This window comes from Accipiter gentilis, chromosome 12, assembly GCF_929443795.1.
Source record: "Accipiter gentilis chromosome 12, bAccGen1.1, whole genome shotgun sequence".
In the NCBI taxonomy this organism is placed as follows: Eukaryota; Metazoa; Chordata; class Aves; order Accipitriformes; family Accipitridae; genus Astur; species Astur gentilis.
Genome location: NC_064891.1, coordinates 530,254 through 673,335, shown reverse-complemented (window position 1 = coordinate 673,335; position 143,082 = coordinate 530,254). Strand labels below are relative to the sequence as shown.

Sequence of the window (143,082 nt, the reverse complement as noted above, 5' to 3'; positions counted from 1 at the left end):
GCTATGGAGGCGCTTCCGGCGCCTAGCCCCGCGCCGCACCGGAAGTGACGCGACACGAGCGCGCGCAGAGACGGGGGCGCGCGCGGGGCGGATTATAAAGGAAGGGGCGGGGGGAGCGGGGCTTACCATCACACTCGCGGCGCGCTGGGGATCGCGGGTTCGAGCCCCGCGGGCGCTGGCGGGGAGTGTCGTCCGACGGGGGCGGCGCCCACGCGGGGCACTTACGGGTGTGTCCCGTCCCGTCCCCCCCCCAGCCTCAAAGCACCGTCCCCCGCGGCGAGAGGGCTGCAGTGACGGGAAGCGACCAGAAGAGCGCAACATTCCGCTTTCTGAAGGGCAGCTGGTGGTGTCCTCGGCCGGCCCCAGAGTGCTGAGGGAGCGAGTAGGTGACATCTCTTCAGTGGTTCCCCCGCGCTGACGGACTGACTACGCTCTGGTCGGACCGATTTTGTAGAAATCCTTGGCCTTTGCAACCGTTTTTGGTCGTGCAGCTACAGCTTAAAAAGTGCTGTTTCCTTCGTGAGTTCCGAAGGATAAAGCCTGTGCAGAGAACCACACAAAATGAGGGGGATGTGGGGAAGTAGTCCCAGGACCGAAATGCAATGTCTGAACAGAAGAAAACAGGGTGATGTGGGATGCCAGCTGTCATACCTGGTAACTGTCTTCTGGAAAAAGTATCTTTAGGCTAGGTCCACAGGACCACCTTTCGATGGAGACTGAAATTGTGCGTGAACAAGCTGGCAGCCCCTGCACCGCGTGGCAAGGTGTACGTTGCAAGAGGGCAGAGGTTGTACTGCTTTTCCAAACGTACCCTGATACTGCAGCTGATTTTTCACTTGCCTTTATAAGCAGAATAAGCAAATGCATATGTGCAAATTGCTCTTAAATTCAGAAAGTCTTGTCCTCCCAAGCCTAAAGCGGGGATTTGGCGAGCACATCTTTTACAGTCCCACCATCATGTTGCTCTTCCTTACAGCTCCACCAGCCACTTGCTACGTCCGTCTGAGTGCCTGAGCTGTGAACAGTTTGCCAGCTGATTTGGGCTAAAAATAATCCAGTGCAGCATCTGCCAGTTCAAACCTGTCCTCTTTATAAGCCACAGGACGGCATTAGCTTGGGATTATTTCTGGCACGCGACTTGCCTGCTTGACATCATGACCATCTCTTCTCTTTTCTGGAGCTGACGGATCATTTCTGGTTACTGCACTGGTGGTTTATATTTAGTTATTTGAGATACAGTGATAGTTAGAAATGTGCTCCAAGTGTCTTCGGTCCCCAGTTCCTGGTCTGGGGCCGAGGTGGGGGAGAGATGTCCATTACCCTGTGCCGTCAATGGCAGAGGAGCGTTGCCAGCTCGCTTTCAAGCCAAGCCAGCCAGGTTTCATGTTTAACATGAGGACCTATTTCAGTAGTCCCTCCAGTGATGCTGGAGATTCCTGCTGGGTTTTGGAGCCTCCGGGTAAGGTCAGCACGACACCTCAAGGAGTAGGAGCATCATCTGTCCTTGCTTAAATTGCAACCTAGGGTGCAAACTCCATGGGGCAGTGTACAAAAACAGGGCAAGTCTGTTGTGTCCTCCTGGGCTGGTGAGGTTAGATTGAAGTTACACGAGGTTTAAACGGAGATACTGGGGGCAAGGGATTTCAAACAGGTTTGTTTTTTTAAGTTTACACACAGAGTAATGTGTGCCTGGTGACTGGTTGGTTGACTGATTGGTGGATTTGATGTGTGGAAGTGGTTTAAGGGGTAATGTCTGGCAACATATAAAGTATCATGATACAGTCGTTTCCTTTCTATTGTCTGTTGAAAGAAATCAGGCTTATTTTTACTGCCTTTTTAAAGGAAAGCAAATTTGAAATACAGATGCGTGTAGCAGTCCAAGAAAAAAATTTCTCCATTTATATTTTGTAAGAAAGCTTCGCTCTTATGTGCTGTTTATTACTATTATTTTTAGCCTTCACCCTGGCCCTGTAGTTGTTCTCATTTTTTTACAGGTAAACATTCCCCTCAGAAATCTATAATTTCAGCTTATTTCCTGGTGTCCTTGCAATGCGTTAGAAAATCAGAGGACAAATTGATCTAATAATTTCATTTTTTTTAGAAGATTTAGTCTAAGGTGAAATTTAGTCCCAGAACTTCAAAAAATCATGACAGCAATATTAATTAGGATATTCACTTTACTCTTTTTGTTGTTGTTGTTATATGCAACTGCTTGATGTATTCTTGCATGCCAGCTACAGCTGCAATTCTGCAGATAGCAAACTATGCAATTTTTTATAAATTGCTACTTAGAAGAAGGTGACTAGTAAGTTGCACGTGCTTTCAGTGCAGTTTTAAGGCCAAAGTGAACAGCCCCACTCATTAATGTTTAAGAACTTGCTTGCCCTCAGAACATGAAGATAACATTAATTCTTATTTATGAGAAACCTTTGAGGTAATATATGTTACCGGTACAAGCAAGAAATGAGGATGTTCGTCTCACCAGAGATAACATTTACGTTTACAGCATTCTTTTCATAGTATGACACTATTACACCACTAGTTGTTTAAAAGGATGTTTCTAAATCAACTGTTTTTTTAAATTTAATTTAGTAAACACTGTAGTTCATTGTGACCCAAGAAGTTCTGTTCCCTCACCCTAGGACCACCTCGGGGGGCACATTCAGCTCTGAAGAGCCGTCATCCAGGGACCATGACTTGCCCGACGGGGGTTTGTGTAAAGAGAGTTGCACCACTGGCAGATATGTCGGCACAACAAACACAAGGGGCCGCAAACAAATAGTCATTCTTAAAAACATACACATACGCCTCTGCCAGTAAGTGCCCTTTCAGTACAAAAATACTGTACTAAGGGATGTCCTGGAACACCATCAGGTTCGTGTTGTATTATTACAGTTCCTAATAGCAGGTGTGTGGTGGTATTGCTACCACGTTAACTCCAGGAACAGCGTCTCATTATCCATATGAGTTGGAGGAGGGAATATGAAGGAAAAAAGATTAGGTGTCCTGTTTTGAAAAGAAAGCCTCTTGATATAATTTTTAGAAGAAATTTAAGCCATGGTTTTGGTTGTTCTTAAGGCTTCATTCAAGAGGGAAAAATCACATCTCATAACCAGCATGCTAACGTAGATTAAGTTCTGCTGCTGAAATGTTTTCCATACAGGTGTATGTTTGCCAGTATAGATTGCTCTGTATGTGGTTCCAGATTTGGACTGGGTTTTGCTGATAAAACTCTCCAGGCAAAACCTTTGCAGCATAGACAAGGCCTCTACTTACCAGATGAGTGGTGGCACGATCCCCATCATGGGGCATCTGCTCATTTGACACAAAGCTGCAAACCCGCTGCAGTATTGCGTACATGTGTTGTTCATGGTAAATCCCCAGGGAGACACAACCACCCAACTCTCTTGGGGAAGCCAATGAAAAGTACTGGAGCTGGGAGGGTCAAGGCTGAGTTTCAAAGGGGTAATCCCATCTGAAGGCGGATGAAGCCTGGGGTTCCCCATGCTGGGACTCTGCAGCAAGCGTGGGGGCTCCCATGCCAACCCCCGTCATCCAGTCCCCAACACTCTGTGCTCCAACACAGCTACGCTTCTTCACAGCGGGGTGAAGAGTACTTAATGCCTGAAGAAGGGCACTATAAATTACTGCAGAACATGGTGATGGTTTCAGAATGGATGTAGGACAAATATCATGCATTTAATTAAGATTTGTTTGAACTTAGCCAGGATAATTTAAGAGTAAGTTTCTAGCTCAGGGCTAGTGAGACCTTGTTTTAGTTCCGCTATACTACAAGCTACCCATAAGCCCTGGGCAAGGGTTGAGCATCGCTATGTCCCTTCCTTATACGTAAGATGAAGGTGAGTGAACTTCCTTCAGAGGTATATGGAGGGAAAACTGCATTTATGGTTGGGAGATGCCCAGAATCAGCGACAATATCTTGGCTAGCATCTCTAAGTGGAAATAACATGTTAATGACGTCAGTTTTGGCCTTAGGCAGATTTCTTTAATGCCTGTAGGGAGAAGTTTGTGCTCTTCCAAATATAGTAGTGTGGTGAGTGGAATTAGAGCTGCTTGAGCCATAGCTGATTTTGGTCCAAGCTGTGTAATAATTAAACCAGTCAGGTTAAACAGTTTTCATATTTCGGGAATCTCCGTAGTTTACAAGAATTCTGAAAACAGCACGAATACAGGAAAAAGGCCTAAACTAAGAAATTTTAGCTGTTCTTATCTTTGCTTACCATAAAATCTCCCACTCCATCAAGTTGATCTTTGAAAAGGAACCCCAGCCCACGGTTTACATCTCTTTCATGTCTTCAGACATTGATATGAATGACTTCAGAAAAGTGTGCTGGCTCTCACTCGGCACATTTTAATTAATTCACTATATTATGATAATCTATAATGCACAAGAAAATCACAGGATATAAAGACACTGAAGTGTTAAAACTCTGCTAATATGAGAGCAGTGATTCACCATAATCCTATAAAGCATCAGAAAGCATGTTTGAGTATTCCACTATGATTACAAATAATTTCATGCATATTCTTTTAAAATATTATTGAAAATATTTAAATACTGTTTGACAGGTATACTTTTTGTATTAAAAAGGGAAACCATCAAATTAATATGTAAAATTTAATTATTTTAGTTCATTCACAATGTCGTATTGCTAAAGTAATGGAATAGCATTGTTTTATGCTTACAATATTCATCTGATATTTAATTAGATCAAAACAATGTTTTCACTTAAAATTATTAATCTAATGAACATAATATACTCTTTTTTGCTTTTGTACTTCAAGAGACCCAAAGACTTGCATACCTATCCAGGCACCATCAGAACTATTTAGAAGAATGTAGCCATCTATATGATGTGAGTTTAATTCTAATATAATATCATATTTCTGAAACATTCAAATTTTCAGCAGAGAGAAAAAAAAAGATGTCACAGTGCGACATCTGACGATGTTTCTTTTCTTTAGATGTTCACATTTTCAGCTGTTTTAAAAGCCTTGTGATTGTCGAGAAAAGGCTAGTCTTGTGTAATCTGAGCAGGAGGTACCTTTAAGGACTTAAATATCTATTTGACCCCAGCATCAGCAGAGGTCTCTGGGACATGTAGATAAGAGCTGTCCAGAGAAATTGCTCAACAACAAATGTATTCAGGCACACAGTGAAGAGAAAGGTTGAATATTAACAGAGATACAGTGATTGCTCGGAAGGGTTGGTCCTATCACTGTCAATCATCTGGGAAATGAGAGTTGCCGCTTATATATAAGAACAGAGAGGACCTCTCCCTGTCAGAGCTGCTGGTGGGAGAAGGTCACGGAGCGGCTCAAGCAAGCCAGCACCATGAAACTGCTCCTGGTCTTCCTGCTCTGTGTTTCCTCAGTTCAACCCCAGTCTGCTACTGACTATGATGAGGAGGTTGTAATACTGATCATAATTAATAATAGTAATAATAGTAAAAATTATTAATTTCATTTAATTGCATGCCTGACTTGCACAGCTTATGTGAGTTAGCTAAGTTAGCAGCTGTGGGAAAAAAGTGATCCAGTGCATGTTCTTTTTCTACTTGAAGTGTTCAAAGAAATAACCTTTGTATTATTTCTTCGTGTATATGTAACTGCATAACAGTTATGTTCTGAGATTGGATATATTTTCTTCCTCTTTTTCTGTAGGGAATGAAGAACACCTGGTGGTAAGATTATTTAGCTGAATTTACTTAAGGATATTAATTTAGCAATAATGTTACAGACAATTAATATCAGGTGCAAAGGAGTAGAAATGTGTAATTAATCATGTCCCGTCTCAAAAACAGTAAAAACTTTTCTGCGGATTCAGTAGAAATTGAAAAGAAATTAACTGCCAGTTCATATAGCTTTATGTTGGAAATGGAGAGGTAACAATTTTTGAACAAAAAGGCAAGCAATGAAGATCAATCTAATATAACAGTTTAACCTAGATTTAGTTTTAAGTAAAATATTTCAATGGGAAATACAATTTAGAATCTCAGTACCTTTTTTGTATTTGGAAAATCCCTGCAAAAATGACATAGGTCAGGGTAATCGGAAATGAGGTGATTTTCTGTTATACAATCTAAGTATTTCTGTTTGTACATTGACTACTGATAATACCACTATGCTAAATAATTTTCAGCAATTTTGTGATTTGTATGCTGCCTACTTCTGAAACTACTTGAAGCCTCTGATCCTGGATCCTTACAAATGTTTGTTATTTGTGGCTAAGTCTGAGTGGGATTGGAGATGGTCGAAGATTTTGATTCAGTAGTTCAGACAACTATTAATTCAAATGGTCTAGTTTCAGCAAGTGCTTAGGGACCAGGCCTGTTTTCCTTGCTCAGCCTCTTAGACTTTCCTATTTCTGGCAGAGGTGGGGAACATATGCATCAGAGGGAGCTCTAAAAACCTACCCTGAGAGATGTTATTGTATGCTTTTCCCAATTCCATCAGTTAATAGCTGGCATGTGGCCCAAGACCTGATGATGTATTTGACTGCGGCCTGATGTTCTGAAACCTTACAAATTTTCTTGTAGCCCAGTGAAAAACTGGGACACTGATAACGTGATGCTGAATATCCTTCTTAGCCCCAAGAATGTCAATTACTTTTTTTTAAATTATTATTATTTGTATCCTACTACTTCAAGTTTCATGGTGCTTAGTAGCTCTGAACTATATAAACTTTGTCCCTTGGTCAGAATGAGCTATTGAAATATTGTTTTGCTTTGGTTTGAAGGCTTTTTAGTTTGTCTCTATGTAGGTGGAAGGAGTGTGACTAGTCTTACAAGGGAGGGCATAGCAATGACTTGTACATAACGTCAGCGTAAAACTTCCATTATTGCTTTTTCCATTCCATTCCGCGGTTTTCCTCACTGTTCAAAATACTAAAGAGCGCTGAACGGATGCCTCCCCCCTGTGCATCGCATTTTACAACAGCAGTCCCAGACTCAGGGAGTGTCCTCTCCCCCTGGCTTTGCAGGACGACAGCCCTCAGCTGGGAGTTCGAGGCCACCGACCCCTGGACAAAAGGCGGGAAGCGGCCCCCACGCTCCGACCCGTGGCACCTCCCATCAGCGGAGCGGGATACCAGCCCCGGCCCCCAAAGCGGCTGAAGCCCGGGGAGAAGAAAGAACCTATCATCTACCCCGATGCTGGTGGCTGCAAGCATCCTCTGGAGGAGCTGGTAGGTGTCTGCCTGTTGAGGCAGCTGATAACAGACTGTCCTGTCCTTCTAGTGCACCCAGCGTGGAGCGTTCTTCACCAAATAAGAGACGGTCATTCATTTAAAGCAGCCCAGCTTTGCTTTGTTTTGCTCGAACTTGGGAGGACTGCATTCGGCACAGTAATGCCACAGGGTCCATGGGATTACTCGCAGAGTCAGACAGCCTGCGGCGAAGGTGGGGAGATGAGATTTGAACCCTAAATGAGGAAAGGAAGTATCTGTGGGTTAGCCTGCGCTTTCCATGTGGCTTTGCATAGGTAACTATTAAGAAGGACAGAAAAAAGCCCTGCAGAAGCACTGGCTTGAATTTCAGATAATCTCAAGGAACCCTAGGGATGAAAAAAAATAACTTCCCGGGTATTTCTTAAAACTTGTTTCAAACCATAATTATAGCCTACCCTCAATCACTGCCCCAGCTCTTACAGAAGAGCATGCAAGCATGCTGAGATCTAGCATACTCCTCGCTGCCTTGCAGTAGTCTGTCACACTGTCCCTGCTGTGCTTTCTGCCAGAAAATGCAAGCTGTAACAGTGCTGTGAGGCATCTTAGTATCTGAGAGCAAATTTGAGTGTGGAGGTTTCCAACAACTGAAGTCTGTTAAAGCTTAATGAATACATGGTTGTGGTATGCTGACTGCGTATTTTGGTTCTCACGGGACTGAAGAATTTTCCACCTCTTTTTAAAACACTGCTGTTCTTTGCAGTGTGGTGCTTGTTGCGTAAGCAGTAGTGCTCAGCTACTTGAGATGATATTTTTTTAATGAACGGTATGGCCATTTCACGAGAGATATATATAACAAGGTGTAGAGAACATGGTTGATTCTCTGAGGCCAAGTGAAAGAGGAAGGGGGTAGAGACAAATATGGACAGGCACCTGGTAGTTCCTGACAGGCTTTAATCGTAGTTCAGGTGGCTTAACACCTTGAACATTTAACAGTGCAGAAAAGTGAAAAGCAGATAGTGGACCAAAAAAGTGTGAAGAGGGAGGGCTTTTCCCAAGAGTTTCAACAAAAAAGTCCTCCTGAGGGACTCGGGGCTCCTTCCTGACCTTCAGACTGCAGCTTCTTTGTAGAAGTTGAATGTCTTGAGTCCTCATCCAGATGCTTAAATACCTGGTCTCACATTACTAACTATTCAGTGGGTTCAAAGGTATAATCATTCATTGATGGGATTAGAAACTTTTTATCTTGATATTTATTCACAGCCCTTTTTGGGTTGTTTTTTTTTTTTTAAGGGAGTGCTGTGTCCAACTGGATGTGAGCTGCAAACTACACTGGTAAAACAGGAGAAAAATGTGAAACCAGTTGTTCGTGATCTAAAGGACAAAGTGAGCAAACTGTCTGAAACCTCCACAACTTTCTATGAATATGTGACTGTTCTAGATAATAAATTGATAAACAGGCAAAAACAAAGAAAAGGTATGCTATTTCTATGAATTACTAGTGTAAACAGTATTGCAGTTCTGTTGGTATTGCTACTGTTACTTGTTAATGGGACTTGTAAAAAAAAATTAAAAATACAGTGGAGTATCTAGCAAAGTCAGGTTCCATGACCATCTCCTCTTAAATCTAAAAAAAAAAAAAAAAAAAAAAAAAAAAATCCTTTGAGAAAGGCAAAGGAATGGATCTCATACTGCTGCAAGTTTCGTATCAGGCCCCTAAATGTAAGGGTCATGTATTCCCCCCCTTACCTGCTTTCCTATGTCCATCCAATCCCTTTATGCCCAGATCCTGGCTTGGCACCATGGCTTCCTGGAAAGAAGCTAATTATGGTACTTTGCAGAATACAGCACCACTGATGAATCTACTAGCTAGCAAAGAAATAACAATACACATGTACCACTTTACTGAATGGTCTCTGCATAGTTTTTGCACATTGCAGAGAAGTAAGCTAAAGAAATGCCTATCCTTCCTCCCTGCTAAGGGAAGAAGTGACTTCTCAAATTGTGCTTACAGATTGCTCTTCATTATTTCATAACTGGAAAACGTGTTGAAAACTAATCTGCTTTTCATCTCTTTGCTCTTCCAGACAATGATGATATACTTTCTCAGTACAACACAGAGGTGGAATTGCATTATAGTTATATAAAGGATAATCTGGACAATAACATCCCATCTAGCCTCAGGGTCCTTCGTGCAGTTGTGGATTCTCTACACAAAAAGATACAAAAACTGGAAAAAGCCATTGCAACCCAGGTGGACTACTGCCGTTCCCCATGTGTTGTTTCCTGTAATATTCCAGTGGTTTCAGGCAAAGGTACTCAGCCAACTATAATGACATCGCTTCTCCAATTTATATCACTGTGCAAATTGATAGATGCATTATTCACTTGGTTTGAACGTGCCTCTGAAGCCTGTGTCATTGATTAGGGTAGCAGAAAAGATGGAGAGTGATCCTAAATGAAAAAAATCCTTTATGGATGCCTATACTGGCCAGACCAAAGATCCTCTTACCCAGTATCAGTCTTCATTAGTGGCTAGTAGCATTTTAAAGAAATATATGCTTCAAGGTCTTTGTAAGGTGGAGGTGATACATTTGTGACTATCATAGTTGTACCCTTGATTTTCTCAGTCAAGAAAAGTTCTTCTTTCACAGGCTTGTCTAGTTCAAAAAGTCATTGGGAAGTATACAGTTTTCCATCACTAAGTTTGAACTTTTAGAAATTCCTATTTGGAAAAGTAGAACAATGCAGGTGTACTGGTTTTTCTTCCCTGATTCTTTCACACAATGTATCACAGAAATCAAAATGAAAGTAGAATTATATATATATTTAAAATTGTTGCCTTATAATCAGCAAACCAAAGGATATTAAGATTGTTGAATAAGTTCACAGCTCTTTCAGTAACAGACTCTCCGCTTTATTCTTGCAGAATGTGAGGATATTATCAGAAAGGGAGGCGAGGTATCTGAAATGTACCTCATCCAGCCAGATCCTTTCGTCAAACCATACAGGGTATACTGTGACATGGAAACAGAGAATGGAGGTTAGTGTGAAATAAGTATGTTGTTAAAATATTAATATGGATGCTGCAAAAAAAATCGTATTAGTAATTTGCATTTTTTGCAAACTAATATGGAGTTATACCTTTTGTAATTACTTAAGAATTAAGTCTGATTGACTCATTCAGAAAAGTCTTGTTGGTCATCTTCAGTTGCACAGTAGGATAATTCTATAATGAAACTGGAAATAAATTGCTGGGGTAGGGTTGGTAAATAAAAAAACTATCTTACTATGACTAGAATGGACAATGTATAGGTGGGCAGACAAGGACGGCCTGGCTCGTTTCTTACCCTGCTACTATGCACTAGACAAAAGACCAGGGCAGTCCCTCAAGTTTTGCTTTTCCACCTTTCCTTATGAAGGAAGGTGCTACTTAAGCATGAGTAAAAATGGCAAGGCTGAGCTTGTAAGCAGTGAAAACTCAGACGTGCTGCAAGGAAGCCATATGCTCCACTTGTCTTGAGATGAAGACAGAAGGGCTGTATCTTAATGTTTCATGCTCCTTTCTTGATGGCAATTTAATCTAAATACTGTCACCCCTGTAGGCTGGACTTTGATTCAGAATCGCCAGGACGGCAGTGTTAATTTTGGAAGAGTATGGGATCAATATAAAAAAGGATTTGGAAATGTTGCAAAGAGTGGAGGGAAGAACTACTGTGATGCACCAGGTAAAACACTGAGCATGAAACACAAAGTGCTCTTCTCACTGCAACTGTTTTCTCATATTTCTTGAAGCTCTTTGATTTTTTTTAAAATTAACTAATCCACATGGGCAGACCTATAGGCAAATCATAAAGTTGCCTTGAATTATATTGTGAAGTCTATTTCACAGAGATCTCACTTGTTGTTTCTCAGGTGAATATTGGCTTGGAAATGACAAGATCAGCCAGCTTACCAAAATAGGGCCCACTGAAGTTCTAATTGAAATGGAGGACTGGAATGGCGATAAAGTATCCGCTCGTTATGGAGGTTTCACAGTACAGAATGAAGGAAACAAGTATCAACTTTCAGTTAGTAACTACAGAGGCAATGCAGGCAACGCACTAATGGAAGGAGCTTCACAGGTGCATGGAGAAAACAGGACAATGACAATTCACAACGGCATGTTCTTCAGTACTTATGACAGAGACAATGATGGATGGTATGTACTTGCATTAGACATTTAAAATAAAAATAGAGCTTAAAATGGAGCTGAATATAGAATATTTCTCTAATTTGCTGTTAGTTTTCACAGCATTTTGTAGTTTCTTAAAATAGGTTTTATCCCTGCAAGTTACCAGCCAAATGTCCATAGAGTTCTTCTGGCGTAGCCAAGGGCAGGTAAAACTATATATTAGGTTAGTGCTGCTCCACAACAAGTAAGAAGTAAGCACACTGAATTTTATTGATTCCATGAATGACATTAGCATAGACAAATCAGCAAATCTGGATGCAATATATTCATTGTCAGAGACTAATGGTGGCAGTGCTGAGGACACTGTCTTAAGTAGGAATATTGGTACTCACTCCAGTAACACATAATGGGTCCTGAGGAAAGACAGGTAGCATGTCCTATTTAAAAAACAAAGATCTGTCCTGATCAGAAGACAGGAGCTCAGTTGTAAAGTACATAACTTAGCACTGTATCTCTAAGCTATGGGCTATGTCTTTATCTTAATACCTGATTACATATTCATGAATAAAGGAATTGTTCAGATTGGGGAAGACATATATTTCTCATTGTTTTATACCTTTATATTGCATTGATAATGCAATTATCATTATGAACTGCAAGTAATTGTAGTTGTCAATCAGCAAACTAAAATGATATTGCCAAAGAGCTGCAGCTAAAATTTGACTTGTTTTTCTTAGCTGCTTCACCTTCCAAGTGTACTGTGTAGCACACACTTGTGATGGTCAATCTTTTACAGAAAGTGCAGAGAGGATTTTAAATGTTTATTACGATTTGAAAATTTCAGTACAGAGGCAGGTGTATGCACTCTGTTGATCTGTTTGCTTACAGTTCATCTGTCACTCTCAACACTTTTGTTTTCCCTCATCAGGTTAACTACAGATCCAAGAAAACAGTGCTCCAAAGAAGATGGTGGTGGATGGTGGTACAACCGCTGCCACTCAGCCAACCCCAATGGCAGATACTATTGGGGAGGGAGCTACAGTTGGGATATGGCAAAGCATGGCACAGATGATGGTGTTGTATGGATGAACTGGAAAGGGTCATGGTATTCAATGAAGAAGATGAGCATGAAAATCAGGCCCTACTTTCCACAGTAACCATTATCAAAATGTACAGAATCAGGGATTTTCTTTTAATATTCGTGCATGGTTATCTTTTTAGCCACGGTATTCAGGCTTTTCTTTTCATATGAGGACGAAATATGTATGTATGAGAATATTATGACCTAAAGTGAAAAGCTATGTCAACTGTAAATCAAAACCTGACTGATGAAAATAACTCACAAGTGTATTTTGTTCCATTTTTCATTTGTTCACAAGACAGAAGTAACTAGTATAGAATAACACTGATAAAAAAAACCCAAACCCAACTTGTTTCACTCTTCTACAAAGGACTTCTATACCACATTTGAAGAGGGAGAGGATTATTTTAAAATGTTTTCTAAAAATTAAATAAAGCCTTAAAACTAAAGTTTTCTTCACATGATTCCTAAGTATTTATGCATTATCCCCAGAGAAGCAAACATGTTCCACTACATAAGGGACAGTAATTTTCTTTTATATTATAAGGGTAACGGTAATCACCTGTGTAACAAGTTGAGAAGAAATAAAGTGAAAAGATACTATCTAAAAAATGGGTAGGTCACTGTCACCAGTCAGTTCAAAATCCTGTATGCTGGATAAAATACGCCCTTTCCTGGGACCTGGCTCACATTACTGTGCCTCTTAATATCCGTTCCACTATCCCACATCCTTTTATCATAGAATAAAATACAGTATTAGAAGACCTATTGTGGGACTAGAGCAAATAGTGACTCCAATCACAGGGTAGGTGGAGATTGGGTATTTCATCAAAGCTAGTGGTCTAGGCTCCCTCTGTAGCCAGGAATAGAGGTTGTCCCAAAGACAGGACCTCCCAACCCTGGTAGGCAGGATCAGACGTCTCTCAGAGGCGACTGCCTTCCTCCACAAAGGAAGGGAGCCGAATCACTAGTGGTAGATGGATCCCATCTGAAACCTCTTGTGTCGATCTAATCTTTGGAGCCCCGAGGGACAAGGAGGAAACATCATGACAGCATCTCACTACAGGAGCGCAAATGTTCAGCATCCCCACAGACAGGCTTCCACTGAGGCTAGGGAACAAAACCACAAGGCATAAAGCAGAAGCCCCTTTTCCAAAAGCAGATACTTCTCTGCACATGGCTGTAAAAGTGTCTTTGCTCTTCAGCAAACTCTCCAAAAAGGTGAGACAGTGGCTGTGTTTGAGAAGCACTGAAAAAAAAGGCTAAAAGTGAGCTGCTTTGCCAGTATTTGATGATATCGTTAAATGGTATGAAACAAGCTGGCCACTGAGATTGGAGGCAGGGAAGTTTGCTCATGCTTGTTTCTCAATGGAAGCACAGAAATATTAAACAGAGTAAATACTTGTGTAATTTTATGTCATAAGGTATAAAGGTAAATACAGCATGTTCTTGTGTAATTGTGTAACCAATATAACTGTTTTTCCATGCAGCCAGCTTTTTGCTAAAAAATTCTTACCACACACTGTCAGCAAGTTCCTGATTTAAACCCCTTATCTGTAGAAGAATCCTTGCTTGACACATGTGCTGAGAAACCCTCTAAACCAAGTCAATATATACTATAGCCATCCAGGTGCTCCTCATCTTGCTTGAACTGGTTACAATCATAACCTTTTAGTGGTCACTAGAAAATAATAGCCTGTTTTGGGAGTTGTATTTTGATGAGTTTACATGAACTGTCTTATTTTGAAGCTACAGTATGCATGGTAAACTACCTAGTTTCATTAATGGGAAGGAAGGCCTACCTCCATATTTATAAAATCAAAACTTAGGAGATCCTTAAAAGTCAGTCCTAAAATGCATGCATCATTTATCAAAGTGCACTCCATGTTAGGTATGTGGCAAAAGTGAGAACCCAAACCACCCGTGGCCCTGCCTGAGAACTGACTCCCTCCACTGTTGTGCTCCCCTCGAAATGGAAACGAGAGGAGATGGCCCAGAAGCACGACTGTCAAACTCAGTCAGACCTTCACGGGTCATGTTAGTGGAGGCAGGAGTTTGTGGTCAAAATACTTCTAAAGTCTTTTACTTCTTTAACACTCTTAAGCAAAGTAAATAATTCAAATTATAAATATTTTTATCTGCAGTCAAGGTGTGAGCTGCCAAAGACGTAGACAGACAAAGACATAGTCAAAGACATAGACAAAGTTTATATAAAAAGGGTTTTAAAATCAATATTTTCTTGAAAAGGTTTGTCAGTTATAAATCAGATGGAAAAACTATTTTGTTGATGATTAATCAGTGTTTATTTTTGAAGCCACAGATGTGCCCGGTTGCCTTCAAATTCACAGAGTAGAGGTACATCATGCACATATATATATATGAAAAAAAATCTTTTCAACTTGTAGTCATACATGATTAGAAGCCTGTCTTTCTACAAGGTTTCTATGGGCCTGATTTTCATTCTAACAATTTTGAGGGAATAGTCAGAGGCTCTAAATGGCAGCCAGACCACGCCGTTTTCGATCTCATAAGGAACGTTGTACCTGGGGTCGTAGTGGCCCCCCAGGTAGTAAATGCCGTTGAGGTTGGCTGCCTGGCAGCTGTTGTACCACCAGCCACCCCCGTACATCTCCGCACAGCTCTCCTCCCAGCGGTCCTGGTCCCGGTCGAAGGTGCTGAACTGCATCTGGGCATGGGACGTGTATTCGGTGCCCTCTTCCAGCCAGCCGGCAATCAGCGCGTCCCCGGCTGTCCCCTCGTAGGAGGACACTGCAAGGGCATACCCTTCTGCTTCAGACCCTACCTGTGCGATATACTCTGCATACACAGCATTTCCATCCCAGTCCTCTAACTCTACCCGAAGGAGAGTGTCGTTCTGAGTCAGCAAGTGTATGTTTTCATTGCCCAGCCAGAACTCTCCTCGCCCTCTGCCATCCACGCTGCCGAAACCTCTCTTGTAGTCTTGCCAGGTCCGGTTAAAATTCACTGATCCATTCATTCTCTGTTGGATCAATAGCCATCCTCCCAAAGTGGTCTCTTGGTCGCAATAAACTGACAAAACCTTATTGGATCCCGCTGGCTTGATTTTGTAAATGCCACTTTTGGCACCAAAAGTGTGTTTCTGGCGGATATCATCACAGTCTAAAAAAAAAAGTTGATCTGGTTTGACAGGAGTTATCAGTAAAATTTAATAAAAGGTTCAGAGGAATCCAAGTACCAATAGCTCTGAGGAAAACTGTTAAACATGTCTTGGACTACACTAGGTATAGTGACAGGCAATGTTAAAAAGAATTCAGAAAAGAAAACTTTACATACTTCTTAAATTGTGAATTGTCTGTGTAATACCCGAGTATTAATGAAATATTTTCCTTTTTGTTTCCAAGGTGGCAACAAACAGACACATTACTTGCATTTTATCATCACACTTGTACTGTAGTATCTAAAACCAATGTGTTGGTTTGGTTAGGGATGGGGTTTGGCTCCACTACCTCAGTAACTATTTCCGTGAGGCCTTTGTACCTTTCCCAGTGCTGGCTGTAATTTGCTTCCTTCTTGACGGTCTGAAGCTGCGTGCACGCAAGTCTGGGGTATCCTCTGCACTCTGATCATGTTGCATCCCACCTAGCTGCTCAGTTATTTCACGGGTCTTTAGTGATTTAGTTTCAAAAGTGGAGCCTCCCTTGTTGAAACTAGAAGAGGTGCTGCTCACTACAGTCTTGGAGTGACCTGCACCGCCAGATGCGAATCCAGATGGCTGAAGGTGAAGTCCTCCAAAGTCATCTTCTTCATCTTCTCCTAAGTCTGTAAATTTGCCTTTCCCCCCGTAAGGTCCTGAATGACTGGGTATTCCAGTACCTACGTGGCTACTGCCTGTGCCACTTACATGTCTGCTAGTTGAAATGCTGCTAGATCCACTAAAGTGCTTACTAGAAGTGGGTGGAGAGCCAGGGGTAAAAATTGACTCTAGCTCAGGGAATAAGCTCTCTAGCGTGTGGAATTTGTCTGTCCCACCAACATGGTGTACGCTCCCTTCCCCTCCCGGATTTCCTGCTCCTTGTAAATAGGAGCAGTCTGAGCCATCGGAAGAAACCATTTTTTCAACTACTTCTTCTCTAGGGCCATCAGGGCCAGTGACAAGTCTTGTGGTGGTAGTTTTGGTGCATCTACGAACAGTGGAGGAGGTTTTGTCTCCCAGATTAAGGGTTTCTCTCCCATGAGTAGGAGTAACTAACTTGGTGGTGTGTGAAGATCCATCCCCCCTCGATTCTACCACGCGATACAAGCCGTCACCTCGGGAGGGGTTTGTGTCTGTTTCTGGCCTTTCTAATACTGCTTGCATCTGCCTGATGTTATTAATTATGTTCAGAGCTTGCATTTCTGGCTGGGGCTTATGCTTAAAATGCTCAGGAACATTCGAGTCCTTAAGTGGCCTCATTTTCAGTGTGCTCAAGGTGGTTGTTTGAAGCTCTGGGTGCAAGTTGATGGAGTTAGCTTGGGTAAGCTGCTTCTGGATGTTGTCGTAGCTTTCACTGTCCACCTGGTAATCAAAACTTCTAGCACAGGTTCCTTTGCAGGCTCGTATCTTAATATCAATGTCCACCTACATAAACAGAGAGAAAAAATTTAGTTAGGGAGCTTTCCCGACTTTCTCAAGCAAGTGTATCCTTTAACTGGACTGGGGAAAGGTGGGGGCTGCCCTGGTGCTTTTCCAAAGCTCAGTTTTGAAATCATCCTTGTGTTTATCTATCTCCACTGTAAATACGACACGTGCAATAGCACAGTGCACATGAGCTCCATGGAGGAGTACGTTGTAGTACGTTCCCAATCTCTACTCCCTTTATTCTCAGGGCACAGGGGTGTCTTCCTGGGTTTGGAGGGAGGGCTGCTGAGCTGGGCATGCTCCCTGGGGACCGGGGCAGAAATGAGTCCTCCAAGGAAAAGGGAGGATGCTGGACTTGTCCCAGAGCCTTTCATGGCCCTGCTGTGAGGCCTGCCATCCTGGGGTTACCACTGTTTTCCCAAGTGATCCAAAAGCCAGATCTCTGATCTGGGGATCAAAATGGGCTTTTGAGAAAACCCGCTGTTTGTGCTAGGACTTCTTCTTGCATTACTGTCAGAAGAACTGGCTGCAACCTGGGAACACGGGCTTTAATCCCAGCACTGGCTGTGGGCAGCAGTGGCAGCACTGGGGGAGGACAGAGCATATCCCCCCCATCCTAGCTGCTCAGCAGCTCCTTATGGGAGGAGAAACGCCTCATCCCGAGCCAGTTATCAGCAGATATAACATCCTTGCTGCCTGTCTGAGAGCAGAAGGGGCAGGTGGGACCAGGAGTCCTCCTGAGCTCACACTGGTTCCCACACAGCAGGAGAAGAAAACCAAGCTGCACAGAAAGCAACTCATTTGGGGATATGCCTCAGCAAGTCAGATCCTGTGAGAATTGCATCACGTTTTCTTCCATGCTTGCCATGCACGGTATAAGGGATAGACCCTCTTTCTGTAGTTAAGCCCTGGAAAGAATGGAAATGACGTAGCAGCTACCTACCTCCAAGCGCTTCATCTCCACCACCTGTTCCCGGATGCTGCTCTGCAGAGCTTTAATCCTGTTTACTTGAGTGACAACTCTTTGCTTTAATGTCACAATTCTCCGCCTCAGTTCTCCTGACACGTGACTGTAAGTGTCATCAAGCTCTGAAACAAAAATGCCTCACAGTCAGCTATGCACGTGTGATTTTCCTTCCTAAAAGAATAGCATACTTTAGAATGTGTAATTAAAATATTCAATTAAGAACATATTTCTCATAGTATTAAGCAGGTAAAAATTACAGTAGTTTCTACTAGTTAGCAGTTAAGAGTCTTGTATTACTATGTTTATTCTGGCTCTTGATAATAAGGTCCAGTGCAGCATATCTTTTCACTACATATTGCTTATGCACACAAAAAAAATAATAATTCAGCAATGGATAATAAAACTGGGTGCGAGATACTCACGCTGAGCATTGTCTAGGCTTGGTTTTAGCGTATCTATGGTTTCCACAATTATCCGATTGGATCTTTTATAGTTGTTTTGATTTTCTGCGAGCAGGTTCTTGATTTTGTCTATTCTGTGACTATAATCCTGGTCCGTTTCATCAATCAGTCCTTGCATTCTGCAGCCTGATGGACATTTTGTACCCTAAAATTGGAAGAGGGAAATAATTGTGTTATCGTGTTACTTCAGAAGTAAACCTTTTTTTAACATTACAGTTGCAGAGTTTTGGCCAACACTGAAAACACATTTAAAAAAAAAAAAAAATACGGCAAGATTCTACAAGTTGCCTTCAGATGTCCTGCCCTATTCATCCAACAACTTTGCCAAGGACTTGTGTGACTTAGAGCAAGCCACCTGGAGGCTGATCCTTTACTTCCTATGCCCTTAGCACTGGTGTGATGGAATCAGAGAAGCGCATCCTCAGAAACCGGCTGGGGCCGGAGGGAGTGAGGAACAAGTAAACCCTTAGTTTTCCTTCTCCTCTGTTCGTCAGGCGTGAAATAAGACATATATATATATATATATATATATATGTATTTCCCAAAGGGCTGCTGTAAGGAGAAGTCTGTTGTCCAGTTTGAACAAGGATGTTACAGGCCAACTTATTTAAACAAAATTTTCCTCAGAAAAGCTTAATGTTCTTACAGACTAAAGCTCTTTGCCAAGATTTCCTCAAATAAGTGTAGCGTAGAGATGGGCTGAGATGCAAGAGGCAAGAGAGAGACAAATTAACAGTTTATACACAAAGACATCCAGTCAATCATTATGAAACTTCTACTGAACATTTTGTCACCTGACTTCCTAAAAAACAACTAGTGAGGAGTAACTTACTTCTAGCTATTTCTTTTCTTTGTCACACATCTTTCTTTCCTGTGCCTTTCTCTTACCAACTCCAAAAGTGGCAATACCAAAATTCTGAGAAGAAATCCTTCTTTTTTTTTTTTTTTTTTTTTCCCTAGGAATAACCTTCTTTTATTTCATCTTTCTTTTCCAGACTTACTTTCTCTTCTGATTGTGCACCCCTGCAAACTTCTCTTCTCCCTCTTTCTTTCTCCTCATTTTTTTCTTTCTTTCATTCTTTCTTTCTTTCCCACAGGAGATCTCTCCAGGCTGCCCCAATGTGAAGCATTACCTGTCCTCCCTCAGACCTAAAGCCCAACCACATGCTGGCTGCATGGCACCCATTGAAGCGGTCCAGCTGAGGTCCGTGAGCACCCTCCTGATGGGCCCCGCTTTTGCCCCCAGAGCTCGTTGCTCACCCAGTCATCGTCTGCACAGATGGGCCAGTTCTTCTCATACTGGCAGGTGGACTGGGACATGTGCTCCACAATCCTGGGACCACGCACTCCTGCACCCTCCTTTTCAAAGGCACTCTCTCCGGATTGTGCCTGCCAGGAGAAAAAGGGCGGGAAGCAAAACCGAGATTAACTAAGTAGCTGCCAAGAGAATGGAAACATAATGCTGACGTCCTCAAACACACAGTGGCATAGCTGACATGTGGCAATTACAGCCATCTGGAAAGCATCACACTGAACAGTGCAAGGATTTTATTCCTGAACATTTCTTGTAAGATACGATTTGGGGTTTTTTGTCAGAATAAAGCTTTTCATCTCTTAAAATTAATGCTGCTGTGTAGTGATGCTCAGGATATATTATGATAATATCATTCCACAGAAATCTTGTGTTCTGTGTGTAAATGTAACATTAACTTGCAATTAGATTGAAACTGGTTAAGTTAAAGCAAATACTTAAAAAATCCTATGTTCTACTTCCATTTGCTGCAGTATTTCTAAATTTCTATTTTCATTCTGCCACCTTCAGTCTACACAAAACTGGCTTAAAGACAGATATGAACAGAGTTTTCCCATTAGTGTTTCTGATTTTAATCACAGTTGCTAACTGTAAGCTTGTAGCACTGTTTTGCCTGTCATAAAGAGCAAGAAAGCTAATAATATTGTAATAAAAATAATAATGCCAGTAGTGGATGGATTCCACTGTGCTAATGAAAGAAAAGAAATAAATATACAGAGATTTTCTTCAAACCTGAGAAGAAAAAGTGCATATATACAAGCTAATTCTAAGCCAAAACCCTGTAAGAATTCCTACTGTGTTACTGTTCGGTAAAGTAATTCTGGAAAATAATTCTTTTTCATAAAAGAAAGCCCTGGTTTAGGGCTTGAGATGTAATTAGGTCTGACTGGATTCCTCTGCACACCTTATGTTCTTTTCAAGCAGCATAACTAATGCTTGAAAATATTAATGCTTGAAAATATTAATGATTAATTATTATGATGAGTAATGATTGATTCTGCATCAGAGAAAGTTTTCCTAATTCTAGCTTCCAGGGCCAGAACCTTAGCCCTGGGGAGCTGGAATGTCATTATTAAAATCAGCAGATTCACGCTGGTTTGATTCATCCTGAGGAGCCAGCCCAAGTGCCGCTTACAAGTTACAAATAAAAACTTTACTTTTAGGTGGTCTGTGCCCTTTCAGTATTGACAGCTCAAATACAACTGCTTCTGTTTTGTCCCATCTGCTTCCTGTAATTTCTGCCATTTGTTAAAACATGCACATTCTTCAAAAAACAGTCACAAAAAGAAACGTAAAGAATCTATCATAAGATTATGGCCTGAGACCTCAATGACAAAACATCAAGGTTATATTAGCATACTTGAAAATCAAGTCTACCTCTTTCCTTATCTAAAAGTCGATTCTTACTTGGCTCTTGTCTATCCTGATGTGACTGCCACAGGAATCCTTGTTTTTTAATGTATATTTTGCAATAAAGGTATCGTGTGTCATTTGTAGTTGGAAAACCCTGCTGAAATACCATCCAAAGCAGAGTAGACTTCACCCTAATAAACCTGAAAATTCCTGACCTATAGCATCACCTATGAATCTATGAATTCATGTTAATGTATATGCTTTGCTGCTCCTGAGGCTAGGCAGATTCAGCAAAACTGAATTAAGCAAAACTGGAGAGCTGGACACTCAAGAACTACTGATGGAAGTCCAGCAGTGAAGTGGTTACAGTAAGCTTGTGCATACATGTATGCATTGAATTTTACAAGCTAGGTGACAGCCAAGATGTATCTATCTAATGAGTAAACATTAAATAAATACTTACTCTTCAAAAAAAGATATGAAAAGAATCAAGTAAGCAAATTCATACCCAGGCTAAGCTGAGGCACAGCAACACACAGAGGATCCTCATTGATATCATCTTCAGGAGAAGAGCGAGCAGAACTCTGGTGGAAAGGATGCTCTTCACCAGTCTTTTGGTGCAATTTAAACCTTAATGCAAAGCTGAGATTAATCATTACGCTCCCTTCTGTTTGGAGACAAAACATGCCAAATGCCCCCCTCCCCTTTAGGTGATTACTTAAGGCCTCTTGCACAAGTTTCTGATGTTATTTGCTCCAGATAAGTTTGTACAACACCAACATGCAGGCAACGCCATGTATTCCAGGAAAAAAAATCTGTCTACAGCTTAGTTTCTCGTAACTGGATGTTCAGCTAATATGTATGCAGGACCTAGCGGGATCCAGCAATGCTTACCTGCTGGAAGACACTCTGTGCAATGAGCATTTAGCTAGCATAATCAACGAGTTGATATTTGAAAGCAAGTACTAGACTAAGAAAGGTTCATACAGTCTATCTGTGACCATGTGGTCGTCAACCAGAATTAATTCCTGAGGAGTGCAAAGCCCAGTTTACATCGGTTTTTACAGCTGGACCTTACTGGTATTTGTATAATGCATGATGTGTTTAACATTACACTGTCTATTACACAAATGGTATATTATAATTTTTTATCAGGTAGGATTTGTTTGAAATGAACACATATTTATGAAAAGCACAGTAGAGTCGTACTTGAAAATGTCCCAGAACAGACATTAAGCATAATTAAATCTTCCTAAGGAGTCATATTTCCTTAAATGTTTGTATAATGTGTATGGTTTGTGTCTGACGATGATAATGTGCTGCTGCTCTGAGCTCTATAACAAGCCTTACTGTTACTGGGGAGTGTTGTACGTGGCCATCAAACACTTGAGAGATGCTTCCCATCTCAAAAGTTGCCACCACAGTGAGGAGGAATTAGCAAGAATACCTTCACTAGAGGAAATGTGGGCCCAATCAGTTGAAAGAACAAAATTCTCTCTTGGCTTTTTAAAACCATGTGACATTTACAAAACTCTTCATCATCTACAGGCTGAACATCTTATAACATTCTGCTTTAGAGGGACATGTTTAAGCTTGCCTCTGGCATTGTACAACATATTTAATTCAAAATAGCTGATTTTAGCTTTGGATCCATTCCAGCAGCCTCTCAGGTTTTGTCTTATCCTCCTTTCCTCTGCTTTTCCTCTTGTTTTCTGCCTTCAGGAGGGTTGAACAATCTCCACGTAAAGTTCACTCCAGTTGAACTGGACCCTTTGTTTCCTCCTATTTCCAGCCTTGCATTCCATGCTTCTCTTATCTAGGAAAACCCTCTTAAACCTAACTTAACTTATATCAATATCACTAATAGCAAGTCATATCCTCAGGTAGTAGAAGAGCTCAGTAAGATGGTGCTACATTGATTAACATCTACACCACCAGGATCTGGTTTTGCATGACAAAGGGTTTCTATTATATTTAAGGCTTAATCCTATCTATGCACATTCTGAAACAAGATGTTTGTTTATTTCAGTTCCCTGCAACATGCTTTGTGAAGTCTTCTATTGAATCCCAATGCAGTACCAGTAATACTATGATGCAACTAACCTCTTCTGATTTCAGCAACGAGGCAGCCCAACTAATTTCAGTAACAAATGGACAAACAGACCACATATTACCTTTGCTCAGTTTGAAGATCAGCTAGCCGTGGCTGCACTGTTTGGTTGATAAGTGTCTGTAAGGCAGCTCCTGAACTCAAAGCAGATAATCAATATACTTACACACCAAAATGCTCAGCTACTAACTTCAGCAGGGGCAAGACTGGTGATGCTTCCCCACTCCAAGTCCTACACAGTTTTGTTTACTCTGTTGCAGCACTTCTGTGAAAGAATTATAAAAAGCTCAGAGGACAATAAAATGCTCAAAGGAGGGAAAGACCACAATAAGAGGAAGTCTTGCAGGATTAGGATTAATTATTTTACAGAACAGAGTAAAATGGGCTTCATCTAAAATATGCTGGGGTCCACGGAGAGTCTCCCACTCAAACCAATGAGCTCTAATTTAGCCTCCACGATGGATACAAAAGTCTGCTCTAAAGTCACAACCTTAGGACCTCCACGCTCAGGAACACAAGAATCGCAGGTACAACCTTCATGTGCTCTCCTTGCGCACACACTCGTGGACTCTGCTTTACTGCAGGATCATGTGTGATGTTTCTTCCACCAAACCCCCTTCCTCCTCACATTGGGCATGGATGGTGCTCCACAGGCAAGCAGCTGTCCAGAGCTGTACACTCTTTTCGTTGCATGATGGTGTTCTGTAGACTGTTTAAAGCCTCAAGGATTTTCCTATGGTGCTCATCACCCAGCTACCCCAGTGCTTTACAAACATTCATTCCCTGGGCCCAACTTTCCCCTTTTCACAGCTGCAGAAGCCAGGTGAGAAGCTTAAGTCAAAAAGTAGTTATTAATTTGGGGGATCCGTTTGGATAGTCTGAGTCTTCAGAGCACACCATACGTGCAGATCCCACTGATGGCAGCTGTAGCTCTGTGCCTGTGCCGGGGCTCAGGAGGAACATCCAGCATCCAGCTCTGAGACACCTCAATGTCTTACCTCTGGTCTCACAGGAACTAGGTGATGAGGGCAGAAATAGCACCTAATTCTGCAGGGTATCAGCTGTAAGTAAGAGACAACTGTGCCCCACTTGGTCTTACTCACTACATGCATTACAACCTATGCAACAACTAGAGCATCCTTCATAATTCAGATGTGATGTGACATGTCACCTTAGTTCTGGCTTTTCCCAGTTTGTAAGAGATTGATTTTGTGATCTTCAATAATCTCTGAACATTATTTTTGTAATTTAATAGGCCTTAAAATCAAAAGTAGTCAGAGCAAATGAAGCAGAAGACTTTCTGCCTTTTCAACCATGATAACAGAGGATGCGACAATTTCCTAGGTGGTCCCCCAGGTACTGGCTACCAGTGTAACACTGGACATGGCAGTAGCATGTGCCAGGCCTCCTCTGACCTTGATGGAGAGCGCAGCTCTCTGGGGTGATCTTCAAACACACAACACTTAAGCTCTGGTCCAAGTAAAACTTGGCCACCAAGGCTAGAGGGACTGGTAGAAGCCAATAACCGATCATAAACATTAGGTAAGCTAAGAGAGGTTTCCTGCTTCATGCAAAGGGCATTGCTGGGTGAAGATGGGGTGAAGGAGGAGCTCCTCAGGCTTTCCAGTTGAGGGCTGAATCTGGGCCTGACCTTCAGCCTGTACCTTTGCTTTCATGTTGCAATCATCCAGTCACTTCTCCCTGTTTGTTTGAAAGGCTAAAGGCCAAGAGCTAGATAAACTTTGGATTTAACTTTAATTCATGATCAAAGCACTGAAGTGCAGTTCACTACTTCAGCTGCCCTCCTCTTGGCAGGTTGCCACAGTATTAGTTAGGGAGTCTGGGATTTAACTCTGGTTTGCATGCCCTAGATGTGAGCCAGCCCTTGTTTGCCCAGCACTGCCCCTGTCTCCTGTCCTACCACCGGTCCCCACCACCAGTTTCCAAGTGGTGCCTTCTCCTCCTCTGACCTGCTCATTCATGTCTCTCCTCTGGATACCTTGTCTTAGACTCCATTCTCCTTCAGCCCCAGCTCTCAGCTCCACTTTCTCTTCATATGCTTCTCGGACTACTTAACTCTTGTGAATTCATTACTACCCAGTCCCAGCACCTGGTCCCTCATTTTCCCCATACAATGTCCCAGGGACTGAGGGACCCAGCAAGTCCTCCAGTCCATCCACCTTTTTGCCTCTTTCTACCTCTATCCCTTCCTTGGCCACTTTTTCTTCTTTTCTTTGGAGCAAGCATGCAAAAGAGAAAGTATTTCTGTTCCCAATTCTTCTGTTTTGTGCTACAGGGGTCTTTGGAAGAGTTACTGCAAGCACAAGTTATAAAAGATAGGCAAACTCATTGTAGCCACCAAATCCTATAATGAACTTTTATAAACTCGGAGGGGAGACAGACTTGCCTGAATACAGATATTTTATAGGCTATGGTCTGAGGGTCATGTACAATAAAGACTGATTTACAAAAGAGAAATACGACCTCTCAGTATACAAAATAGAGCCATTAAGTCAAATGGCTATGTATTTGCTTGCAAAAAATAATACCGGGAGTATCATTCTCTCTCTGAGTCAGAAGAAATAGGAGATTTTTTCAAGCCCCTTTCTGATAGAGGTTTGGAAACAGTAGAAAGGAGCTCCGAAAGGCATGAGTCTTGCCAGTCTTCTTTCAGAGCCTAGAGAATATCACTGTGGGCTGGGATCCTGCAGACTCCCTGATGAACTCTGGCATAGGACTCCTTTGAAAGATCAGGCTTCTTGGATTCGATAGCTCTGACCCTGCTGACCACTGGAGAAGATGGTTTAACCTCTCCAAAGAGGTTAAAATGATTTGTGAAAACTTAGGACACCAATCAACAGATCAACTGGAAGAATAGGCCAATCTTAGTTCTGGTGAGCAACCCATAAAATGCCAGCTCACACCAGTGAAACGTGTGTAGTTACAGCAGATTGTCATCAAATAAATCATTGCAGCCCAAAGCTAAACCAGGAGAGGCAAATCACAGTTTAGACCTAGCGGAGTGTGGATAGAGGAGCCAAAGTGACAGAGGGGAAAGGAGTATTTTTCAATTCCATGTTGCAAATACGTAAATAGTAACAACCTTAAAGTCATGTCATAGGTGGGATAAACTGAAAACAGAAAGTAGAAGGGACTTGGCCAATGCCACTCAAGTGGCTATTTGTAGAACAAGGATCAGACGGGGCTCTACAGCCCTCAGCTCTCATCCTTCCCCCAGGCCTCTCTGCACATACTGCTTCAGCTACAAGGAACCATGGGAGAGACCTCACAGCACAAAATGTTCAGGAAAACTGCTTTCTTTGGTGAGGAATTGGGTGCCAATGCTGGCGGTGAGCCGCGCAGCATGGCTGGTTGCACGGGTGCAACAGAGCTGTGCAAATATACTGGTTCAGTGGTGTGGAGAGATTGTCCCTCATCCCAAACAGTTCTTAACCCCATGCTGACCCTATGCTAACAATGGCTTCTTCTCACCTACTCCTGAGAAACCTGCCCTCCTCTTAGATTTTGGCCCAAGGGTAAAACTCGAACTAAGTCAGAACAACCCGAGTAAAAATGACAGGGGACAGCAGCTTATCATGCTATGGAGACTCAGATCCAGGAAAAGAGGCTCAGCAGCAGCCTCGCTAGAGACCTGGGCACCAAAACTGGAAGTACGTTGAGGCGGCACAAACTGCCTTTAAGATCTGTCTTATTAGTGTAATATCTCCCTGTCTTTAAAATAAAGAATTTGAAAGTCGTATTCAGAAATACTAGGTGAACTTCCAGCTTCTCACTAGTAGCTAAAAATAAAGACCAGGATACACTTCATATTTCACTTCTTAATATATCAACTTGAGATAGATATAGAGATAGAGATAGAGATATGGAGATATAGATAGAGATAGATAGATAGATAATCTAGCTCTGAGTGTATTTTTCGTTGAGTAATTTATCCACAAACCTAGTCTGATTTGCTAATGCATGCCTCAAATGCACTCATCAGATATTCTGAGTGAGTACATTCAGACAGCATCGCAAATTCTTTGCTGTTCTTGATCTGTGCTGTGAGTTTGCTTATGTGGATCACGTGGAAAATTATTACCAGATCTATAAAAAGAAAATGCAAGTAAAATAAAATTAATTTCTGCTGCAAATTTTAACTTCTTGTTGTTGCTGTTGGATAATGGCACTAGATATATTAGATTCATTTTTAAGTATTTATTAATAAAAAGGGGTATTCAGGAATAATGGTTGTACAGTGTAATACTATGTGCTATATAGCAAATTAAACCTTTATTCTGAGTTATATTTGAGTAACTTGTTAATATATATGCTCTGAAGTAAAATATCCATTCTTGGTCATTGATAGTAAACTTCCTAACATATCCTGATTGAAAATATATTCATTACTTCATAGTAAGCCCCGTTAAGTAGCCTTCAGCAGTAAACGAGCCCTCTTTCAAGTTCTTGTGTACTCTGATCTATCTCACAAGTCAATTTCATCAGAAAACAGAATGGAAACTTTTGGAAACAAGCCACATTTTATGGAGAAATAGCTTCAACACTTGCCTCTAAACAAAGATCTGAAGCTACTGGCATGCAATTCAGGAATGACTGAATCAAATAGGTTTGGTCAGAGTAACCTTCCAACCATCATAAAGTTTACTTTGTTTTGTTTGGCCAACAGCAGAGCACAGATAACAAGTTCAGATTTTTTGTAATAATCAAAAATTTATTGAGAATTTGTACAGAAAAAAATAACCATGTACAGAGGTAAGCACTGCTCAGGGAAGAGGTTTGGGCATTTTACTGTCAACGGTGTTTCATAGTCAAAACTGAACTGTGTAATGTTAGGTAAGTTCAGTGTCTAAGAGATAAAAGATTTGTTTTCCCTCTTCAGACCAGTCTTTGTGAAATTCTCCCTTTACGAGTCTCCAACCTACAACAGAAAAAAAGAAAGCATTTTAACGTTCTTCTAAAGAAAGGAGTACATAAGGCTATGATGACATGCTGATAGTGTTCATACATAGTTAAGCTAGTTGGAAATTAAAAATGTAACATTTAAAAGACATGAAGGCAAGGGATTATTTCTGATCACAAGACTATCCATTTATCTATCTGTTAAAACAAACAGTAATGTGGAAGGCATACTAAAATCAAAGTACAACTATTTCTGTGACAAAATGGTAAACAAAGCCAACTCCTCTAAGATGCAGTGGGCTTAACACTTCAGCTGTCCATGCTCAGTGTTTGAAATGATAACTATGTTCTGTTGTAATTTTAAATATCTCCTCAGCCCTGTGGTCAAACCTGTTTGACGCTGCCTAAGTTGTGCTGCTGTCCATCTATTGACAGTCTGTTGAACGGGATAATTTTCATTGCAGTTTTCTTCATGGAGTACCACCGGTCACGCCAGGTTGCCCAGATAATGCCATTGTCATATCCAGATGGACCAGCATCTTTCGATGTGTACACACCATCTAAAAAATATCAGTTGGAGCAAAACAGTTGCTTTATAAAATAGTTAATGTGCCCATACTTTTCTGGTAGTAACACCTCCACAGCATCTCTGGGAAAGTTAAGAGGCCCTGTTCACTGCCCTTCTCCCCCTAGTTTGCTTCTCTCAGGACTGATTCTCCCACTTTGGGCTGGAGAGCAGCCATAAGTTCCTACTCCTGGTGTTAACAGTTATTGCAGAGAATGGGCTGCACCAGCTTTGGGAAATCCAGGTGGTAATATGTACTCAATGAAAGTGACCCATTTTTCTTTGTCACTGAAACATGGTGTGGTGTCCTGGGTTATAGGTATTTAGAAGATACTTTACCTATATAATATTTGCCATTGAGGTGGCCAGCATGACATCTATTCATCCACCATCCAGATCCATCTTGCTCAGCACAGTTTCCAGCGAAGTTGTCATTGTCGTTATCATAGGTACTGAACCGCATGCCATTATGAGAGGTAAAGGATTTGTCACTTGGATCGTCTCCAAAATCAAAGCCATCAAAGGCATCCCCGGCTTCGCCACCGAGAAAGTAGGCGTAAGTCAGTCGATACTTGTCATCTTCACTTCCCACTTTGAATACAGCATAGTCAGCAGTACTGTTAACAAAGGAGAATGGTGAATATGAGCATGCTGCATTCCCAATACATGCACGAATGAAAAATACATAGATGTTAGAACTGCAGAAAAGGCATTTATGGCATCCTAGCATTTCAAAAGGAATTGGTTTTGCATGACTCTTTGCTTCAGTTCAATGACACATCCAACCAACTTTTGTGCTCCAGTATCAGACGTTTTCTGACTACTAGTCTTCAGTGATGTATGAAAGATCTACATTATATAAACCCACATACATATATCTCCCAGGTTCATAATGCTGAGGCTTACTTAGGTAATGAGGAAATTCTTGGTGGGAGGAAGGAGCAGATGTGTCGATAAATACAAAGATAGTAAGCCCTCCTGGAGAATGGAATACATAGAACAGAACAGAACAGAATAGAATAGATAGAATAGAATAGTTCAGTTGAAAGCGACCTACAATGATCATCTAGTCCATAAGATGCAGAAGATGTGAAGAAACTTGAAGAGAAGAAACAGATTCCTTCTGCCAAATAAACTAGGGCTGCCAGCACGTGGCCTTCAGGCACGCATGTGTGCCTGGCAACAAGTCATGGATGGTGACTGCTGTAACAGCTGTGAGTGGAGGAGCCAAAGCAGTGTGCTATGCATGTTAACAGGTCTAAGGGCTCATCTTTTTTTCAGAGAGCTGTACAAACTGATGCAGCAGTGGGAGCAGTAGGTTTTAAGCTGTCATTTTCAGAAGCATCATGAGCAAATACCCTTTTTTGCCGCTCCAGTCCTCCAGTTCTATTCGTAAGGCATATGGCAGAGTGGACTGCGTAGTTATTAAATGAATTTTTTCATTGCCCAGCCAGAACTCAGTGGTATCATCTGGAGACAGATGTCCAAATCCTTCCTTGTACTGAACCCAATTTTTCTTGAAGTCCTCACTCCCATCCAGTCTCTGGGGTAAAACAAAACCAAAAACATAGTAAAATAATATCAATCGAAAAGATATGTATCTTATGTAGGTAAAAAAAAAAACAGTACTGATGCAACAAGCTTGCTCATGATAGTAATACATAGGTGGCATACCCTCTGTAATACTGTCCAGCCGTTGCCATATGAGTCAATCTCACAGTAGACTAGGAATGACTGCTTGGCTTTTTGAGGCTTGATAAAGTAAAGACCACTTTTTCTGGCACCTTTATTTGCAATGTCTTGACAATCTGAAGTAAAGATATTCAAAGGATCGTTATTAATCTAGCTACAGTTCTAGCCTCACATTTATTTGGTATTGTAACTTCCTTAGTGCAATAAATACAATTCATCTAAATGTCATTGTTGCAAAGCCAGCTACTTTAATGCCATTACCATAAAAAATCCTACTGAAGGTCACAGCACTTGTGTAAGATGAGGAAGAATTTAGTCTCATGTAGAGTTAAGCAACTTAAATGTAAAATATTGTCGTTGCATTAATTTCTACATCAACAAAAAAGGCATTTTTGGAGCTAATGGAATAATTAATTTTTTTTCAGGTGACCCAGTAGAAATGTGATAATGAGTTCTCTTATGTTTGTCCTATGTCCATGGAAACTCATGTCCCTCATGTTTAGCATACATTTTGGGATAATCATATTTTGGCCAAAAAGCCCAAAGGAGCAAGTGAGACCTCTGTTCCATCTGAATGCCTTGTTTGCAGAGCACATTTACACTGATCCAAGCACTGGTTTCATAACTTGCAATCTTACATGTCTTTGCAGAAATCTATGGCCCATAAGATTACAAATAACTCATCGCTATGATATCGACTGGCGATATTTGTAACTGAATTAAACCTCTACCATACAAGAAGCATTTTGCGCACCTCTTCCTTGTGTCTCCTGTATTTCAGCCGTGTCTCTGCACGGCTCCTGACAGTGTGACTCAAGCTGGGCAATCTTCTGTTTCAGCTGTGTAATCTTGTTGTTGTTCAATATATGTGTATCTGTCAACTGTCTGGACAGAGAGACATAAAAATGGCTTGTTGTTTCAGCTGTTTCTGTATATGTAATACACATTTCCCTGCACACACACCTCACCTATGTAGCATACTGCTACATACAGCCCTGTCAAAGGCGATGCTTCTACTAGCACCGATATTTAAAGTTGAGGAAACTAGCCAAAATAGGAAAGCACATGCTTAACCTTCTGAAACTCAAACCAATAATTAATGTATGAATATAACTCTATGGAAAGTTTTTCTTTGTTCTCCTGAAGTAAATTATAAATTATTCCACTTTAGTTATGTATGCATTTGTAAAACACAAATGCTGTAAACAAACTGCTGCAAGTGTCAGAATGCCTAAATCATCTTTGATATAATGTTATAGAAGTGGAGATTTTTCTATATTCAGGTCAAAAACCATATCCTTAAGATTTAGAAAAGTTAAAGATGTTTTAAATTTTATTTTCAATGTCAATTTACAAAAGGCTACCACTGAGTTTATAGTTACTTATGATTTATATCAATGTAACTGAGCTGATTTTCATGGATATATGCAGCAAAATTAGCCAGAGTGAATGACTGTACAAATATTCCACACACTTTGCGTTACAGCACAAACTCGTATCAATAAAATCTCCAAAGGTCGTGAAAAAAAGTTAGAAGTAGCTGGCATAGCAAAAGAAACATAAATAAAAATATTGCCAGGCTTCCTGACATTCTTATCTTGCACTTCTTGCATGATTAACAGCTGATGCAGATGAGCAGAGCATGCAATATCAGATCCTCATAATCCTTTTGTGTCTTGCTAGGCTAGGCAGCTACTAATGATGGTGTGGGCACAATGGTCCACATGAGCACAAAAAAACCTTTCTGAGGGAGGCTTAGCTGCACTTCATAAAAGAACAGAAAGAAAACAATTTGGATTGCCAAGTGATATAAAAGGTGGAAGATACCTACTGTATAGTATTTTCATGAGACACAATAGTGTTTTCATATTTTATAATTTCTTCAATTATTTTCTTGGACTTTTGAGTAAAACCATCAATGGAATCTGTAAAATAGACAAAGGTATAAAATCATTGCAATCAGGGCAAATTAAAAACCAAGAAAACTACATAAACTATATTTTTCAGTTGAGTAAGTTATTTTTATTCTCACTTGGTAGTGTCTGCTTTTCTGGAGGATAGAGGCTTTGGATGTGTTGAATCAAATGTTCTGCTGTTACTGTGGAGTTAGTAATTTGCCGCAAAATTCTCTCAATTTCCTGCAGGTCATTATCCACAGTGAGATGGTATTTATTAAAGAAATCTGCAATGCCACAGGTTGTTGGGCAGTAGCTACCCTAAAGAGGAAAGAATAATAATTGGCAATGTTTCAGGAGGAAAAAAAACAGAGCAGAATATATGGGCAGGGGAGCTTTCAGGCACCGCTTAGACAAACGATTGTGGATAAAAAAGGGCAGGCATTGGCCACTTTGTCCGCTGTATTTGAATGCACAGAGGCAGTTTACTTTCACACTGTGTGCACACATAGCAAGAAAACCGTGCACGCTATTACTTGTGGCATCTTCTGGCTATATGCTTTCATCAACAGTGCAGCCTCCTGTGCATTTTTATGGAGCGTATACTGCAATTTATAACTAACAGGTTTAAGCACAGCCCGTTTAATAAGTATTGAAAACAACAATGAGGATCAAGTGATAATGGTAGTTAATAATCAGCATAGGAAAGCTTTAATTAGTCTCTTAAGATAAAACAAAATTGTTCAGGTACTTACAAATCGTTCATCTAATATGCAGCAGTTTTCTCTGGTAGCAATGTACTGAAGAACAAAAAGAAGACCACTTTCAGTGAATTTTCTCCGACAGCGCTATCCGCGCCGACGTGTTTTCTAACACTGTCTCTTCACTTACCGCCACACTGGTAGAAAAGAGCAGGGAGAGGAGAGGCCCCAGGGCAGCCCAGCTGCCTAACCTCAGCACCATCATGTCTGTCCGACTAGGCGCTGCCGACTGCTCGGTGCAGTTGTGCAGTCAGCAGCCAAAAACATTCAGCCCAGCACAGGGCGGCAGGAGTTTAAGGGAGCAGGCTGAACCTGGGGGCGGGCACCGGGAGGTGGCGGGAAGAGGTGGGGTAGGGGTTTGAGGTGGATTCCCAGAATTTGCACACATCTCTTACTCCTCCCATTTGCAGGACCTGCTTCCCACTTAGCCGCTTAATCTCTGCTCCAGTCAGGAGGTCTCGGGGGAGGCAGGAAGGTGAGACAAGTCCTGGAGATGTTACTTCTAGTAACACGAGTGTAAGGAAACTCACACGTGGCTTCGCGATGGGGCTGGCAGAAGTTCCTCTCTAACGGCAACAGGAAAAGCCACAGTAGCTACCTGAATTATGTGTAAAAACTATCAATAGCCTGACAATAAATACTATTCTGCGGTTACGTAGCACTTTGCCATTGCAGATCTCAATGTGCTTTGCAAAAAGAATCAACATCATTTTCCCTATTCTGTGGATGACAAAACTGAGGCAGAGAAAGGTATGAAGTCATGTTGGGCAGTGGCATATCTGGAAAAGAAGCCTGTGGTATTTGTCACAGGCAAGGAAAGCACGAAGCTTCCCTATCCTTCAACTCAAGAAGTCCATTCGAACAACTTTGGTCAAAGCTTCCTTTCTGGGGAACTAATGTTCTCAGTATCTGCCTTACTCAACAGACCTGCAAGACTGGTGACAGGCTCCTTCTTCTGCTATGGGCTTTTTCCCAGCCAAATTATTTTATGTATGTTCTTCTGCTTGCTATCTGTATCGGTAGCCTTAATAGCTTTCTACTCATGCCCTGCACCTGATCTTTAGGCTGTGGCTTCTCCAGAGACAGCCTGCTTTTGTGTCTGTACAGTATCATGTGTGATGAGACAATGTTGAATGAGGCTTTTGACTTCAATACATGTTTGACCAAATGATGGAAAGAACGGTGGGACTGGGGCTCATGGCTTGATCTGTTGTTACCAGTTGTCTTTGTGATTTCAGGCAAATGGCTTCACCTCTGTACAGCAGGATCAATGTTTCAATTTTGCTTAATAGGTATTTAAAATCCACAGACAAAAATACTCTATAGAAGCTAGATGTTATACTACTACAAAATTAGACATGAATTGGTCCTGAAATGTGGAGAGTTCCTGACCTATGTATCCTCTTTTCATCTGGTTACATCTAGTCAAAGAGAAGGTTCCCATCATGTTTGGGGATCCAGACACATATTGCCAGAAGGAAACCTCAGCATTTTTGATGCTAAAAATCAAATTTATGGGACACTTATGTGAAGCCATCCCACTGCTTATGGGAGAGCCAGCTTTCCAGTAACTGTACTGATGACCAGTGACTTAGTCACCAGGCTGTCAAAAGTTCTTTACAAAGGATGACCAATGCTAGAAGTTTGCCCTTCCAATCTGGCATTAATTACCTTCAGGAGTCATGTGCTGAACGTGCTTCTGTTGTCCTTACTGATACAACTAGGACATGCATCCACATACATCCACCCTTTATACGGTTAGTTCTTTCCTAAAGAGTGAAAATAAAGTAAATAAAACTTGGTAAAATCCACCTGCTCGTGTGTTCTATTGTTGCTTCATTAGTCCTGTTCACATGGACTCAGGAAACTACCAGTGAATCTCCTTGCCACTGCTGCCCACACATTGCTTGAGCTTGCTCTGCTGCTTCATTGGCTGCAGATTATTTGTTGGCATAAGGATGACATGGGTTCTAAAGGATCCTGGAGGTACAATTTCAGTGGCTGTGCACCACCAGGATTCCCTTAGATATGATTATATAGCATGAGTAGGTTGCTGGTATGAACTTCGTAAAATAACTGGCCCAGCTTCAACCACAGATATACACTCAAGAGTGCAGATGAGCACATGATGTTCATGACAGGATAGGTGAACCACATTACACAATCCAGGTATCCCTCATCCTTTAACAAAGTAAAGAACATACCCTTCCCTTTTATCACTAATAGTAGTACGTATATGTTTGAAACTCTTTCAGAGTTAACAGAGTTAACACAAAATTATCACTGTATAGATTTACATTCATGAAGGAATCAATATTAAACATTGCGTTGATGATTACCAAATATCTGTACACTGCGTTTATAAGTGTTGCCTAGTTGTATTTCTGGTTACAACCTCTTCAACTTCTTAGCAGAAGATATAAATATTTAAAACCCAAAATTTTTCTCTTTTCTTCTATGGTTTCACCTTAGAAATAACTTACTCCTGCTTTTCATTAAGTCGAAAACAACGTGTATTCTTAGTGGAATGGCTATGTAGTATTTTTCTGCCCTTAGATAACATTTTGTCTTGGTTGGGCCTGGCTGCAAAACAGCTGACCCATTTACCAAACAAATGTGCTAGAGACCTAGTTGTACCCTGAGATGCATCCAACATAATTTGACTGTGTTGATTTTCTGGCCATTTTTTTCTTTCCAGTAAGTCTATTTGCTGATTTGGCAACAAATGAGGAACAATTCATGTAGCACAGGCAGAAGGAAGAGTTCTCAAAGTCAGTTTACTTTTTTCTTGCAATGTATTTTTGAGTAGATTGTAATGGTGAATCATTATTTGTTTAAAAGACCTTTCTGTAACTCAATTTTGATTAGTATTTTTGTCAAACAGCCACTGGGAGGCTATCCAACACCTTCCTATTATTCACAGTAAATCTTCCCTCAGAAATACAAATCAGAAGAAATATGCTTGTGTTTGTAAATTAGTTCCTGAATATCAGAGTATTCTTACAGCTGTCTTGGAAAAACAACTGGTTTTTAAACTCATGACTCATACTTACATGCCTAAGAATCTAACTTGAAAAATCAGTCTATACCATTTTAGAAATGCTACAGTGATCCATTTTAACATTTCCAGTGGGGTTTTGTTATTGTTTTAACTGAAAGCGTTAAGTGGACGTGACTTGAACTTACTTTCTTTTTTTTTTTTTTTTCAGATACTCCAGAAGTTGATTTTCTTATGTAAAAATAAATACCAAAAATAAATGTTGAAAAAAACCCAAAAGTAAATCCTGAAAAAACTGCCTACTTCGCTTTGCTATCCATCATCAATATGCATTAGCCCGCTTGTACTACTAGTAAGCTATACAAATTAGTGGGCAAAATCCCCTTTGGTAGGTCAATCGATGAGTGAGTGATAATTAGGATGATAAATAGAGACCACTAAAAAGCTGTCTAGTATTGAAGTTATGCTGCTAGTGTGCTATAAAACCAACTGCTTTACAAACAGAAGCAAAAAAGTGAAAATGAAAAAAAAAGTTTTGTAACTCATCTTTCCCTTTCTCTTTCAATATTAAAAACTTGGGCAAAAGGTAAATGGCAACGTTTTTGCCAATCCGATAGTCCACACTGTGCAACAGACTTCTTCCTCGCCCTTCCTAAAGTGAAATGCCTGGAGGAGTCGTGAGTCAGCAAAAATCAGCTTTCAATTGCTCTGCATGGGAAAGACTTTTGTTTCTTTTCACTTATGAAACCAGTACAGATATTCGCTATGCTTCACTTCAAATACAGGCTGTAAATGGCTCTGTTTCTGAGGAAAAGTATGAAATTTATGTATTTCATGTCAGCTATGGCTTTCCTTTTTGGAAAGAATTCATGGGATATTTTGCTGTATGCACACTGTGAATACAGAAAATTCACTCACTTTAGAATGTATTCTTAAATAATGATGGGATATTATATTGTTTTAAATCTAAGCAGGGAAACTACACTGATGCATGATTGCTAAAAGTAATTTGGTTTGTGACTTGTGTTCTGGTGATCATTCTTTCCAGTACTTTTTCTACAGCGTATAGCAATGTAAAAGACCCTTTGATTTCTGCAAAGAATAACCAAGGGAGTTTTTAGTAGCTAATGCGTCATTGCTTTAACACATAGTTCTTATTTTGATTTCAAATATTATTACAAACAAATTTTCAAAAGTATTTAACAATCAAAAAGGCCAAAAATCAAGACACCTCATCTTTACCAGTACTTCTGAAAATACCTCATGTCCATAAGCCAGATGTTTGATGGTTTGAATGAGCTATTGTTATTTTTAAAACATCCTATAGTCTTTCTTTTTAATGCTTACTTACTTTCCTACATTTCAGATTTTATTTATACTTCATTCAAATGTTAAGGAATTAAGAGAGAACATAGCTCCTAAAACACAACAGAAATGTGTTATAGAGGAACAAAATCAATATAGTTCAGGAGATTACATATATTATTGCATTGTTGTCACTGAGATTTTTCTGAGTCCCAGAACATAGGATGTTATACTTTAATATGCTAAAAAACTACTAAAATACTACAAAACCCCTAACCATGAGTTGGGATCAGTTAAACATCATAATTGAGCTTTGAGTTGTTTGTGCCTTATATAGGGGTATTAGATGCAACATGGCAAATTCTCTCCCTTTACTGATTTACAGAGATAACTTTCAACTGTTGATTCACTTAGAAAAGGTTGGTTTTCAGACTATCTGCAAAAGAGAGATTGCAATGTATGCTTTACCTTGAGGGCAAGAGCAGTGAACTCTATTTGTTAAACAAAGAGATGCACTAATTTGTGGGAAAGAGATAAGTAATAAATTCAAATATTTGCTGAATATTTTGTAATTAGCTGAGAGGACAAAGCCTCAATAAACTAAACAGAGCCTCTGCAATAAACTAAAATATTTGTTGGTATCTGCTGATACTGTTGGTTTGGACAGGAACTTATTTACAGTGACATTAAAGGAAACAGCAAAAATGTAATATATTTCACAATAAAGCCCTGGTCTGTGAAATACTTTGCTTGTACTTTTTTAAGCAACCAGAGGAAGCCTGACTGTCAGAAAAATCCTAGAAAAATGATGGCAAGTGTATTTGCTTTGGAAAAATGTACTCTGCACTGTCCTCCCTGACTTCCAGGATTAGCTCTGAATGCTATTAATTGAGGATGATGGTAGTAGAAGAATGAATTTCACATTTCCTTTACACATCATCTGTGCTCCATACTGGTGCACAAATCTATTTACAGGGAAGGAACCACAGGTCTACATTTGAAACATTAATGGCATGAGCATAATAAAAGTAAATCTAAGTATTTAAGGTCACTGAAGAAATCTGAATCTCAGACTGACCTACATTTTAACCATGAGCAGGAAAAAATTATATTCTTTAATTTATTTTTTTTTACTGTGTAACTTTTTCTTTCTCCAGTACAAAAATTAAACCCAGAAGATTTTTTCCCCTTCCTTCTCACAATTTATGAGATGAATTCCAAATCTGGCTTACTCCTAAAAGTTGTACATTAAGCAATGGACCCAGTGGATGTGGATTTCTACCATGTGAAAAGAGTTACGCCGTCTATTATTGTTGACCTGTATCCCCTATATAGGCCACAAATACAGTCAAGTTCTTTACTAGCACCTCTGTATATGAATTTCACATAGGCTTGTTACTGACTGTTGCTTCTTCTGGGCTTCATGGACAACCACACAGTGCCATCTGATGGCCTCAAAGAGCAGTAAACAGTTTCTAAAATCTGTTAAATCACACAAAGGCCAAAATCTCAAAATTACAACTTGACTGTCACTGAACATTGCTTCCCAAGCCTACCTGGAAAAGAGCCTCTAAATAACGTGCCTGTGTTTTCATCAAAACAATCCTAACCCCGCATATGAAACGATAGGCTCTGAACAAATCATTTCTGCAGCACTGTCTTAGTATCTTACACATGTTGGATATTAATTCTCTCACACACATGTAAACATCCATATGCAAATTTGCTCAAATGCTATTCATGTTCCTTAAGGGCTTTAAAATGGTTTCCGACAAAGCAAGATCCAGCCCATCACAGAACCATGAGCAGCTGCTGTCAAAATCCATGCTACAAAGATATTTGAAATAAGTTAAAAGAAAAAAGCACCTTCTGGATTCCAAGACTGTTCTACCAACGTACACACGTGCATGTGAATATTTGTATATTAATATGGATAAAATGCATTTGTTCATCTGGGGCAAAATGCACCCGTTTGCCCCTCTGCATAGTGCAGGCAGCACAGGGGATTGCTGGCTGGAGTAGGTGACAATTTGGGGGGCCAGGGATGGTTTTGCATGCGAGGCAGGTGCGGATGGTGGTGAAACACAGCCATCTACCGGCCCCTGGTTGGCTTTGTTCGAGCAGCCTCGTCTTCCCACATCCAGAAATGCAGTTCTGCAGCATGAAATCTTGGTCCAACCCATTTCAGCAGGAGTTTTACTTACATTCATGGCTTATAAAAGATCATGTTTGTTAGCGATTGGTATTTGGTTTAGATACCTTTAAGCACAGAAGTGAGTGAGGACTGCAGCACGTTGATTATGGAGTGTCAGCCAAGGTGAACTGCATTTGAATTTCACCACAGGATTTGAGACCACCGCAAGACTTGCCGAGGATTAGCCATGTTTCCTGCTATGTTACAGTATGTCAGAATCTTACTGCAATGTATTCCATATTGAAACGCACATGGAAGACACTTTAAAATTTAACTACAGAAAGCATTTGTCTCTATGGCTATACTGATAACTTTGTATGTTGTACCAGACAGTGCTTTTTCTGGTTCTTGCTTCAAAGTTTACTTTAAGGAGCTACAATATATTTAGGACAAAGCTATCTGGAGACAGCCATGTACACATTACACGGGGTTTTTTTTCCCTGCTGTGATTATTGGGATGTTTACTAGTTTATAGGGACTCAAAACCTGCAAGCCTTCAACATAATAATTAAATACTTTAATAATTTAATGATCAAAAGTTAGGTCCTCTCTGTGTGTAGGGAACCAACTTTTCTTCCTCTGTGACCTCCTTGGTTCTGCCTGTTTAATAATTTAGTACAGTAATTGTTCAATTGTACAATAATTTCTTAGGCACTTGGAGGGTTAGAAGATGGTGCTTTATGGCCTTTTTGCAACAGGCAAACATTGCATCTCCCTAAATAAAAAAACCCCAAATTCTAAGATCACAGCATGAGTATTTTCTATCTTCTCCCAACTGCATCATTTCTAACTGCAATTAGAAATTAGTCTAAGCGGACGCTTTATCAACAATTTTCAAAAGTACTTATTCACGTATTTTCAACATGGCTACTTTTTACACCAGTAAAACCACTTCTCATCACCATATACTTAGCATCTTCAGTGTCACACTGAACCTTGTCTTTTTCAGCTTTCCTGAAAAGACCCCAAATTTTATAAACGTTTCAGTTGCAAGAGATTATTCAAAACCACCTACAATCAAAGCATACGTGTTAAGGCAGACCTAGCAGTTACTGCGTCGGATCAGCACGCAAGACCCTGATTCAGTCACAGTCCTTGCGTCGTATCAGACAAATGACGTGGATGTGATTAGCCCTCTCTGGAGACGTTCAAAGACAGCCCTCCGATTCAGACTTCAGGACTGGGAAGTCGTTCCTCCTTATATACCGGGAATTTGCTGGTTTGGCGACATTCACCTCATGCCCGCTGATGAGAAATTCAGCCTGGGACCCGAGAAACCCTTCCTGTCAAAACTGAGACATATACTCCCACAGAGCCCCTTATTTTTTAATAGACGCACTTTTTATTTAGGGGAGGAGGAAAGGGTTTCACAAAAATTTCATAACCAGGCTACCTCACAGGCTTTCGACGTTACCACAACCCTGCGCAGGGGCTCCACCTTTCAGGTTAACCCTACCACCCCACGCACGGTGCTTCAGCAGTGACATGGGTGCCCTTGCCAACCCTGCAGCAGCACCTCAGGGATGTGGCAGCCCCAAACCCGCCCGCCATCGATCCACGGCCGGCCCGGGCCAGAAATAAAAGCAGAATAAACCCAGGCGCCCCGTTTAGGCACGTCCTGGCGTGCAGCCACCGCAGCCGTTCAGCTGCCTGGCGCTACGTGTGGAGCAAAGCCGGGCCGAGCGGGGACTCCCAGCGCCATTTTCCCCGGCAAACTCGGGGTTTTTCAACCCTCTGGCCCCCCTTTCCCCCACCGCCTCCGCAGCAGCCCGCTAGGCCGCCCTCCGCGGGTTGGGCCGGGCCAGGGCGGGCCGCGCCGCGCCGCGGGGACGGGCCTCAGCCAGGGGCGGCGCCCAGGAGCCCGCCCGCCGCCACCATGAGCTGCGCCCTGCTGCTGGGGCTCCGGGGGCCACGGCTCCTGGGGGCCGCCGCCCGCCCGCCCCCCTGGAGCAGGCGGCGTAGCGCCGGCTGCGAGCCCCCGGCGGGCGCCGCGGTGCGCATCGGCTGCGCCTCGGGCTTCTGGGGGGACACGGCGGCCGCAGGTAGGCGGCGGCGCGGTGGCCGGCGGCGGGGAGACCCGGCCGGCCGGCCGGGCGGCGGGGGCGGCCGCTGGGGCACCGAGGCCTGGCGAGGCCGCCGGGCGGGCGGCGGCTGCGGCTGCTGCTAGCGCCGCAAACAGCCGCGTTGCGTAAGCGGCCGGGCCGGGGCTGCCGCCGCCGCCGCCCGTCAGGCCGTCACCAAGGGCAGGGGTGGGGCGGCGCGGCCCGGCCCGCCTCGCCTCGCCTCAGCCCTGCGGCTGTGGCCGGGCAGGGCCGGGCCGGGCGCGGCTACCGCGGTGCTAACGGCGGGTTTTTCCCTGCCCCGCCAGTGCCGCAGCTGCTGTACGGAGGGAAGCTGGATTTCCTCGTCTTCGATTACCTCTCCGAGATCACCATGTCGTTACTGACGGCCGCCAAAGTCCGGTCTCCCGTAAGTAGCCGCTGCCCAGCCCCGGCGTGGGCCTAGCCCCTTGGATCGGGCGAGGCGGCCGGGCCGGGCCGGGCGGGGTATAGCCCCGCGGTGGGGCGGGTGGGCTCCGGTACCTGCCGAGCTCTCCTCCGACCCAGATCACGCTCGGAGTCTGTGTAAGACATGTCAGGATATGGGGACCCGTTTGCTTCTGTATACTTCTTACTTGCATGTGTTTGTTTATTTTCACACGTTCATCTAGTAAAAGCATTCGCGTCTCCTTTTCTGTAGCATTATCCAGTTAGTTGTTCTGCCCCCTTTTCTGTTAACCAAGAAAAGGCATTGAGGTGACTTAACCATAACAAATGGTTACAGCTTTTAATTGTTTCAGGTTTTAGGTTACGCTCCAGATTTTGTCTCTGCTGCCATGGCTCCCTATATAAAAGATATTCACAGGAAAGGTATGCTACTCTTTGCGTGAGTTATTATGTTAATTAAGTTCACTTGCTTAGAAGAGTTTTCTATGGCTTCTGTTACTAAAGCTGTTTTTCACACCAGCGTTTTGCTGTCCTCTATGAATAATATCTTAAACGTCAGCAAAAATCCCATCATAACAGATGTGAAGTGCAGGTCCGATGGTGACATTTAAATTGGGTTAATTTGAAATGTTTACTGTAATTATAAATATATACATATATCTCCATGTATTTCTTATTGTAGCTTTTAATTTGTGAATGGAAGATCATTTTACAGATCTTTGTAAAATGTGAGATCTAGATGTTTTCATTGCAATCTAAAAGCTTTTCAACATTCCCATATAATTCTAGAATATCACTTATTTTCTGATCACTGTTTTTCTGTTTATGTTGGAAAGCTGCGGAGCTATACTGAGCTTGAGAGGAGAAAGGGAATTACTTCTTAGTACCCAGTACCTTGCTAACAGAGTCTGGAATTTTTAGAGATAGAAGCATATTTCTGCTAAAATGCAGTTGCTTGGAGAACATGGATATTTGAATGACTGGTGTCAAATACCGTTCCTGTAGGCATTTTGATACTGTCTGTCTGCTTGCCTCATCATGTATGTCTTTCTGGTCACTTTCTCTTTCCTTGCATAAAGGAAAGATGAAAAGTATCTATAGCAATTATTTTTCTGTAAACAATTTTGTATTGGCTTATTCTGATCCTTTCACAGATTAAATACTGTTCATATTTTAATGTGAGTTCAGTTACTTCCCTTGATTAAATCACCTTGCGAAGGTGATATCTTGCTTGTGTTTCAGCACACTTTAGGTTTTTAAAATACAAGTGGTTGTTTATGCTGCTGGACTTAATTTGTCTTTTTTGTTTAGGTGTTCGTGTCATTAGTAATGCTGGTGGAATTAATCCACTTGCTTGTGCGGCTGCCCTTCAGGAGGTGGCAAAGAAAGCAGATGTTGATTTGAAAATAGCTGTTGTTGCTGGAGATGACCTAATGAATGAGGTACTTTACTTTGTCTTACAGCTTAGTAGCATTGTGGAAATTGTTTTAGTCTATGTAGTATGAAGGTGGCATTTACTGTCCTATAGGAACCTATTTTGTGTACCTTTATTTATGCAGTAGCCTTCTACGGTTAAAAGCGTCTGAAAATTACTGTTTCATTTTCTTTACTTTTATTTTTTTACGCATGAAAACAATTCTTGGCACATCTTATGTTTGGTGTGTGATGGGGTTGAATTTTATAAGACTGTGGATCTGCTGTTTTATCTTTTTGAAACAAACTGTGAATCTGATCTAAAGTCTGCTTGCTCTTTGGGAGAAGCTAGGATTTGCTGTTGCTTATTGTTTCTGTCTTAAACTAAATAATCCTGAATGTTAAATCTCTTAAATTTAAATGTGGTGTAGTTACCACGTGTTCAAATATTCATCCCCTCTAGCTGTTTTTAGTGGTTTACAGGCATCTCCTGTTGTTATGTTGTTTACAGGTGGCTGTTTTTCTGGCTTTGAGTACTTAGTTTATGGCCAGTAAGGTAATGTTAAGTGGGAGGATTGACGTTTTAATATTTAAAACAAACCCCTGAAATCTAGAGATTAAATATATGGCTTTTTTTGACTTAAAGGATGGCACTTTATGTATGAAGTCTGGTTCCACAAAAAGTGTTGGCCGTACCTGAAAAGATACTGCGAAAACAGTTTATACATTGATAGTGGTTAAGAGGGGGTAGGTTTGCACTATGGTTAAATCTCTGCCTGTAATTTGGAAAATTATTTATCTGTGTAGGTTCTATTACTCCTTGCATGCTACTGAATGTGGAAGATGGTCAAGTAAGATTCTTTATTTGCAAATTATGTGTGGTGCTTGGACTTCCTTTCAAGAAACTTCTGCCCTACTGAAATTACTTCAGCATCAGTGGTCCAGAATTTGATTACTGGTACAACAGTGAAATGGTCATTATTTGAGCTTGGCATGGACGTTTCTGAACTGAAATTGGTTATTTTCTATTCTATTCTATTATCAGTACATAACTTATAGGAACAAAAAAGAGACAGCTTTTATTGTCTCCAGGCAACTTTTACTGTTGATACCAACCATCATAAATTACACCAGGAAATGTTATTTGTGGTTTGGAATATTTCAATCCTTACCATAGAATACCAAATTAATTCAAAGTGGAAGGTTTTTTTTCCACACTATATGTCCCCCCTGTAACAAGTATTAGACATTGAGTCTATGCAGTCAGTCACTGGCCCCTGAATCTGCTGGTTTCCCAAGCTGCCTAATGTATGGTCAAAACCACCCACCCCTCCCCACCTACCTTTCTGGAAACACAATGTATTCCAAGTATCACCTGGAGCTGCAGAATTAGCCTTGTTTTCTCGCCACACCACCATTGCTGTTATGGCAGACATATTTCTGTTTGTGGGGTTTGATTTATTCAGTCCTACACAAATTAAAGACAGTTTAAAAGCCTAGGGAATATACCAATTCTTTGTAGTTGATCATCTGTGAATGAACTAGCATCCTTAAAGCACTGACTTATTTTTCTGTGTGCTGCAAAACTATGGTTAAAAGTGTGTCTAGGGCTTTTAGCCATTCAGCTGATTTGTATTGCTCCTAATTTTAATGATTACACTTTGCTCAGAGTTGCTATGAAGTGGATCTATTGTCTGATGCTAATAAAAGGCTTACAGTTGATACTACAAAATACTCCTAGATTTGGTGTTTTATTTGTTTTCTAACAGAAAGAGAACCTAAAAGGAGCTGGTATCACTGATCTGGAGAGTGGCAAACAATTTCCAGAGAGCGTTCATAGCATGAATGTGTATCTTGGGTGAGTTATTTTAACAAGTTGTTTTTGTTATGGAAAAATATTTTTAGCACGTTGACTACATGAAGTTGGTTTGTTTTGCAAGTAGAACCACCTAGTATGTGAGGTTCACCTTTGCATTGTTCAGGCAACCAGAAAAAAAATTTTATTTGTAACTTGTAAATACAATTTTAATTTAGAACACTGTCAGTTTTGACTCCTTAGCATTACATCTCCTGTGAATCTGCAGGTTTTAGTTTAATTGTAACAATCACAAAATTCCGTTTTCGTATGCAGAGTATGCTGTTGCTGCATGGAGCAGTAGTTTAGGATGTTGTCACTAGAGAAGTACAGCTGAAGAATTAAAGTACTGGGACACACTCTGAGTTCTGTAGGAGGTTCCGTTAGGCTGTACTGAATTGAGTGTCAGGCTTTGTACCGTTGAAATTTTGGAAGCTGGCTTTCCAGGAGGGATCACTGTTTGAAAGATGTCTCTTGCCTCCTTTATGATATCAAAGGCCTCCCATAGATCTTTAAAGGAGCTGTTTGTGAACAGTTGCATTTTCATTGTCGCCATCAATTTCTTCCGATGAATCAGTGTAAATCAACCCTGTCAAAGGGGAAGGACTGAGAAATGGGACAGGTGTTCCCAAAAGCCACCATCTCTTCCAGTTGATGATCCTACTGATCCTACTGATCCTGTTTCTGCTTTTCCATCCTCCATGTCGTATATATCATCCCTCCTGTATTTGTTTGGTGTATTTCTAAAGTCTGTGTACACAGTTCCCTCTCTTTTAAATGAATCTTTATGGAAAATGTTATGCACTCTCTTTTTTCATTATCATTGCACTTTCCAAAAATGCGTCACTAGCAGATAGCAGGGTATGGCTGTACCTGACACAGCGTGTATTTTTCACTGTAAAATAAGAACCTTCTAATAGATGAGTCTTCTTAAATTTGCCTCTAGTGTTTTTTGTTGTTACTGGATTTTCTGTTTGTTAAACTTTGACTTCCAACATTTGCATGTCATGAGTAACTGTAAGTGAAATCTGAGAACTAATGTTTAAAATTTGTAACTGAGAAAGTGTTCATTCCAATTCTGCTGTGTGTGGTTTAACCCAAGCCAGCAAATAAGCACCATGCAGCCGCTCACTCCCCGCCAGTGGGACGGGGGAGAGAATCAGGAAAAAAAAAAGAAGTAAAACTCGTGAATTGAGATAAAGACAGTTTAATAAGACAGAAAGGAAGAAACTAATAATGGTAATGATAACACTAATAAAATGACAATAAAAGGATTGGAATATACAAGTGATGCACAATGCAATTGCTCACCACTTGCTGACCGATGCCCAGTTAGTTCCTGAGCAGCGATTGCCCCCCAGCCCCACTCCCCCCAGTTTATACACTGGGCATGATGTCACATGGTGTGGAGTAACCCATTGGCCAGTTTAGGTCAGCTGCCCTGGCTGTGCCTCCTCCCAACTTCTTGTGCCCCTTCAGCCTTCTTGCTGGTTGGGCAAGAGAAGCCAGAAAATCCTTGACTTTAGACTAAACATTACTTAGCAACAACTGAAAACGTCAGCGTTACCAACATTCTTCTCATACTGAATCCAAGGCATAATACCATGCCAGCTACTGGGAAGACAATTAACTCTATCCCAGCTGAAACCACGACATGGTGATTCATGATTTATTCATGAATTAAAAAATCAATGCAAATCAAAGCAGAGAGGACAAAAGCAGGCTAGTATGAGGATGAGGCATTTTAAAAATCCATTATCTGTCTCCACTGTATTAACACATGCTAGAACAGTGGACTTTTCCTCTTTGTTTTCTAAAGTGGTGTTACTTTATGTGCCCCTTAATCTCAGTTGCACTGAAATGTAAAGCTATTACCAGCCTCTTGAATTAGTTGTTTCATAGGTTAAATTTATCTTTAACAGTATCAGCAATGGATGCTTATTTGTAAAGTGAATGATAAACTTATGTATGCCTGTAAAACAAGTCAACATCAGAGTGTATAGGGTAAAATCTCTAAGTTCTGTGGAGAGTTCACTTTTAATTACCTAAATCTGATGAGATTTACAGTTTGATTCTTGGATTCAAGTGTGTAAACTCCATCTGAAAAATTTGCACTGGGGTATGGATCCTGAAGTGTTTCTTCTGTCCCTCCTGATTTGGACCATTGGGAGTTCTGTGGACTGAATTCATGTGTATTTTAACAGCAACGGACAAACGGCTTTATTTACTGCTTTTTATAGGTAGTTATATAGTTTTTCTATCAGTATCCTGTATGTATGTTTACAGAAACCCCATTTGTGCTTTTTACCTGTGACTGTTACTTAACACTATGCCTAGAGGTGTAAATTTTTTCTGTATGCTGTATATTTGCTTGTTGTTCTAGCTATTGTCCTTTGGTTCACGTAACATTGGGGAAAAAAACCCCAACAACATACATATTTTATGTTTACATCCCTAAGAGAAATGTGTCTTCTAACTTGCCTCTTGACAAAACCAGGGCTAAGTCTATAGAAACTGTAGAACAACATTGCTCTTGGTTTTGTTCTTCAGGGCACACAGTTTTCTTGGTTTGTGTTTACAAGCTGCTTATTTCATGAACAATAGAAGGATCCAGCAGATAGCATGGGTTTAGAAGCCAGGAGCCACACACTCTGGTCAACACTTGCTCACTAATGTGGATAAACTCGAGTGGTTCACCTGGGTGAATATTTTCAAGACTGACTAATTTTGGCTGGGCTGACTCTGACCTGACCAATCTCGAAAATCTGTTGCCTGAGTTTCTTCGAAAATAATGACTGCATAGTGCTGGTCTTGGAGTTCGTTGATATTGCAAGTTTTAAAAACACTTAGGGAAATTGACCTGAAAGGTTTAAAATTGGAGGGCAAAGTCACCAAGCTTTCTCTGTGAAGAATATTGGTCTTTCTTACTTCATTTGTAGATGAGTGTATAGTAATGAATCTCTGAAAAACAATATTTTCTGTTACTGATAGTGCACAGTGGGTCACTTCTACTGTGTTCAGTTTCTGTTAGCATCAAGACAAGTGTTTCAATTACGTCATTTAGGTACCTGAATTTGATAGGGTGATCTGATGATTGCTTTTTAAAATATTCTTGTATATACAAAATGACAAATCGGTTGTTAAAGTTTTGTTTCATTGATTTCCTATAGGTTTTGTAAGTGATTTTTATGCTGTGTGTGGCAGGGAACTGATTTTTTTTAATGATGCGTTAAAAAGTAAAAGTACTTACTGTTGTGTTTTGTCATCTTTAGTGCAAGACCAATAAGCAGGGCTCTTGACCTTGGAGCTGATATTGTTGTGACGGGTAGATGCGTTGACAGTGGGATTGTATTAGGACCACTCATTCATTCTGTAAGTACAAGTTAATTTCCATATGATAATAAATATGTGAATGAATATTCAGCAATCATTGTCAGAAAGTTTTTGCTCCTTATGAAAATATACATACTAAATTAAAAATTATGAGCACCTTAATTTTTTTTTCTTCCTTATGTGCATGAAAAGTTGCCAGCTTTCACTTCTAACTTATAGCAGGGATATTTGTGAACTTGTGTATCATGAAGCTGGAAAGTGTTTTAGTGAAGTTAAGGAAGTCTTACTGTGTTTCACCAGTATTTCACTTTTATTTCTCCGCCCACCCCCCGCCGCTGTTTTAAAATGTGGTGTGTAAGGTTAAGAAACAAGTATATTTTGCTTTACCACAAGGTGGCGATAGTAGAGCTCACTTTGGTTTTCCGGGTGAGGGGCACATGAGGTGGTCTAAAACACTGGTCTTTTTCAATGGGTAAGCAGTTTTATTTTAAGTAGTTGGGTTTCAATGCAAGATTTCTCAAATTCCTTGAATTTCAGCAAATTATGCAAGCAGGATATGTGGTTTTCTGAAGTATTTTGAATAGGTTATGTATTTTTGTGAGTGACCACATGCTGTGAAATATGGAAGCTTTCTTTTGGTGCATTTTTTTTTTTTTTAAAAAAAGAGGGTATGTGTTAGTGTCTAGTTACAAACATCCTTTCTAAAACTTCATACTCTTCTGACTTCATACATGTCAAACATTGCCTAATCTAGAATTAAACTTTCCCATTTATAATTGCCATTATGATTTGTTATTTTATTCCTAGCTGTTTACATCCTCAAAGTAGTTCTCGGTGTGTATTATTTACTCCAGAGAGGCCTTATCTAATTTAATGAAAGGTTTTAGGGAGACTTCTGCTAAGTTCTAAATAAGAAACAACAAATGTATTGCTTGCACTGTGTTGAACGTGGGGAAAAAATAATTTCTACTTAAATAGAAGATATGCTTCCAGTTTTTAAGATGGCTGGTACTACTCCAGGAGCTGATAATTTTCAAAAGTTGAAAAAACAGTGGTTTGTTTACATGACACAAAATAGGTGCTAGACTTTTAAACCTCTGGATTATGCAAATTTTGAATAATACAAGTATTGAACTTCCAGTTCTTTTGAAGAGGGTGTGGCTTTGAAAATTTATTTATGTTTGGTGTATTAATAAGAGGAAAACTGAAATATATCAGACCTCTTCTACTGATGTACTGTATAGCAACTCAAATCCACATACAGCCCCTGCCAATTGTTGTTCTTTAGATTTCTGCAGTTAAGTAAGAATATATCCAATGCATAGTTACACAAAGCAGTGAACATGCTATGTGCAGTTTTCTGTACTGTGTGAAACTTTTATATATGTAACATATTTGTATTTTTCTTCTAGTTTGGCTGGAATAGGGATGAATTTGACTTGCTAGCTGCAGGAAGGTAAATGATAGAAGAAATGGGTAAATTTATATTTTGTATCATATAATGTCAGGATAACAACTCTTAAGCATTTAATGATTTTGCATATTATTATTGAATTCATTTATTTGAATGCTTTTGTTAAATTTTGGGTTCTTTTTTTAAGGCTCAATGCTCTCATTTGGAATTGAAATTACAGAAACTTCATTCTGGAACCAACTTGAAATAACAAAATGAAACTTGTTTTTTTGGTGTTAGTGTTCTTTTTTTTCAGGAAACATTTGATTCTTCATGTAAAAGTTACTTCTTTCAACTCTTTTTATTTTCATCTTTCAGAATCCCTTGTTATGTTTAATGGCTAATTTATAAATGTATTAGATGCCTCTGGAGGAAAAAAAGTAGCATGTTCTGTTATTTAGCTTTATTTCCACTGTACTATTGTATTTTAAAGCTGGATTTGTGAAACTTGATTTTACAGAGTATTTAGTTATTTGAATGCTATTTTCCCAGCCTTGCAGGTCATCTCATTGAATGTGGTGCTCAATGTACAGGTGGAATATTCACTGATTGGCATGCAGTACCAGACTGGTAGGTAACCATGACGTCAGCATCTATGTTTGTAGTAGGCCAAAGATGAGATTTCCTACTATATCTGCGTTGTGAAAACTGGTTCTACTTTATTCTTTTGGAGGAGACAATATGGGTCTCTTAGTACTTTTCTGCCTTAATGTTACTGATTCTACGCGGTCTATTCTCCCTTTTGCAGTTTCCCTTTTTGGTCAGCTGAGGGGTTGCTTTCTTAGGTTAAGAAGCATGTGATTTGAAAAAAAATTTAGCCCTTTGATTTTTTTTCTTTTAGATTATTTTTTCTGTTTCCTTTTTTATCATCTGCTTTTTGGAGAGATTTGTTATTGAATTTCATGTATGATTGTAATGGAAAAGACAATATGCATAATTTCATTTTGCTATTTCCTAAGTCTCCAGTTAGATCAGAGTTGCCTACTGTTCAGTCACAAATTTTATGTAATTTGCTTTGGTAGGATGAATGTATGCCAAAGTCCTCTCCTGCTGTATAACCCAATCCCCACAGGTGTGTTGAGCTGTCAGTCCTTTCAAAAAGTTATGTGTATCGTGTTCAGACTTACTGAATTAGACTTTCACATAGGTAGATCCTTCTGCCTGCTGAGAAGTACCACAAAGAAGGACTAATGTAGCCTGATTTTGACCAACTTGTTTTTAAGAGTAGTTTAGAAGAAGTTAAGGAATGTGTTTTGCATAGGATGAGTGATTCTGTCTGCAGTTTACCTCTATTTTCCTTGGGATGAGAGAGAGGATCTTGTCCTGTGCTGTGTCATGAGAAGGGCAGTGCTTCCTTTACCTGACAGAGGAAAGGGCTGAAGAGCAGTGGGAGAGATGCAGGAGAGAAGAGTAGCTTTCATCGGGTGTGTTCCTGCTCCCAAGTTCACCCTGGGAAGGCCACCAGGGGCAGGCAGCCTGTAGTCCAGATGGATGAACCAGCAGGATACTGCCCTGCGATCTGAGGAGTCACTCTCCTGAGTTAGTTCCCTAGGGCTGCTAAGCTTTTTTTCTCCTCCTTGTAGTGACTGTTACTGATTCAGAGCGTGATCCTGAAAGATCCTCTGCTTTAGAGTTCCTGAACACTGCTCATTTATAGGTAAAGGCACATAAGGCATTGAAAGAAACAGGGTCAGACATCTCTTTTCACCTGTTAGAAGGCTAGCCCTGAGCATTAGCCCTGAACAAACTGCACTCACTCTTCAGTGTTGGGTTCAATCAGAAATCACATGAGAGGGTTTATAGTAATGAGACACTGTTCAATTTGGAAATTTGTAACTGCTAATCTTATTCCTGTTCTGATGTATCTCCTGATGATTTTATTATTCTGTGTCATGAAACTGCTTAAAATCTCCTGTAACTGACTCCGAAAGACAACGCTTTATAAAGGAATGAAGGAAAAAAACAGAACAGTAGTTTTCTTACTAAAATGTTTGGTAGTTCTTTATTTTTAAGGATTTTTCTGTGAGAAATGGCACAAATTTAGACTGCTCAAGCTGGGTGCCTCCAGAGAGGGACCCAAATACTAAAATCCCTGGGCAGTTCTACCCTTACAATCCTGCCCCTCACACCATAGTCTGGTCCCATAGTAGTACTTGGGTCTAGGGTCGTCATCTCTCTAATTGGGGCCTTTTTATTGTCTCTAGGTGGGTTCTTCTTTCTTTTTTTTTTTTTTAGGCTAGTGGTTATTATTTCTCCTTTTCCTGGCTCAAAGTGGGTCTGGGGCTTTCCAAATCTTACTCCTCCAATCCAAGAATAGGTCAATGTTAAGCAAGAGCATTAAGCAGGCTATGAGTTCTGCTTTTATCTTGAACAACTACTTTTAAGCAGCTAAGCAAAGTCCTTAAACCCCTCCAAGACATCTTAACAGCCTCTATAATTTATATACATTCCTGTGGTATTATAGCCTCACAATCTTGTCCCATTACTGCCATGTGCTGTTACGTCTTGTTCGAGTGTGGTTGGCATGCTCAGCTTTGTCACCTTCCACAACAGTATATATAAAAATTACATAACTGTGTCTAAAATCGTAGTAGTCTTGTGGCTTAGAGCTGACTGGTGCTGACTTGAATTGCCACTAAAGAATATAGAAGGTTAGGACCCAATACTGCTCTTGTTATTTTGTCCCCATCAATCTGCATGCATACTTCTGAACCATGCATTATCGTATCTGTGCTAATATAACAGTAATGTATTTACCTTCAGGTTAAGTCTACTAAAGAATTAATTGTGATGCCTTAGAACTAGTGTTTTTGTTTGCAAATTCAAAAAGTCTTAGGCATTTAATTAATGAAATTCTTGAAATAAAAGCATGTTACATGTCAGCCTGTATGATAAACTCCTAAAACTAGTCAAAAGCAAAATAATATGTGAGCTTTAATTCTATATTTGGAGAGGCAGAGTAGAAGGTTGAGTAAAGTGGACTTGTGGTCCAGCACATCAGTTCAGGATATGGAGAGAAGGAAGGAGGAGAGGAGATTTGTTAGTGAGCTTTGCTGCCCCCCCCTGCCTCCCCCCGACCCCAATCAATAGTTATTTACTATACTTAGGCCCAAATGCATGAAAGGGAATCACTATGGAAGCTGTTGGGCTGCAGAAAAATGCATTTTCCATTTGGTAGTTTAGTAGTAACCTATTGGCTCCTTAAGTTAAAGAAATGTGATGGTGTGGGGTTTTTGTTATTTAGACAGTCTGAATCTGTTTTCCATGCATGCAGGAAATGCATTGCATAATAATGCACAATAATAATATGGTAATTCATAGTCTCAATAATGACCAAAACACACAGTGCCTGCTGCCATTGACATTAGTTAATTGCTGATAGGTCACCAGAGCTTTGTCACTGGTTTGCAAAAGTTACTTGACTATAGTCTATTAATTATTTTCTCCCTCATTTAGGAAAAGCTATGTTTTAGCAGTCTCCTGAAAGTAAGCATGTGTAATTTAGATCTCCATAAATCATAGTGTCTGTGATACATAATGTTAAATCCAAACCAGCCCAACAAAGTCAGTAAATGTGGGGGGGAAGAAGCCAAGTCAAATCTGTGTTTGTCGTTGAAGTGCCTTTCACATACGAATTTCTCACTGCCATAAGTGCGTTCATGCAGCCAAGACCACTTACCATTCAGCTCTGCAAATATTTACTGGATCTTTATGCTAGAGCTTAAGAAAACCTTTTACAGCATTTATGCTGTTCTCTGGTGACTAAACACTAGAGGGCAATCTCTTTCTTTTTCTTTCATCTCATTGCAGAGGGTAGGTTTGGTTATGATTAGATTTAGGTAATTTTTTTACTATCTTTGTGGTTTTTTTCTCCCCGAGAACAGTAGTCCATGTTGCTCTTCTGTCTTTGGCTGCTGAAAAAGGTGTAAGTGTACTGCTGAGAAGGACAGATGGGTTATGACTTTTTCTAACTTCTAAGCAAAAAAAGGAAGAATTTATCAACTATTAGACTTATAAACCTTATCTGTCTATAGTTTATGTATAAGCAAAAATAATTAACTATGTAAACAAGCGCACTTTAAATTAAACTGAGTAAAGCCAGGTAAGTCAGAGTCAGAGCATGCATTCCATGCATAAATTACCATGTCTTTATGAGTATTGAGGCACTGGATTGGACCCGCTTCATTCATCCAATGTATTTTTTTTTATTTTGGTAGGGTTTTTTTTTTTAATTTTCTTGAAATGTTTGATGTAGACCACTTCTGGGAACTCAATTCCAATGGAGAAGGGTGCTTTAAGTCTCAGGAATGTTCATTTTGGTGTATTGTGGCAACTGAGTCGTTAGCTATGAAAACCCGAGCTATTCTTTTTCTTTGTTGTCTTGGTAAAATACGTTTTTAATGTAAAAAAGTAAAGTGCATGTTCCAACTTGTGACTCTCTAATTACTTTGGTTGATAGAAGCTAGACTTAGCTGATTTCTGTCTGCTGACCTAAGGCACTGGGATTTCTTTAATTGTGCTGGGTGTATCTCTGTAATGTGTTTGACTTAAACGCAGGGATCTTGAAGCTGTAAAGTTTTGTCCAGTCTTCATGAAAAAAATTAGGTAGAGGGGATAGAAGCTGTTTACTCTTTCAGTGAGAGGAAGGCTGCTTCACTCACCCCTTGTGTGGATTCTCTGATGTTTAGCAGAGAAAATGCAAGAAATCATTAGTTCACAGTTTATAGAAGACTTACTTATAATCAGTCATTTAAGGATGCTCATTAATGTTATCAAAAAAGGCACTTATTCCTTTTCTGTTATTTGTGTAGTAATGTATGTCAGCAGATGGTCAGAAGAAGTGATAATACATCATTGTGCTGTATTCAATGTCCTGTGCACAGCACACAATAGGGAATTCATGCAATGTGTCAAAATGAACTGTGATGACAGAAGTGTATTGATAATATACAGCTCTGTATTTAATTTTCATTTAACCCCAGACATTGCTGTCTCTTACTATTATTTAGTGCCAGTGGGTGATTAGTACATTGTTTTGTTTTGAAATGCAGGAGAGAATAAACTAATGCTGATCAGTAGAGTAATCATTTTGAGGAGATGATAAACACTGACATTTTGCCCTGAGCCAAGAGTGTACAATGGTTGAGACTGCATAATCCTCTGGCCTGGGATGACCAAAAGGGTAAGTCAGTAGTTGTAGACTCTTAAGGGCTGGATCCAGATTGCTTAATTTGGGAGTTGAACAGAATCCAGCATGCGAGTCCCAATCGGCAATGGGGAATGCCTTTTTCTCTGTAGCACCGCCTATTCCAGGCATTGGAAAACGCTAGGCAGGCTGTCTGATTGGCCTGAAATTGTCTAGGCATTAAGAGTACAATACAATACATACTCTGAAGTGCCCTAGCCAGAGGAGATAAGTGGTGCAATCAATAAATTTTGCCTGAATTCAAACTGCAGCAGAAGTTAGGAAACATGCTGGTACCTTACATGTAAAGAGATGCATATACCTCACCCATGTTTGTGCTGATCGTGTGTGGCACGTTAACAGTTTTGAATTGGTTGTAAAAACACTGCTAGAAGTGTTTCTACTTTTTGCTTAATAGCATTGTGGTTAAAAATACATGTCCAGGGAGTTGAGAAGCTTGGCTTGGAGCTCTCTGCAGCGTGACATTCATTGAGTCACATCCCAGGAAACTGCATTAGCTGTAAGGCTAAAGGTTCATACCACAGCCTATTTGGACCCTGGTTCACTTCCATGTCACATGCATTGCTATGGCTTTTTTGTTTTCTTTCTTGTAACATCTTCCCCTGCAAGTAAATGCACTACACTAACTGTCCCACCTTTTGTTGCCAGTAATCTCCCCAGTCTACCAGTAATGGCCAGAATGAGATATGTGAGGGGAAGAAATGAGGGAAGAAATACCTGTTTTATCTCAGACAGTGAATGTCTTTCTCCCTGAGCCAAATGGGACCCAGTACTGATCATGGATTTTACTTCTTTTGTAATGCAAACGGTGTAAGATGTGGCAAAACAAGAAGGAAGGCTATCTTGATAGCTACATGAGGTTGAATAGTGCATTGTCCCAGAGTAGACAGAGACATCTCTGCTTAGACAGTTCATTTTATCACTTGTGACAGGCCCATAAACTGTAACATTTCTGAGAGCCAAAACTGAAGAACACCCGGCATTTTACATGGAAAAAATTAATCCAAGAGTAAGTCATTGAAAGGCAGAGAACTGACAGGAGACTTGATTTCAGAGCCCTGATTCCTATTAGAGTAGGACAGCAGCTGTAGATGGTTGATGAGAAGGTGGCTTCAGCAGCAAAACCGGGTTTGGGACTTTGTTACCCCTGTGCAGTAGTCACTGGGGACTTGCTTTAACTGTTAACTCCTTTCCTAGCCCCAACTTGGAGGGGGTTTCTGAGGTTTAATCTTAGCTTGGATTTATTGAGTGCTCTGGTCACTAATACATAAATTTATTTAATTGTTAAATACCAAACGTGCAACTTGAAACAGATATTTTGGATAAAAGCATGGTGGTAGTCATCTCCTTTCACAAACTGATGTATATTACTTCTGTATTTTAACTCTGTGTTAAAAGAACTGCTCAAAAAGTTTTAAAAGTAGTACTTTCATATTTATCTCTCATGTTGTATTTTTTTTAATTACATGATCGTATTATTTAATTAGAATTCATTTTAGTATTTTCCTTTCATAATTGCTTACATGGCTTGATATTGCCCCATCCTACTAGGGTATTTTATCACTAAACTGATGCAATTCTTTTATTATTGAAGGGTGCCACTTGGCCACTATGCCACTTTGGATGCCATGACTGTAGTTGCTGCTGAAGTTCAGATTCATAGTTCCATGGTTTTTACTCAGCTGCTACGCTACAAAATTACAACTTGGCTGTGGGTTGTGGCCAGCATACAGTTGGCATGTTACAGGGTGTCATATGGTGTGTAGTAATTCAGCAAAACCTACTAGTGAATTGGGCAAAGAGTTACTTCTTGCAGTGGAAGTGCTGATCAAGGGGATGGTGTGATCATAGTACCTGTGGTATGTGCTAGAATACCCCATCCAGGTAGCTATTGCTGCTAGGGAGCTCTAACACCAGGTTTAAGTAGCTGTCACTTGACCGAATCATGCCATAGGAGTGACTTAGTCCAGTTTGTTTCCAGGCTGGAAATTAATTTGAAGTAATGTCTTTTAGCAATATACAAAATACATTTTTCTCTTAAGCATGCATATATTAATGTAGGTTATTACTGGCATCTGCTATGAGGCCGTATAGGATGTACGTATTTTCCCAGTCATCCAGTTAGAATAGAGATGGAATCCAGGGGCTTTTTGCTAAATTCATTGTATCTCTATGTTTGGAATTGTTAAAAAGTGAGGGAGCTTTCAGAGCTGATGTGACCTGAGAGAACATGCATCTTCTGCAACTAACTGAGCATTCAGGAAGGTTCATTGGGTGGTGGTGTACCTTGAGGAGGAAACATCCTCACACTTATCTCAGACAAGGCAAAAAGTCTTCCTTGATACCTTCACTAACTGTTGAAACAGAGTAACAATGAAAGAGATGACCAAAGAGTAAGTCACTGATTGTGATGTTCTTTTCATTGACCTTTTGGGTCATGGATTTCAGAATGGTTTAAATATAGCTAAACATTCTTACCATGCTAGGACATGCTAGTGTCCTGTGTCAGCATGCCTTTCCTAGGAAGACTTTGGTTTTCCTCTTTGTTTTGTTTTTTTTTGGGGGGGTAGCGGGATGTTTTGTTTTGTTGTTTGGACTTTTTTTGTCTGTTAGAATGTCTTCTCTCCTTCATACAATTTTCTTACAAGCTTTGGGTCAACACTTCACCGCAAGTGGTAAGAACTAAGTGTCTTTTATATATATAACAAATATGTCTCAACCTTAGAGGCTATTTAGAAGCTGTTCCAGAAAGTACATTCGTACCTATATGGTCTCCTTCCAAGCTACTCCGGCAGCATAAAAAATTCCACCATAAAGATCCTCTGACTTTGATGGCCCTAAGATAACAGAAAGATCAGAGTCTGTCCTTTCTTTTGCGTACTAAGGGACCTGAATAATAGTGTTGTTTATACTGATACTGTTTATCTGCTGTCTTTAATGATTGGTCTGCTTTTAATGACTTCAGCATTTGCCAGATTTTAACCATTTTAGGGGTGAAATTTCTCTGTGCCGCACTATATTGTTGTTGGGTTTTGTTTTTTAATGGTTCGGGTCTTTTCAGAGTCAAGCTTGGGCAAACTGAAGTTTAATTGATGTTAGTGAACTCAGTGGTTCAGAGTAGAAGGTTGAGTATCTACAGTTTACCTCTTCAAAACAAAGATCACTGGGGAGAAGGTGCAGGAATGTGTCTTCAAAGTTGCATGTGCTGATGACTTAGATCAAAGTGGGCTGCAGCATGGATACCAGTTGTCACTGCAGTAGCATAGACTGCACTGGGTAATCTGTCTTGATGGAAGTGATTCCAATTTTGGGTACGTGATTCAAATAAGCTGTGTTGAGCCTGTTCGCAAGGCACCTGGTGCTGTTGCCTTCAGACAAGAAGGACAGATAGGTGGTAGGGTCAAAGCACACAAGTATGGCACCAAGAGGGTAAAAGCTCCTTAATTATATCCTTGTTCAGTCACTGATCCAGCTGTGTAACACTGGGCAAATCATGATGTCTCCTGTATGTGTGTCCTTACTTGTAAAATTGGGATAATTACGTATGCTAGTCTGTTACCCTACATTAATGTTCAAGAGCAAGAATTGAGAGGTTTTTGGGGTGTTGGTTTTTTCTATGTCACACTTTAAAATGCTGAATGTTACACATTTCTTGCCATCTCTTCTCCTTCCTCTTCCCCTCAAAAAAAAACCCAACAAACCCCAAACCTAGAATAACTTGTATAAAAAATTGCTGATTCCATGAAATTCTTTGTATTCACCAAGGTGGGGTTTTTTGTTTCCCTTTACCGTTTTTTTTGATTTAGATAGTTTTGAAGACCAGTCTAATGAAGTATAATCTTTACTGATTAGATGCAGGCTTTTCTAGGTGTCCTCCAGCTACCATACTTTCCAAGTTTTGTACACTATCAGTATTAAAGTTGCTGATCTCTGCTAACAAAGCTTGTCTCATAATCCTTTTTTTAAATAATGGGGCTATGTTTGAAGCTTCCCACTGATAAGGAATCTGTTCAGACTCCCATGAACTTTTACAAATGTCACTGAAGAGTTCACTGGTTTTTTGCTTACTTCCTTCAAAACTTTGTGGATTTATGTTATACAAACTATGTTCATCTAACCTTGCTGATAACCAATTTGGTTGTATGGTCAGCATATTGTTATCACTAGCACCCAAAAATAACTAATTTTGGTGATGGACTGATTCTAAGTATGTATGAAGAACCTGAAGGTCGTTGACTTTAATGAGAATGGTGATGTTCACCACCTTTCGTATTAGGACCTTCTTAGAACAGTTTTGCTTTTGCAAGGGGCTATATCTCCGTAACACCTCTTTCTGTGTTCTTTTTGCATCTCTGGGACACTTTAATTCCACAAATTTCCAACTTCCTGTGAAAGGGGAGTGAGCCAGGTAGCCTTTTTAGGAGAATATTAAGGCTTTGCTTTAATTTTCAGGTACTTTTTAAATTTATGGGTGTTTTTAAGTCATTGCTTTTGCTCAGATTCTCTGTAAATAAAATAAAAGCCTTTTAACTGGGAAAGCAGATATCTAGATGTCATCCACATAACCCTGAAAATTCTGCTTTGCTACTGTAATGACCAGTATGTGCCTCTTACTATGACATATTTGATCACTTTCTATGTATTACTCTTGTGAGAATGTGAGGAGGAGAATATTTTCATTTACAAACATGTCTATAATTTTCTGGTTTACTGCTTTTCTTTTTGCTATGCCTCATGATTTTCTGGTCATTCTGTCTTTTATTATTGTTCTGGGCTGAAGATCTTAACTTTCATATATCTTTCTGTTTTCTGATTATAACTTTTCTGTGTATGATTTATTATTAACATGTAAAAAAGTCCTTAATAGGTGTGATTATTCCTGTTTCCTACTTCCCTTCATCTGTGAGACTTCCAGCACAGTCTGTTCTTCCTGCTTTGGCTGCCTTTTTACAAATCCATAGTGCAGGATGTCTTCACCTTCATGCTGTGTGTGCTGCTGTTAGCCAAACTAGGCTAGAATTAGCCATCATGGTTTTTCTTCTGAATTTACCTCTTTAATCATAGTCCTCTAATTCTTTCAGCATCTTTTACTTTAACCATTTCCATTAGTGTCCTTCTCCATTCCTTTCCTCACTTCTATCTGTTTACTGTTGGTGTCTGTTGTTATATCTGCACTCCTTTGCCAGGCAATAAAATGCATCCTCTTATTATTTTGGTTGAGCAGTTTGTTCAGTGCTTTTTCTTAAGTATGTTTCTGCAGAAACAACCAGCTATCTTATAACTGTTGATTGGTTTTATTTAATTGGTCATTACCATAAAATTCTGATATGTTGTCACTCATTTTTCTTTTCACTTTCCCTTTGTATTTAAAGGTTTTTTTCAATGTTTTTCATATTCTAGGCACAACATAGGCTTTCCCATTGTAGAATGTTCCTCTGAAGGAGACTTTATTCTTTCCAAACCACCAGACACAGGGGGACTAATCTCCTTTGGTACTGTAGCTGAACAGTTGGTGTATGAATTGGGCAATCCTCAGTGCTATCTTTTACCAGATGTCACATGTGACTTTTCCAATGTTTCCATCACTGAAATTCCAGGTTAGTCCTCTTATGTGTTAAGAGATTTGTGTCAATGAACTGGGCTATCAAACTAAAGCAGTTACTTTAATTTCCATGTTTTCTTTGCATATTTCTTGTTAAATCAGTTCCTTAGTGTGATACTGCATTAAACTGATATTTTTTTTCCAAGGACTTTTGCTAGAAATTCCTTTAGAAATTTTAACCATACTCTTATTTATCTTGCTGGCTGACTAATTTAAGTCTTTGATCACTGCTCCTTTTGCTTTACTTTTTAAAGCATGCCTTGCACGTACCAGGTCTTTAAACTACATATTCTGTGTGAGCAACAGTGAGACAGCTCCACTGTGATTTCAGCATTTTTTTAAACTGCAGCTCAGTTTCTTTGCTCAAAAAAAAGTATGTTTTATACATGTTTTCTCATATGACATTTGAAATGTTAGTAACAATGGAAAGCTGTGTCTTTCAAAGCACTACTTGGTAATGGTGTTTTTCTTAGACATTTAAGTGGATCATCTGAAGTGGTAGAAGCATGCTTAGGTGCAGGATTTCCACCAGAGAATCTCTGTTTGAAAAAGTCCATTTGCTATCCTCGAAACTCTCAGAAACTAAAGATGGATATAACGTATGTTCTGAATTTAGCTTTAAAAGCAAAACAAACCAAAAAACCCAGGCTTAACAGATTTGAACATCTGTAGGTTGGATGAGACAGCTTGAAAAAAATGTTCACCTACAGTCATTTGAAGTTTGTTTTTTACTGCATCTGTATTATATATCCTCTTTCATTCTAATGGAACTTATCTGTGACAGTATGCCGAGTGTCTTTATAAAACTTAGAACAACTGAAATCTCAAATTAAAAACTTACTGTGATAAAACTCAAAACTGTAGCATGAAAAATATTTTGCTTCAATAATAAAAGTACTTTAAAATTGTACAGTGAACCTTCTGCTCATGCAACATAACCAAATGGCAGTCTGATAAGGCCAGCTTGCTGCTCTTAGCCACCAATCTTTTTTCTTTTTTTTTTTTTTTTTTAAAAAAAGAAATCCTAACCTTCCTATGAACTTTTAGCTTGCAAATGACCCGATATGACATGTTTGAACTTAAAATGAACTTTCACATGAACTTTCAGTTAGCCTTCTTGGAAATATAACAGATGGAAAATGGTCAGATTTCTTAAATATTTTTAGTTTGAAGTGCTTTGACACGTACACCAGTAAAAACAGGCAAGCTATCTATTTTTGCTGTTTACATTGCTGATTTTATTGTCCTGTTGAATTACTTGCAGTGTTTGAACTGTGAGGTGCTTCTGTTTTCTTTTTGTCAATGGATGCTATGCATTTTTTTACAGGGTTTTTTCTCTGTATTTCTCCTTCACCTGAAACATGAAACTTCCAGATCTTCACCCTGTCTGTAGGGATATTGTTCTGTATTGAGAGAGTTAAATTAACCTTGTGTCAATCTTGCAGAGAGAGTGATGGTGTTATTTGAGTGACACGTAAAATTTCTTCTAGTCATGTTCACTTTTTCAGATATGTTCTGATTTGATCTCTTCAGAGTATTTGTGTAAGGCTTTGAGCTGCTTCCTAAATATTTGCAAGCACTGGTTAGGTACAGGTGAGCTACAGTATAATTCTGTCTGTCTGACATGAGGCGCTGATCCTGGACAGCTAATTTTCAAGGACTTGCACCTATTGGTTTTCTCCAGTTCAAGCTTGAACCTGATGCCATAAGAACAATTTTCTCTAGTTTCTTTTGGCATTAACATTCCTAATACTGAACATGGTAGTTGCCCTGGAACATACATTCAAACTGTTCGGTTTCTGTATTGATGGGAAGGCTAAAGTTAAGTTATCCCTTCACTTAACTAAGCTATCAGCAAATAAGCTCTCACTGGTTTCTCATCTTTCTTGTTTTGTTTCTTTACCAAGTGAAGGACTGCAGTCCACTCCAGCCAACTACAGTAAATTGTATGCTCTGTCTGTTTGTGCAATAACTGGCTGTTAAGTGGAAAATAACTATTGGGTCTGAAGCCCTAAGGCTGCTTTCTTTGTTAAGTATTTTTTAAGTACATGAATAAACATTTCAAGTATTCTGTTCAAACGCTCATTGAAGTAAAAAATTTAGTCACCAATTTGCTGTTTGTGTTTCTAAGGCAGGGAGGACTGTTTTGTGAAAGGTTTTGTGGCAGTACAGCTATCAATGATGTGCTTTTTAATTAAGAGCATTTGATTAATATGTATCACAAAAGAATGTCTTTGAAGTTATATTGAAGAAGCTTAAATACTGATTTTTAACCACTATAGGTTTTGATGGTGGGGCAGTGAAAGTTCATGGAGCAAAAGGATCGCCGCCTCCAACGTTTTATAAGGTATTACTCTTTCTGTGGCGTGTAAGGTATTTCTGATTTACAACACTTTATATTTTGAAGAAAGTACTAATTTTTTTTCTGCCAAAAAATGTTACCACTCTAAAATTTTCATCCTCCCTGCCTCAAGAGTAAAAGAAAGAGGGGAAAAAGAAAAAAAAAAGACCTTATTAGATGCATAAAAACATGTTAATTTGTATAACAGGCTTATCCACAAATGTCTAGAGAAGGCTGGGATGGTGGTTCTATAGTAATAACAATACTTTTTCAAACTTCTTAGCCCACTAACACCTTTATACTTGTTGATTTTTATACTGACATGTTAATTTTCTTCTATTTCATTGTGAAATTTATCTGCCAAGTAGTTTTCGAAAGGTAAGTAATGAGTAACTACATCTGTCAAGAGAGCAACTAAGAATGAGACTAACAGTCTCCTGAAATATTCTGTTGAAAGAAACCTGCGCTTATACTAAAATTGTGAAGTTTTATGTTTGTTACCATAGTCTTCTAGGGGGTCTCTGTTCCCTGAATGGATGATAAGGTAATACAGTTCTGGTGAAGTACCAGTAGGGCTGGATCCTTTTCTTTTTTAAACTAGTGGCAAAACTGACATTTACAGAAGCAAGATCGAGATCAGAAATCAACTGCTTATCACAGCCATATCGAAAGTGAGTTAACCTAAGCAGGGAATTGTGCTAATATTTCTGTTTAAGTAATATAATGTATGTCTGAGCATAATTTTTCTTTGAAACTTCTTACTGCATTTTTTAAATACTTCTGACACTTTTAAAACCAGTTTTATATAAGACAGAGTTTCAGTTTTTAAAAAACACCGTATTTCAGAGATAAATAATAGTATCACCAAAGCAGGTTTGGTTTTGGTGAGTTGTAGAGTCAGAGTAGAAGAGCTCTCTAAAGGCTCCATAATTAAAGCATACTGACAAAGCATTTTTAGAATTCAGTAGTATACCACAGGTCACTTTTCTCATGCCTTTAGTTTTTCACTTCTGGCAGCTTTCTAGTAATCATGTTTGTATCAGCTTTATGAAAAAGGGGTTTGATATTTTAGAAGTATTGTGGGAGTGTAATCTGAACATTAATTTTTCTAAAGTTTTGCCTAATACAATGTAGCATTGTTGTTTTGAGGGTTTTTTTAATAGATGGCCTACAATTTCAGTACAATATTGTCTTGTCAGCTTTTTGCATTTCCTCAGAATTTTAATTATTAGTTCAGGAGTTCTAATCGCATAATGCTGGAACAACACATTTCTGTTCTCTGAGTGATCTGTGTCTGCATTATCTGCATCTGGGAATAACTGTGTATTCTTAATCTGAAAATACGTTTTTGGTGTGTTTGAAACAACAACAAAAAAGTCTTAAAACATAAATTATAAGCACATTTCTAAAAGATATTTAGTTTTAAAAATCAGTCTTACAGTGTCATTGTATAACCGACGGAGAAGTCAATTTAGAAGTAATTCCTAAAAATGACATAGAATGAAGAATATACTTTTGTACAAAGCATCAAATTCCATCAATCAAATGATAGCTATGCTAAGGCTCTTATTATTCCTGTAGTAAATAGTGGAATTTGATATTGGCAAATACAGAAGGCAGTGAATGTACGAAGCAGGAAATACTACTTCTTCCTTGGTCCGAGTGTGCGGTTTGAAGCAGAACATGTTTTGCTTCTTAGCAATTTTTGGTGAGTGTTCTGTTCAGCAGCCTTGTCCTCCTGCAGTTTTTGTTCTTGACTTTACATTTCCATACTTCTGAATATCTAAAGGAAATAAGAGATTTGAGATTTTCAGTTGATGAACCATGAAATAGAATAAAGAAAACAGAATGACTGGTTTTTACGTAACAGTAAAATAAAAATAAGTTTTAATTTATTTCTTATTTATTATTATGTTTTAAGTAGGAAATTTGAAATGTATGTATCTTGGAATTTTTTAAATATATCTTAGGTTTTGTATATTAAACAGTGTAACGATAATCTCAAGTATGTAAATTAGGCTTCCTGTGAAATATTTCTATTTTTTGAAACTGTTTAATTGGCTGTCAGTGATAAATGGACATATGCTTTGCACACCTGTTTTAGAACTAATTTTTAGGAAATTAATATATTCAGCTTGGCTAGGAAGTGACTGAACGGGCTTGTTATAAACAAGCTAGAAATATTTTAAGGGTGTGTTACATCTTTCAGTAACTTTGCAGTAAGTGTAGAGGAAAATTATTTAATTGCTGCATTACAGGTGAAGTAAAACAGTGATAGAAGAAAGTGAGATGTATTTCTCATTATTTTCCCTGAAATTTATATTACCTATGAAATAGCTTTTTCAAAAGAACTAGCTGAAACACTGTTTTGGGGGACATTTAAAAGTAGACTGGGTAAAGTATTTGAAAATTTACTGTAGGAAAAATATTTCTGGTCGTAGAGTTATGCTGAATGTCTACCAGGTTCTTCAATTTGTTTTTGTTTTTCTGTTACATAATGAATGTTGAAAATGCTCATTACACTTAGTTTAGATACATCTAGTAAAGCTTTTCTACCATTTATGGCCATGCATTATGGTCATAACAGAGCTCTAATACAGTGAAAGTAAAGCAGCTATAGCACTGGAAGTCTAGTAAAATGCTTATTAGTTAAACGTTTGCAATGTATGGGATATTCTTTTGTGTGTGCATGTATGTGTATTGGATATTTTTCCACATTTACTTTAATACTCCTGGGAAACTTATGTCTGATCTATTTCACTGTGGTAGATTATTCAGTTTTTCACCATCAGAATGTGTCCTATGTACCAAAGCAGATAAGTACAGGAGAATTTAAGGATGACAATGAGAACTGATTCAGAGTTTCACAGTTTAGCAGATTTGAATCTTCCTCTAATAGAATTTTGAGTTTTAAATAATAGAGTACATTTTTGTGATGATGATGGTTTCTTGCTATTCCACTTCTGCTCAATGCATGGATGATGATTGTCAGAGAGTGTTTATAGCATATCAGTATTGAATCCTGTGTAATTTCATAATGCCTTTATCGTTAGGTAAATGCTACTTACCTTGATGGCTTCAGAGCTACTGCTGTCTGTCCAGTGGGAGGTCCAAAGGCAGTACAAAAAGGAAAACGCACTGCGGAAAGTATTCTGCAAAGGTTAGTATTTGGGTCTTGGAGGGGGTTTTGACTTTTTCTTTTCAGAGATTATGAAAATAGAACTGTGACATATGATGGCAACCATATTAACCTTGTAAGAACCCTAGAAGATTATAATCTTCCAATTGGGAGGACATTTCGAGACATAAGTAGCCTGTTTAGGAAACCTGTTTTCAACCTATATCTACACTTCAGCTACATTTGTAAGAGTGAGAAAGGTCTCAAATATTCTTGAAAATAAATGGCTGGATAGTGGAGAGAAACCCAAATTAATGAGGGAGAAGCTACGATTCAGATGAAAATTTATTAAATGCCAGAGGGACACCCATGTGAAACTAGTTTTCGCTGATTTTCACATAGGTTCTTTTTATCAAAAAATCATAGTGCAATGAAATGTAGGCAGTTTACCAAGTTTGTGTTTTAAACAAAATTATCTTAGTACCTTGTAAAATGTGACTCGTGATTTTGTTTGCTAGAAAGTTTTACAATTGTAAGACAGACTGATAAACTTTCAGTCATATTGTCATGCCAGGATATTTGGGTGAGGAAGGATTTCTCTTAAACATAATTCTATATAGTCATGGACATCTCTGAGCATTTACTCCAGTAGCCCCAATCTTTATAGTTATGAGATCTGTCTCTGTGACATGTTTTATACATCACTTCCCCCCCCCCACCCCCTTCCTACTATAGACCCATGCAGCAAGTACACTAGGATAGACACCTGTCAGAAGTGCAAGGTTTGCTGCGGACTTAAGAGTGACTTACTGCTCCTGTGACCATGAACAGCACTGTGATGAAGGAAGAGCTGTGTTACTTCCCTCAAGAGACTTAGCAGATGAGAGTGGGCTGATAGGAGATGTGTAATTAAGCTGTGGAATCCCTTTCTTCAGAGTGGTGCAAATGCTAAAAGTATATGTGTGCAAGAGCTATTGAGAAAATCAGTCAAGAAAAAACCCTTCAAGAGTTGTTAAATGCAAAAACTGAGGGACTCGGAAGTCTCTGAAAAGCAATCTTTCTGGAAGCTAGGTGATTATTTTGGAAAGGAAGTATTTTCCCTTTCATGTTTGCTCTTGGAAATTATTTCAGACCAGACTACGTGATTCTTTTGTCCGATTGAAGCAGCTTGTGGTGCTGCTGCCTCTGTGACCACTAGGAAATTAATTCAGCCTGCTTGCAGTGCTGTCCTGAGTAATCCTCAGAAGAGGGCTGATGGGAAATAGCCAAAGGCTGGTTAACTGGCTTGGTAAGTGGCCTCTAGCCCATGAGGCATGCCTGGAGCAGCTGTGGCTTGCTCTATGCATTAAAAATCACAATACAGAGTATTGCCCATCAATATATTTTCTATCTCACAGTCTTAAAACAGCTTAATATGTGGAATTGCTTATTCAGCATATTCGAAAGATTTGTGTATGTCAAGCCACAATAGAACAAGCTATTCTGATCACTGTCAGAGAATGCTCTACCAGAAACTACCTCTCTTTAGGAAGCTCTGACTTCAGTGTTCCCACCAATTCCTGTTGCAAGAGAATGTTGTAAGGACATGATCTTTCAGTCCATTCTAGATCAAATTCTGCCCAGTAGTCTAACGGCAGCGAGTACAGAATAAGGTGCACAAACTTAAGGTGCTTCAGTTGTACACGTCAGATTAGTTGGTAGCCTAAGACACAGAGCAGCTGTGGCAGCTTGTAATACAACTTCTTTCACTTCCTTCTTGTGTGCTTGTCCTTTATTTGTATATTAGTTTTTGAAAGCAGGAGACATTTGGCAGTATGCGTGTGAAGAAGTCTCTTTGGAGTAGTCTTTGGTGTTCTTTTATTTTGGATGGTTCTCTGTTGCGTTAGCAAGACACATGAAAGGGCTAAAAATTACCCACCCACAGAATGTATTTTGAACTCTAGCGTATCTAACTATGATGTTTGTAGATAAATAACTTAAAATAACTTATTACAGACACGGTTTGCAAATTTAGGTACCTTCAATCAAGTATCTGTCTTTCTGTGGTCATCAAAATAAAGATGGCCTCATTTGGTGGTACATGAACCACCTTAATCTCTTTACAACAACTAGAAAATTACATTTTGTATTGAAGTCCTGTACACTGCATCATTTTTCAGGTAGCATGCTAATATTTACTATAAAGATAATATATTAACAGTGTCTTCAAAATCTTCCACTGATACAAAATGTTTTTCACATCCTGACATAATTCCAATGTTTCAACTGATAAAATCTTTCTACGCAGCTAGAAGGGTGCCAGACCAAGATTATTGGGAAACCAGTTTAGGTGCTTCAGAATTTATTTTTCCAATCTGCAACATGTTATTAAGTTGGACTATTTTTAACAGTTGGATTATTTTAAAACTTTATTCTAACCTTTTTTTTACTGTGATTTTTTTTTTTTCTTTTTTGGTTGTTTTTTTTTGTTTTTTTGGACTTCATATGATTATTTATTTAAAATGATAGTGGTCATTTACAGTTTTAGCACTTGAGAGTTGGGCTGTTTTCCAAGAGTTGTTGCAAACAGTCTTTTTAACCCAAATTTGGTATTTGTCAAAAACCAGTATTAATTCCTGGCTCTCTTAAAGCAGTGTGTGTTTTCATGGTGTATAAAAAGAAGGTGATATTCATCCCGATTATTAATTGTGATTGGACAAAGTTGGCACTCTTGACACAATGTGCTTTTGGGGGAAACATCCTTACAGAAAGAGTTTGAGGAATTTCAGTGCTAGATTGGAAAGGCACCAGTAATGAAGAAACATGCTCTTTAAAAACTTCATCTACTTTTTGGCATTTGAGACATATGTTCATTAATCCCAAATAAATACCTTTAAAGTTTGAATAAAAGTTCCTTCTTCGGTTAATTTTCTCTTCATTGGTGCCTGTGATGTAATGAGGTAGTTCCATCTGTTTATTGGTAGTTCATAACACCTTCTAGCAGAAACAGAGTTAAGAACTGAATTTCCAGTATGAAAAACAGGAAGACTGCATATACTGTAATTACATTTCAAGCTCTCTTTTTTTAAAGATAAAAGTAAGAGCTGAAATCCATTTATTTGTCTTTGCCTGTCATCTTTCAAATAATTTGAATAAACAAAGGCTCAATTTGAAACCTAGAGGTAAATTCTGAGGTATAACTTCCTTGTCAGTAATCGCTTGATTTGTAGTATTCAGATATATTTGTTTAGTGTAAAGTATTCATAGTCCAGTTTACATGACAGAGCTAACTCCTGTGGACCACACAGGGCTACTTCAGATAATAATTTTGAGGCAGTTTACTAATAAAAAAAAATCATTTGTTGCAGGACTCGTCTTATTTTCAGTCAGCTTGGGTATGAAGATTACAGTGCAGTTAACATACAGGTTTTAGGGTCTGAAGATACATATGGACCTCATGCTAGAAGGAGTATAGATGGTGTAAGTATTCAGTGGAGTGTTCTTAAACTTTTACTGACCTCTTGTAATCTCTCCATATTGTTATCATTTCTACAACTTTAAAGGAAGTCACTATCATCTTGGGAATTTCACCCCATCATCTTGCAAAGAATTCAGTGTCACTACTTCGTGTACAAAATTAACACTGACAGGGTCTTTGCAGTATTGGATCTTCCAGAAGCACTGATATGAAATCTTACAAAAATGTTGTTGTAGTCTATTCTAATGTTGTTCATCTAAAGAAATATCTTCTTACAAAATTTCTTATGATGTAGACTTAAATTTCATTAGATGTACCTAAAAGACCACATTATAAAGATTTCAGAGTCAGGAAATGGCAGAATTATTGTTGCCTGTACAACTTCAAAACTGTCTGTGAGTACTATCTCTGAAACAATCTTCAACTATGTAAGTCTGCATCGTATTTTGTGACTTAATAAATTCATATGTAAGAGTATGAATGATGGCCATAGCCACTGCAGCTGTGATATGCATGGTTTGTTTTCCTAATCTAGAATATGAAAGCCTTTTTTAAAGGAAGAAGACTGTAAATCTTGTCCTTACTTACACACACTTTAAATATTTAGACAGTTTAATTTGTTCCAAAACAGTAGCATCTGATTCTTCTTTGTCAGTGGCAGCCTTGCAAAACTCTTCAAGGTACTTGTGGTAGAACTCTGCTCTGAGTTTGGTTTTAGGAGTGCCAACACTTAAAATAGCTGACAATTTGTATGTGTAGGAAACAAGAACATGATGTGGAGAAAGGCAGCGAACTTCTTACTACAGAAATTAAGAGTTCTTAGAAATTGGGCAAGTTTTATCTGCAGCTGTTCATTTTAATGCTTGAGCTTCCATTTCATTCTGCATAGCAGCAAGAGTTGCTTCCTGAGGAACCAGCTTTATAATGTGGTCTTTTTCCTTTAGGACCATAAACCCTATAATGTTGTGTGTTACTGAGGTTGCAGAATTAAAATTTTGAAACACAGGAGCAGATGTCCCAGATGTTGAACTTGTCTGTGTTCTGTTTGTACCAGCTCCTTATGATTATGCGTTGTAATATATTCTTCAATTAAATTGTTACATAGAAAGTTTTCTGTCTTGTTGTATAGGATGAATAATGCTTTGAAAAAGAGCAGTTTCTCCTTCCTTATTGTTCAGTTTGCCTTGCTTACAGTACCTTAAATAAATTTTCCAAATGAAATTGAGTATTTGTAGTATTTTCTGTATTTCTAGACTCAGCTCCCAGGTCTTGTATTAAAAGTAAATAGAGCATTATCTCTATTGTATGTGCTTCCCATACATGCCTGAAATAGGATGAGAGAGCTGAGGCTGAAATACAGGAAATCACTCTATTGCCTTCTCCCTTCACCTGGTTCCTCCAACAGTTCAGAAGAAACTAGCCAAAGGAGTTTACATCTGGAAAGCAGCCGTAGTAGCTTGAGAAAAAGGAGTGGGGAGGAGGGTTTGTGTTTCTATTTAAAATACAAAGTCATAGAATCCTGAGGAAAACATATACCAGCTGGGGCTTCAGGTAGGAATAATGTAGTCTCTGAAACACTCTTTCCTACCATGTCTTCCCATACAAAATTAGACACGGTTATTTGGGTTGCAAATAGCAGTGCTCAAAACTGAGCCATGTTATGTTAGGCAGTATATTAACACACAAGGAAAACAGTTCTTACTTTGAAGATTGTACCGTCTAAATTTAAAGAGGAGAAGCAAATATGCATATGAATACCAAGACAGGGTAAGGTGAACAATATGTGGAGCTCAGTCTAGATATCTGGTGTGGCTGGACTAATCCTCACACAGGACTGTCAAACTGAGTGCAAAGGTTTGCCTTTGCAGCTGTGAAATCACTGTATATCTCAGGCTTATGTAGGCCTGTATACTGTTGTCTGAGCTGTTGTGTGGAGTGTTGACTGATCCTGGCAACACAAAGTATCCTTGAGCAATCAAGAACTGCTTGCCTCTGTTGCTTTCTCAGTCTTTCCTGCCTGTTTACGTGGTTGTTGCTTGCCTTTCTGAAAGCTTGCTTTGTCAGCAGCAGCCCAGCATGAGCACGAAGTGGACTTGAATCAGCACTGAGTAACCCTAGTGATCTTTAATTTTTGGTATCTCCTGCTCTGTGGTTTTCTGTTGGGGAGGAGGGAGGGGTTATGACAGTGTCACAGCATCAGTGAGTTCGTGGTTTAGAAAATACCTTTCACATGAAACACATTCAGTATTATTAATAGTACATCAGGTATTAAGAGTTTGCTATGTAAAAACTGTACGTGCTGTGTCTGTTAGTTTTCTGCTAACCCTTTGTTAACCAATTTACAACACATTGTTAAGACTTGATAAAGGATACTATTGTTTTGCTATTTTTTGTTTTAATTATGATCCTGCAAGATAAATGACTTCAAAATAGTTTATATATCCAGTTTTAATACTGGATTCACCCACCCAGAATAGGATTCAGCTTATTTTTGTAGACCATTGTATATTGCATCTGTGGGCAAGGAAGTAAACCTAGGACTTAAATGGAATATTGAAGACATGGTACAGTTTAGAACCAGGAAGCAAATGTGAATAAGTATAAGTATGTTTTCTGCAAGAATATTTGCTATTAAGTATTATTTGTAGCAATTTAATGAATCTCTTGGTAGCTTTGGGAACACTGAATGTTAAAACAAAAACAAACAAAAAACCCCACATTTGTTGAGTTTGTGGTATGGCTGCATATTTTCTGTGTAGCAACAATTTTTATAACAATTTAGTGAAACGTCTTTAAATTGTAAAACTTATTGGTTTATTTATATTAACTTAATCAGGACATCTGTTTCTGTGTTCATAGAAGGAAATTTCTATCATTTCAGTCATACATGATCTGATGGAATAACATAACCTCTCCTACCTTGGCTCTGCTAAGCTTTTATTTTAGGGGCTGCCTACATGGGTATCAAGATAAACTAATAAAAGTGTTCATCAAGTTTGCAGGATTTCCTACATGGTATTATTGTGGGAGGTATTTTCCAGGCTGGGAGCTTGGGGACAGAAATTAACTGTGTGTGTGTGTCTCCCTGTGAGTATGTCTACGTAGGGATACTTAAAGATGAGAGCAGTTAGATTTATCATTATGGTACTTCAGAGTACCTGTATGTGGATATGGCACTAGAATAGGAGGTAGAGAAAAATCGTCTTTCAACTCCATGAGTATGTAGGACTTACATTTGAACACACTAAAACAAGAAGGCCTTCTTTATTGGGTTTTAGCTGATCACCAGCTATAACACCAGGAAGTTTTCCTCCCTTGGTATAAACTGGCATAAGTGAGCTTGTTCATATTGGGGTTTTGTCATGTATTTGAGTTGGAATAGAGGATTTAGTAGTCTGTTAACATAACAGTCTCTTTGGCATACTCTTATAGTAGCCAGAATGTTTGGTGCAGCATATTACAACATTTATGATAAACATTGTCTCAGCATCTGCCACTAGGAAATACATCCATGTTCCTACATTGCTGAAGGTGTTTAAATTCCTGAAATTGACTTGAGATTTTAGAATGTTGACACGTTCGACAGTATTGCTTTTGGGAAAAATGTACTGTATACACACAGGGTAAATGATATTAATATACAGGTTATCAGTATTTCAGAAGCTGATAATCAATTTGCTCGTTTATGTAATCTTTAAAGAATGCAGCTTTACAGAAACCTGGGCAATTAAAATAAGTAGCACTGGAGTTAGGAGATGTGTTAAAAGATGGGCAGTTTAGGAGTTCAGATCCAGCATGTAGTTTCTCAAGTTATTTTGAAGAGGAAAAAATATACTTTTTTTTAGTTTACAGTGTTTCGTCAAGTCTTAAAATTTGGGGGCGGGGGGCAAAAAGACAGTTTGTTTTGTTATGATACTGTTAAATATACTAGAATTCTAATGAGTAAATTTGTATTTTGTTAGGCATAATAGTCTAGCATTTTTCACTGCCAGCTGTGTAAATTGACAATTGCTTCAAGTAATTTTTAGAATTGTTTTTGACGTGACTTCTAGTTCTTGAGATCAGTGACACTCATTCAACTTTGGGTAATGAATAAACATCAAAACATACAGCAAGAAGGATTAGGTGTGGTTTTGTTTGGTGATAACTTTAATTCAGTTCATCTAAGAACTGTGTGCATATAATAAAAACTTTAAATCTTTTCTCCCCTGTTCTAGGTATTAGGGGAAAGATGCTGTTAGCATGAAGAAAGGTTCCTCTGTCTTTTCAGTGTTAGGTCATAAAAAATTTGGTGCTATGTAGGAGGATGCTGTTCCTTAGCCCGCAGGAGGGAGGACTCCTGTAAGGAGTCATTGCTCTGTTCTTTTCATCTGACCAAAAAAATGGGTCCCCTCTGCTCTACACATCAACCCCTGTGTTTTGAAGTTGGGGCTGTTGAATTCTAGCAGTATCTGTATCCTTCTTGTCTGCTGAGTATTTAACCTCTGATGCTTTCAGAAATGTCACTGGTTTCTATATTGGTAAAGAAGTAGGCTTTTTGCCAAAATCTTCTAAAAGTGTTACCTAGGATGAAAAATGTTATTTTAAAATACTCTTCATGATTTTATGCACAATTGGGAAGCTATTAAATGCTTCGGAAATTATTATATGTAAGGAAAAAAGTTGGAATAAACTAAAAATTAGTTATTTAGTCATCTATATTTATTTCTTGGTATAGCAGACGTCGGGCATAGATTCAAAAGGACTTGGCTCTTCCAAAATCCAGTTGTTCCTTTCTTCCAGGAAAATTTCTTCTTCAGTATCCTAAGTAGCTATATGTTTGATTTTTCCTTTACTTTTCTACATTTTTAGTAGAACAGCTACCAAATCTACAAGAATTCTTTAGACAGGGCATTTAGAGAATTATAAAGTCCTCTGAGCTCTGTAGAATAGCCAAAAAAAAACAACCAAAAAACCCACCCCAAACACCCAAACTTTTGGTACATTTTTTCATGCTTTCATGAAATACATCCTTTCCCGTTGACATAAAAAAGGACATAAACACTGGAAGAAATCCCCTAGTGTCTTGTAGTCAAACTCCTCCTCTTTTGAATTTTATATTGATTTAAGTAAGCCAAGAATTTCATGTAAGGTTGCCAGAGAACCTTTAGAAACTTTCTTTGTGCTCATTAAGAAAAAAAGCTGACTACCAGAGAGAAGAAATACCTTGCTGCAGATCTCCATACTTGGAGTAGTGCTGTGTGGAGAAACTCCTGACCAGTAGATTTTGAGACCTTCTGCATTTCCATTTCATGTGTACAATGGAAATGGTTGTGCTGGTGCTTTGGGACAAGTAAGAGACACTTAGGGATGGACTTCTATTTTAGAGCAGGTTTCACATTTTAGAGATTCAAAGGTAGACCAAAGGTGGTTCTTACTGGTGGATGCAGATTCTTGCATAAATACAGTCTTTGCCCTCAGTGAGACCTAATGTTCACTCGAAGGCTTTTGCCAGTGTATTGGTTCCAGCGGTAGATCTTTCAGTGGCAGAAAAGAGATTTTTAGAGAATTAAAATAAGTGAGAGAGAGTGAGTGCTTATCTGCAAGCACAGGTATGTTAGTTGACTATAGGGCAGGGAGCAGAGTACTGGTTGGGTTTACCTTTAGAGAGGTGTCTGCTCTCTTCTTTGGAAATGTGCTAGCTTTTACAAGTTCCATTCTCCCATTTAACTCCCAAGGATTAGGTTTGAATTCTTTTCTGTGAGCAGATCTGCTTACTTCTTGATGCTAAGGGAAGTACACCTGGCTCTCTGACTTGACCCCAAAGTTTTCTTAGTGCACTTAAAATAAGAGGAAACTTTGTTTGCCATTTCCACTGAGAGTGAAGCCAAGTATTTAGTTTCTTACAAAGTATTATTAGTTATAGTATTTGATCCTTTGAGAATGCTGGAGAAGCATCACAGTGTCCTAGTAGTCTGAAATATCCAGTAGTTGACTTCATGGTAGCAAAATAGAAAAGATTGTGAAATATTAACAGAAAATTACAGTGATGCTGGATGAAGAGTCACTGAATGAAAACTGTAGTTTGTAGCAGTGAGCACTAAACATTTCTGTTATATCTAACTTGAATGCTGAGCTACAGTTATTTTTCAATTTAGTAAGTTTAGATGATGTTTTATATCTAAGCTAATCTATTTTCTACTTTTTTTGGAGCAGGGTCCTCGGGAAGCTGTTATTTGGCTTGCTGTACACCATAAGCAAAAAGAAGCTGTAGAAATCTTTTCCAGAGAGATTGCACCAGCTGGAACTGGCATGGGTAAATATTTACATCATCTTTTAATAGTTTTAAAGTTACTTTTTTTTTTCCTGAGCATGACTAGCACTTGGTTGTGTTCAGTTTCATTGCACTGTGCATAGTGAAATTGTTATTTTTTTAAAGGTATTTATGTTTGGTGTAGAAATGGGACCTGCAGACATTAGCAAAATGATAAAAGTTCTGGAAGTCCACCTTTTTGTTCCTTTGAGACCCTTTATCTTTCTGTTGCCACTACTGTCCCTTCCTGCCTTTTTTCCTTGTCCTCATTTGTCTTTGTTTTCCTGTCCATGGTTACACCTATGTGCAACAGTGTCTTACTCTGTTTTACCACGTTAGTAGAAAGTAATGCCATTAGATCTCACTGGCAATAAACATTAAGAATGTTATTCAGCTGGCAAAAATTTATCACAGTGTCTGGCTATAACACTGCAGTTTATGAAGAGCTGTGCAGTATAAGGGTTTTGAAGGGTCTCTTCAGCACTTTGTTATCTGATGTTACTGCAAAGGATTTTTACAGATACTGCTGTACTTCTAGCTTGTTTAATGTGTAGGTGCTTGTGTAAGTAATTACAACTTTCAGATATAATTCAAAACTTTTTAATACGATACTGCAGTGAGAATGCTAATGTCCTGCATCTAATTCTTTATTCACGGTGTATATTAAGTACCCAACTTAAATTCTGATCCTGCACTATCAAGTCTAACCTCAAATTAGTCCATCTTTTAACATTTGATTTTGTATGAATTTGGGTTGTACTGCAACTATTGCAAGATTTATTTTTTAATTTACTTTTGAGGTGAAGTCAAAATACTGGGATTTTATTATGCTGTCTTAGTTTTGAGTGTATATTTTAAGTATTTGCATAAGGGTCACCTAGTATGAAGTGATCTATGCTTCTATTGTTTACCAATTATTTGTTCAAAAAAACCCTTCACATTTGTTCTTTGTAAGTGTCATTGGATTCTTTTCACTTTCTAGGAGGGCTTACTGTTTGATTATTTTGAGCAAACTTTTATGTTTTCTTTTTTTTATCCTTCTGTTCTCCTCCCAAGTCACTTAAGTGTCACCACTGTATCCTTCTCGATTGGAAATAGCCCGTTCATATGTTGTGAGTTGCTGCTTACATTATGGATATTCATTCCACTTTTATTATCCATTTAAAATTTGGACAGCTTATTTTGAGGACTAGAGCTCAGATGTTTTGTCATGGCTTCTATGTATCTTATGAAAGAATATACTGAGGATTTACATAGATGTTCAAAATTAAATTACATGAACTTAACCTGAATCTCTCAACTTCCATAGCAAATCTAGAATCCTGATTAATGGAGGGGTGGGTAGGTGTTGCCTTGCAGTTAAGGAGCTGATGTTTTATTTTCAGTGGATTCAAAATTGTATGGAAGTGTGCACATTCTGTGTTGTAGTCTTTACAGTGGTAGCAGAGAGATATTTAATGTAGGGTATTTTTGTTTGTGGGGGTTTGTTTTTTTGTTTTTTGGAGTTTTTTTTAAGTTGTGTTTATAGCGGCAAGGTCCGTGCGTGGTCATCTCTCCGCACTCCCCCCCCCACCCCCCGCCACCACCGCAAGGTAGAGTATGATCATGTAGAACTAATTGGGAATATTCATTGAGGTAATTTTAAAAGACTTTGCAATTCTGAAGGCTGGTTAGTAGGTAAGCATATAGCATAGATATAAGTTGCTTCTAAAGTCTGTTTTTTCTAATGAATGAAAGATGGTATTTTCACAGTTGGACCAAACTACCATTTCTATAATTAGTTAAGGATTCATAGTTGAAGTAGGTTCTCCTTTTTCATTATTCAAGTAGACTATGTAACATACCTGAAAGTAGAGATCTATACTTACTATTTATTTTATACATGCATAGACAATCCCCTAAAAAAAAATCTTTTTGAACAAAGGAAAGCTGGGTGGATTTTGAAACAATTACTTATTTGTAAGATCCAAAGCTAACGGACATATACTTGTCTCTCCAAATTCTTAATCTGTGCCCCTTCTTTCATAAAGCAACTGCTGCGTATATAAACCTTGTTTGAAGTCTGAAAGTGCTAGGTTTGTTAAGGTTTCAGTTTTTTCCTTTCACCACCATTCTTCACAGAATCAAAAAGTAAAAAATCTGCACGACCTCAGTTGGGTTGCGTACGTCCAGTATTGAAATTGAGTTACCAGAATATGTGAACATCTGTGTCTTAAGGTGGCTGGCAAGCTTTCAGTTCGTGTTATCACAGCTCTTTGTGATGAAACAGGTGCGTTCCTGTGTAGAATCAGGTTAGGCAGTCTGCGTGAACGATGGTGGGGGTGCTTGTTTTGTTTCCTAAGGGAACAGCTTAAGCTTTTTAGAACATCCTGTAGCATTTATTTTCAAAAAAAAAATAATCTGTTTCAATTCATAGAACTGCTGCTAATGAGAAACAATGGGAAAGAACATATTTCTAGAATCATCTGGGGCATTCGGTGATAAATAGCACTTTTGTTTGCCAGGTACAGGACTGCAACAAGGTTTTTGGCCTCTGTGATGCAAATTATTAGTGTCAGAGGGTATCAGAGCTGTTTGCTGACATGCTTCCGAGTGCTTAAACAACCCCATAAATAGTCATTTTTTTTAATTTGTTGAAGATTGCTTCATACAGGCACTTCTTTCAGTTGCTGTTGCGTAGTAGATTTCCATATTACCTGCACAGATAAACTCTGTGTATGTGGAAGAGGGTCAGATTTGGGAGGTAAATGCTAGCAGGCTGCTTATTGATGTGGAATACTTTAAGGCAGTGGTTATGAAGAGTCTTTTTTCTTATTTCCTTCAGTGAGACTTAGCAAAAAAAAAAAATAAAAATTGACTTAGCAAAAAAAAAAATAAAAATTGACTTAGCAAAAAAAAAAAAAAATAAATTAAGTTGCACAATACTGCCAAACAATAATTAGTGGTGTGCTAATAACCAAATCAGCTTAATGATGCTTGTTTCTCACAGTTGTATAGGCTGCCAGAACTTGCTGTGAAGAGCAGAACAAGGAATGCCCACTGCTTAATTGTCTTCAAACAGGCAGCTCCATAGACAAGACTTAAATTAAAACTCATCAGATAGATGTGTAAGCAATCTTGGCAACAGAAGCCAGAACCAAGATGATTGTTGTTGTCCTAGATGAATCCTTAATAACACCACCTGATGTTCATTTCCCACTGCCTTCTCCCTTTGCTTTTTCCTCCCCCTCTGTTTCACTGGGCCATTTTTGCAAATGCTAATTATTTTCCAAAGTGTAACAGCTTCAGTGAGAAGCTGAGTATGCCCCATGGGAGTTTGGTCACTCTTATGGGAGTGCTGGAATGTACACAGACAGAGAAAAACCCAGAACTTGAACCTCCCATACCCTGAATAAGTTCTGTGGGCAGTTAGCACCTGAGGTCCCTTTTTGTACAGCACTGCACCACTTTTTCTCACTGTGCCTTGAGCGAAAATCTCTGTGGCTGTTGTCTCTTATGTGAATGGAGCATGCGTATCAGATGTGGTTTTGCATATCTGATATGGGTGTATGTGTGATGTAACCTTGTGTGGCTTTATTCTGACAAAATGGTGGCAATTGTGGGGATGCAAGTCAAGTGAGGTTTTAAGCATGTGTGGCTTTTCCTGATGAAAACACAGGCACCCTTTAAGCAACAAAGTCCTCTGTTTCAAGGATGGCCAGCTTGGGCATATTCCCCCAGCTCTCCCGTGTTGTTTCTCTTCCAGGAGAGGTAGTGACTATAAGAGTGATTGCAAATAACTCTTCTTTCTTATTTTGTATATTCTTTCAATGAAAAACTGAGGAAAAGCAGGAACAAATTATAAATCTTTCATAACCAGCAGCAAGGAGAACGGAGGAGTTGTTGACTTGCAGGGTGATTTCACCTGAACTGAAACACTTCATTCCGTTATTTTTTAGACATCTTGAGAGTGACCTTTAAGAAACAAATAACACTGACTTGGTCTGTACCAGACAAAAGTGAAAAAAGACAAAAATGGAAAAGTCTTGCTCTTCTGCTTGGACTCTTATCTAGTGATTGTGAAGTACTGTTTTTAACTATATTCTTCTTTCACCTCAATAGCCGTTTGGTGTTTGTTACTTTAAGTGTAGTGTGGACAGTGGGACAGATAATGATTTTCATGTATAGCACCTTTCATCCAAGAATCTTCAGCAAGCTGTGTAAACACCATTGACTAAGCTTTCTGATGTCTAGTAACGTTAGAAAGTATTCTGTCAGCTATACAGATGGTTTCCTGAGATAGTGGAAGGAAGCATAACCACAAAAGAGTTTGAATCAAGAGTCCTTGGTTCTGCTTTCTCTGTAAGAAATGCTAGAGAGGGACTCTACCAATATTTAAGGGGACCAGGTTGGCTAAAATTTAGGAATGGGAAGTAGAGGAGAAGAGGGATAGAGAAAGGAGATTTGACGGTTCAGAATAAGGGTGAGGAGTCCTAAGAGCTCCTGCTCTGGTCCATGGGATTTTCCAGTACTCATATCTGAGAGGGAGGTAGCACCGAACCTAGGCTTTTAGGTTTACCTGTGTTTGTCAGCTACATCTTTTGAGATGAAATCCAGGAGCACTGTCACTCCTGGTGTTTCATCAGGTTGTTTCAGCCTGCTAGTTGCTACTTGTGGAGCGCTGAGCTAGACTTGGTAGGCAGTTTTAGTTTGGTAATAGTATCATAATATGAGAATTATAAATTGTGGGTAAAAGAGGTATTTACTTCTTTAATAGCCAGTACTAAAACCCTAGTTTGGGTGGCTTTCACTTAGGCTAAATTTAAATCACTTATGTCAAAATTTTTTGAGCAATTTGCCTGATAAACTTTTTGAGGGAGTTTTCAGTTACAGTTTTTTGACTTTACAGGGAACAATAGTAAGATGAAAAGAAATTCCTTTTCTTCCTGTGAGTAAAAAGCATACTACAATAATTTTATTGAGGAGTGATCTTCCTAATGCTTCATACCAAAGCCTTAAAACTTAGGATGTTCTGTCTTAACTGTCAGAGATGTGCTTTTTAGCTCTTCTAGTGAATTTAAAGTCTTAATGTCAATATTTCTTAATTTTAGACTCATTTTGCAGCTTTGATTATTACAAAACATTTTTGGATATGATACATTTTTTTCTGTATTTGTATATGTAAAGGATAATAGAACTTAGGCCTCATAAAAGGAGAGCACTGTATAATTTCTGATCAGTTTGAGTGCTGATTCTCTACCACCACCCCATTTATGGTAGATCATTACTTCTGAAAATCAGTAGAAAGACAACCATCTCAAGGCATTGTGCTGATTTGAAATTCCCTATTTCTTGGGAAATCTCATCCTCTGTGTTGGAAAGAAAAGATAAAGGAATGCTACCTATATATTGGAATGGGCTGAAGCATACGTGTGTTTGTGCTCTGAAATATAGACAAGGAGTTAGACCTACAAGGGAGAAGTTTAGGAAGGTGGCATCTTTTAAAAAGCTTCTGTAATCAAGAGTGAAAAACTGAGATTTGTTTCAAAGCTATTCCCTAACTTTTTTTTCCAATGCTTTTTTAATTCCTATTGTTCTTGTTGAAGACCAATGGAGCACTTGAGTGTACTTGCACAAAAATTTTCTGAAGTATTATTAGAAGTGCAGATGAGATTCTTAAACCCAGAGAAGTATTTGGAAGTTACTGCATATAGACATGCCATACATTACAGAGTGATTTGTTGTTTACTTTCTGTTTGGAATGGAAGGCTTTTACTGTAAACTTCTGTTGAGCATGGTATTTAGCTTGCCTGTTCGAACACTTAATCAGTTTTCATTTGGATTATGCTCTTCTAATGGGCTTAAAGGGATACAAGCTATTAAAAAAAAAAAAAGACAAAACACACCTAATTCAATCTTTTAATCTTTTTTTACAATTAACACCTGAGTTTGTTAAAGTTTCAGTTGGTAAAAGTGTGCTTTCTTTTTATTTCTCAATACTTTGAAAGTTCTTAATAGCCAGGTTTTTTAACAGCAACTAGCAAGTTTGGTTTTCTGCATGTATGGTCTCCTGAAAAAAAAAAACCCAAACTTTAAATGTGTCTGCAATATTTAGTCTTAATACTGGGGTCTTTTGAGCTATTTTCCTGTTCTTTAAAGTGAGCTCTTTTATACTTGGCAGTGAAGAATCATAGACACACAGACTTGGATTTGTAAATCTGTAGTAGTCTGGGAGTTCAGTGCAATTCTGCAACAGTCTATAGAAATTCACCCTTACTTCATAAAAGCTAGCAATCACAGACCAGGTTTGTACTACTCAGTGAAAATGTCTTCATTATATAGAGTCCGGTCAGCCATATGGTTAGCATTTAAATAATTTGTGTTGATGCAGTGTATTTATTTTGTCTTCTTTAATTCAGATATTTTTTTCTGAATAAAATGCAGTGTAGAAGGGGCTCGAGAAGAGCCTTGCTGTGGGAAACTGACATTTATAGTTTAATAGGCGTTCAGTAGCTGAGAAATGTTTTACTAATAGCTGAAATCATGTGCTGACCCTTATTTCACATTAAAATGACCGGAGTTTGACACTAAGATGACAGCTGGTTAATACAACTTGAGATTTTAAAGTGCTTGAGTATATGTAAATATTATGACTGATCTCCCAAGCGTGTTGGAAGATACATCCAGAAATGTCCTTGTTCTAACAGTTTACTGCAGTCCCCATTTTTTGAGAATAATATTGCAAAAGATAGTTTATCTGTTGTATTCAGAGGACATAGATAGAATAATTAAGATAGTATAATTGACCCCTGTAAACAAAGATTATATGTATTTTGTACTTCTACTCAACAATATTGTAAGGACTATTGAGTATAAAACATTTGATTTCAGATTTGTCTGGTTCGTTCTCTTAAAAAAAATGCTTGAGAAGTAGACTTCTTTGTCTGCTTTTTATATATAAATATATTGTATATGTTATATAAATATATCATTTCTTAGAATATGCGGTAAATAAATAACCTTTTGGTTGAGCTAATTCAGTCACCGGAAATATAAGGGAGAAACTATTTAGGGTCAAAAACTGTAAGGTGATGAGCAAGAGGCATCATTGTGTTTTGGAACTCAGTGAAGTTTCAAAGAAAGAAGTGTCACCTGTTAAATTTAAAGTACTTAAAGCTTTTTAGATTTCCACTGTCAGAGCATTTTCATGCTTTTTTTACTCCAAAATATTTTACAAAATGTTTCATGCAGTCTAGCATCTTTCTTTCACATATTGCATAATGGTTTTTTTCTGTTGAAAAACATACAGATTTTTACAGAAATATTTATTATTTTTTGGCAGAAGTAGATTGAAGAATAAAAAGTAATAAGCCAAAATTGGGTGTGGCCATTAAAGTAGGATTTGCATTAGATAGAGGAACTATTAAGGATGCAAAACATAAGGCTCTCCCACCATCAGAAAAGCCAGTGGGGAATTACGAGAGCTGGAAGGAATGAAGTTTGTTTTGCTGGGAATTTGCATCTCATAGGTTAATTGCAGGTTCCAAGCAGAGCTTTTCCTGCCGTGGGGCATTTTACAGGGTGTCATATCTATTGCATAGATTATAATGTATTAGAACATGATGGTTCTACATATTGAAATAGGTGCTTGTTTGGGCCAATTTTAAGCATTCTTTTTGCCAGGGCTAGTTTTCAGTGGATCCACTCCCTGAAATGCTTGTGTGAACACCAGATCTAGCACAGGGGAGGAGAGAAGGATGAGTAACAAAGGATGAGGAGGGGTGTGCTGTGACAGTCCCGACTGAGAGCAGCATTGGTTTTCCAAGTACTCTTTTGTTTGCCTGCTACCACTGTTTATTAATTTTATCAGAAACTTGCTGTGTCTTCCATCATATCGTATATGAGCTTTATAAGTATTGGTGTTTGCAAGTCCATCCTCGGATGAGTTTTGTAGAGTGAGGAAAAAAATTGAGAAGCAGCTGGAGAGAGAAAACATACATGGAGGATCAGAAACAGTGGAACTGCTGTATCAAGGAGTATGTCTTGAGTGAACTTCATTGTGTATTATCTACATGTCTGAAACTACACTGCTGCCAAATCACAGGGTGGTGGTGGTTGTGGGGTTTTAGCATGCTTTGATATTCTTGAGATTCCTCTCTGTCCTTCAGATTTGGGTGAAATTTGCCATTAGACTCAAAATTTGGGGTCTTGCAGGTGTGCTGGAAGAATCATGAACATAAAGGAAGAAATGTGACATACATATGTGCACACACAGAGGATGATGGCTTGTTTTTCCTAAGGTAATTGGCCTGAAAATGGATAAGATTGAAAGAAGGCTAGATGGAAGAATCATAAAATTAAAAGAAAGGTTAAGACTGTGTGAAGAATTGTGCAGATTAACAAAAAAAGAAGCACTTGCTAAATAATGATTCTTTATTTTGTAGAGTCATTGTAGACTCAAACCTTTAAGCACAGAATCCAAAGGAAAGGTCCTATACCAGTGCTTAGTCACCTAGAAAGAAGTAAATTCAGTGGACAAAGTGCCTGACATCTCTCCAATCATGCCATATATTTGGGAGTTAATTACAACAGTGGAATTCAAGTGGTGTAATCCCCAGTACTGACTCACTGCTTTTAAATGCCTAGCCACCTGGAGAATTTGTAGTTATCAGGCTGGATCCTCAGGCACCACGAGCAAAGATGTTCTCGGAAATTGTGGGCTTCTGGATCATACACACTTGAAGCAAAATAAGTATCATGATACTCGGTGTGATGATTACACCAGACAAATACTGTACCTACAGATGAACATTAACAGAATATAAATAGATTGAAAGGAGGGTCTCCAACTCAAAGGCATTCAGTTCACTTTGCAATGCATCAGTTTTGTGCCATTGTGGGGCACAGAAGCTGGCAGATAGTGGTGGCGAGTTGTTCGTCAACTTTTAGTGAAGCAACTTGTTCAGGAGGGTGACTGATGTCAGATAGGGTGACACTGACACTGTGTTTAGTGATACTTTATCTGCCTTGAGGATCTAATGAATGGAGCTCTGATAGCAAAAAGTAGTCATGTAAAGTTTCTGGGAAAGGAGATGAACAGCTTCAACTTAGCTGATAATCTTACTGGCTTGATACTGCAGCCTGATTGATACTTTCTACAAGTATGACAAATTATTCATGTCATTGTAGATAAAGATAAGTCTTCTTCCAGAAAGGAGGGAGGGAAAGCATCTGCACAGATATTTAAGCAGACAGCGTAAAGTAAGCATAAAGTACAGCATGAGTAGATCTTTTTAAAGAAGGTGTCTTGGGACAACAGTTGATCTAAGGAGATGACAGTTAACTTAGCAGAAGTAGCTCTGGCCATAGTGACAAGCCGTTGTGCTTCACCTTCCATTGCCTTCTTTCAGTTTTACTGGAGAAACGTAATGGGCATCTGAGCCCTGGATTGAGGTGAGGTGTTGTGCTGTAGTGTTGTTTACACAAATAACAAATCACTGATTATAAGCCATAATCAATTTAAGATTTCCTTCATCTTTTCTGCCTGAAGTCTAAATAGGAATTGCATGTAGATAAAATTAAATTGTACTTGCAAACACTCCCATCTTACTTATGGTAATATAAACAATGGATTGGATAATCGTAAGATGGAAATTAATAATGATGCAGCAGGGATTTTGGTGTAGCTTTGTGACAATTGCATTTATGTGCGGGGTAGCTGTAGTATCTCCAGAGGCAGATCTGCTGTTACAGTAGCTTGGAGGAGCAGCAGCAGCAGATTATTGTAGCCTTGAGGTGTGAGCAGTGGTTGCTCTTACATGGATTGTTTTCTTGTCAGTGTTTAGAGAACTGCTTTGTTGTATGAGCCAAGTTCCATTGTGTGAGAGTAGGCAAGTGAAGAGCTTTCTTTGAGAGCTTTCAGGAAGTTGAAATTGATGTCAGAGCAAAATCTGGTATCCTTAATGAGCAGTTCAGCTGCCTAGCAGGAAGTGAGCCATGTGACAATCCACAGATAATTTCAAGTAACTAACTTTATGAACCTATATTTTCAACATGACCTTATCATATCCAGCCTCCTCCCCCAACAACCTAAATAAACAAAGTAGGTGCATAATTCAGTAAAATAACTGCAGTTGGTTTTAATGTTGAATGGCAGTTTTCTGCTTGAATGAGTGCACGGGTAATACGTATAGTGCTGGATCTTCACTGAATTGTTTGAAATTGTGTAGTGCTAATTAATGTAAGGGATTCTTTCACATTCTATCCACTACCACATTTTTTGCAGCAGAACTTACGAGGTAGGGAGGTGGTTATTCATGGCTGCTTTTTGTTGAAGGCATTCTTTTTTTTTTTCTGTACTGAAAAACACCATAGGCTTTTTAGGGAAAGAGGGGGAGTTAATACAAACACCCCTAATCCTTTCCAATTGTTCTCAACTGTAGCACCTTCTAAAGGCTGCTGTTTTTTGAGGTTGGTTGGTTGGTTTGTTTTTTCAGCCTCTGGCTAAAAATACAGTCAGTGAAGTCTGTTTATCTTGTGAATTAGTTATAATGTGCAAGTACTGTACTAGCACACTGGCCAAGCTGGCAGAGTGATTATGGACTAGTCTTAGGCAAAAGACCTCTTCTATAACTTTAGGTTTATTTACGGTAATTGCCATCTCTGAATCAGTCATTCAGATGTGCACTGAATTTTAGTTTTGTTTATCCCAAGTGTGTCTCCGATTATAGAGCAGGGTGATCAAGGTAAGGACTACGTAACAGCATCCCTCTTCAAAAACTTCATTAAAACACCTTGTTCACCACTATTTCAGGGAAATCACTTCCAATGAATGTGAATATGGTAAGGCTCTAATCTATGCTATGTTGTACCATCATCTATGCTGCTTCTGGTATGTGTCCACCTTACCAAGGCACTGAATCCAAGCTAAAACAGCCTGCTGAGAAGTAGAGGTTATCAGTATAGTACCACAACAGCATGGTTACATGGGTTTTAGTCTGTTTGAAGCACAGAGGGAATTCACACCTGGAGGAAGCATGAAGCCCGTTTTAGCCAGGATTAATCTGGGTAGATATACCAGCTTTCCACAACATTTGTTTTTAAGGGACTGCTTAACATACTTATTAATTCCTAGACTGATGTAATGTATTCACTTAACTGTTTCTTTCCCCTGCAATCCTATATGGAGCTCTGATGTATCCTGCATGTATGCTATCCATGCCAGAAAGAAGGGTGAGAAGCTATGCTTAGGATGAGGAGATCAGAACTGTTTCTTTCGGAAATACTAAGCTCGGCAGATGGGTTTAATGGTAATAAAGCCTGGCAACCTAGTACTGAGAATAAACAAAAGTCTAATCACAGTGCTGACTTACTGCAAATCTGGGATCATGCTAGTGACTTAAGCCCCTCAATTACCTATGTATCAAAGAGAGAGAATGAGATCTGCAGTACCCAGCACCTTAAAAAAGTGAAGTTAGCCAATGAAGATGCTAAGAGAAAGGTGCAAGTTAACATGAAACAGTTACTCTAATAAGTAAAGTCTTATTAAACAAGTATTAAAAGGAACTGTGGTTCAGGTCAGAATTGTTTTTCTGCTCTCTTTAAAAATCAATAAACCAACAGCAACAAAAAAACCAAGGCCAAGTTCTTTTTCTATCAAATATATCGCCTGACTGGCATTGGTATACAAAATATTTGGAAGAATAACCTAAAGATTTAGTTTATACTTCACTTTTAAAATATTCATTTTTTTGTTAAAAGTCACAGCACCTTTTACGTGTTTTGCCTTTTTAACTGTTGTATAAAATGTTCAATTTTATTAATTTATGTGAACATATGTAATTTGCTAGATATTTTCCAGTACTTATTAAACGTGCATTTTAGGAATGATTCAAGCTATGAAAAGCTCTGAGCTCTAGTGTTTTGAAGATGGCTTTAACAGTTCTTTTGTGAATTTCATTTCCATTTCCAGCACCTGGCCTCACTGGAATTGTTGGAGGGCGCCCCAGAGTGTAAGTTAATTTCTGATCGTTAACTTGTGGTAATGTGTGATGGTAGTGTTCCTACCACTCACCATCACAAGCTTCCCCATCTTGAAACAGCAACCACAGAAGCAACTAAAGTTTTTCCATTGCACACTATGCTTAGTAACTGATAACAAGATAGTAGTGAGTGCTACAATATACATATGCAAATTGTAAATTTTTGTATTGAATTATTGAATATGAGTTACTTAAGTCTCTGATCAGCTCATAACAATGTCTTTGCTTAATGAGCTGTAGGGAGAACTTTAAATATGACTCTGTGGCAGGGCAGTAGCTCAAGCATGTGCTAATACATGCAGATTTCTGGACCAGATTTCTCTTGTACCTGTTAGGTCGGAATATGGGCACAGCAAACTTATGTCTGTACTAGCCCACTTCACCTAGAAATGTGAGGTCAAATGTCCCAGAACATCCACAAAATGTCAGTATGAACCCATGTCGTGGTTTCAGCCCGGCCGGTAACAAAGGACCATGCAGCCGCTCGCTCACTCCTCCGCCCTCCTCCGGTGGGATGGGGAGGAGACGGAGGAGAGAAAAGGAGAAGAAACTGGAACCTCGAGGTTGCGATAAAGTCAGTTTACTGGGACAAACACAAAGAGATTACAACAACAACAACGGCACTAATGAAAAAAAAAGTATACAAAAAGAGTGATGCACAGTGCAACTGCTCACCACCCGGGACCCGACGCTCCGCCACTTCCCCCACCGAAAACAGAGACCACCCCCCGGCCCGCTCCCCATTTATATACTGGGCAGGATGTCACATGGTATGGAATAGCTCCTTGGCTAGTTCAGGTCAGCTGCCCCGGCTATGCCCCCACCTCCCAGATTCCTGTAAAAATTAACTCTATCCCAGCTGAACCCAGGACAACCCATTACATGAGTGAGCTGAACAGAATAACGTTGAGCATATTTTAAAAATAAATAAATTAAAAAATCCTGATTCAGTATTTGATTCACTATTTTTCTAGATATGGCTAAAATCTGCTGTTGATTTATATGCTCACCTTTTCCATACTTACTTATGACAGCATCCAAAACTTTCCTGTCCCTAAGCAAATACTTTGATATGTCTGTCTTACACATGAAGATAGGGGAAGAAACTGTGGATGTGTTTCCAGTAGCTCTGTGTAACTAGCCTAGGTATCAATGTGGGGCTAATGACAGTGCAATAGACTTCAGTGTCATGAATTGCATCCTTTGTCAAGAAAATATTTTTGGTGTTTCAGCTACCCCTCCCCCAAATTGTCCTTTTTTTCTTTTTTTCTTTTAAACAAAATCCTACTTTCTTAATAATGAAATGTAAGGAATTTCTACATTTTTCTGACTTTCCAAAATTGTTTGGAAAACCATCACTAGTCATGGCTAAACAGCTTTAAATTTCCCAAGTGTTTGTCTGGTGTATGAATAGTCTAAAGATGTATGATCTGACATTTTCATTAATTTCTGGTTAAATGCATTTATGCTTTTTATTTTGTGTGTCTAGGTCTCCAGTTTTGAAGCCATTTTTCTTCTATTATCCCAAAAGCAATGTTCAGGTAACACTTACTGCTTAGAGACTGCTCTATTCTCTTTGAAGTAATTTGAAAAATTCTGCTGACTCTGGCATTTTTTGGTGACTTTCAGTCCTAAAACTGCAAAGTATTCTGGTAACTCTGATTAAAAAATATTTTCCCAGAGACTAATGTTATTCACACAGAATGTTTTACAACAGTTTGAACTTGCCACACTGGCATTTTAATTGATGCAAGATACTTCAAAATTCACAGCAAAATTGAACTTCCCTTTTCAGGTTCCTGGAATTGTAGGTCTGAGTTATTTTTACTGCATTTGCAAAGAGTGCTTATGAAAATTACATATTTTTTTTGAAAGTTAATGGTCCTTTTTAAGGCAATTGGGTGTTCAGAGAGTTGAACATTAATCTTGAGAACCTGTACAAGTCGTCTGACTCTTTGGAGCATCTATATTTTGTATATATTACTGGAAATAAGTATTAAAATGGTGAATTTCCCCAGATTTGCACAGGTTTTACCTTAGTAGAGAGTTGGGTCTTTTCCTTCAAAATACCCTTTCTATAATACTAGGAGTATTAATTTCTGCTCTTGCCTGTATTGCAAAAAACTGTAAAATTGCAAAAGCCTGTGCGACTGTTGTGATGAGTATCATGGAGGAGCCCGTGAATAAGATTTCTCTGTGGCCCTATTCAGTTCATAACAATAGTTTCTTTCAGTCTGAGACGTTACGGTTCAGATGACTAGGCAGCCCTAGGTGAGAAATTGCAGGGTAAGATGAAACGTTGAGCTAGAGCCCTACTTCTTTTCCATTACACATGTACCTCTGTCTAGATTGAAGTCTTCAAGATAAACTTGAAGAAACTGGTTTTACTGAAAACATAAAGTGTTTGGATTTATAAATGTTGCTTTTCTGAATGCTTAGTTTATGCTTTGGAGACAGCAGACAAAACTGCACATATGCCTTTCTTTTTCCAAGGCCTTTAACTGACTTGTAGCTATTGCATTCATCTCATGCCCAGGCATCCTAGTAATGATGCTTCTCACTCAGTAAGAGCTTTCTCACTCATTCACCATCAAGGAAGTGGCCAAAGGCCAGAATGTTGGTCTGTGTTAGACCACAGGTATTGTGACAGGCTTCTGCTAAGGGTGGTGAAGGGAAGCCTTAAGAGGACAGGCAGCAAGTGAAAAGGTGAGAGGTGAACAAACAACTAACAATTGATTTTAAAAACCCCAACTTTATAAAACAATTACCAGCAATCAATTTAAGTGTTCTAAGCATTTCAGAAGAGGACTGTTTCATTTTCATTTTCTAACATGCATACAGTGCTTAGCACAAATAAGCCCAGATGTTACATTTTTCTTTGAGTAGTACTCTGGGAAATCATTTAGGATTAATTTTACAGAGGATGTGCTATTTATTTATTAAAACTAAGTTTATAAACTGTGCATAATGGAAAAGCGTTTAAAAAAAACCCCACCTTTCTTGTTGTTTAAAGAAGTTCAAGTACTTATTTTTATTGTCACTTACATTTTGCTTCATAAAGATGGCTTGTCTTTGCCAAGTTTAATATGAAATTATTATCTTTATGGAAGTTTAGCCTACTGCTGTTTTGTTCATCAAACTAAATGTAAACTTACTAATTAGCACTGTGTTCCAGACTTGGTAAAATGCTGTTGAGATTAAATAGTAACCTAATGTATCAGGGAAAGAAAGCAGTGTCTTATCTCCTCTTTTCAATACAGAAAATCAAAATCCTTGTGCTATGTAACTAATCTGAATGCACTGATATGCTATTAACAAAATGCCATGTGACCTATCACTGTTGTACTGCAGTAATATTAAAGGTTACGTAAAAGTGTGGTGTAAGTGATCCAAGTCCTTGATTCAAAGTTTTAGCCATGTATTAACAATAATGGTCTAGCTAGAGATTACAGAGTAAGTAAGGTATGAATTAACTGCTTTTCTAGATTGGAAGTTCTGTTACAAAGAGTCTAGTTGCTCTAGTTCAGCATTTGACCTAAAACCAAAAGAACTCCTTAAGGAGATTTTCAGATATGTTAACATTGCCACAGTGGGTTCTTTTGTTTTGTGTTTGATAACACCTTTCTGAGTGTCAGTTTGGATTCAATATCTCATTTGTTGTTTCCACTGCTCTTATGCAATTGTCCTGATTTTATCATAGATCACCAGTGGTTTTACAGTGCAAACAGTAGGTTTTTTCCATGTGTGCTTTTTCATGTTTAAAAAGTAACCTAAAACTTTTCCCTAGGGAGAAAAATTTCAGCAATCCTACTAAAGGCAAGAACAGCTTTTCTGAAATATTTTTTTTTAACCTTCCTCTTGCATAAGCATTGGAGGTCTTTGTCACTATTAACTATACTCTAAAAACAATCTTAAGAAAGAGGACTGAGTAGAATTATCTTGCATTTGCTGACAACTGCTGCAGCTAAGTTGGTGTATATTGTTTTGTTGTGGCAGTGTAACTGGCTTGTATGTCTGAGTCTTTAGTACGGGGAGTCCTCCGATACAGATGAAGGGGATGCAGTTAATTTTTCTACGTGATTGTGCTATATGATTTAACCAGAGAAACTTTTCTTACATCTTAAGTGAATAGCCCAATTGGCTAATGAAATAGCACACTGGAGTCTGTATTTTTTCAGATTTCTTTTGGGGGTGGCTAAGGAGAGCTCATAATGCAAGATGAACAGCATGGCATTTTTTTATTTCATATTTTCATCTCAATGTAAACCCAAAATATCCAGTACTGATTTATCTTTTTTTGTAAGGTGCTTTCACAAAACTTATTTGAAGATGAATACAGGATCCAGAGAGAAGTTTGTCATTAATACAGACAGTGACATTAAGAAGAAAAGGGGATTATATCATAGAAGAGCTGGAAGCTTTCAAGTTTTGGGATCCAGTTGTCAAGAGCTGCAACGCAAAATTCCATGTAGTGCTGCTGTACATAGAGGGACATGGAAGGAGAGAAATTTGTCTTCCTTTAAAATATACCCAACAGGATAGAGCATTTCTTTGTTTTTTATGGTTTTTTTTCCCTACACAAAGATTTCTTTTAGGTTTATAATGGATCATTATTGTTACTATGACTTTTTAAAAGGGAGCAGCAGAACATTATCCGTAAAGCTGTTACTGAAAATGTGCCAGATTAATACGTAATTAGAAATATGCTTTATTTATTCACATCACACTGGACTTATAATTTGACAGTTTGAAAATGGATATTTTTTTCCAGATCAACCTATTTTTAAATGGGCAGCATGTTGAGACATTTGAGGAGGATCTCACGTTTACATCAGATGAGGTTGTTTCATTTGACCCACCTGAGATTAGCAGTGAATTGAAAGGTATGTTCATCTTTTTATTTGTGAATGTATCATTTGCTATCTTTGTCCTGGAAAATCATGTGCTGGATTTTGTCTGTGAAACATATTTTACCTCTTTATACTATATGTTTTTAAGTCCATTGCAAAACACTTAAGCTACTTTTCTTGGAAGGAAGAAGGTTAGCATCACACAGTATAAAATGTATTTGAGGCTATAAATATGTAAGTAAATTGTTATTCAAAAAACCTAAGCCTTAGACACAACTGAAGACAGTTGAACGCTGGCTTGAAATTGAAACATGGTTTCAAAATATACTGCAATCTTACTTTGTTAATTTTGGAAATAGTTGGTTTTACTTTACATCAAAATGGTTGTGTTCAGAATGGAGGACAGACTTACAGAATGCTTAGCATTTAGATAATTAAAATTTGGCCCTATTCTATACGGCAGCCTTCACAAAATGAACAAGAATGGGATCAGCCTGAAACTGGTGACTTTTAAAGAAAACATGCTAGGCTAATGATCCAGCATGTTAATTGCTGTGTTGCTGTTAGACTTGTCTAACCAAATTCTCTGCAGAAAGAAGAAAAAGCTTGAGAAGGGCAAACCAGTGAGCTGAATGGAACAGGTCAGGCTGTCTGCAATGAAAAGGAAGTGTTCAGAGTCGTTCATACAAGCTAGGTCCTAGGTTACATATTATTGGAAGTGCTAGACACTTGAAAATTTTTATATTCTTTCTAATGGCAGAACTATATACAGTGTTTCTTAATGTGTAGCACACTTCATAATTCCCTTTTGGTCCAAACAGAATCTTTCATTACCTTATTCCTGCTCACCAGAGAAATGAGAGAATTAATTTAAAGCTGTGGATTGATATTTTCAAATCTAAATCAGGTGACTGTATCTAAAGATTACTTGTTAGAAATATTTCTAAAAATAATACTAATGCTGAAAGAGTAATTCAGCTATTTAATTCTGTGTATACTCAAAAAATTAATGCTGTGAAGGCACCAGTATATTAAGATCTATTCTGGATTCCAGACACAGGTGAGTAGTACTTCACAAAACTGGTAATACAATAGTGTAACAACTAATTATAAGTTAGTAGGGTATGTCCTGTATCATGTAGAGGAATTCTTAAATACACATATGACTGTTTATTGCCATTTGAAAGTCACTGATACTGGGTGCCTGATTGCCATGCATGAGTTCGTTTTCTCCATCTATTCAAACATCTCTTCAATGCGGTGATCTAGGTGTTGTGCAGAAACAAGTTAAACTCTTCAGTATGTTTTCAGCTCTTATGTCTCTTGTAAATCTAATGTCACACCAGAATCTTTCTGATACCTGGGAGTTCCTAGGAGGGCAGTGAGGCATTCGCATCATCAAACTGGGCTAGTTAAGGAATAGGTAGTCATTGTTCTGTTTAATAAAGGGGTTAGCAAAGGTCCTGGTATTCCCCTACACACACACACACACACACACACACACACACCCCCCCACAAGGTGACTACAGTGCTAAATATTGGAGAAACAAGAAGCTATTAGACTCCCTGTTGCCGCCTTATCATTTGAGAAGACTTTCTGAGGTGCCTGACATCGGCATTTAAGTACTGAATTTGTAAGGCTTTATTCAGGCAAAACCCCACTTTTGAGGGACAGCAGAGCTCCTCCAGTTGTTTGAGATGGATCTCTAAACTTTTGCCCTTAGTTGTAAATAGAAGTGTATGTAACTAAATACTTACCTACTTCTGTGGCTTAACGCATGGACAGCATGGATGAGAAATAGACAAATGGGTTAGACTGTAAAAGGAGTAACTTCTGCTGAAACATTTTCTGTCAGCATTTTGTAAGGAGGGAAGTATTTTTCTTAGTTTCATGGTTATCTCAAGTGTGATGGACTGTTAGTTGTCTTTGAATAGATAAGAGAAATATGTGAAAATGGATTTAAAAAATGCTGCTAGATGCGGTTCTGGGAGGGTGGAATTTGAATTTAGCATTTGCCCTAGCTTTGAAGGGAATTCTTTTGTAGATTTTTTTAAGATGTTTATTAAATAAAAACAATTTCCTGATAAACAGATCATGAAAGATAAATCAATTAGGGTAATAATAAATGAGAACACCAGAACACTCTCTTGAACTGGTTTTGTTTAAAGGGGGACCGTCAAAGACTGTGTAAAATATCTGGTGGAGAAAAGACTTCTACAGCTTATACAATTTAAACTTTGTCATACTTCAGCCTTTGAAGAAGCACTACATTATTTTTTCTTGAATTGTATATCGCATGAAATTATTAAAAATAAAATAATGTGAACTCTGTGGTCTATGAAGTGTGGTAGTCTTGTCCAAAATGAACAATGAGCTTTAGCTGGACTTTTTCAGATCCTCTCTCAATAGAGATTTTTAATCAAAAATAATATTCCCCAATTAAATAAATACACCCTTTAATATTTTTCTGCCAAGTTTCATGGCACATCGCTGCTTGCATTTTTCATGGAAGTGAACATGGAAAAGACAGTGAGCATCAAGCTTAAAGCAAACCTGTGGCAACTTTTTCATTGTGTGCTTTCACCATTTCAAATTGCAGGCTGCCGTGACCTGCTAACAAGAATTGTTGTGGCAGACTAAACTATAATCACTCTTTCAGCTCATCTTTGACAGTGACCCAATATATGTTATAAAACTTTCGGTCTTAAAGCAGTTTAAGCTGATACGTTGTTTGGGGTGTGGGTAGATGTTCTCTTTCCAGTCCAGCTGTGCCAGTAGAAGAGGTCGCTGCGGTGAGCCCCCAGTTGTTCGTTATTGTTTTCCCTGTTATTGGCACTCAAATGTGCCAGAAAAGCTACTCTTGTAAGTGTTGCCTGATCCATTTCAACCAATTAAGTACCATGAACGAAGATACACTATACAAATTATGTGTCATCTTGTAGTGAGGCGTTTTTGTCATCCACAGTATCTCCCACCTCATGCCCCAATGAACTTTTGGGATCTGTCCAGCTGCCGCTGCCATTGATTTGCAGCCTTCCTTTCTGGTGGGGACAATGAATACTGCAGCCAGTAGGATTTGGACATAGTTTCTTTCTTACCCAGCTTTGCTAAAGCTCTTTAGGTCAGCTTGGCTCATGTCTGAGGAGTCAGCAGTTCTGTTTGGGCAGGAAGGACTTGAAGGTAATGATGATTTGGCTAGGGCTGGGTTTACCTGATCACCTGATGCAGTTCACAGAATGCATATCTACCCATGCCTTAATAGTTAGGTGCACTTTAATTTAAATCATACTTGAACTTACCACAGTGTTAATTTTGGTTTTAAGTATAATTTAGAAATTCATTTGTATCCTGAGGGTGAATTTAAATCAGTATAGTTACACTTCTTAATACAGTCTGCCATTGGCCAGCATTTAGAGCATAACATCTTTACTATTGGGTCTCTTACTCCCTAAAATTTAAAACAAAACTACAAAACCAGCACAGTATTTTCATGCAGAAGCAATAACAATACACAAAAGATACACTGATGCATTTTCAATTGGATTGGGTCTTGCAGTGTGAAGTTTGTCCTACATAATTGATTTACAAGACCCTCTCTTCGATTCCTTTAAATTTGACAGTCTTTAACACATTAGACTGAAATTTTCTGTGACAAACATGTGCCCAGGGCTGAATTGTTCAATGTTTAAAATTAAAAAAAAAAAAAAAAATTTTTTTGGACATTTGTCAGTTTCTTTCTGTGGCTGCCACCAGCAGCTGTTGCACCAGCGGTTGTGACAGAAAGCAAAGCAGGAAGGCGGTCACTTCCCTGTTTACATGTTCCCCCTGCTGGTGTCCAAGGAGCAGGGAGCGGGGGAGAGCTGCCGCCTGCATGCAGAAGGATGAGAAAATGACCAGAAGGGGACAGAGGAGAGGGCAAGTGAGGGGTGAGAAGTCTACTGCGAGTCAGGAGCGTAGGTGAGTCTGTTAGAGGTGCTGGGACTGAAAAGCCAAGGATGCCAGGAGAGCTGATATGGCCATAGGGAAGTTAGCTCAGAAGCAAAACAGGCTGGAAATTGCTAGATTCTTACCACCTAAAAACTGGGATATAACCTATGCTTCAAGTTTCAATATTATGCTGCTATCAGCAAATAACTGAAACTCAGTGGCAAAGTGAGCGCTTCATGTCTCACTTAGGGGAACAGCAACTAGATGGTGACAGCCTACTAGTAATCTTAGTAATTAATGATGGCAAGAGATCCGTGCTATGAGACTTAACCATCAAACCTCACATATAAACTGTGCAGATCCCACAATATTGAATTTCTGGATTTGGGCAGGAGTGGGTTTGCTTTTTTTGATATGTAAATGGATAAAAATAATACTTAATATGAACTCTGTTCAATGAAGTGCAGCAATCTTAATGTTCCTAAAGGCTCGAAAGTCCAATACTTGGACGTCGACAAGTTAAAAAATTAAGACTAGCTTCCTATAGAGCATGCATTTATGACCATTTATGACTTTTTCTTATCCAATACTAAGATATTTACAAAATCAGTACTTTGAAAAAGAAATCTTGGGTTTCTTCTACACAGCTGAATAAGTAACTGTTATGACAGTGCATATGAAAGTGAGAGATGTGTTGTCTTGAAAAGGAATTTTAAATTGTGACTGTTTTCTACAGACATTATCAGAATAAACAGCCATTACAGAATTATCAAGACAGTAGCAACTACGTGTATTTTCCACCTGCACTGAAAGCAGAAATATCAGTGTGTTAAGGGGACAAAAGTTGTCAGCTAGTCAAGAAATTACAAGTAGCTGCTGTGCCTCCTTCAGAGATACCACATTGCTAAGACCAAGATGAATTTTCATATTCAAGGGTGGTGGAAGAGGGGGTGCCTGGCACAGCATTCAGCTGTAAAAAGGTAAAAGGGATTTGGGAGACAGAGCAGGAGGGATCAATTTTGTAATTTTGGCCCTCAGCCTCACCTCTTGTTCTCCGGATGTTCCTGCAGGAAGAAAGCTTTGGAAATGTTTTCAGGAGTACTGCAGACAATGCAGAAAGTATACCCTTAAAATGACAGTTACTTCTTCAAAATGTACTATTATTTGTAGCTATCATTAAAATGCATTCATTTTTATATTGTATAGATCTGCCAAGTGGTCCACATACTTATCGCTTAGAAGATCTTGCCTATACTAGAAGTGGAGACAAAGGCAACTCTGCAAACATAGGTATTTTTCTTTTTCTTGCTTTCTGAAGCGATGTAAGATTTTCACATGAGAGTTACATAGCAAGTGCTCTTCCTATTTTTTTTTTTAAATCTCTCACATCACTTAATTTGTTGGGGTTTTTTGTCTCTGTGCTGAAACAAAAAATAATCTGTATAAAACAAGGATTTTACTAATGAAGTATCTGCAGTTTTCTGTTTAGCAGCTGTTGAAATCTGAGGTACTAAATAAAAATACTTGCATGTCATACTACAAAGAAAGATGTTTGTTTAGGGTTGCAAAGTTGAGCTCCTCAAAGATAAGAAATGCCTTTTTAAGGTTTCCTTTACACATTAGTTGCTACTCCTTCATGTGTATGTGTTATGTAATGTAATCTCTTGGTTGTGTGATCATGTATAATATTTCCATACATGAATATTGTAACACGTTTATGGCTAAAACATTGACAGTGTTAGGAAATACCGAAGTTGTTCTTACATGTAAGAGAATGTTTTTATTATATTGTAAATCCAAATGGTGTATTTCAGTGTGCAGTCTCTCTACATTGATTGTGCTGCTGCTTGCATTGTTTAATAATTCCTTCTATTCCTTACTTCTGCATGCAACAATTGGCTCTCTTACTTGTTGGAAGATGAGAGCGTGTGGTGTTCAAAGCTCATTATGAATTAAAGGTGCGTTTGGGATTTGATTTGCTATTAGCTGTCATGCTAAAACTGATTAATTTTGTTCATTTATATTTAGGAATATAGTTTTCTTGTCCTTGTTTGTGAAACTGTTTTTTGGGTTGAAGAATGAAGGAACGTTGATTTTTTTTTTCTTCTTTTTTTTTTTTTTCGTTTCCCCATGGTTGACCACTGTTGCAACGTAGCATTGCCAAATCATGAATGATACTTAGCTAATAGACTTCCTCAGATACAAAGACACTACTGCTTTATTACAGAACAACAATAACAACAACAAACTTGACCTCTAAGATTAACTTAGCTTTGAAGTCCTTAGATAAAAAGATCCCTGTGACACAAATCTGCTTTCTTGATCCTGCTGTGGAACCTCAGCTTCAGCATAAAGTTACCTGAAGTTTATGAAAGCTTATTTACAGCAATAAAAATGTAATTGTGATTTCTCACACTTATGTCAGGATCTCGTGCAAGGAGTGGGGCAATGCCTTGTTATGGTTAATTGTGATTACTTGTCTAAGCCTTGCAAACCATTTAGGGGAAGAGAACTGCCTGTGGGGTGTTTGTTCTGATGTTCTTTAGGTGTCTTGCAGTGGCAGGGACTGTTTGCAGCCTGAAAAAGTCCAATAATCACTTAGTCTGGGAGCATTCTTTCATGTCATGCTCCACACTACCTTTCTACTGACAGAGAGAAAGCTGTCATGCTATAGTTTTTTTTTTATTCAGGAGCTCATTAAAGAGGATCTGTATGTACAGTTTCAGTTAAGAGGAGGATCTCAAATCAGTTTTGAAAGGATAAATACAAATTGGTTTTCACAGCTCCTATTCCAACTAACACCAGTTATACCTAACAGGTGTGATAGCACGGCATCCCCTCTACTATCCATACCTAAAGAAAACTTTAACTGCTCAAGCCCTGGAGAATTACTTCCAACACCTTTTAGAGCAAGAAAAACCCGAAGAAGAACTAGTAAGAAGGTGAGTAGCTTGCTGCTCAGTCCACAGTTGTATGGTAGGTAAGTGATGGTATCAGAGGTTATCTTAAAGTATGTTAACATAAATACTGCAAACCTGTGTGTATTGTCTTAAATATTTTTTATGTATCTTTCTTTGCCTTTTTAAATAACAGCCTGAGCAATAGTTATTGAAAAAGAACATGAACTTGGGCCTCTCCTGAAGCTGGACAAAGGCAGTGAATCTCTTTAGTGAAGGCATTTAAATTCCCAGAAATAGCATATTAGTGTTGGGGCTATTTCTTTGTTTTGTTCCACTACAGAATGTCTACAAAATAGAAATAACTTCTAATGTCCTTTGAGAAATGTATCTTTCCTTTGGTTTTGAATATTTGGAGGCTGCAGGAGCCTTAGTAACTGAAGCTTCCCAAGCCTCAGAGCCACTGTAGAGTTGGGAGTTTGAAATCCCTAAACCACCTGAAAGACATTCATGCAGCCAGTACAGACTGGAACCCAAACCTACCTGATCGACCATCACAAACGCCTTATCCTAACCCTCTCTCGGCAAAACATTTTCATCTTTATGAAGTTCACTCACTTTAGAGAAAGTATTCCTTTGAGTACCCCACTCTCACCTACTTTTTTGCCATATATACCAAGCCAGAATTTGAAGAAAAAAAACCCAGCTAATTTCCCTTTTTAAAATATGACAGAGAGTACATCCTAAACAGGACACTTTCACCTGGTATTCATCTACAAAAGAATATCCTCTGCCAGCAGACGGCATATGTAACATTTTTGTTTTCGTGGTATCTTTGGCTGGTGCTCAGGGTCTTTCCTGGGGACTGGGAAATGAGACATATACTGTTCTTGTAGTGTGAGGTAATAGGGCTCATTCTCTTAAGGGTGTCCAATAAAACAATCAACAGATTTTAAACCTTTTTCTCTATTTAAAAACAAACAAAAGCTTAATATTGCAACAGACCATTCAGTCTTCTAAAACCTGTTTTGATACAGAGTCAATTATTCTGCAAATAGGGAGATTCTGCCAAAATCATTATATATTGCCATGGGTAATGGATAAACTGTTAAGTGTCTTTTTGCTTCTTTAAAGAGCTTCAGTCAGAAAGGTGCAGCTCAAAGCTCAGAGAGAGCTTGGAGTTATTTTAACCCCCAATCTTTGAGTTGTAAGTGCTGTTCTTTGTCTTCACAAGCAGCTCAGTGCAGATCTCGCCCATTGTTTTGTAAATGCTAACAAATCTATGTATCTAATAAATTGTGATACCAAGAAATGTAACTGAATTTCCTGTGAAACAGAGCAGAGAAGGGAAGAAATCAAAAATGTCACAACTCCTAATGATACTTTTAGAAATTGATTCGTTGTTGTTCCTTAATGCTGTTTACGTTCAAAAAATAAAAGTTGAAATTTGCTGTGTCTGGATGAAGCCAATTTATTTTGATTAATTAGATTATCTGTTCCTGGGTTTGGCTTCCTTTAATGATGTGATAATGGAGCTCTGTGAGTGAATTGAAAAACTACTGGGGAAAAAGAATAAATCCTTTTGTGGAAATAGTTAGGATTATAAGGATTATGCTCATGTGCTTCAGATTGTATAGTTTCTTTTTAAATTACTTTGTTTATTTTTTAGTTTTAACTGTCACAGAGAGCTTACTCTTTCATTTTCCTTCATTTCCTTTATTTAAATTGTGAGTGGTTAAAAAATATGCATTAGTTTTGCTACTAAAAACATACCAACCATGGCTCTGCCTCACAACAGAATACAGAATGTCAGCCAATTGCCTTTCATTCTTTTTCATTAAAGCTATTAAATAGGTGTACTAAACAGAGAAAAGGTGGGATTATTTTGATAGGGAACACTGAAAACTCATAAACTTCCAGATTTTCAGGTAACATAGTAACAAAAGATGATCTTTCAAACCCCCCCATACCCTAAAACCCCAAACCTATGTGATTGCTTCCCCCTGTGTGTAGAGTACATTCTTAACAGATCTGATAATCTTAAGATATTGAGTAAGAAACTTTTCATTTAGTGACATTAGGTCAGTCATTTAAGAATAATAGTAAAATGATCTTGTGAAAATTTGCTGGTTTCATCTTCTGAAATACGGTTGTCTTCTCTATGTTTTGAGAGCATCCCAATGCTCAGAAATCAAAACATGAAAGCTGATTTCTTCTTACGGGATATTTTTACTAAGAGCTGAAGTACAAGAAATGTGGATACTGATGCGTCTAGATTGCTTTTTTTGTACATATATTTATTATGGGGGAAAAAAATACTTCTCTCAGTCTATCTCATGCAAACACCTCTAAGCCTATGGACTCAGTTCCTGCTTTCCTGTGATGGGAGGAATCCTATCTTTTCTTTGATTTACATGCATTAAATAATTTTTATACCATTATTATTTTCATGCATTTTAACAGGAAATCCACAGGGAAACCTGACTACTTTGAATAGGTATGGACAGCACTTTAAAGGAAGTAGTTAAGCAGGCACCCCATTGTGCATAAGCATAGGAGTTCAGCTAGAACAGTGAATTTTCCTTGTTTTACTGGGTTCTGTCACAGACTTGGTATTCTTTGAAGGGTTTATTTGTTTTCTGTGCTTTTTGAAAGCAGCTCTTAAAACTTTTGATTGAATTGTACAATTAGATAATATTTTCTTCCTTTAGATCTCAGTTAATTAAACTTAAATTGTTTAATTATGCTGGGTAAATGCATGCCAACATTTTGCTTAATGTATTGTTGCTGCTCAAGACTATTATGATGGTTATAGTGGTTTTTCTTTTATTGTGGGAGTGTGCTTTTTGTGTGGAAATATTTCGGATGCTCAGATGCTTCAAACAGACCTTAAAATATTGAAAATGCTGACCTTTGTATATTATTTGTAATACTAGTTTTAGCTAGGGTATTTCACTGTGAATATTTCCTCAAAGTACTTGAAGTGAATGTGCCATTCTGTAACATTCCGAATTAAGATCTGTTGCTTGTATTACATACTCCCTCTGCCAGAATTACTGCAGAAAGTGAAATTAAATTCTTCCACTCTTTTTGTCACTTGCTTCTGCTTTTGTACACGCTTCAATTTCTCTCCTGATTTGTTAAATGATTAAGAAGTCATGAAAATTCTTTTGAGAGCTGAGGTATTAGCTTCTGGAATACATATTCCATTAGTCTAGTTCCTGTGGATAGATCTGCCAATTTTGAAATTGCTTGCTGCCTGGAAGTTATTGCCAGTTTTTCAGAGTTAAATTTACAGTGTAGTGTTTTGGTAGTCCTCTAGCTCTCATGGTATATGGTTATTGGTAATTTGTATTGAGTTTTTTAGTTGAAAATTTTGTGGGGTCCTCTGATCCCCCTATGTAGTTGATTATGCTATTAAATTTAGTAAATTATGCAGGTGACTTATTGTGGAAATTGCTTTATTCTTCATATCCCTGTTGTCTAGTGGACCACTATTGGATTAATTGAACTTTCATGCTTTCCCAATGGATTTGCCTTTAAGCATGATAACGTTGCCCGGCAAGTAGTTTTCAAGGAAGGTCCACAGAATGCTAACACTAGTTTTCATCTTAATAACAACTAATAATGTTAATACTAAACTAGAGTGTGGTAATGAAAGAGTAGAAGGAAGAGTGAAAACTCATTGCCTGGGAGACAGGCACAGACACATCATGACTACTGTTTGCAAGAGCATAACTAAAACTAAAGTGTTTGCCAGGCCACTCAACAGATCATCTCCTTCCATGAAAGGTTTGGGTCATATGCCCAAGACACAAGGGAATACAGAGATGTGAACGTCAGCAACAGCCATAATTTTCACAATTCTAAAAAGGAGCTGAAAAAGATAAACCTCAGAGTGACAAAATCAGCAGTACAAGAGCACTGCAAGAAATTCCACCTATTTCAAGAGGACAAATTTGAAGAATCTGTCCCAAAACAAATGAAGATCAGATAGGTGACGACTGAAGAAAAAGAGGTGGTGTTGGAGGAAGTGTGATTTCAATTGCAGCAGTCAAACATCTGGAGACAGAGGAAGAACTGGTTATTGTCTTTCTCTGTTATTCCTCATGTCTTGCTGATGTTCTGATTAAATCCTTTCCTATGGCAAAAAGGAAAGCTATCGAGTTCTTAGACAAAATATTGGAGGAAAGCAAAAACAAGCAAGAAGAATACAAGGAAGATGACAAAACACTGAAAAACTGTGCAAGGAGAGGCAAATGGAAATATGCTGTAGACCTATTTATGGAATTTGAAATAACTTTGTTAGGAAACCACAGAGCCATTTGCCAAACTTCTACAAAAGTTTCCAAATTGGAACTGCACCAGTCAAAAGCAAAGATGGAAAAATGCTTACAGTGGCAGTGGAACAGAAAAATAGGTCTGTCGCACTAAAATAAAATTTTATCTGAACAAAGTACATGGCTCCAAGAAGGCGTTGAAATGTAGCTCTACTTTTCATTTGTTGTAAAATTATCTGTAGTTGGTCATAAGAGTTTGATCTAGTGACTCACAGTTACTTCTCAGTAATAAAAGAGGATGCCTTCCCAATTAGCTGGTGGCCTTTGTTAGCAAAAGTGTGTTCCAGGAATTAAGTGATTGTATTTTTCAGTATCAGAACTAGGAAATATTAAAAATACTTCTCTCTACCCACTGTGTTCTCTGGGTTCATACTGGACCTTGAACCTCTTGCCTACAGAGCTTTTTATGTGAGCTTTAACTCTTATTAAAAAAAACTAATGCAGAAAACAGCCTCCTTGGAAATTAATGAGTTCTGAAGTTGAGTAAGAGGAGAATAATTACTTTATGATCCTGCTTTAAAACTATTATGGACTGTTGATATGGAGTAAGGGGAAGGAACAAGAAGGCAGGGAAGGCCGTGGGTTAATCTTCAGTTAACTTTCAGGCTTGACTCAGTAGTGGGATGCCATCAGAAGCGTGAAATTTTTCCACTCTGTCTTTTGCTTGATGTTCTGTACAAGTGTTTCTTACAAAATCTCCTGAGAAACAATATTAGATTTTATTTTACAGATACGAATTGCCAGGAATCCATGGATTAAATTTTGTTCTGAAGAACTCCCTTGGTGGTGGTGGCATAGCATCCCTAAGAAGTGACCCACAGGCATGTATCAAAGCATTGATTTTAATGTAGTTATCTTTTATAACTATGTATTACACAGTCTCTTTTATAACCAACTTTTAGGCTGGAACTGTAAGCTTTTGGTTTTGACTCTTTAGTTCCTTTTCATTTCCTGTTAATATACATTATCTACTTAACTGTTTTAAGGTTTGAAAACAACACAGGGAAGTAGAAAGTTGATTTAGAATATTTAGTGAAAAAGATGTGTTCAAGAAACTGTTAAGAGAGTTGTCAAATCAGTTATGCTCTTTATGATGTGCTACCTGTGTTTTTAAATGCACCAGCAAAATTAACTTCTCAAAGGCTGTTGCGTTTTGGAGAATGCAGATTTACTAGACGATTCTGATTGTTTCCTAGTACATACAGGAGCCATTAACTGTATGACAACTCTTCTAGCTTAGCCTATGACTCCTACAGTTAAACTACAGATAATTAATATAAATCTGAAGGAGAAAAATAGATGGATAGGAGATCTTGTGTGTTGACAACTTGTAAAGCTGAAACTAACATTTTTTGCAAATATTTGAAGCTTCTAAACCTGAAGATGAGATCCCTTAATGTGGTAATCCTGTGGTTACAGCAAAGCACAGTTCTGCCACCATAGGCTGAGAAATGCTTATGTGTACAAATAATCTCAGCATAGTCAAGAAGGCTGTTCACAAAATAAGATGCTATGTATGAACCGCATAGCAGAACTGAACCCAAATTAAATTGATTTTTAGCACTAAGTACCAAATAAATTGAAGAAGCTATTCCATCTGTTCAGGTTTAGATGCTTGAAAACTCAACTGTATAGTTTTCCTTAATTATATTTATTCACAAGTGAGAAAATCAAATAAATGGAAAAGGTAGATATCACTGAATAACCTACAGTCCAAGGCTTGAGAAAATTCATCCCAAATTTATATATAAGTATATGTAGAGATAAATACTCAGAAAACTTACACAGCATGCTGAGTTCTTACACTGATTATAGGAAAAATACCCTATTAAACCATCCTTAAAAACTTAACTTACAAAGGTGTTATATTTAGATAGCAAAATTAAATGTTGGTTGGGTTTTTTTTTCTTACAGGGCAAAGCACTTGGACAGATGCTGTTGGATTTCCAGATCAAAAATGTTCCTGATTTAAAATCACTGATAGAGTAACAGGTGTTTAATACATATGCTTTTAACACTGAGTGGTATAAAAACATGTTATAAACAAGAACTGGCTTCTTGAGTGAGGTTTGGGTGTTTTTTTTTTAAAGTCAAAGAGTAGAAATTAGTGACAGTTATCTCTCAGAGGCTTAGCTATATGGCACAGATTAGCAAATATTTTGAGTAATACCAGACTAATAGCTTTGTCTGTGACTGATAACATTTCCTGTCTAGATAATACATTGGATGAAGAATTAATTTATTTCCTGTAAAATAGAATTAATCAAATTGCAACATAACATTTAATTATGAGACAAGATAATCTTTGTTCTAAGATGGAAATTGCGTCCTGTTCCATCCATGTCTCTTCCTTCTCTCAATCTTTGTTTGAAAATTAAATGGACCGATGTAGTTGAGCTCCTGTCATCTGTGTGTGTCCTGTGCATGGAGTGCGGCTGGGTAACCTGCTGTGTATTGCTATGAAGTCAGCACTGGGGAACAGCTTTCCCTGTTGGGCAATAAAGTAATAATTGTTACTGCTACAGAGCGACTGGTAGTAAATGCTGACCTTTGGCAGTGATCGACCAAACTTCTAGCACTTTGTCCAATTAATGACAGACTTTATTATCACAGTTTCCAACATCTCTTACTAATTAATCCATCAGTTGAAAGCACTGACAAGTAGTAAATTGCAGATCTTGGCGTGGGAGTAGATTTGAAGATGAGGAGAGTGCTGTGAGCTAGTCTGTCTGCTCGGTCTCTCTTGTGACGGGTGCAATCCTGGCAGGGAGGAAGGGGGGCTGGGTGGTGGAGGGATACCTCATTTTGTTTCAGGGCTCTTAAGTCCTTGTTTTGTGCAGCAGAGTCCCACCTGGATTAAGTTCATTTGACTGCTATTTGCATTGCCCTTCCCACAGAAAGGTCCGTAAACTTTACACAGAAACGTCTGTCTCCAGCTGTGAAGGAATACCATGTTGAATGCAGTGTGCTCCATCTCTCTTCTGACTTTCAGTTATCACCTACAATCTCCCTGCACAATATGACTAGCGTGTTTAAATTAGGATACTCCTAAACTTCTTCACCTGATTAAGCAGAGACTTAAAAATCCATATCATACTTCCTGGGATAATATCAAGGTGGAAATTCTGGCCCAATAACTGTGTTTCCTCTGCAGAAGCCGTAGAAATATTACTTCATGTGTTCAGGCATTTTATATTCAGAAATGAATCCTTTCCTTTATTTTGTGGAGACTGTATTAATTGTTTAGTGCTGACAAAATGAGACATTACTAATATCACATAAAATCATTAAAATAAGCATTTTTAACTGTCACCGAAACTATCTCTTAGTCATTCCTAAATCTCAGTCTGTGCTACCACTATTATTAATTTCCTAGCCTCTTTCTTGCTAATGAGGACTATACAATGAGTTGTCCCCACCTTTCTGTAGTTCTGGTCACTTGAATTGAAGGTATCATAAGTGAACACTTCGTCCATCTAAATATACTACTCTCTTAGCGAGTCATAAGTACTACCTGTGTATACAGCATGGTTCAGTCTAGTTGTAAAAAATGAGTCATTACTTTATTCCAGAAAAATATCCAACTTAATAACTTCAAAGGGAAAATGGCATGCTGGTTTTATTACGCTTACAGTCATTGTTCATTAGAAAACACTTAACTAATAATTTGGAAGCCTGTTAGTTTAGTGGAACAGACAAAGGTATCGAGAGTGATAATAAAAAAGTGATAAACCTCAGTAGCAAACCTACAAGGATAAAAAGGCTACAGTAAATATTTGCAGTTCACTCAATATGCTGCTTCAGTGACTCTGTAAATGTGTATGCAATAATCTTTGAATAAAAGTGAACATTTATAAAGTATAAATTTGTCATTTATGTTGTTTCTTCTACTGGAAGAGAGTGATACTTCAAAGGTTCTTTGTTTTGGGGTTGCTTCACTTGCCTGCAATTTCGTGCATTTTCTTTGCTGGTTCCTTTCTTCCTTCAGATTTTGTCTGTTCTGTCCCCAGTCTTTTTTAAATACAAAACCTGAAAAAGTAAATGATACTATTTTCTAGAGAGCTGGTCATTTACAGCTCTACAATGGAAGCTGTAATTTGCTGAAAAGAATGGTACAGTGTTCAAATGGATTGGATATGGGAATACAAAGGCGTTATTTTTTAATCCGTGGAATTGCCCTTTTGGATACTATGAACCCATCCTTCACAAACATGTTTTCTGTCCATTATTTCTTTCAGTGCATCAGCTTAAACCAAGTGGCATTGCTTTTCAGATACTTTCTTGCAAACTATAGCCTCCAAAAATCCCTATCCAAAGATTTTATTCTCCTTGACCTCCTTAACGTGTTTTGAATTCATGAACCTGTACTTGTTCCAGCAATCCCAGCTGACCTTGAAAGCTTGTTAAAGCTGCATTTGTTTTGTCATCTACGGTAGAGATTGAGTAATCGAGAAACATTTGGTAAAACGTAAACTGTAGTCAAAGGTGAGCATGTATGCAGTCAGCATTGGTTTAACTTCAGTCAGTTAAAAAAATGCATTTTGCGTGCTTGTTAAACCAGGGCTGTTCCTCATATAGGCAAAACTTATTCTTCCAATGGCCTTTCCTTCCTGCTTTTTTTCTCTACTGTGTTAGCTGGGAGGGCAGGATGGAAATAGTAATGCCTGGCATATAAAACGAGGTTCCATCTGATACACGAGTTTCAGTGTAATGGAAACTGGTCACACCTCTCACCTGGGAAGTTTTTGTGCTGTGGCTCATCTGCATTACAAAACAAAGGCTGCATTCTCTTACTTCTTTCAACTTTGTTACTGCATCTCTCCTCACTCTCGAAAATAAATTGTGGGGTTTACAGTTGAATTATTCTATAGCAGCTAACAGTCCAAACACTTTGTCAGTTTGTTGTTTAATATTTCAAAGTGATTTTCCCACTGCTATTTGTGTATTCAAGGTACAAAAGTTATAAAAAAGTGACCCAAGATAAAGGATGTGCCAGAGTGTTTGAGGCACAAAGTATAATTTTGGTTTCGCCATCTCCAATGAAGCCATTTTTTCCACTAAAATACAGGTTATATTTCCCTTTCAGAGGAGAGGAAAAACAATTGTAAGTATACCTTTCAGATTTTGTTTTACATCGTGGCAGTTTGAAGGTAATAGGAGTGCAGCCCTGAGGGTTTGAAAGCAGAAAATGTTGGTCTGCAGGTTGCCTTTCAAGAATCTGAATGGTTTCATTCAGAAATGACTTTGATATGTTGTATTAAGCGCTTTGCACACGGTAACGCAACAGTTGCAAGGTAGTGGCAAAGCCTTACCTGGGTGGATTTCACCTGCTGCAGCTGGGCTTATGTGTTGGCTGGAAGAGTGAAGCCGTTTCACAGGCCTGTCTGCCGTGTAATGCCTTGTTGTGTTTGTTCTCTTGGGGGTTCCCGGGCCTGAGAGTGAGCGAGTAGTTTGGGGGCAGGGGGGGCTCGTTAGTGCCTCAGGTATGAGGAAATTACACTGCAGAAATGTCACACCTCTCGCCTTATTTCTTTGAAACCCTCCCATGCAGTAAGGCTTTGAGTCTCCTCCTCGTGGTGATTCCTCTTCTTCGGTTTCATCCTGGTTTCCTTTCCGGATTTACTTGAAATGCACCCTGGTGATTTGGGGATTAAAGCTAACTGGCATTAAGAAAGCAAACAAAGGATGCCTGCAAGTAAAAGATCCCGTTGGGAAATTCTTTTTCTGCCAGGCAGTTCGGCTGCATTCCTGTACCTACCTTTGGGCAAGGGAGAGAAATCTGAACCGTAGGACTGAAGCATCTCTAAACACATATTTCCACAAAGACCATCCAGATGCTCCCTTGTCAGCTCTGGGGAAGGGAGAGGGGGGTGGTTTGAGATGGCAGCACTGGGCAGGACCAGTGCTTATCCTCGCAGGAGGGAGACGGGAAACTTTCTGTGCCAGGACTTTGATAACCTGGCTGGGGCACATTGCTCCAGCTCTGGATCAGTTGGCTGCTGTGACCATCACCAGGTGGGTGAGACCCTTTATCATGATGAGGGGTTTTAACCTTTTCTATTTCCCCTGTCCCTTAAAAATAATGCACTTGTTAAAAATGAGAAAAGGTCCCCCTCTTCTCCCTGTTTTATTTACTAGTAGCAAAAGCTTCAAACCTTCCAAATATATTTAAACATCTGGATTTGAAAACATGCTGGTTTGACTACATAATTATGTGTGGCTGATGGCTAATCCAGAGTGTTCCTACCACCATCATAAGCCACATCTATAAGGTACTTTCTCTTTTGTAAGTGACGCTATTTGAAGTAGGGGCATGAGAGGGCTAAGCCTCTGTTGTGTAAAAATTTGGCTGAGACTCTCCAGAGAAAATCCCAAATGCCTGCTCACTCGGGTAAGAAGTGCTGGGGCTCAGTCTTTAATTGGGGACCAAAAAAGAGGTGATGGTGGGCCTCTCTCTTTGCAGACAAAGCAAGATGAGGATCATCTCAGCTCCCCAGGAAGCTGCTCTCTGCTCCGAGCAGGAGGGGACAGGAGGGCAATGCCAGCCATTGTTTTTTGTTGGCAAGCAGTGAGGTACCCCACTCCCCTGAAATACTTTTTTTTTCACTGAGGAGTGGAAAACTTGCTTTGGATCATTGATAAGCCTCTTTTTTCCTCTGCACAAGATCCTGCCTGAACCCTGGTTCAGTATCCATGGCGGTAGGATGCTCTTGCTTGCTGGGTCCTTCACATCCCCTTTGCCTTTCTATTCATACCGGAGCTGTTCCCGGATGGAAAGAAAAGGGATGGTGAACCCTTTCTCTCTTTTGCTGGTGTGACCAGAGGGGTTCTACAGCTCGAGGGTGGTGCAGGGATCTCATTCTTGATCCACAGGCTCTCGGGTTTAAAGTGACTGAGGAGGGAGAAAGAACTTGCCCTTTCACGATGGAGAGGCACCGAGCTGTTGCCGCACGAGCACTCCTCTTCTTGCTTCCCGTTTTTGTAGTTGGCATCGTGTTCGTTGCGGTGTTTGCCTGAGCGTCCGCAACCTGCAGGAGGCCAGCTCGGGCAGGCGGGCAGCTTTAGGGCCTGGGTTTGGGGGAAGATGCTCCAACGAACCACTTCTTCTCCAGCGTCGCCTTCCCCCCCCCCCCCCGCCGCCCGCTCCCGGTTCGCCACAGAGGCGAAAGCTTCCCGCTGCCGCCGGGGTGAGGGAGCCAGGACTGCCTGCGGCACCAACACCGGGCAAGGGCAGCGGCTCGGGCCGAGGCGGCGGCGGGGACGCGGCGAAGAGCTGCAGCCGCGGCGGGGCGGGGGGCGGTGGCAGGCGGCCCCCTCCCCTGCCCCTCTGCGGGCCCTGTCATCTCCCAGGTAAGATGAATGCCTGCCCCATCCATCATCCCGCGGTCCCCGAGGGGGCGGGAATTTGCTCGGCTACTGAAACTTATTAGCCTCAGACGGGGCGGCTTTGTTGACCTGACAGGGCTGCTCTTTTGTGGGCTCTGTTGCCGGGATTTTAGCCATTTACGTAACGGATTAGGGAGAAACAAAACGCACGGGAATGCCGCTCCGCCTTTTCCCCACTCTTTCTGAGCGGGCGGACTTTTCGAGGGAGTTAGTTCAGAACCGGGACTTCCCTCTCTCCCTCGGAGACCCGTTTTCTTCCGAGGACGAAAGGCGCGCTCGGGAGCCACCGCTCCGCTCCGCTCTCCCGCCGCCGAGCGAGCACCGCGGCAGCCCCCTCCCCTCCACCCCCGAGTCGGCCGCCTCTAGCCTCCCCCCGCACCCCCCCCCCCCCCGTTGCCCCGGGGCGGGCGCCCAGATCACCTTCGGTCCCATCGGCGGGGGAAGGTGAAGGAAGCGGCTGCGGCGCCAGGAAGCCCCTTGGCTGTGCTCCCGGGGTGCGGGGCGGACGAAGGGCTTTGAACGCCCTTTTCCTTGCCTTTCTATCTGGGGGCTGGCGGGGGGCGGGGGGCAGAGCTGCGGCTGGTACCCGGCCCCAGGGCCCGGGCGGCGGACACCGCGCCGCCCCGAGAGCCGGGCCGGGGGACGGCGCCCGCCGCGCTCCCCGATAAAAGCCGGCGGCTCCTCGGGGCGGGCGCTCCCCGCACGCCCCTCGCCCGGTGGGCTGGCCCGGGTGCCCGCCCCGCCCCACCCGGTAGCCTAGAAAAAGCGGTGCCGGGCGGCGGGCGCTGCTCGGCGGCAGCGAGGGCTTCCCCCCCCCTCTCTCCCCCCCCTCCCCCGCCAACCATGAAGAACCCGGTGCCGCAGGCGGCCTCGCTGCTGCTGGAGAAGCTGCTGCTCCTCGTCCACGTCCGGCCCCTGCCCGCGGGCTCCGGCGGGGAACCGCCGCCGCCGGCGGCCGCCCCCGGCTACTACGACACCAGCTGCTTCAAGCGGGGCGACCTGCTGGAGGTGCCCCGCACCCTCTTCATCCACTTCGGCATCTACCTGGGCGAGAACCGCGTCGCCCACCTGATGCCCGACATCCTGCCCGCCTTCACCGGCGACCGCCGGCAGATCCAGCAAGTGGTGACCAACAAGCGGCTTATCCTGGGTGTCATCACCAAAACGGCCAGCATCCGCGTGGACACGGTGGAGGACTTCGCCTACGGCGGCAGCATCCTGGTCAACCACATGGACCGGCTCTTCGAGGACCAGGTGCTGGGCAGCGAGGAGGCGGCCCGCCGGGCCGAGAAGCTGGTGGGCGCCACGGCCTACAGCCTGCTCTGGAACAACTGCGAGCACTTCGTCACCTACTGCCGATACGGAGCCCCGGTCAGCTTCCAGACCGACAAGGTACGGCCCGGCCGTCAGCGCCGTGGCGCCCCGCGGGGCGCCGCTCCGCCGGGAAGCCGCGCAGCTCGCCGGCGGAGGCGGCGGCGGCGGCCGGCGCCGGGGACGGCGCTGCCCGCGGCGGCGGCCCCGGCCCCGCTGGGCGCTCCGGTCCCCGAAACTAGGTCAGCCGCCGTCGCCGCGGGGCCCCGGGAGCCGCTGCCCGGTACCGCCCGCGGCCCCCCGCCGGCGGCCGTCCTCCGCCGCCGGTGCGGAGCCGCTGTGAAAGGCGGGTAGCCTGGCCTCTGCTGGCTTCGAGTGGCCAGGAAGGCGAAGCCGCGGTCGTACGGCAATTAATACGCGCTTAAAACGCTCGGAAAGCTGCTCGTTGCCGCCGGAGCCGCAGGCGGTACTGGGGCTAAAGCTCGGGGCGTGACCCGGTGCCGGACCCGGTTTTCTCCCCGTGCGGTGGCCCAGAGAGCCCGCGCGAGAGCGGGGGTAGCAGCCGCTGGCCGCTAATGGCGAGAGTGGGCACCTCCGGCTGCCCGGGTACAGCTTTCCTCCGTAACCCTGACCCTTTCCTTTTTCTTCTTTTCTTTTTTTCCCCCTCCAGTTCTGTGAGACTGTGAAGATGATTATTCGGGACCAGAGGAGCGTTCTTGCTTCAGTGCTTGTGGGATTAGCATCGATAGTCTGCCTAGGTTTGGCACCCTCCACCACGCTCCCCACTATCTTTATTCCATTCTTTCTGTGGATGGCTGGCTAACAGCCTTGCCAGAGGCTTGCGGCCAGCCTCTGTATATAGGATGTATACTACTGTATTTATGAAAGCACGGATTACTCTTCGGCGTCGCGTAAAGTTTCTTAACCTTGTGTGCTATTTTTACATACAACTTTGTCTAGAACACCGTGCACAAGGCATAGCTTACTGTGTAAGCCAAATAATAGATTTCCTGAAAATCTCGGTACATTTTAACACACCTTTAAATCATGAAAAAGTAGGGTTGCGATGCAGTTCTGCTCCTTGCCTTTCGCCCTAAGTGATTCCGGTAATATTTCTTTGCTGCAGACCTGGGTGCCGTAACTATTAATAAAAACAGATGATGGAGTTCCACAAAGCGATGAATGTTGAGAACAAACTACTTAACCTCTTCCTTTGATGTGCACAGTGTATATTCAGAAGTTACCGTCTTTCATTCTAAAATACTCTTTAGTAGAGATACAGGTGAGTAAACTGACTCTCTCTGATAGCAAAGAAGAAGAGCCAACCCTAGTCTGGGGGCTGGGTGCTACACGAGCACACTGGCCAGATTGGCTGCAGTCATTTCCCTTCTGGGAAATGTTCACTAATCTCTCATTCGTATTAATTGTGTAAGCACTTGCTACCGTATTGAACAACTTTTTAATTGGGTTAGTGGTGAGGAAAGACGGCAATTCATCAGCTTTTTCCTTCCTACTGATAGTATGGCTAATATAAACGGCTACAGAGGGTTTTAGGGGATACAGGAAGAAACTAGCTTGCTTTATGACAACTAGTTACATACGAACACTGGAAATTTCCAGCATTCTAGGTCACATGGCAGGGAGGAGGAGGACAGATGCCAGTTTAGTTCCTGCCTTTCCACAGCAATGGGACCCATGTGGGTGACATAAAGCATCAGGGATTGTTGGAGCAGTTTCTGTGGTGGCCGTACTGTCATTTTGGATATTGCCTTAAACCAAGATGCCTCTCGGTGAAAGATGACATGTCTTCCTATACTCGTCTCTTGTGAATAAGTATTCACTTGCAAGCCAGCAGTTGGTGCTAAAAATGTTTCGTCTTCAATGTTGATGCCTTTCTCTTTATCAAGAATGTGTAAAGTTGGATTTGAAATCAGGTTCATCTAGCCAATTGTTTGAGTGCTAAACACCTTTGCTATTTTTTTTCTTAGTGGTGTCTTAATGTATGCAGAGAAATTGTTCAGCTCCTGGAATGCCTTGCATGCGATACATGCACTTACATGCTCGTGTGCTATGCTTGTTTTTCTCTCTAGTCAAAGGCAAATAGAATGATGTCTTCACCAAGGACTGAACCTAAAATTTACTTCTTTCTATGAGTAATGTCCAGTATCCTGTCATCAGCTCTGGTACGGAAGTGGCCACTTTCCCTGTTTTGAGAGAGACTCATTTTAACTGTGCTGTAAACCCCCTTCTCCTTCCCCTAGACCTTACAGCTGCTTGAAGATTGGATTCTTGAACTGTGAGTCTTCTTGGCTGCTCTCTAATCATCTTTCTTCTTCTGGCTGCTCCACTATAACCAACGAAGAATGTAAAGACTGGGGTGAAATTCCAGGCTTGTAGGAAACAGCAGCATGACTGCTGCTGCCGTCAACCGAGAGAGGATTTCAGCCCAGCTTTCAGTACGTGTTCAGTCTGCAACCCAGCTCCAAACAGCTGGATATCAATTACTGTTGGATCCTCGTAAACAACTTCTGTTCTGCTTTCAAAGATCACAACACTCAGTGTAACTGTTTCTGGTAAACTTTTAAAATTAAGGTGTTTTTTAATTAACATGAATTGCTTTTTCATAGTGTATGTGTTAGTAATATTTACATAAATTCCAGTGTGTTTTTTTTACTTGCTGTGCCTAAGGTATGAACTGTAGTCATTACTGTAATTATATAAATAGAATTTATTCATTTAAAAATGTCTACCGGCCTCTTGAAATTGAGTATAATGCTGTAGCATTTCTCTTAACATATCCCAGTAGGGCACTGAACAGTCCATTAACATGCAGTTACATGGTGTCTGATTACAGGTGGGCTTTTCTTTTCCCCTTTATTTACTTGGGATTTATAAGAATTCCAGTGATTCTTATGATTCACTTATACAATAAACAACGGGGGTCATGACCAGTAACCAAATCATAAGTGGGATTGCTGGAAGGCAGAGAAATGTTCCTACTCTAGCTTCAATATTAAAGGACCAATGCTCCTGCTTTGCTAATGCTGTTGAGAAAAAAGCATCCAGATTAGACTGGGGGACAAAGCTGGGATTTTCCTAGGTGTCTATGAAAGAAATTAAAGCAGTTCCTTGCAGACTTCCAGCTGTATTAGTAGAGAATTTTCCTTCAATGTGCGAAGTTTGCAGCTTATGAAATACTATGAAATGGTCTAGAATGTGTTGCTATATCCTGTCATCAAAGACAAGTAATAATGTGGGCATAGAACAGAAATTCAGCTGCATGTTTAGAAGTTTTTCCTACCAACCATAATTCTAGCAGAGATCTGGAAATTTTGTTAAAGTCAGGCATGAGTCAAATCAGTCATATTCTGCGGGGAAAAACAAGACTAGCAGGCATGAATTCTCATGTTCAGCTCAGCGGGTGGTGTTTGTGCGCTGAAATATTTTGGTAAATGTCAGTGTCAACTTTTTTTTCTGTAATTACTTGAGTAAAAATAAGCACTTGCCCTAGGTGGAGCACTGCATTTCAGACTTGAGCTCAACTGTGATGCCACTGAAATGAAGGAGCTAGTTATAATAAGAAAAACACAGAAAACTGTGGAGCAATTCAGCCATTTGGAAATGCGTGTGCTTAGAAGTGAAATTGTTCATCAGTAACTGTAAGTGATGGTGATGGTGAGTGTAAATCTAGAGCTGTAGCTCATTTTAGTGGTGGGGCTGTTTTGAAAAGCTGTGGTTAAACCAGAATATGTAATGGGAGGAGTATAACCATCACCCCTGTGCCACTGGGAAAGGCAAGTAGTGAAGACATCAAGTTAAAAGGATAGAAGTTTCACTTCAGGCTTTCCAAAGAAAATAAAAATAAAATGAGCATTCACAAGCTTGAAATGTTTTTACAAAACCTGTGTTTAAAAGAAAAAAAAAAAAAAAGAAGAAAAAAAGTAGGTTGCTAAATGAAGACATTAGAACAGTGAGCTTTCTGTTTGTATTTATTTTAGCTTGGAACATAAATGATTACTCATTTTGTGGTCAGCAGTCATTTGCTGCTTGATTTCACCTTTGGGTCCTCCTGTGCTGAAGGAGAATGCTACATATAAATACCATTGAGGCTTTTAATGAAAACAAAATCATAGCAATACTTGTTAAAGTCTGAGGGGGTGGGGAAAAGGGAATTAAACTTGTGTGTGACTTGACATCGTCCAGACAGGTTTTAGAAAGCAAGCTGCAGCAACAAGAAACATTAGAACTGTGATCTCTAGAAATGATATGGTGGTGTATTATTTATTGCATGTTCTCACATTAAATAAAGCGTCACACCACTGAATGATACAGAACTGTTAGTCATTAGTTAGCATTTCCTTTATCCACTAAAATTTTTAAAAAAAAGTTCTCAGGTGACTCTAGGATCCACTTGCTCCTTACACTTTGTAGTAGCTTAGGACCTGATTCCTCTCAGCACTTAACTGTCATGAATGGGCTTACAGAGGGGAACTGAAGATACAAAAACTTAGTAGTTCTGAGGCTTTTTGCTGTAGTGCATTGCACTTTCCTGTAAGCTTTACAGAAATCTTTTAGAACACTGTGCCGGTAAAATAAATGATCTCCTTTTCTGTAGGAATAGATCGCTATAAGTATTTGCGGGCTATTTTTGGCATAATTTCTTTAAAATCGATCCTGTGCTTGTGTTTTGTGGCTTAGCTTTGCCTCTGAAGTCAAAGGAACATTTAGGATATGGTCCTGAGTGTTCAGAGGCTTTGGGAGAAGGGGGGGAAGTGGGGAGATCTTTCGGAGACCTAAATCAGAACTACATTTATTGCAGTACCGCAGTTCTGTCTGTGACAAAACCGGTGATTTACGTTTACTGTTTCTGTGTCTCATAGGGTAGAAAACTTTCTGTTAAGATGTTCTGTAGCCTTTTAATGTTTTCCCTGTTTATTAGGGAACTTTATTTAGCCCTGTGACCTTCTTTTAGTAGTTGCCTCTTCCCTACAGCGTATCTGTGAATTGGAAAACAGTCAGCGGCTGCTCTGTGATAGTGCCATTTGGAGCAAATCAGCTGCATACTCCCTTTCAACTACATGACAACACCTACAACTAGGTGCTTGGTCTGAACGAGGCAGTGAAAGTGTGGGAGGCAGATAACCTAGATTTGTTTTACTTGCAAGGGCAGGGCATACCAAGTGTGCTGAAGGACCGGTTGGTCTGTGAACACAGTAGGTGTGTGCCTGTGAAGACTCAGATGCTGCTTAGCTGGGCACAGTGATGTGTCTGCTCTCCTGTCCTCAGCTGGAGTTTAGGGGGCTTGAGATGGGGTTGCATGTTAGGGCAGAGATTAAATAGATTAACTTGCCTTCTCGTAAATTGAGAGTTATGCCATTAATGCCATAGGCCGTAATCTAACCTAGTAAATAAAATGGGCTGGTGTCCATCTTCTGACTACGTGGTGGTACACTGTGACTCACATCCGTATAGCTAAACTCCCTCACCGCTACAGCGTAGCTTCATCTCCAGTGGCTCTTCGTTACGTTCCCTGGCCTGCCTTGTCCCAAGGCACGCTCCAAGGGAGCACAAGTTACCAGGGGCTGCAACTGGCATCATGCAAACAGCATCCGTGCACAAACCTAGTCTGTGACCTTGTTTAGCTGATTAACCTGGCCAGAATTTTAAAGTAGACATCCCCACTTGTTACGCAAAACCTTGAGTCCCTTCTGGATTGAGCAGCACTTTGAATGGAAACAGCAATACCATTTTATAAAAAGTGCAAAAATGTGATGGTTACAGCATTTCTGGGGATTTGGGAGACCTGTTCCTAGGACCTCAAGTCCATCCTGCAAGAGCCTCACCAGGCTTCGGACAAGGCTATGAGGTAGCTACCCTTCACCTTTTCTAATTTTATCTTATGGTTAGGACAATGATTATTGATTTTTTTTTTTTTTTTTTTTATCAAGTCAGGCAACAGCTGTGGCTTTGAGTTAGAAGGAGAAAATGGCTCTCCGGCCAGTCTGTGTTGAAACAGGCTCTGTTTGGGCTCTGCATATTTGTCCCCTCCAAGAAGGGTGTTGCTTCCCATGGTCTATGGGCCCCAGTGAGGTTCTGAGTGGGAACCAGTTCCCTAGATGCAGCCAGGATCTAAGATTGTGACATTTCTGACTTTGACACAACACAAACTGCAGCCATTCAGAAAATTTTCAGGTAAAAGGGAAAGACTATTGGATTGGATCAAAGTTTTTCTGCTTTGCTGCAGTGTTGGTGTAGTTAAACACTTTTAGTTAGAGCAGATACCTGCACTCTATTGCCTACAATTTATCTGTTTTTAATTCTTTCCCATTTCTATAACTGGGGTAGTAATCTCTGTTTTCTGGCCAGCTGCGAGACTTGGTTAATATTTGCATAAGGTTGTGGGTTCCTTGCATTGGATGTACCAAATAAATAAAATGCATGGTTCCTTACCAGAAGGCAACTTTCCTGCCTGCGAAACCAGAGTTTTCTGTGAGGCTGAGGAGGTATACTATTGTATATAATTAAGAATACAAGCAAATGAAGGGTTGTGCTCTGCTGAACATGTCAAGCCACCTTATCTTCTGCTGCTGCATAGTCTTAGACCCGACTCGGATTTGCACCTGTGTTCCTTGCAATTTGGCAGAAAGTACCTGCACATTTCCATTTAGTACTGCACAGAAACACAGGGAGGGGTGGGTCTGCTACTGCCACACAGTAGGTAAAGAGTTAGTAATTAATTCCAATCAAAAGTGGAGAAATGTGGGTGTGAAGATAATGAGAAGTCTGCTGCACCCCTGGTGGAAAGATTAGAGTTAGATATTAAACAGAATAAGTTTTGCTATTTCTGTTTGCAGACAGGATTGTATGTAGCTCCAAGTGAATGCCCAGGAGGAGGGAGGCACCTGGTTTCAACCACATTCATTTAGAGTCTGTCTGAACGACGCAGTGGTGCGCTCTGTAAGTAGCCTGGAGCCAACGAATACTTGGTTGCCTCCAAAACCAGAAACAGCCTGTGAAAAACATAGAACTGCATTTAGCCCTAGGTGTAGAAGGCTGTTTGGTTCAGCATCGTGATACCACAGCTCTGTCGCTTTTGGAGCCTGAACAGATAGCACCTCATGATCCTGTCCTGTTCTGCAGTGATACCAACTCACCTGAAGCAAGAGCTTTGAATCATGCAGATATGCCACAGACTGTTTCAATTCCGTCCCATGCCTCGTTTTATTCACAGGTTACTTTACACAGGTTCCAGATCTGCCGGTTCCTGAGGAGTCCTTCCCAAAGAATCTAACTCTTCCCAAGCTTTGGAAGAGGAGCCTGAAGGCCTCAGTCAGAGCTGAGAATCACCTCAGATTGGCAAGTGTGTAAGGTTGCAGTGCCTAAAGTATACATGAAGATGTAGCCCGCGATAGCCACAGTCACATTGCCATGTCCCATTCCCTTTCCTCAGTCTTTCATCAAGCTCAGGATGTGCACAAAACTCATCTCCTCTGGAAATCCAAATGTGTAATAAACTAGGACATGGCCTTGACAAATAGAGGCAAAAGGAACATCTCTTCATTCAGTACATCAGTCGTTTAGCACTGACAATCACATGGTAAAGGCAGCTTTTTATTTTCCTTCAGTTATTACTCCCAATTTCTGACAGCAAGTAGGTTTGGTCACACTGTATGTAAGAAAGAACCACTCTGTTGTACAAGTAACTATTTTAGAATGACAATTTGATCATGCATTGACAGACAGGGTGTAGACTGGGAATAATGTCTTTTCAAAAACTTGCCTGGAGAAAGCAGTAATTCTGCTTGGCCAATGAACTGAAATTCCAGTGAGGAATGGAGCATTTCTATTTCTGATGTCTGAGCAATTCCAGTAACTCTAATACTGTTAAAGCATTGAGAATGGCACAGGTGGTAGACCTGATGCATAGTCATGAAATGTGTTTCAAAATTATAATGAGGTTTTTATGACTTGCAAAGAGTTTTTTTACAAGCAAACTGAAAATATCCACCCAAACCAGTTACAGAACTTACTTTCCCTCAGTAACTTTCTAGTTTGCATTTTTCAGTTTGGAGAATGTTTGTGTTAAAAGCTGTCTTATAGACAGTACTCAGTCCTGCAATTAAATACAAATTTGTGCTTGCAACAACAGTCTGTTCTTACGGGAAAGACACTCAATGGGTGACATAAATTGTGAGCTCACTGTATAATTGAACAGGAGGGAACATGGGATGTGAGCAAGACGTCTGTTTATACAGAAACCATTTGATCCTAATAAAATAGTAAGAGAAGTTATTTGGGAAAAAAAAAATCACTTTAATAGCACTGCATATTTAAAAATTAGCCCATTAGAACATGTTATCAGTAACTGAGTACATAGTACTCCAAGCTTCTTTACTGCAACAGCATCATTGGGTTATGTTTCTTCCAGCTAAAATCAACAGGAGCTTTGTCACTGTCTTCATAGAGAGCAAGATTAAGTATGACGTATTCCCACCCATTCCCTGACCCCCCCAAAATCTTGTACCTGTGGAAATTTAATAATGATGTTAAAAAATGAACCCCCAAACACTATGAACTTTACACTGAATTATCATTTGAAGAATCTTACAGGTCATAAACTGTAGTTCTTCAAATCTATTCAAACAGCTGCCTACAGAGAGTTGCTTCTGCGCTGCCCCCAGTGTTTCTACCTAATTTTTTTTTGCTGGTCTAGGCAATGCACTCTTCAGCTGGCTTCTGAGATCTCTTTCTGTGAACACAGCTACTGCCATTAATCTTTAGGAAAACTGGACTCTCAATCCAGAGCTGCAGCAAGACAACCAGACACTGTTAACAACTTAACTACCTTTGAGAGCCTTGAGCTTATAGACGAGGGCCAAATATTTCAGCATCACAGGAACACAGGAACGAACTTGGCAATATCTGAAGGTCAGTTCAGCCCCGCATCATTCCCCACCAATGAGCAACAGTGAGCACTTAGGGACAGCATACGGGTACAGAGTCTCAATACATTCTCAAAAATTTCTGTAAGCAACAATTAATGAACTTCCAGCTTTAAAGCTTGCATTCATTTCATCATGCTTAATACTCTTACCCTACGTGAGTTTGTTTTACTCCTTTTTTAGCTTACCTGTCTGGCCTCTGAAAGGTTCTATGGCAAGGTTAATTATGACATATGAAAAAGCACTTTGTTTTAACTTGGCTGCCTGATGATTACATTAGTTATCCCTCCCCTTCTTGTACTACAGGGAACAATGAATAATCATTTTGTGTTCATTTTTTCCACTTACAGTCTTAGAACTCTCAGATATTCCTGGTACGGCAGTCAGATTTTTTGCAATTCCCACAAATTTGTGCTGAAATTCTGAAAGCAGCTCATTTGGTACCATCCTTCTAGGACCATGGCTGCCCTCAGAAATTTATCACACATTACACCTCTCAGTCCAACAATATGATTGTAGAGTTTCTTTACACTTGACTACACTCAGCCTTGTCAGTTTGTTACTCTGAGTTGATGCATCAGTCCTAAAATGCCTTTTATTGGCCCCTCAGTTTAGGACTATTGTGAGCCTGTATTTCCTGTAGAAAAAAATGGGCTTACTTTGAAGACTTCTCTATCACTTCGGTATTGAATATTGCTGAAAAAAAAAAAAAATTTTTGTTTTTTTGCTCTTGTCTAATCTTTCTTAAAAGGCCCTTTTGTATCTTTATCATCTGTTCTGTCTCTGGCAAATATCTGGCTTTTGATATATTTTAACAAGGCCTTTTTTTTTTCTTTTTAATTATTAGCTTCTATGTTAGTAAGGTGATCCTCCAAATCTTTTTTAGCCTGGGTCCTTGGGGCTTTTTACATAAGTAGCTTATGCAGAGTGCTTGTGGTCCTTGCTTGGATACGAGATATGCTTTTTGGAGGGTGTAACTTCTGCTTTGCTCCAGGTCGAGTCCTCCTGGGCTGAAGGAACAACAAGGCAGGCAGCGTCTCCCCAGCGTCCAGTGTGGACACGAGCATCGGCAAATCCCCGACCGATCAACAACCCGACGTGGTGTGTGGATGGTGTTTCAGCATCTCCGGGATGCTGGGAGAAGGGAGGTGCAGGGCTCCTTCAAAATAAGAACTGACAACCCTTCTTTTAAGATAACACACTCCCACCTAGTGGCTCTCTTACATTCAGGGAGATGCACTGTGCAGCTCTCCGGCAAACTGGGAACAGTTGACTACGAAACTCGCATTAAAAAACGGGTAAACTAGTTGGTTATTAAGTTGACGTAACTGCTCAGTGGGTTTAGAAATGTCGATTTTTGAATGGCTGTTTCACTGTTGTCACATCTAACCAGAAATCAGGAAGGAACAGTTAAACTGCGTAACACCGATTTTGTTTATAGTTGCCCACAGTGTAGTGGTTCTTGGGTTTTAATCGCAATTTTGGTTGTGTCACTAGGCTTTGTAGGAAAGACAACAGCTAGATACAGAAAAGCATTTAAAAATAATTCTGTTAGCTGTACTTAATGAATAATATAAAAACCTCAGAGATAAGTCACGGGATTCTATGTGTGTATAATAATAATAAAAATATAAATATATAAAAATGAAAGAAACACAGGTTACATTGCTTCAGACTTTCTTAATTGTGCCTCCAAGCATAGCACTATATCCTTAAAGCCTCAGGAAAAATACAAAGAAAATTACACAGAAGCATCGTAAGTTGTTTAACTGTAATTGGCATTGACAGTCCAGCTTCCTGACTTAAAAGCTAGTTAGCAGCTCACAGCGGCTGGATTACAAATTAGAAGGATGTGACCTTGATAAATTGATGCCTTTTACGATTGTGAGAATAAGCTGGAATTGAAAGACAAGTATGAACAGCCTAAAAAAAGAGTGGGCTCTTTCTACTTTTCAAACTACAGTTAAGGTATTTTAAATATTTAAATCTAGGAAAAGTAAAAATCAAATCTTGTTCTTCATGGTTGCACTCAATGTAATTTATTTTGAGAATGATTAAATATTCAAAAGGTAATGTGATATAAAAATCTTTAGCCTCCCTGGTAAACTTCCAGTTAATGTCTAGATCAGTTCAGACTTTACAGTTTGATGCCTGATGCCTGTTTGGTTCCAATGCTAAAACATGCTCTAAGACTTTCACAGAAGCTACCATAAATTCAAGTATTTTCTGACAATATCTGCAGAGAAATAAACTGAGCAGTGACTGAGAGGGGACTGTCTCTGATCTTTCTGAGCCCTCCAGGGAGGACTGAGACACCAGCAGTGTCGAAAGGAAGCCCACTCCATAACTCCTTGTGCTTCACATCTTTGTGGAAAGAAAACTTTAGTTTCAAGGTTGCTGGGGCAGTAGACGCTTTCAGAAGCACTACAAAAGCCAAACCTCTTTAACTGCTGTGTACAGATGTGTGAAGGATGTACTGCCATTTCAGAATTCATTTAAAACCTCTGCCTAAAAAGCAGATGGGGAAGCATTCTGTAATGGTGGAGCGTCAAAAGACTGCAATACTGCAAGACAGGGTTCTCCAATTTCCCTTGGCCCTTCTCTCCTTCCTGTCCTTTCTTCCCTTCTATTTCCTGACATTCGCCTCTTCTTCCACCAACCCTTTGCAGTGTTACTTTTTTTCAGCAATTCCCATCTGCTCCTTCCCTCTGGGAATTAGCTGTATTGCCAGAAAACAGCCATTTGGCTCAGTGATTAAAGGTATGGCTTTGTCGCACAGAGTCCAGGTTTTTAGAATGACATACAGAGGGAGCTGAAAGCAATAGTTCTGGAGGTAATGAGGGGAAAAACAAGCAAAGAGATTTTATGCACTTCATTATGCACATTTTATATCACTCTGCAATATTGGCTTAAAGTTGATTTAATTCAATTTACATCAGTGAAATTGTTCATATTCATACTCATCTAAGTGAAGACGGTGTTCTGTCCAGGATTCATTTTTTCATATTCATTGCATACCTGCATGTTTAAATCATGTGGCATGTGGTTTATAAAAAAAAGAAAGCAATTCTGTATCATGTTTTCTCTACAATGAATATTCTGTTCCCTAAAATGCTTATTCCAGCAATATTGGATTTTGTCATTCTATAAACAAAAAATATTCCAACTCTTTCAAGGCAGAAAGCGAGAGCATACAGCACCTTTCAAGAAAGAAGACCCTTTAGGTACTACGATACCTTGTTAGGAGGATTCTACTAAACAGGTATTGCAGTTACTTGATAAAATGAAACCAAAATAAAACGGACTGATTGACTAAAATGAAGTCTTTCTAGACAGCTTACTATAATTAGATTTACAGTCATATTATGTCTAGGTTTCCTACAGAGACCTTTGTCTAAACTTCAAAGGATGTCTGCTTCCTTTTAAAGTATTTCCACTACCTACATATCAAACCTGCAGAGTGCAGAAATACTACATACCCTCTTTTCCTGCTCCAGGGCATGGTAAAATTTACACTGACAAAAAAAAGCTTATGCTTCTATTAAAGTATATTACAACTGCAGTAATAGCCCATTCCGGGAATATATATGCTGGGGCTTGCTAGCATTCCAATGAAACAGAAGTTAAAAAACATCAAGGACTCCTGTGTTACAGCTACCTAAAATAAATTAGAAGAAAAAGAAAAGCAAGTGTCTGGTGCAGTGCTATAAAATAAAACATTTAAGAAAGAGACCTCTTTCACATTTTCAAATTTAGCCAAAGGAATAAATGTCATAATCTTGGCAGGACTCTGCCCTCATTCCTCATCCATCAGATTGGTGACTGTTTCAAAAAGACATTCGTGAGGAAACTAACTCAGTGTTAATAGAAATTGTATAAAGCTTCAGGTCAAATAGCATATTATTTTCTATTTAATTTTCTAACCAGAATTTGTGCCAAATTATTTTTGTAAATTATGCCGTAACTCTTGTAAAATAATCCTAAAATAAGTTTCTATTTATCAGGTTTAAAAGTTATGTACTAATATTCTGATTCAATAAAGCAGTAAAAACCTAAATACTCTGATAAATAACATTGTTCTGGGCCTGGTCTTCTTTCCCATCCTTGAGTAAATCTTCATTAAAAATAAGTGAATTAAAATATGGCATTAATTTCGATGAGTGGTATTTATAAGTGTATGGAGAGAGAGAAAGAAATTACAACCCTGAGAAACTGCCCCTTTGCTGTGAACAGTTATTGCTCTTACAAATGGCAATTAAAATGTTAATCGTCCTTCTCCTTCTGCCAATGATGGTTAGATCCAAATGATGGCTACTGGTAAATGAGTGAGAAATGTCTTTTGAATACACAATGCAATCAAGTACCATGTGAGAGAAAGGGGAATAAATTACAACAAGGTGGATGGAATTCACTGGGGACAGTGCCTACCTGGAGGAGAGAGGTGCCTTATCCCCTACAACTGTTCCAACTTGATAGAATTACACATTCTGTTAAAGGTTAGAAGTAACTAAACTTAACTTTTTAAAATGGGAGATTGACTGAAGGGTTTGCATGGTGAGGATTCTGCTTATTGTAATAAAAGAAAAGCAACATTTCAGAGAATGCTGAGGTGAATAACTAGTTTTGATTTAGCCATGAGATGCTTTCTGGTGTGCAAACTTTTTTGAAGACTTTAAGTTATCAGATATACTGCTCAATAAAAATATTGTATTCCCCTGTAAATCTTGCCTTATTAGAAAAGAAATAAAAATATTCAGCTCAGACTTTATCACAAGTCACAACCAAATCCAAGACAAATACAGGTTAGAAACAGTTGTTCTTAGTAAAACCTAATTATACTGAACAATTAGACTGTCAGAGAGAAAAAAGCAGCTAACACCTGTGGGCAAGGAGTAGCAAGAACTCTGATACCCAATTAGCACGTGGGGAACAAAGCAAGAAAAGGATCGTTAATTTCTTTTAGAGAGGCAGGGGTCAGCAAGAAAACCAAATAAGTCTTTTGTTCCTATGTTTGACTTTGATGTTTAATAAGAGATAAGAATGCAGACACTGAATACTTTCTGGCTATTTTTATTTTCTTTTTTATTCATGTCATGTCATAAAGTGAAAAACCTGATGGCAAATTTGTATGTTTTCCTTGAGACCTTCTGTTGTCAATAGCTGGAACGGGTTAACATTTCCAACAGAGCATGTGTTCAGCTCCTCTATCCTGGAGCAGCAGCCACTTGTACTCCAGAAATGGCTGTACATGGTAACCCATCCAGTAATATGTCACTTACATGAAATACAAAGAAAATGCTGAGGAGCTGTGGTTTGGGTTTTGGTGTCCGTCCCCCCTGTCGTCCCCTCCCCCCCCCCACCCGAAGAGATTGTCTGCATTCTTTCAGTACTTTCCACCAGCAGTAACAACTGAGACACATGGAGTTTTTTGCCAGGGAGTGAGCAGTCTCCACGGTAACAGGGACACTGAGCTGCAGTCAAAATGCCCCAGACTTTATTTAACTTCATATACCCCAAATTCGTTCCTATTAGAGGCTTCGTGGCTGACTTAGATGTGGTCAAAAAACAAGTGGACGCCTGAAATGAAAGGGTGATGAAATTTAATCTTGAAGGCAATAGCTTTGGTATATTGGTCATTCAGAACTTTTAAATGGAGATTTATCATTTGTGAAATACATGGTTGGTGTATCATGCCATTATTAATAAAAGGATAGTAAGCCTTCTCTTTGAAAAATAAGCAAAGTTGAATAGGTAAACATCTAATACAATGTTATGACAATTTTATGGCAGTACATATTTAAAACTAGATTGCTAAAAGGTCTGGAACCTTTTCATATGAAGATGAATTTGCACGTCCCCAAGTTAAAATTTCTGGCCTTCTCTACCTTATTAATAAGCACAGTTGAGCATTTAAATCTTAGGAAAAGGGGAGGGAATGAAATCTTTGGTGAAAGTATTTTGGCTTTGAGACTTTCACTTGCTAGATGGGGAAAATGGGACGCAACATTTTGATAACAACAAATCGAAGAACTCACAAACTATTCCCATACTCTTTATTGACGCTGGTGCATTCGATGCGTCTTCCTCAAAGTGCTCTGCTGCAGCTGTGACCCCTAAGGGCTTTTGATGGGAGTTCAGGAGCAGTGCTAGAACTGCACAGCCTCCCGCCCAACTGGCTTGAGAAGTGCCTGTAGCTGCTGTGAGGCTGGTTCATTTCCAAGAGACTTTCCAAGAAGTATTAACTACACCAACAGGGACTGAAAGCAGACCTATTTTACTTGGGTATTACTGGTCACCACGGACCTGCACGACGCCAAGTGCTCCCCAAAGCCAAAGTGCGTGCCAGAGCATACCCTAAAGGCCTGAATACACCTTTTAAGAGCGGATATAAGCCGGAAGGTACAGGAAATACCAGCTAGATTCTCACATGCCGACGCTGAGCTTAACACCTGGCCCTCCTTTTGGGGCGGAGGGCGGGCTGGGAGGATTGCCACAGCCCTCCCTCAGGCCGGCCTCGGAGGCGGCAGCGGCGCTATCCCCCGCCCTCAGGGCGGTCACGCGGCACCCCAACGGCTTTCGCGGGCGCCCCACCCCAGGCAGCTGCACCACGCGCCCCGGCGGTATTTAAAATGGTCGCTCGTTTTAAAAGAGCTCGCACCGCCCCTTGCCTCGCTATGGTTGGCTGATGTCGCCTGTCAATTATGCCCGTGCCCACGCTGGCCGCCTGGTGATTGGCTAGGCGGAGGCAGAGCGAGGGAAAGCTGTGGCAGTGGGGCCTGGCGGGGGAGGTGGCGGGCGGGGTTACTTCCTCCGCTCCGCCGGTGTGGTGCAGGGCTCTTAACGGGAGAGCGGGGAGTCGAACCGTGGCCTCGTCTCCCTGGCGGCAGCGGTGGCGGGTTGAGGCCCTTGCTGTGCTGTGGACAGAGGCGGAGGCGGCGTGAGGGACGAGGGCGTGTGGAGGAGGGGGTGCGGCGGCCATCCTCAACGTGCAAGTCGGCGAGCGTAGCTCAGGGTATTTCTGGGACTGCTGTTTTTCTCTTTTCTTTCCCTGTCCCACACGCTGTCTCGCCTCTTCAGGTGGCGTTTTCATCCTGGGGCCCCGTCCCTGGTCCGCTTTCTTCCACCACTGGTCTCTTGTCCCAACTCCTCAGTGCCTCTTCACCTCTCTGGGGACCCTGTGGGCACCCTCATCAACCCCCACGATTTTAATCTGGTGTCCCCTCGCTGCTCTTACTGATAACGTTCTTCTTGGCTGGATGTTTGAACTCACTGAGACAACGGGAAAATTAATTTACCTCTGGCTTGCCCCAACTTTGTTGTTTGTTATTTCCATACCTTGTTAAGGCTGGAACTGCCGGGAGAGTTCCCGATGACGGAATCTCTTTGCAGCTTGTAGGCTGTGAAACACAGTAAATGTAATCCACTTGCTGAAAGGCGATGGGACACCATTTGTAGAAGATAGGAGTCATGCTGTTAGTGCTGTTGCCTGTAGGGGATTTTTTTGTGCTCTACCCTGCTTCCTTTCTGGAATCTCATTTTCATGAAGCCAGGAATTGTTTGGGGTTTGGCTTTTTTAATGCCCAGTGATGGCATTATAAACTTCACCAGAATGGTTGCTTGCATGTATTCCTGCCCTAAAATGAATACTAGCTTGATAGAAAAGGCAAAATATATGTATCGCCACCAAAAGTCGTAATCTTCTAGTATGGAAAAAATTGCAGTTGTGTTTATTCTATCACCATTCTAATTAAGGGATATGTAGAGTCTGTTATAATGTTATATGAAGGCTGTTGTGAAAAGAATGAACTGAAGAGTAGTTTCATTATTACTTTGATTCAAAGCACATTTGAAATAACTAAGATGTTTGGGGAGGGGAGTCCACTTCTGGACAGCGATATCATTGCATAACACACATAAATGTGGCAGTTAAGAGGGGCTTAATCATACCATAAATATGTATAATCTTTTGCAAAACTTAAATTTATGCAAAATCATTTTAATTTGAGATACTGGGGTGGTTTTCAGTGGAATGTGTAAGTGAAGAATAAAAGGACTAGCAACCATGGGGATGGTTAATGTTTTGAGTATGGAGGCAAAAGCTTGCTTAGTGTGACCAGCACATGGTCACATGTGGAATGGGTGGGATAACATTTGGTACATTAACTACTGTGTATGGCTTTATTTTTACTAATTCTTGTTTCTGCTAGCGGTAGGAAGTTATGTAGTCAGCTGTCAGGTAAAATAAATAATCTGTGTAGATAATGGTTCTCATTTGGATAATCGAGCTCAAAGTAATAGTACAAAAGCACCGGAAGTGACAAGCTGAAGAGAAGGTAGTTTCAGCTTAAGACTATAGAAAAATTGTATCTGGTTTTGAAGTCTTCTTCCCTCACTTTTGGCAGCATTCAGTTCATTGCAACAAGTATGAGTTTACTGCAATGCTTGAGATAATTGGTTTCTTGGGACCTTGAGTAGTGGAAGTCTAATGAAGAGACAGCCGTGTGAATGCTTAGGCACTTTTTACTGTCCTTGATTAGTTTCCTTTATTCTCTGCTTTCCGGATACGTTATTAATTGAAGCCTTAACTATGAAGCCTGATTCTTCAGCAAATAGTAGTGGGTTGACAAGAAACATTTGTGTGAAATTTAAGCTGCTTTTAACGGGTTTGTTTTTTGTTGTGTTTGTTTGTTTTTTGGTTTTGGGTTTTTTGGTTTTTTTTTTTTTTTTGTTTTAATAAACTGCTGATGTCTCAGGACATTATTTATTGGAGCCTGATCCTGAAGACTAAGCAATCTGAAAATACAAGGGACATTAAAGGACAAACAGGAGTTGTAGCTTATTTCTCTGGTGGTGATTTTTTTGACAACATTTCTTTTGGAGAGTGAGTGGCATAGCACTTGGACATACCATTTGGGCAAAGGATTGCAGTGTTGAAGAACATTGCTTGTTGAAGTATTACAGACTTTAAGGCAGAAAATCTTGGGAAAAGAAGACATAAATTAGGGAAGGAAAAAGAGGCAGTGAAAAAAAAATCTGACTTGAAAGTTAATTTTTTTTAGGGGCTTTACTAGTCAAGTTGGTAATTGCCAAATGGGTTCCTTGGTGTAATGTTTCCCATCACCTGGATGACAGAACCCCTAAAAATGTTGTACGAGATCTTGGCATGCCAGGGAAATAGTGGATAGAGCAGCAACAACCATATTGGTAAACTTTTTTAGTTCTGGAAATTGTGAAAATGGATAAAGTCATGAAAATAAGGACCCTAGAGGTGGGACTGTTTCACCCCCTAGTATTGTCAGACAGTTCTGCCTGGTTTTATTTTATATTGGTTTTAATTAAATTACTTTTGTTTGTGAATTCTTTGAATTCTTTTTATTAACTAGGCATAGACTTAATGTACTTCTTAAGTATTTTTGTATTAAAATACAGTTTTAAAATTATTGGTATGTCTATAAAATGTAGTAGTAAGAAAGTGGAACTTGTCACTTCAAGTAGCATATGGGTCTCTACACAACTGTGATAACATAATTTATGAAAGAATTCATTATTCTACTTGAAGGACAGCATACTGTACATAGTTGTGATACCACTTATGAAAGTTTGACTATAGCATATATAGTTACTTGTTAAAGGTCAAGTTTAGCTTAGCTACAGAACAATGTTTTGACAGCAGATATATAGATGGTAGTAGTTCGATGCAGGATTGAAGCCTTATGCTAAGCAAAGTCAGTAAATAGGCAAGTATAGCATAAGTTGTTTTTCTGTGCTTTGGTAGCTTCTGTATACATATAACAACTTAGAATTATCTGAATTAAAATACTTGCAATGTTCTGTTGAAGCTATTGCAGAAATGCATGAGGAAAATAAAGCTGCAGCAAATGGATGTGGCAAAAGCCGAAGTGGCACTCAGAATGAAGCTGCTTTACTGGCCCTGATGGAGAAGACTGGATACAGCATGGTTCAAGAAAACGGGCAAAGAAAATTCGGTGGTCCTCCACCAGGTAAGCATGTCTTTTGAGATTACAAAGTTGGAGTTTATTTTCTGTAAGGAGAGCTATTCAGAATCAGACTGAAAAGTTGTGATGTCTTGTGCTAGACTATGTTGAACATTTGCTCTTGGTGGATTTAAGAAGTCACAGCTTTAAAAGCAGTTAAAGTTGACAGGTAGCAAAACAAATGTGGAGCTGAAAATACTGAGCGTGTTCCATATGACTTAGAACACACTTGAAAACATTTAGTGATACAGAAGGGAAAAACAAGTTGGTGATAGCAGGCATAACCTTCATTTGTTGTCTTAACCACTTGCATGGGACAAAGCAATTTTTTTTTTTACAAATCTCTGTTCTCTGAGATAGCACCAGTGAAGATAATCACACTGGTTTTGTTTTCAGAGTAGACTAACCTGTTCTCCATATCTAATATAATCTCTGCCTCCCTACCCCCACCCCTCTTTCATTTTGAGAGGAAAAATTGATAAATGTTGAGCTTCTGGAGCTTTTACATTCGTTGGATGTGTTTTTAACAGTTAAGTACAACAGTCAGAGTTTAATATTCATGTGTTACTGTTCTTTCACTGGAAAACAGAAATTGTTGAGTATTTATCCATGTATAAACAGAAAGCAACAGTTGGTAAAAATCCCAGAGAATAACAGAGATTGTATTGATGCTATAAAAACTACCATCATCTTCTTGATTAATTTATGGTAGTTTGAGATTTATTGTCACGATGCAAACGGGACACTTGTGCACTTGGACTGGAAAGTTATTGCTACAGTGAAAACACGCCTTGTCACTAAAATGTTTTTCTATATGCCCAATTATATTTCCACTAAAGTAAGTGACAAAAAAAAGTAGAATTAAGTCCTGTGGTATATAGAATATGTACGTTGCAATTTGGAAACAGTGGCTGTTGGATTTAGTAAACAGTTTTCAGGCTGTTACTGCATTGGAAGACTTAATTTTTTTCTTGTGTATTAAATGCTATTTCAAAAACGTGTCTGATACTACGACAAGTAACTTAGCAGTAATAAATCTCTTGAAATAGCCCTGTCCTCTGCTAAAATACTTTCACTGAAACTGCTGCTGCAGATTTAGTTTGTAGAAAACAGGTAATGCTTACAGGCAGTGCACGGAAAAGCTGTTGTTCAGCACTTTGAATTTGCTTTCCAAGATAAATTTAAATGACACTTACTTTGAAGTAGGACTGATAAAGGGTGTTTTTGTTTGAAGATGTTGCAAGATCATTCAAGTTTAATCCATGCGTATACAGATGGTCGAAACTAGTAGGTTTATCTCGTGCTGCAAAGGCTGAAGGTTTGTGAAATAAATGGATAAAACCAAAATGATTGAATTTGTTATTGTTTTGAGTGAACATAATCGAACAGAGGAGAAGGAATAGTTCAGTAGATATATTTTTTTCCTAATTATCTTTTTTGTCATTATTGCCGTATTCAAGAGTTAAACTTCGTTGAGGTTTTTTTCCCTACCAAAATGTCTTTTTGTTCTTCTCAAGAATACATTAAGAAAATAAGTGGCTTCTGGATCATTTAATTTAAACTTCTGTGTATCTTACATATTTGCTTTCTGCTCAGTTGAGCCTGATGACTTTTTTTGACTAAAACACATTTTCAGAAAAGTGTCTGCGTTTGATTTTGAGAACTCTAAAAGGTGGGATTATCTGCTCCTACATTTAGCTTGTTAAAATGGTTAGCATCTTTCTTGCTCAATTTGGGCTTTATCTCTACTCTGAAATAGTTTAATTTTCTTTATGAAATACCTAGGACCTGTAATTCTCTGTAATAACGCTGTGTCAGTTACCTTTATCTTAAAATTCTTGTTATTCTGATGAAATGAGTCAAATGCCTTAAATTTTTATGAGCCATTTCTTTTATTTTGAATAATTTTTCTGGTGTCATTGTTGGCATCAGCAATGTACAAGAATATTGCCATTTGTCCTGATTGTATCTCATGGAGTATAGTAACTCTTCTTTTTGAGTCAGATTATGCACATACACAAGCAGAAGGAAGGAAAATTCCTTGTGCTGCTGTTTGAGTTCGTTCTCACTTGTGGCCTGTGATCCCGTATCTTTGTAAGTTATGCTTGTAAGCATGAACAGTGTTGCTCATTGCTATGTGTAGTTTAAGATACAGCTGCATAAAAATTATTTCTCTTTGGAAGATTTTCCTGTCTAAAATTACGTACATACTTTTACTAGCCTATGTAAAAATAGCCAAAGGAAGCCAGCCCTGCGAAATTTTTTTGAAAATGGCACTGGAAAAAGAACTGCAGGGAATCACTACTTCCTGAGGGCTCAGCCTGTTCTTAAATTATTTAATACATTTTTTACATTATAATTATGATTTTTAATTAGAACATTAGGCAGTATTAAGTGTATTTGTTTGGCAAAGTTACTTTTATTAATGAAATTTGTTAATCTTTTCTGAAGCTAGATGTGTTTGACAAGGTGTATCTTCCATAAATCTGTTCATTGACATTAATTATATACCTCTCCTTTAAATCTTGTATATTCATACTTGCTTAGGCTGGAAATTACCCAGAGTTTCTATAAATGGTTTTCTAGGCCAGATGAGACTTGAATGTTTGAGATGGCTTGAAAGGAATTACAATAACTGTTTGTAAATGAGGAGCTTCACTGTGAATTTTGCTTGTTTAAGATGTGGTTTCTATAAGCTTGTGTTGCTGCCAAAGAAGATAGTCTCAGTGTCAGCTCTGTTTTCCTGTTACCATCTTGTTTATGTGACTGGCACGTTATCCAGAGCAAGCAGGTCATCAAAATTACCCTAAAAATTTATATTTTTTTTCCCCCACCTCAATTGGCAGCAGCACAGTTCTTGTTCAGTTTATGCTACTTGTGGAAAATGTATTGGGATGGGGGTAGGAGAAAAGAGATGAAAAAAAGGTTAAGAAAGCGAATTTTCATTGCTTTGTTTGGGTCCTCTGCTTAGATTGCTGCAGACATAATGACGTCATTAGGTGTGTAACTCATTAGAATTACATGGAAGAAAATTTGAGATGGCATGGATTTCACTAACAGCAGGAGGATTATAACTATAATGTTGTTTGAAGTTTGATTACTTGGACTGCTGCAAAAAAAGGAATCCCATAATCTGTTGTCCAGCAATAAATTAAGTACCCAGTCAAGGAAACTCTCTGGTCAGTTGGTAACTACTTGAGGAATGGTGCTTTTGGTTAACTGTTTCCATGTTTGCTCTGTTAAATACATGTTGCTCATTGGCAAATGTGGCACAGACCAGGATTTCTTTAAGGCAGGAGTCACAACTTACACTCAGTTGGCATTAATGTGCTGTAACGCTAAGTTAGTATGCAGCTTTAAAATTAGACAGGTGGCTTTTTGAATGGTAGATGGCTTTTACTTAGTGAGAATCACTGTTTTAATCAGTTACCAGGCTGAGGATGATGGTGAAAGTTTGTCTAGTTAATAAATGAACATTGTTATTTAATTTCATGATTTGCCTACTCAGTAAAGCAGCCTCCTCCCTTTTTTGCTGATTAAGGTGTGCAGTTGCTTTTGTCTTTGGAGCTGCTAAGTGGTGTACTGTTGGTTTATGTGTTTTTGTGTGGGCAGCTGACTGGCATGATGTGATTGATAGCAGTACTAGCTTGCAGACTGTGTTACTTGCCATGTCCTGTCAGACCTCAGCTGAAGTGGTCGTAAATGTTGATAAAGCTGAAAATGATAAAGATGTTGAATGCTGTGAGGAACAGAACCAAACTTTTTCCTAGATAAGCCGTGGCAGCGTGGCTCCAAATGCCTGTCAATTTTGATGCCTTGGTAGCTTCCCTGTGTACCATGTAGTTCTTGGTGTACAGCTTATAGATGAAAATTTACTCTGTGAGAAGGCAAAAATTTCCCAGCTCTATAAAAATTTTTTTCATGAGTAAATTATGTGCTCTTTGATGATACTTATATGAAGGAAAAACTTTTAAGTTAATTACAAAATCACCTAATTTATTCTGAACTTCAAGCCAAAATAAAATATTTAATTATCTTCTTGTTTTAACTTGTTAACAGTAATTTTTTTTCACCTTGCCTCCTTATGTTTTGTCATTTCATATGAGCACTTACCAAATTTTGTGTTGTTTTTTTTTTTTCTACCAGCTTTGTACTCCTTGCTTTCTCTCCTGTGGAGAACCTTTCTTGTCAAAGCTTTAGAAAAGACCTGTTAGTTATGATTTAACTGTTTTTCTGCCTTTGAAACTTCTGCCCGATTTGTTTATTTTGTTTAAAAAAACCCAAACAAAACCAATAAAACTTTATTTTTAAAAAAAAAATGCATATTTGGGGAAAATCAAGTGCCATATTTGCAGACCATAACTCCATATTTTTAAATGTATGTATGCATTTTTACATTATCTGTTGATCATACCCTTCAACTTGCATGGCAGAGATACGAAAGAGTGTATGAATGTCCTTGGCTTAAGGACAGAAGCATGGATCTTCTTGTAACTTTCAGATGTGAACTAGGGACTTACTTGTTCTGTGGATTTTTTTAATTTCTTTTTTCCTACCATCCAGCTCCAGCCCATGAAAACTGTGGTCTGTTTTTAAAGCAAAAGTGTTCAGTCTTTTTGGCTATTGAAGAAAGCATGGCTCCATATCCTACCTTCCTTAGGGAGTCCTGTTTTTTTAGATGAATGGAGAAGGTGGAAGCATTTTGAATGATGTGAAGGAAGAAAAAAAAATACTTCACTGGGGACCCTGACCAAAATTTGTTAAAATATGGGCAAGAAGTGCAGAGAAACATTTGCGAGTAGAAAATACAACTTAAGTTCTTTCCCAGTTATCAACCTATGAGTTGTATTAATACAACTGACACATAAGTTTAAGGGGCAAAAAATGATTGAAATGTAGGCTCTTACAGCAAACCTATCAGTGTTTTAAATAATGCTTGGTTCAGCGGGTTGTCATACAGATTCCAGTGAAAAACACAGAAGATGGAATTAAAACAGATACAAATTGTGGGCTTACAGCATTTTTTAATTTCAACATAACAAAAATAAGAATTAAATAATGGTTGAGAATATGCTAGTTTTAAATTGAGACTAAAAATAAATAAATAACTCCCACCTCCAAATTGGGGGGGGGAGGGAGGGAGGGAAGTGTGCCTGTCTGGCATCTGTACTAAGATTGTTGTTGAACAATTTATTTTAAGGTTGGGAAGGTCCTCCACCACCTCGTGGATGTGAAGTTTTTGTGGGTAAGATTCCTCGTGATATGTATGAAGATGAATTAGTTCCTGTTTTCGAGAGAGCTGGGAAGATCTATGAGTTCAGACTGATGATGGAATTCAGTGGTGAGAATCGAGGCTATGCTTTTGTGATGTACACTACCAAAGAGGAAGCCCAGCTAGCCATCAAGATTCTGAATAATTACGAAATTCGTCCAGGGAAATTTATTGGTGTCTGCGTAAGCTTAGACAACTGCAGACTATTTATTGGAGCAATTCCAAAAGAAAAGAAGAAAGAAGAAATACTGAATGAAATGAAAAAAGTTACAGAAGGAGTGGTGGATGTCATTGTTTATCCAAATGCCACTGACAAAACTAAAAATCGTGGCTTTGCTTTTGTAGAATATGAATCTCACAGAGCAGCTGCAATGGCTAGAAGGCGGCTAATCCCAGGTAAACCTATTTGTAATTAAATTGAGTTTTTTGGGGAGTATCTGTCTCTTTTGTGGGGGGTGGTCGATTATCCTTGTTTTCCTCTCTTTAAGGTATTTTGGGATTTACAAAACTGCAGTAGTGCCTTTCAGCTAAAGAGGATTTTTTTTTTTTTTTCATTCAGGAATGAGTTTTTTTGTTTGTTTGTTTGGGTTTTTTTGGTTGTGGTTTTTGTTTTTTTGTTTTTTTGTTTTTTTAAAGCTGAAATTTAAGGAGTTCTGAGAATGAAAGAGCAGGCATCTGTTTTATAAACAGAAGTTACTGTAATTCACACCAAGATAATGTATTTGCTTGGGCATCCAGTTCTTATTTGCATGCATTAGTCTCTGCACATGAATTCTCTTAAAGCTGAGCTTAAAAAATATAGTGCTTGGAATATGTCCCTTATTTTCTTTGAGTGTCATGAGTGATGTTATTGGTGTTTCATATTTTAAAAATGTTTGAAAGTAGATCTTTAATATTTTGCTAGAAAATAATTTTAAAGGGTTTAACAAGTAGAAGATGACTTTTTCTTTGCACCTTATTTTATACATTTTGAGGGAGGGAAAGTAGAATGGATTAAATATGCTGAAAGAGAAGGGAATGGGTAAAGGTACAGTTAAAAAGGAAAATTCTGGAAGAGAAAGGAAGAGAAATTAAATAGGGATGAAATGGAACAATATAGTTGGAGAAGCAAAGTCATTAAAACAGATAAGACAGCATTGGCCTTGCTGAAATGAATGACAAAACTCCCTGTATTTATTAAGGCTAAGATGTAGGCAAGTCTCATGTTAATTCCTGACAGTGTTAGGGAGGAGTGTTACCTAAGACATATACAGGCCTTGCAAGGTAATGGGAGAAATATGACCAGATCACTGAATGTAAAATAAACTAGTTGTGCGATATGCAAAATGTTGGCATGAAATGAGTAACAAGGTGGGGGTTTTTTAAGTTTACGGTTTTGGTGTCTGCTGCAACATAGAGTAAGGCTTGTGCTAGTTCATATACATTTAGATGACTTCCAGGTGTTGACCTTACTTTTAAAATTGTAATATTATTGAAGAGCCTTTGTATACTAGCTAGTAAAATATGTTGCTTATGGTTGCTTTATATACACGTGTATATGCATGTCACAAAATCATGAAGTCTATGTTTTGACAGCTTACGGTGCTTAATGAACTCAAAGGGTACAGATAGAACACCGAATTTTTGCAGATTCTTGTTTTCTTAGATAATTTTAAGTAGCGATATTTTACATATTTTTCTTAAGTAGGTGCAGGCAACAAAAAAAACAGTTTAATGTGGCATGCATCATGTTTGCTTTTTTTTGTTGAGGTAGTTGGTAAGAATGATTTTGTTTTCATTTGTGTATTTCTCATTGATGTAATGCTTCTTTGCTGTAGGAACATTCCAGCTCTGGGGTCATACTATTCAAGTAGACTGGGCAGACCCTGAGAAAGAAGTTGATGAAGAAACAATGCAGAGAGTTAAAGTATTATATGTAAGAAATTTAATGATATCTACTACAGAGGACACGATTAAAGCTGAATTCAACAAGTTCAAGCCAGGAGTAGTTGAACGTGTAAAGAAGCTGAGAGACTATGCTTTTGTTCATTTTTTCCATCGAGAAGATGCAGTTGCTGCTATGTCTGTAATGAATGGAAAGTGCATTGATGGAGCTAGTATTGAGGTAACACTGGCAAAGCCAGTTAACAAAGAAAGTATTTGGAAGCAACATTTTAATGGTCAGATAAGTCCCAGTTCTGAAAATGTCTTAGGTTTTACTAACAAAGATGATGGTCATCAAAAATCCTTAGGGAAACCAGCAAATTTTTTGGTTCGTCTTAATGGTCAGCACAGTCCAGGCCCCACTGAAGTTGAAAGATGTACATACCCGTTTTTTCCAGGAATAAAGCTTACTCCAATTAGCATGTATTCTTTAAAATCCAGTCACTTCAGTTCTGCAGCAATGCATCTGGATTATTTTTGCAATAAAAATAACTGGACACCGCCAGAATACTACTTGTACTCAACCACAAGTCAGGATGGGAAAATACTCTTGGTGTACAAGGTGCTTATTCCTAGTATTGCAGATGGTTCCCAGAGTTATTTCATGCCAGACAAACTCTGTGCAACAGTAGAAGGTGCAAAGGAATTGGCAGCACAGTTCACACTTCTACATCTAGGTAAGCATAAATGCTTCCAATTAGTTCTTAAGAACTGAAGCTAGAAAAGTTATTTTAAAATTGTTTGTGTATATAACTTGGCTTGTGTATGTATATAAAGTATAAGTTAGTCTGCAGCAGAATTGTTTCTTGTATAGTCAGCTGAGTCTGGACCATCAGGTGAGAGTACTGAAGAAACACTGTAAACATCTATACAGTACAATGCTAGGGTCCTTTTTGCTTATGTTTACCTACTGTAATGATTTATAAGGAAGAACTAGATGATGTTAAGTGACTTGGGTATAAGGTCATTGTGTGATGATTATGGTGCTGAAAATTTATTTGAAAGGATGTCTGTGTTCTTGATTTATTATCAGTAGGGAAAACAGAAGTGGTGGATCCATATTCAGATAAATAAATAGGTTTGGGAAGCTTTTTTGATTCCCCTTTATAGACATTCTTGAGGCAATAAGCAGAGTATCATTGCATGGCTCTAATATGGATTATCTTTGGGTAAAGAGTGCTGTCATTTAGTGTTTGGTGGGGTTTTTTTGGTTTTTTTTCCCCCAATGAGAAAATGGGAGAAAATAGGGATATAGTTATTCTTAATTACTTTCTAAGTCTAGCATCTTCATTTGTATATATGCCATTTCTTAAACTTAGAATGCAACTACTAGAAAAGGGACATCTATTTATTATAAAAAATATATTATATTTTATATTATAAAAATATAGTAAAATCTGTTCTTTTAGTAAAATCTGTTCTTTTCATAACTAAGACGACAGATCACTGCAGTTCTGACAGTGTTATCCCTGTTGCTCTATAAAGTGAAGTACATAAATACAAAACGTAACACTTTCGTCATCTAGTTCCTGCCCAGCATTTTTCAGAATATTCAGCACACAGAACTGATCTCTAGTGCCACGTTGTTTCATTAGTAATTGTAGTGGTCATCTGAACAGATTTCATCCTCAAAGAAATCAGAATTTTGGCTCTTTGGTACACAGATTTGGAGGCCGTTACAGAGCTGTACAATAAGGGTTTGAAAACTAGTCATAATTCCAGGCAAAGCTTTGTATAATTTATTCCATTTGTTCTTTTGAACAGTTTCTCTTCTGCTTAGTTAGCTTTTTTTATCTTTCTGGCCTTTACATCCTGGTATATTTGAAGATGAGATAGTACTGATCTTTATAATTTTGCATATATTATGAACCATCATGTAATTTCTCTGATCTGCTGAGTAATGATCTTGTATATTTGTTGCATGGCTTCTGTCAGTGTGACTAACTCAGTAGATGCTGTATCATGAAATGAATTGGTAGTCTTTTGTAGAACAATATAAATACTTTTCTGTCATTATAAAAAAAAATGTTTCTAATGAGTCCTGGAGCCAGGGGTTTGGGTTTTTTTCTCTTTCTTTCTGTGAAGAATTACATTGGAGATGATGGGCTTGTTCAGATAATACAAACTGGTTTCATGTCCAATTGTGTGTAGAAAGTTGGGGTTTTTTGGTTGGGGTGGGTTGATGGTTGGTTTTGTTGTTTTGGTTGGTTTGGTTTTTTTAATCCAGAACTGGAGCAATGCCAGAGTTGTTTAGCAGGGAGTGTTGTGGGTTTTGGAGTGGTGGTAGGCAAGTTCTTTCCAAGTATCTTATGATACGTAGGAAGTTCAAGCAGGTTGTGCTTCAGTTACTATTATTTACATTACTAATAGACTGTTGTGTTTTTTCACTTTTTAGTTTCACGTTCTAGAATAACAGCCTTCTTAAGCCATGGACTTCCAGGTTTGAAAGAAGTGGCGTTCTTTGTGGATGGTGCCTACTGTGTGTGGGCCAGGCAGTGTCTGAGGCATCAGAGTTGGTGGTCCTGTATAGTGCAGCTCTGGATAGAAGCACAATGAGATCATACTGTACAGTAAATAATCCTTTTCTGATTAGCTGTGCATGCATACAGGGCCCAGGACTGCATCCACAAGATTTAAAGCTTGATTCTGCTTTGGAAATGTAAGGAGGAAAATGAGAAGAGATGAAGAAGTGTTTATTAAAATGCTTTTACTTCATAATTTTGGCCCAGTGAAACAAAATTTTAAGGGAAATGGAAGCAGAAATAGTAACTGAAAGCTTAAGTGGAGTCCTGTGTTAGCAATGACTGCTTCTGTTCCTGAGGGAGACTTTTCTGTTCCCCTCTATTCCCACTCCCTTCTTTTCTTTTTTTCTTTTTTCTTTTTTTTTTTTTCCTTTCTGGTTTTCCCTTGGTTTTCCCTTGGTTGTTTCCTACCCCCCCCGTTCTAGTTTTGGTGGATTGGAAAACCTACTGCTAATAGCAAACTTAAGAGTCTTGCCATCCTTCTGTTCCTCATATTCCTACTTAACACTTGTTCTGGAAGCTTCTTGATACTTAGGCTGCAGTGAGATTTTTCTTTTTGATGAGGTTGTAGCAGACTTAATTCAGGCTTGACTATGATCCCTTTTTGCAATGCATGACTGAAACATAAACAAGCTTTTTCTTCTTGCTTAGAATTTTGATTCTCCTTGGTTTTGATTTTGCACTCCCAAAAGGTCTTAGGGGAAGAAGAATCTCCAAAGTGCAAAGCCTTACACATTGTCTCCACTTTAGCAGTGATATGTTTGGTTTGCATTAGTAGGTCACCTCCAGAAGGTGATACTTACAGATGGTCAAAGTGATGAGAATTACTTAATAATAAAATGGCTAAGTATCTGTGCATGGTTTTGTACACACTGTGGGTGGCATTTTACTGGTTGAGGGTCTGTTTCTGTTTTTTTCTAGCTATGAAAATTAGGGCTGTACCTTTATAACCCATGTAATCCTGAATATAAAAAAAAGATGCTAAACTCAAAATAGTGCTGTGAGGTCCTCCCTAAAAGAATAATGAAGACACCTTCAGGTTCTATGCTCGACCATGCATACCTGCCCATTTTGTGGCTTACAGGCAGGATTATCTAAAGATAATATTTTCTCTCCTATACTTCTTCGGGAAAGAATCTTGAGAACAGTTTAACAAAATTGGCCTGAGAGTGATTATTGACAGCTGTGGCCAAATACAGAATGCAAGCAAGTTTAAAAAAAATTAAAGTATGAGTTGAGATTTTTCTCTTCAGTTAGTTACAAGTGCTACAGGGAAAACCTTTTAAGGTGAATTTAAATTAACACTATTTTCAAGCTTATATACAGGATGTTGAAAGAAACATCTGAAGCTAGCGAAGAGTTGCTAGATGTGACAGGATCCCTCCTCACTGAACTGCCTGTTGTATGGTTTGGCATATTGAATGATGCTGCATGGATGCATGTGTTGTGGGTTTGGTTTTTGGGTGTGGGTTTGTGTGTGTTTAGTTTTTTTTTTTAATAAGTAGCAGTGATTTTGAGAAAAGCCTGAGCGTGTTTCTTCTTGGAAGCAACTTACTATAAGCTTGA

The 143,082-nt window shown here is 39.3% G+C and overlaps 7 protein-coding genes across 10 annotated transcripts in view; 4 read left to right on the top strand and 3 right to left on the bottom strand.

Moving 5' to 3' along the window:
- PLRG1 (pleiotropic regulator 1) overlaps positions 1-40 on the bottom strand; it is an 18,988-nt gene extending 18,948 nt beyond the window's left edge. For both annotated transcript variants that reach the window (XM_049814837.1, XM_049814838.1), the window contains exon 1: positions 1-40. This exon is cut by the window's left edge and continues 49 nt beyond it. The gene's annotated coding sequence lies outside the window, so the exon portion shown is untranslated.
- Positions 41-5,300: 5,260 nt separating this feature from the next.
- On the top strand, positions 5,301-12,890 carry FGB (fibrinogen beta chain). The gene is made up of 8 exons (XM_049814841.1): positions 5,301-5,431; positions 7,004-7,207; positions 8,480-8,663; positions 9,274-9,501; positions 10,116-10,229; positions 10,792-10,914; positions 11,102-11,387; positions 12,289-12,890. The coding sequence occupies exons 1-8, from the start codon at positions 5,357-5,359 to the stop codon at positions 12,515-12,517; spliced, it is 1,443 nt and encodes a 480-aa protein (XP_049670798.1). The 5' UTR covers positions 5,301-5,356; the 3' UTR covers positions 12,518-12,890.
- Positions 12,891-14,720: 1,830 nt separating this feature from the next.
- Positions 14,721-21,750, bottom strand: FGA (fibrinogen alpha chain). Its single transcript, XM_049815321.1, has 6 exons — positions 21,643-21,750; positions 19,730-19,858; positions 18,431-18,614; positions 17,985-18,130; positions 15,961-17,041; positions 14,721-15,582 (listed from the first exon to the last, which is right to left on the bottom strand). The coding sequence occupies exons 1-6, from the start codon at positions 21,691-21,693 to the stop codon at positions 14,873-14,875; spliced, it is 2,301 nt and encodes a 766-aa protein (XP_049671278.1). The 5' UTR covers positions 21,694-21,750; the 3' UTR covers positions 14,721-14,872.
- Positions 21,751-27,949: 6,199 nt separating this feature from the next.
- Positions 27,950-33,357, bottom strand: FGG (fibrinogen gamma chain). The gene is made up of 10 exons (XM_049814766.1): positions 33,208-33,357; positions 33,072-33,116; positions 32,454-32,637; positions 32,253-32,346; positions 31,176-31,306; positions 30,404-30,537; positions 30,088-30,272; positions 29,069-29,346; positions 28,555-28,724; positions 27,950-28,183 (listed from the first exon to the last, which is right to left on the bottom strand). The coding sequence occupies exons 1-10, from the start codon at positions 33,280-33,282 to the stop codon at positions 28,169-28,171; spliced, it is 1,311 nt and encodes a 436-aa protein (XP_049670723.1). The 5' UTR covers positions 33,283-33,357; the 3' UTR covers positions 27,950-28,168.
- An 8,079-nt stretch (positions 33,358-41,436) lies between these two features.
- Positions 41,437-107,165, top strand: LOC126044693 (uncharacterized). 3 transcript variants are annotated; one of them, XM_049814764.1, is made up of 21 exons: positions 41,437-41,616; positions 41,943-42,043; positions 42,414-42,483; positions 43,372-43,502; positions 45,243-45,331; positions 48,601-48,700; positions 50,074-50,117; positions 50,607-50,684; positions 60,721-60,917; positions 63,205-63,269; positions 66,317-66,423; positions 69,729-69,840; positions 76,034-76,133; positions 88,081-88,120; positions 89,640-89,691; positions 92,922-93,033; positions 98,135-98,218; positions 99,747-99,870; positions 104,896-104,986; positions 106,080-106,157; positions 107,063-107,165. In XM_049814764.1, exons 1-20 carry the CDS (start codon positions 41,451-41,453, stop codon positions 106,152-106,154), a joined length of 1,938 nt encoding a protein of 645 aa, XP_049670721.1. In that variant the 5' UTR covers positions 41,437-41,450; the 3' UTR covers positions 106,155-106,157; positions 107,063-107,165. The 3 variants fall into 3 exon arrangements, with proteins under 3 accessions (XP_049670721.1, XP_049670720.1, XP_049670722.1); XM_049814763.1 differs by having other exon boundaries at positions 106,080-107,165; XM_049814765.1 differs by lacking the exons at positions 104,896-104,986; positions 106,080-106,157; positions 107,063-107,165 and adding an exon at positions 98,847-98,886.
- A 5,055-nt stretch (positions 107,166-112,220) lies between these two features.
- On the top strand, positions 112,221-116,737 carry LRAT (lecithin retinol acyltransferase). Its single transcript, XM_049814768.1, has 2 exons — positions 112,221-112,943; positions 113,533-116,737. Exons 1-2 carry the CDS (start codon positions 112,395-112,397, stop codon positions 113,683-113,685), a joined length of 702 nt encoding a protein of 233 aa, XP_049670725.1. The 5' UTR covers positions 112,221-112,394; the 3' UTR covers positions 113,686-116,737.
- Positions 116,738-128,776: 12,039 nt separating this feature from the next.
- The window catches only part of RBM46 (RNA binding motif protein 46), a 15,756-nt gene continuing 1,450 nt past the window's right edge, over positions 128,777-143,082 (top strand). The window contains exons 1-4 of the mRNA XM_049814767.1: positions 128,777-128,816; positions 131,644-131,805; positions 137,000-137,467; positions 138,889-139,694. Coding sequence (XP_049670724.1) covers positions 131,655-131,805; positions 137,000-137,467; positions 138,889-139,694 — 1,425 coding nt within the window. The 5' untranslated portion in view covers positions 128,777-128,816; positions 131,644-131,654. The remainder of the gene's footprint in view (positions 128,817-131,643; positions 131,806-136,999; positions 137,468-138,888; positions 139,695-143,082) is intronic.

Bases quoted from the DNA above. Each gene is read 5' to 3' on its own strand.
- FGB (XM_049814841.1), top strand. From the start codon at position 5,357: ATGAAACTGCTCCTGGTCTTCCTGCTCTGTGTTTCCTCAGTTCAACCC. The intron at 8,664-9,273 runs GTATGCTATTTC...TTGCTCTTCCAG, and splicing joins CAGGCAAAAACAAAGAAAAG to ACAATGATGATATACTTTCT. The intron at 9,502-10,115 runs GTACTCAGCCAA...TTATTCTTGCAG, and splicing joins TCCAGTGGTTTCAGGCAAAG to AATGTGAGGATATTATCAGA.
- FGA (XM_049815321.1), bottom strand. From the start codon at position 21,693: ATGATATCAATGAGGATCCTCTGTGTGTTGCTGTGCCTCAGCTTAGCC. The intron at 18,131-18,430 runs GTGAGTATCTCG...TTTTTGTTTCAG, and splicing joins AAGCCTAGACAATGCTCAGC to AGCTTGATGACACTTACAGT. The intron at 17,042-17,984 runs GTAGGTAGCTGC...CTGTTTATGTAG, and splicing joins TGGAGATGAAGCGCTTGGAG to GTGGACATTGATATTAAGAT.
- FGG (XM_049814766.1), bottom strand. From the start codon at position 33,282: ATGATGGTGCTGAGGTTAGGCAGCTGGGCTGCCCTGGGGCCTCTCCTC. The intron at 33,117-33,207 runs GTAAGTGAAGAG...TTTGTTCTTCAG, and splicing joins TCTTTTCTACCAGTGTGGCG to TACATTGCTACCAGAGAAAA. The intron at 30,273-30,403 runs GTATGCCACCTA...GTTTTACCCCAG, and splicing joins GCTGGACAGTATTACAGAGG to AGACTGGATGGGAGTGAGGA.
- LOC126044693 (XM_049814764.1), top strand. From the start codon at position 41,451: ATGAGCTGCGCCCTGCTGCTGGGGCTCCGGGGGCCACGGCTCCTGGGG. The intron at 41,617-41,942 runs GTAGGCGGCGGC...CTGCCCCGCCAG, and splicing joins GGGGGACACGGCGGCCGCAG to TGCCGCAGCTGCTGTACGGA. The intron at 63,270-66,316 runs GTATTACTCTTT...CTTTATCGTTAG, and splicing joins CGCCTCCAACGTTTTATAAG to GTAAATGCTACTTACCTTGA.
- LRAT (XM_049814768.1), top strand. From the start codon at position 112,395: ATGAAGAACCCGGTGCCGCAGGCGGCCTCGCTGCTGCTGGAGAAGCTG. The intron at 112,944-113,532 runs GTACGGCCCGGC...TTCCCCCTCCAG, and splicing joins TCAGCTTCCAGACCGACAAG to TTCTGTGAGACTGTGAAGAT.